The sequence below is a fragment of the Capsicum annuum genome, chromosome 3, assembly GCF_002878395.1.
Source record: "Capsicum annuum cultivar UCD-10X-F1 chromosome 3, UCD10Xv1.1, whole genome shotgun sequence".
Classification (NCBI taxonomy): domain Eukaryota; kingdom Viridiplantae; phylum Streptophyta; class Magnoliopsida; order Solanales; family Solanaceae; genus Capsicum; species Capsicum annuum.
The window spans coordinates 170,698,296-170,841,554 of NC_061113.1; the positions used below are offsets into that span (position 1 = coordinate 170,698,296).

The 143,259-nt window shown below is 35.4% G+C and overlaps 1 protein-coding gene and 2 long non-coding RNA genes across 3 annotated transcripts; 2 read left to right on the forward strand and 1 right to left on the reverse strand.

Annotated features, from left to right (window-relative positions):
- Positions 1 to 63,757: 63,757 nt before the first annotated feature.
- On the reverse strand, positions 63,758 to 64,846 carry LOC107863688. The gene is made up of 3 exons (XR_001672408.2): positions 64,412 to 64,846; positions 64,249 to 64,335; positions 63,758 to 64,177 (listed from the first exon to the last, which is right to left on the reverse strand). It is a non-coding gene; the product is annotated as an uncharacterized LOC107863688 (long non-coding RNA).
- Positions 64,847 to 65,464: 618 nt separating this feature from the next.
- Positions 65,465 to 117,371, forward strand: LOC107863689 (electron transfer flavoprotein-ubiquinone oxidoreductase, mitochondrial). Its single transcript, XM_047408439.1, has 17 exons — positions 65,465 to 65,979; positions 66,061 to 66,137; positions 66,542 to 66,648; positions 70,867 to 70,948; positions 71,021 to 71,129; positions 81,321 to 81,367; positions 81,474 to 81,548; positions 83,332 to 83,517; positions 83,653 to 83,745; positions 84,101 to 84,203; positions 87,469 to 87,593; positions 87,914 to 87,963; positions 88,073 to 88,139; positions 115,625 to 115,704; positions 116,276 to 116,404; positions 116,484 to 116,550; positions 116,825 to 117,371. The coding sequence occupies exons 1-17, from the start codon at positions 65,655 to 65,657 to the stop codon at positions 116,906 to 116,908; spliced, it is 1,806 nt and encodes a 601-aa protein (XP_047264395.1). The 5' UTR covers positions 65,465 to 65,654; the 3' UTR covers positions 116,909 to 117,371.
- LOC124896716 lies at positions 101,476 to 113,998 on the forward strand. The gene is made up of 2 exons (XR_007053106.1): positions 101,476 to 113,380; positions 113,470 to 113,998. It is a non-coding gene; the product is annotated as an uncharacterized LOC124896716 (long non-coding RNA).
- Positions 117,372 to 143,259: the final 25,888 nt, after the last annotated feature.

Sequence of the window (143,259 nt, forward strand, 5' to 3'; positions counted from 1 at the left end):
CAACCTTCTTTATTCCTCTCTTTTATTGCTCACACATGCTCAAGATGGATGCGGTCTTTTCAATAATCACCTTATCTTTTTATTATCTTTTACACAACTTTGTCATTTCTTATTCCTTTTTTACCAAACCTAACATTTTATTCTTTTCTTTTATTCTTCCTCTCTTCATACTCATTTTGTATGACGCACCACTATGATAGCCACCCTCAACTTAGGCTATTTGCATAAGTCAAGGTGCACAGTGTCCAAGGAGGACCAGGGCCCAAACTGGTTCAATGTGATGCAAACAGGATGGTTATAGGTATCATGAAAAAATAAATAGGCTCAAAATAGGGATCAAGGGATATTATGTATATAGGGAAGGTCATTTAGGCTAACTTTGGGCTAATATTAGAACGGCCTATGATCCTCTCCTAAGCCCTATCCTACAACCAAGGCAAGACTAACCGAGCAAGTTCTGGATTCGCACACCAAGGGAACTTAGTAAGACCTCACACACCCATGGCACAAAAATATATCGCACATTACTACTTATCTAATTCGTGCAATTGTTTAGCACTGATTATCAAGTTGCCAAAACTAATGCCACCAAAAGATGCACTGTGGTCACAATTAGATGCAGGTCACACAGTATTACAAATAGACACTTGGAAAGGTGCTCAAAAATCACACAACATATTAACTACCTCATTACTTGTATTTTTCCTACTTAACCACAACACATCACAAAACAAAACACAATACGCCTAAAATTTTCAGCTCTACAAGGAATAAGACTCCACAGAAAAAAGGAACGACAACAAAAACCCACAGAGGACATCAACACCCATAAGTAGCCCCACCCTTAACTTAAAATTATGTAATAACCCCAATGCATCAAACCAAAACAAGGGAGTTATAAACATACCTATAGCACCACGGGTGCGAAGAACTGATGTCAATCACATAATATGAATACAAAAAGTAAAATACCTTGAGTTGCCTCCCAAGAAGCGCCTAATTTAGTGTGTTATCTTGACTACTAAGACTTCATCAAGATACCTTGTCGATAATTATTATGTCTACACTTGTAGGATTTGAAATGTCGACCCAATTTTTGATCAATAAATCTTCTAGGCGTATTGGGAAAACGTAAGGGCATGATAAGGAATGTTCTATCATCCACTTCAAAGACTCCAACCGCTTGCCCATTTTTTAATTGAACTTTCATATGGGCTCATTTGGAAAAACTAAGAATCTTAAACAGCCACTAAATGGAAATCGATCTTTAAGCTTCTTGGCCATCAAGATTGGTGTTGTAGTATACCCTTTTGGAAGGACAAACTCCAAAATGTAAGAATCTTCCTCCTCATTTTCAAAATTCATCATTTGCTTGGGTGATTCTAATTTCATCACATCCACCAAGCATAATATTGAAAAGTGGTTCGAATGAGTACTAACTCTCAATTTTGGAGTAGCATCCCTATTAGTATTTTTACCCCACAATGGACTAGAGTCTTCACAAGGATTGTGCTTGATTTCTTCGTTTGATTCTAGTACCATTTCCTCGTCTTTGGCATCTTCATTCATAAATGGTTTGGTTTGGTTGGGAAATCACCAAGGGTTGCTCAACATCAAGCTCATCATCAACCTCAAATTATTTTTTCTCCTCCTCACACTCGTCTATTATTTTAAATAATTTCACAGACAAGATATCATCTAAACATAATGTAGAAAAGTGCTTTGAATGCTTGACCTATCCATATCCTCTATCACTCTTCTTTCCTTGTTATTTACTGTTATGTTTTCATGTATGATATCATTTGTTGTGTCCACACACTGCAACATTAGTTGAAGCATAGCTTCAACACCACTTTTCCCGGTGCTTCGTTTTTCCTGTTCTTGACCATAAGAACTGTCAAAATCATAAGAAGAACTAGAATTTGGGTTAGCATACCGGGGGGAGGGGGCATTTGGGCAATCACTCCAATGTCCATCTTGACCACCACATAACGAACAATCATACTCCCGATAGAATAGAGATGGTGCACATATCTCTCTCCGGGGAGCATATCTACAATCTTGCCAAAAGTGAGGTCCATCACAATATGGACATGGATCATCAAGATAAGATTTCCAACCACCAAGCTCATGTTCATTCCACGATGCCATATTAATAAGTAAACTAAACTAATAATCTACCTAACAAAAGAAATAAAAGAAAACCAAAAGCAAATATTTACAAGTTCGAATTTAAGCAAGTAGGCTAAAATTCCAAACCAACTCAATACGACGAATTATACCCCAGCAATGGCACCATTTTTGATAACGCTCAACTTACACATCAATTTAGTGCAAGGCGGTCATCGTCAATATATTTACCCAACTTTGGAGTCGGGGTCAAATCCACAGGGAACAATGTGAGTGGCGATTAAACTAGTTTGAAACTAAATCTACAAGTTAAATTCAAACAAATGATACAAAAATATAAAATGGGGGTTTTTGATGATCAGCAAATAATTGTTATTCACTTTAGTTTCTGTGTTTGTAAATCAAGAGTTTATGAAATAACCAGAATTATGTTCACTAGGGCTTCCAGTACATGACATATGCTAAAAGTGGTTCAAGATTCTCACAGTGGATAGGATAAAAAGCTATATTTATCGATGTTATGCTTAAATAGTCTCTCGACCTACTTAAGAGTTTAATTCGCTAATCCTCTCGAACTTAGGAAATTTCTATTTGTTGCCCAGATTTTACCTCAGGTTAACCAACCTTGGTACAGTATTGATTATTAAACAAAGTATTTCCGAGTCCCTATTGATAATTCACTTCCTACTATATTTGATTTCTTTCTCAAGCAATTCAAAGCAAGTGTGTCTACTATTTACAACCAACAGACATTAATTAAAACCTCGGAATTATCATGAAATCTTACCACCTTTTGAATCTTGAACACTTAGCACCTTATAAAGACCTAACCCTAGATCCCATATCTCAGGTTAATGGAATTTAGCCACTAATGAAGCAACAAACGAAATACATAATTGAATTCATAATTTGAAAGATAAACTTACAAAGATGAATAGTAACTAAAAGATAAATTACAAAGATGAATAGTAACTAGTGAATCACAGATTAGATCACAAAAGAAATTCCAAAATATTGATAATAATCCCTTCAAAGTATTTTGCTTTTTCAAGCCAAAAGTAGAGAGAGCAAAATATCAAAATATGCTATCTCAAAACTCAATATGTCGAATCCCAAGAAAAACCCTAAGAATGATTTTTAAAGTTAATCCTAAATAAGGAAATAAAATTAAAGTTGCAGTTTTTTCTCAAAATAGACGACGACATCCGTGACAGCTTATCATTAGTCTGACTTCTTATCACGGATGTCGTCAGCTCCTCTGGACTTTTAGCTTCTGCTATCTAAGGCTGACGATGATATGATGCCTTATCACCAACCTGACGGCTTAACATGAACTTCGTCATAAAAACATCTTCAACTATCATTCTTAGTTTAAGGCTGATGGCATCCTTGACAGCTTATCACTAGGCTGATGACTTATCATTAACGTTGTTAGCCATACTTGTCCTTTATTTTGCTTCACTTTTTAGCCTTTTTGCTTCCATTATTTTTGATTCTCCTACATCTTAACATTTACTGCAAAAATCAAAGTAAACTAATAAAAAACAACTAAAGCTGCTCAAGACCTTACAATTATTTAGAGTTAAAAGCCTCAAATGTGTTGGTGTAGGCTCACATATCAGCACCCTCAACTTAAACAATTGCTTGTCCTCAAGCAACTATAACATAACTAAAAGAATACAAAGTACAATTTGGCAGCTAACTACTCATACTAGTTCAGAATAGATTCACCATCTCCAAGGTCAGTCAATTTTAAAGCTCACTGTTGATGTTTTGAAAAACAACCATGCAACTCACAAGAATCAAGATACGGCAATAGTTCAGCAATACCAACCATGTCATACAAAGATCATAATTATCTGAACAAGTCAGTGACTAGCAACATACACAGTGTACCCGTACAACAAAGAAATCCCTTTTTCACTCATATCAGAATTCAAATACATAAACACAGGGATAAAACAAGACTCACTCTCAGAATGAAGTTCCAAACACTGCATGTCAAATGCCATAGGCTTGCCCTTATAGTCAGAACCTAAGTTTTCAGAAAGGTCAGTTAGGATCACTATAGGGTTTTTCTTAAGATTGTAACGTAGGACAGGGGCTGGTATGATATTCATGGATATTTAGAGTGACTATGCCTCTTTGACACTACACTAAACTCTTGGGGATTCAACTCTCAACCTTGTTTTATTCCTCTCTTTTATTGATCACACATGCTCAAGATGGATGTGGTCTTTTTAATTATCATATTATCTTTTTATCAAGGTAAGACTAACCGTGCAAGTTCTGGATTCACATACAATGTGAACTGAGTTAGACCTCACACACACATGGCATACAAATACATAGCACATCACTACTTATCCAGTTCGTGCAATTATTTAGCACTGATTATTAAGTTCCCAGAACTAATGCCACAAAAAAATGCACTGTGGTCACAATTAGATGCAGTACACACAGTATTACAAATAGACACTTGGAAAGGTGCTAAAAAATCACTCAACATATTAATTGCCTCATTACTTGTATTTCTCCTAGTTAACCATAACACATCACAAAACAAAACACAATACGCCTAAATATTCCGGATCTACTAGGAACAAGACTCCACAAAAAAAAGGCACAACAACAAAAACCTACGGAGGACATCAACACCCACAAGTATCCCCACCCTTAACTTAAAATCATATAATGTCCCCAATTCATCAAACCAAAACAAGAGAGTTATAAACATACCTGTAGCACCACGGGTGAGAAGATCTGATGTCAATCACATAATACGAATACAAAAAATAAAATACCTTGGGTTGCCTCCCAAGAAGAACCTAATTTAATATCGCGGAATGAGTCAGTTATCTTAACTACTCAGACTTCATCAAGATACCTTGTTGATAATTATTTATGTATTCACTTGTAGGATTTGAAACGTCGACCCAACTTTTGATCAGTAAGTCTTCTAGGCGCATTGGGGAAATGTGAGGGCATGATAAGGAATATTCTATCACTCCACTTCAAAGACTTCAACCGCTTGCCCAATTTTGCATTAAACTTTTATGTGTGCTAATTTGGCAACAGTTAGAATCTTAAACAACCACTAAATGGACGTCGATCTTTAAGCTTCTTGGCCTTCAAGATTGGGGTTGTAGTATATCCTTTTGGAAGGACAAACTCTAAAATATAAGAATCTTCCTCTTCATTTTCAAAACTCATCATTTTCTTGGGTGATTCGACTTTCATCACATCCACCAAGTATAATTTTGAAAAGTGGTTTGAATGAGTAATAAAAAACAACTAAAGCTGCTCAAGACCTTACAATTATTTAGAGTTAAAAGCCTCAAATATGTTAGCGTAGGCTCACACATCAACACCCTAAACTTAAAAAATTGCTTGCACTCAAGCAACCATAACATAAATTAGAGAATACAAAGTACAATTTGGTAGATAACTACTCATACTAGTTCAGAATACATTCACCATCTCCAAGGTCAGACAATTTTAAAGCTCACTGTTGATGTTTTGATAAACAACCATGCAACTCACAATAATCAAGATACGGCAATAATTCAGCAATAACAACCATGCCATACAAAGATCACACTTATCTAAACAAGTCAGTGACTAGCAACATACACAGTGTGCCCTACAACAAAGAAACCCCTTTTTCACTCATATCAGAATTCAAATACATAAACACAGGGATAAAACAAGACTCACTCTCAAAATAAAGTTCCAAACACTGCATGTCAAATGCCACAGGCTTGTCCTTATAGTCAGTACCCAAGTTTTCAGACAGGTCAGTTAGGATCACTATAGGGTTTTTCATAAGGTAGTAATGTAGGATATGGGATGGTATGATATTCATGGATATTTAGAGTGATTATGCCTCCTTGACACTATACTAAACTCTCGGTGTTTCAACTCTCAACCTTTTTTTATTCCTCTCTTTTATTGATCACACATACTTAAGATGGATGCAGTCTTCTTAATTGTCACATTATCTTTTTATCATCTTTTACACAACTTTCTCATTTATTATTCCTTTTTCGCCTCACCCAACTTTTTATTCTTTTCTTTTATTCTTCTTCTCTTCATACTCATTGTGTATCACGCACCCCTATGGTAGCCAGCCTCAACTTAGGCTATTTGCCTAAGTTAAGGTGGACAGTGTCCAAGGAGGACCAATGCCCAAATAGGTTCAATGTGATATAAACGGGAAGGTGACAGGTGTCATGAAAAAAATAGGCTATTCAGGCTCAAAAAAGGGATCAAGGGATATTATGTATACAGGGAAGGTCATTTAGGCTAAAAGTGGGCTAATATCAGAACGGCCTATGATCCTCTCCTAACCCCTATCCTACAACCAAGGCAAGACTAACCGGGTAAGTTCTGGATTCACACACAAAGGGAACTAAGTAAGACCTCACACACACATGGCTCAAAAATATATCTCTCATCACTACATATCTGGTTCGTGCAATTGTTTAGCTGATTATCAAGTTGCCAAAACTAATGCCTCCAAAAGATGCACAGTGGTCACAATTAGATGTTGTTCATACAGTATTACAAATAGATACTTGGAAAGGTACTTAAAAATCATACAGCATATTAACTGTCTTATTACTTGTATTTCTCCTAGTTAACCACAATACATGACAAAACAAAACACAATACGCCTAGATATTCTAGCTCTACTAAGAAATAGACTCAGGGTAGAAGAGGCACGATAACAAAAACCCACGGAGGACATCAACACCCACAAGTAGCCCCACCCTCAACTTAAAATCATGCAATGTCCCCAATGCATCAAACCAAAACAAGAGAGTTACCACGGTAGCGAAAATCTAATGCCAATCACTTAATACGAATACAAACGACAAAATACCTTGGATTGCCTCTCAAGAAGTACCTAGTTTAGTGTCGCAGCATGACTCAGTTATCTTGACTACTCAGACTTCATCAAGATACCTTATTGATAATTATTTATATCTCCACTTGGAGGATTTGAAACGTCGACCCAACTTTTGATCAATACATCTTCTAGGCGCATTGGGCAAATGTGAGGGCATGATTAGAAATGTTCTATCACGCCACTTTGAAAACTTGAACCGCTTACCCAATTTCGTATCAAACTTTTATTTGGGCTCATTTGCCAACAGTCAGAATCTTAAACAGCCACTAAATGGACATCGATCTTTAAGTTTTTTGGCCTTCAAGATTTGGGTTGAAGTATACCCTTTTGGAAGGACAAACTCCAAAATGAACAAATCTTTCTCCTTATTTTCAAAATTCATCATTTTCTTAGGTTATTCGACTTGCATCACATCCACCAAGCATAATGTTAAAAAGTTGGTTGAATGAGAACTAACTCTCAATTTTAGAGTAGCATCCCTATTAGTATTTTTACCCCACAATGGACTAGAGTCTTCACAAGGATTGTGCTTGATTTCTTATTTTGACTCGAGTACCATTTCCTCGTATTTGGCATCTTCATTCATAAATTGTTTGGTTGGTTGGGAAATCACCGAGGGTTGCTCAACATCAAGCGCATCATCAACCTCAGATTCTTGCTCCTCATTTTCACACTCGTCCATTTTGTTAGATGATTCCACAGGCAAGATACAATCTAAACAAAATGTGAAAAAGTGCTTTGAATGCTTGACCTCTATATCCATATCCTCTATCATTCTTCTTTCCTAATTATTTGCCCTTATGTCTTCATGTATATCATGTATGATATCATTTGTTGTATCCACACACTCCAACATTAGTTGAATCATAGCTTCAATGCCACTCTTCCTGATTCTTCGTTCTTTCTTTTCTTGACCGTAAGACCTGTCTAAATCATAAGAAGAACTAGAATTTAGGTTAGCATACCGGAGGGAGAGGGCATTTGGGCAATCACTCTAATGTCCATCTTGACCACTTCATAACGAACAATCATACTCCCGGTAAGATGGAGATGGTGCACACATCTCTCTCTAGGGAGCATATCTACAATCTTGCCAAAACTGAGGTCCATCACAATATGGACATGGATCATCAAGATAAGGTTTCCAACAACCAAGCTCATGTTCATTCCACAATGCCATAGTAATAAGTAAACTAAAATAAAAATCTACCTAACACAAGAAATAAAAGAAAACTAAAAACAAATATTTAGAAGTGTGAATTCAAGCAAGTAGGCTAAAATTCCAAACAAACTCAATACGCTGAATTGTTGCCCAGCAACGGCACTATTTTTGACAACACTCAACTTACATGTCACTTTAGTACAAGGCAGTAGTCGTCAATATATTTACCCAACTTTAGAGTCGGGGTCAAATCCATAGGGAACAATGTGAGTGGTGATTAAACTAGTTTGAAACTAAAGCTACAAGTTAAATTCAAACAAATTATACGAAAAGATAAAATAGGGGATTTCGATGATCAACAAATAATTGTTGGTCACTTTAGTTTCAGTGTTTGTAAATCAAGCGTTTATAAAATAACCAAAATTATGTTAACTAGGGCTTCCGCTAGATGACAGATGCTAAAATTGGTTCAAGATTCTTACAGTAGGTAGGACAACAAGCTATCTTTATTGATTTTATGATTAAATGTCTCTCGATCTACTTAAGCTTTTAATTTCCTAATCCTCTCAGACCGAAGAAATTTCTATTTACTGCCCAGATTTTACCTCAGGTTAACCAACCTTGTTATAGCGCTGATTATTAAACAAAGTATCTCTGAGTCCCTGTTCATAATTCACTTCCTACTATATTTTATTTATTTCCCAAACAAATCAAAGTACGTGTGTCTACTATTTGCAACCAACAGACATTAATTAAAACCTCAGAATTATCAAAAAATACTACCACCTTTTGAATTTGGAACACTTAGCACCTTATCATGACCTAACCCTAGATCCTATAACTTAGGTTAATGGAATTTAGCCACTAATGATGCAACAAATAAAACACATAATTAAATTCATAATTTTAAAGATAAACTTACAAAGATAAATAATAACTAGTGAATTGCAGATTAGATCACAAAGGAAATCCCAAAATACTAATAATAATCTCTTCAAAGTATTTGCTTTTTCAAGCCAAAAGTAGAGAGGGAAAAATATCAAAATATGCTATCTCAAAACTCAATGTGTCAACTCCCTAGAAAAACCCTAAATAATGATTTTTATAGTTAATCCTAAATAAGGAAAAAAAGTTAAAGTTGCAGCTTTTTCTCAGAATAGACAACGACATTCGTGACAGCTTATCAAAAGTCTGATGGCTTATCACGGCTGTCATCAGCTCCTCAGTACTTTTGGCTTCTGCTGTCTAAGGCTGACGACAAAGTTAACACCTTATCATATACCTGACGGCTTATCACGAACGTCGTCACAAAAATATCTTCAACTCTCACTCTCTATTTAAGGGTGACGGCATCCTTGACAGCTTATCATCAGGCTGACGACTTATGATAAACGTTGTCAACCACACTTGTCCGTTATTTTGCTTCACTTTTCAGCCTTTTTGCTTCCATTATTTTTGGTTCTCCTACATCTCAACATTTACTGCAAAAATCAAAATAAAACAATCAAAAACAACTAAATTTGCTCAAGACCTCATAATTATTTAGAGTTAAAAGCCTCAAATATGTTAGCATAGGCTCACACATCAATATGGTGGCTTCGTAGGTCTAGAACTTAAGGATTGTAACTAATGATCCATGCCTAACTGACGGGGGAACCTCCATCCCTGCATTCAGTCGGTGCTATGTGTTACTCCTAACTGAATGACACCAGTACATATTTATATTCAACATAGAAAAATACTGATGAGTGCTCATTCTGATATCATTCAAAAATATAGAGACACAAGTCTAATCTAAATAAGTTGTAACCTGAAAGATATAACATGCATGACTTACTTAGTTATCGTGTGTTCATAACCTACCATCATAATCTATTTCAAAATATCCTCATAAATTATGGAATAGTTCATTGTATGGGAAAATCATGAATTACAACCCGTATTACAATAACAAATCATGAGGTGGAAATTTGTATTATCAAACATATGGTAACACCATTATCATGAGGGAAATATGCTTTCATTTTTTAAAATCAAGACAATTGAGGATGATTTATAGAATTTATAATCCATATAAAACTTTACCAATTCAAAGAAAATAGATTTATACTTGTAGAAATAGGAAATTATTGGGAGTCAATTGGTGGAAGGAACCTATTGATGAATATCCCACATACCTGAAGTAGAAGCTTGGATGAAATTATTGAGGTTGGACTTGTTCTTGAGAACCCCTAGTTGTTTGACGAAGAAAGGGAAACCATCTCTCTAGAATCTCTCTGGTGCATTTGAGGGTTGTGTTATTAATTGGGGTTGTTGGACATTTTTATACCACCCCTTGTGAAGCTAAAATGACATGGTTTGGATTTTAAGGGAGTGGGAAAAGACATACAAGCCCCTATAACAACATGTAGAAAACCTCTCTCCTAGTTCCTACAGCTTACCCTACAACACGTTGGGGCTGACTATGAGTCATAGTTAGCCCAGAATACCATCTTTTAACTAAGACTACGACTCATAGTGATCCTCAATAAGTCGTAGTCTAAGTCTATAACACCCCAAATCTGTTACCCGAAATGCCACACGGTACCTTAAAGGACAACAAGCTAACCCATGACTAATATCTATAAATGAGCACTGAATAACATACTGTATTAATACAGAATAAAAGGCTGAAAAGCCATAATGTTCAAAAATCTATTAAAAAATAATATCTGGAGATACGGTATATCAATAGCAAAATAACTCAAATAACTGTCTAAATATACTAGTCTAAAAGCCTCTAAACTATTTGAATAAGGAGTTGATGGGACATGTTCCCAACTAACTCCAACTGCTGAAATAAAATAAGTACTGAAAGAATGAAATAGTCAAATAATAACATCCTCGAATGATGAGGACTCATTGCTAGTCTGTCTACTGAATGACTGATGTACTAAGGATGATCTATGGTATAAAACACCATAGTGTAAAAGAAAAGTATGTGTCAATACATGAGAATGTACTGGTATGCAGGTGAGGTAAACTGAATGCAAAGGTTCATATGCATGAACTATAACTTACTGATATTGAATGTGTAAGTACATGAGAATGTACTAGTCATGATAATACTGAATCTGAATACTGATAACATGAGTTTTGTATTAACTGAGTGACTGTGTCTGAAAGTCCTAATTCTAATAGAACTAGATGAGTTCAATGCTTACCTTTGTGACTGTATCTGATAGTCCTGAATCTGAAGAACTATCTGAGTTCTTTTACTAAGGCTGAGACTGAGACTGTAGGAGCTAGTCATCTAATCAAAATTCCCCTAATAAGTTATTATAGCTGAGTTGGGGTCTAATCTATAACCCCAATTGGAAGGGTGTCAATACTGCGCCACTAGTAAGGACAAGCTTTGAGTGACCCTCATCTGGCAGTGTCCCCAAAGGAGAATGGTGGGATCCTTGTCTGGAAGTGTTAATCCACCTCATCAACTCTCAACTGACAGTGTTGATGTCTCAACCTATGATGGCTATATAGTTCTAGAATATAAGGACTGATTTAAGGTTCACACCCTCTACTGTCAGTGTGTTCCCTCGTCCTTGGGTTTGCTCGGTGCTGAATCCTACTTCCAACTGAGTAGACACTGAACTGATTATACTGAGATGAACAGTACTGAGTTCATTGAGTTTCACGAACTGATAGAATGTTACTGAATCCTATTAACTGACTGAGTTCATGATATTACTGAGTTTTCCTGAGTCATGTAACTGACTAAATTCTACTGATCATGGCGTGACTAAGATTATCATAAAACTGACATTGGCTCTAGGTACACAGCAAAATTATTGGGTATAAATACCCCCAGGACTCGATGGAATAAAAGTAATTTGCGGCATAAGTTCGTAAGCACAACAATGGCTACACATATATCCATAATTCATTGACTAAGACATTTCATCAAACACTTGACATGCATTAACTTGTACATGAATGGGGATTTTATACTATCATACTATAATGGCACATTTTCCTTCACATAGGCATTTAATCAAACATATGGGGAGCATAATTTGGTTATACCACCATCAATGCATCTAATTATCATGGTTACATAAATAAATTTTCAATTTAAAGGGTTTATCATTAATATTATGCAAATCATCGCATACTAGGATCAATCATTGGAACATGTAATTTAAAACATGAATCAAAACTCAACAAAAACATGGACATGAATTTCAATTCAACTAAATCATGAACATTCATAAATACAGAATCTTTGGAATTTAAAAAGAGATTCTTGAGCTTCATGGGTGAAAGGGACCCATGAATCAACACTTAACATACCTTGATTGTGAGTTTGTTGAAGTTCTTGGACTTGAAGAACTTGAATCTCTTAGTTTCTTGAAGAAGGGTTGGGATCTTGTTCTTGGGGATTGATCTTTAAGAGAAACCCTAATTTGGTGTTGTAGATGAATAATGAAGTAATGAGCCCTGGTTTGGTATAATTAGGTATTAAAAAGGGTGGAAAAGACCAAAACACCCTTATAAAAATGGATTTAAATTTCTAAATGGGATCTGTGACGTCTTGGGAAAGGGTCCATCGCTGGCTCAACGGCCCGTCAACCTTCCCGTCGTACTAGGCCATAATGTGATATTTATTCCTTGGTTGCGATGGTTTAGGCGAAGGTCCATCGGCCATTCTATCATGCCTGGCCAGAAGGTTGACTCACTGCCTTCACTACGATAGCTTAGTTGAGGACCCGTCTCTAGATTGACGGTCCGTCGGCCCTTTCCATCGCACCTGGGCAATTCAGATTGCTTTCTATATTTTGTCCATAACTTTCTACCTCGATACCGTATTTAGGTGAATTTGGTATCTATGGAAAGCTTATTCAATTTTCCACATAAAAAGAAAGTCAAAAGCTTGAAAATTCAGCATGTATAAAAGTGGATTCATCCTTTAAAGCAAGTATTTAATATTTTTTGGGCAATTTTTAATCTAGGTAAAAGTATGGGGTATTACAAAGTTATAGGCTGGGATCCAGGGATTCTTAGAACATTCTGATAGGACTATGACTTTCCACCAAATGACTCGTAATGATAACCCCATGGTCTATCGTATGAGAGGTTTAGAACATGAAATATTGGGGGCATTACAATATCTCCTCCCTGGGATCATTTGTCCTTGAAAGAAGCTAGCTAAGCTCGAGTCCGAGGAAGACTGAAATCATGATATGAGTTGAATCATGACTAAATATCTAAATCTGAAAACATGATGCATAGACTGAACTAAATTCATGAATGTGCTTAATGATATAAGTATGATTAGATATCTAAGATAGAATACATGAGAATTAATATAAAGAGACATTACCCCAAGATGAATTTAATTTCATAGAGAAGAGATCGGGATACTTGGTTTGCATATCAGCTTCTGCTTCTCAAGTAGCTCCCTCAACGAACTAATTTATCCATAAAACCTTTACTAATGCAACTTATTTATTCCTTAATCTATGAATCTGGCGATCAAGAATCTCAACTAGGACTTCCTTATATGAGAGGCTATTTTCCAAGCCTACTCTCTAAAGGAACTACTAAAGCTAGGTCACCAATTCATTCTTTAGGAAAGAGACATGTAACACTAGGAGTACTATTGCTAACTCTGCAGGCAACTCTAACTCATAAGCTACTTTCTCAAAATGTCTCAAGATCCTATATGTGCCAACACAGCAGGGACTAGGCTTCCCCTTCTTTCCAAACCTCTTGACCCTTTTCATAGGTGAAATCTTTAGATACACAAAATCACTATTATCAAACTCAAGATCTCTTCTTCTTATGTCTGCATAAGGTTTTTGATGACTTTGAGTAGTCTTAGCCTCTCTCGAATCAACTAAACTTTCTCTATCGCCTCAAATAATTAATCTAGCTTAATTAAGGAAGCCTTACCAACTTCAAACCATCCTATAGGAAATCGACACCCCCTACTATAGAGAGCCTGAAATTGAGCCATCAAGATATTGGAGTAGTAACTGCTATTGTAAGCAAACTTAATAAAAGGTAAATGGTTATCCCTAATACCCTCAAAATCGATGAAATAATCTCTCACCATATACTCTAAGGTTTGAATGGTCCTTTCTGTCTGACCATCTATCTGGGGATGAAAAAATGTACTAAGGTCAACTTAGGTTCCAAGATCTTTTTGAAAAGCCTTCCAAAAGTTGGAGGTAAACTAAGTACCTCTATCTGAAATGATGGTCAAAGGGACCCCATGTAATTTAAGTAATTCCCTAAGATAGAGTCTAGCATAATATTTTTCTGAAAAAGAAGTATGAACCACTGAGAAATGGGTTGACTTAGTTATCCTATCCATAATGACCCAAATAGAATCATGCTGATGATACATAAGAGGTAACCCCATAACAAAATCCATGTTCACCACTTCCCACTTCCAAATACGGATGCTGAAATCCTGAAGCATACCATTAGGTCTCTGGTGCTTAAATTTAACATGCTGACAATAGATACTTTGCCACGAACTCCGCAATGTCCTTTTTTATACCATTCCACCAATAGACTTCTCCTAAATCACAATACTTCTTAGTGTCTCCTAGATGAATAAAATACCACAAACCATGTTCTTTATGTAACATTCCCAGCCTCAAACCATCCTCATTCAGAACATATAATCTACCTTAGCAACGAAGCACACCATCTCCCCTTTAGGAGAAAACCTCAACTTTGTGATCCCAAACTATCTCCTTCAACTTAACCAAAATAGGATCTTTGTCTTATTTTTTTTTACTTTATAGACCACAGAGGACTTCAAACCATTCTAAACCCATATACTACTTTTGATCAAATACACCAACCGAACACCTAATTTAGAAAGTAGATGAACCTTGAGAACTAACTCCTTTTTATCCTCCTTAATATAGGCAACACTTCTCATAGACAATATACTAAGGGAATCAACCATAATATTGGCCTTACCCGAGTGATATATTACACTCATATTGTACTCTTTCAACAATTCAAGCCATCTTATCAGATGAAGATTAAGATCTTTTGGTAAACACATACTATAAACTCTTGTGACCGGCAAACACGTAAATATGAACACCATGAAGGTAATGCCTCCAAATATTTAAGGGAAATAAAACTATTTCCAACTTGAGGTCATAATTTGGGAAATTATTCTCATGGGGTTTAAGCTATCCGGAGGTACAGGCTATGACCTTATCTCACTGCATCAATACATAACTAAGACCCACTCTAGAAGTATCACAATAAACTACAAACCCATTAGAACCCTCTGGTAGGGTCAATATTGGAGTGGAAGATTCGAGTCTTCAACTCCTAAAAACACTTCTTATAAGAATCTAACCACTGAAACTTTACTTTCTTCTAATTTAGTCGAGATATGTTAGAATCAATAGATGATGATCTCTCAACAAACTATCTATAGTAATCAACTAAGCCCAAGAAGCTTCAGATATCTAATAGTGAAATGGGTCTAATCCATTTTCTTCCTGCTTTGGTATTTTGAGGATCAACTCGAATGCTGTCATAAGAAATGATATGACCAAGGAATGCTAGTAATCTCAACCAGAATTCACACTTGCTGAACTTAGTGAATAACTGGTGATCCTAAAGGTTCTGTAAAATAATTCTCAGGTGTCTGCATGATCATTTTCACTATAAGAATGACAAGGATGTCGCCTATAAAGACTATGATGAACATGTATAAGTACTTCTTAAACATTCTGTTCACAAAGTCCATAAAAGTTGCAGGGGCATTTGTTAGTCCAAAAGACATAACTACAAATTCAAAGTGACCATACCGAGTTCTGAAGGTTGTATTTAGAATGTAATATTCTCTAACATTAAGTTGATAAAAGCCGGGTCTGAGGTTTATCTTAGAGAAATAATTTGCACCCTAGATCTTATCGAACAAGTCATCAATCCTGGGAAGGGGATACTTATTCTTGATTATAACTCTGTTCAAATGATGGTAGTCGATGCACATTCTGAGGGAACCATTATTCTTGCGTACAAAGAGAATTAGATCATCCTATGGAGAGACACTAGAAATAATAAAACCCTTATCAAAGAGGTCTTTCAATTGTTATTTCAATTCCTTAAGCTCAACTGGAGCCATTCTATAAGGTAGAATTGAAATAGGCTAGGTATCTGGAAGAAGATCTATTCCGAAGTTGATTTCCCTCTTAGGAGGAACTCTGGGAATATCTTCAGGAAAGACATCTGGGAACTTATTTAATATAGGGACAGACTCAAACCTTGGACTTTCTGAACTTGAGTCCTTGACTCAGATGAGATGGTAAATACAACCCTTAGAAATTATTTTTCTTGCCATATGGTAAGAAATAAATTAACCTATATAGCTGAGGTACTACCTCTCCATTTGAAGACTAGCTCATTAAGAAACAAGAATACAATGGTCCTATTCCTACAATTAAGTAAGGTATAGTAGGAATAAAGTTAATCTATGCCAAGAATGACATCAAAATCTGATATCTTTAATTATACAAGATCTACTAAGAAAACTTTCTAGGACACTATGAATGGGCAATTTCTGTATACTAGTCTGGATATGATGGCACTACCTACTAGAGTAGATACTGAGAGGGTTCTAATAAAATATTGAAACTATACCAAAGTCTACGGCTATATAAAGTTTTATGAAGGAAATTGAAGATCCGAGGTCTAATAATGCATAAAAATAAAGATGGAAGACTTGTAACATACCCATAACTATATTAGGAGAACTTTCCTGATCCTGTCAAGTCTGAAAGGCATAGAGTTTGTTTTGACGCTGCCCACTAGTAGCACTAGAGGTGGCACCCAGCTGAACTGGGCGGCCTAATAGATCTTAAGAATTTGTCTAACCCTACTGATGCTTATTTCTACCCTTCCACATATTTACTAGGTAGTCCCTTATCCTATGGGTTGACTTACCACACCTAAAACATGCTTCACTGCCTACCCTGCACTCGTCCTAATGGTTCTTGCCATATCTTTTGCAGGTTAGATTGGTGCGACCATTATTCACACTACCTTAAGACTTAGATCACGGTACTCTATCCTGATTATCTTATTTAAATTTAGGAACTGGCGTACTGGTTGAAGATGGGGCTGGATCTAAAATTTTTTAGTGAAACTAAGAACGGCTACTACTATTCAACCTTTGCTATGAGAAGTTGAAATTACCAGTTCTGACCCTCTTATTCTCCCTTTCTTTATCTTTGAGCTTATCCTCCTCAATTTGCTGAGCATGAACCATTAACCTAGAAAGGTCCATCTCCTTATTTAAAATCTTTGTCTTTCATTCGTTGAACATATCATCTGATACACCAGACATAAACTAGATTTTTTAGGACTTGGAATCAGCTACCATAGTTGGAGCATACCTTGCTAACTTAGTAAATTTGAGGGAGTACTCCTTCTCACTCATGTTTTCCTATTCTAGATTAATGATTTCTTGAACCTTATCCTCTCTCAACTCTAATGGGAAGAACCTATCTAGAAAAATAGTACAAAATTCATCCTACTCTACAGGCCCTGCATTGGCACCTATGTTTTTTTTTCATTTCTTAACTAAAGTATGAGCCATGCTTTGCAATTGGGAAATGGCCAAGTCATTATTCTCGTTGGAAGTGACACCCATGATATTCTTTACTTTTTGCACACAGTAAAAAAACTTCTATGGATCCTCCTTAGACTTGGATCTAGAGAACACTGGAGGATTTATTCAAGTGAAGTCTCAGATTCTAGCAGCGGTTGTGTTAACTAAGGGTTGGCTGGACCAATAAAATTCCTAATAATTCTTAGCAGCCATAGACTCGGTCAATACAGTGAAGATGACTCTAAATTTGATGTGAGAGGCCTACTCATTAAGAGGGTCTTCGAGAATAGACGGGGCATGCTGGTCACTATTTCTCCTTCTATTAGCCCTTCTAGAAAGCATTTTCTATAAATGGTAGAGGATGAGTTAGAAGGAAAAGTTTAATAGAGCTTACACTCCATCATATGACATAAATACTAAAAATAGTGAAACACTCCTAAAATGTCTCATGGCCTCTCGTCCATAAGCATGGTGCGCTTCACACCCATGAACAAGACTCTATTTGACATGACTTTCTGACACCCTAGGAAACTTTAAAAACCTTAGGCTCTAATAAAAAAAATTTCATAACCGTAGACTACCCCCTAGTCGTAACAAAGTGCTTAAGGCGATAAATGACCCCAAGTTAACCCATGGTCTGATATCTGCTGCGAGCACTGAAAAAAGAAGCAATATAACATGATTTGTAGTAGATAAAATAAATGAAACTTTTATAAAAATAGAATACTCAGCATGTCTGAACATCTGATAAAATACTAAACACAAATCTGACAATCTTAAATCCTCTAAAACATAAGGAGTTGCTGGTACGAACCCCCAACAAACTCTGCCTGACTAAATAGGGAAAAATACTAAAAGTAATTATGAATAAATTGTCTAAAAATATGAGGACTCACCACAACTGCTTCTAAGTGGCACACGAACTGGCTATGTATGATCCAGGGATCTAGGTGTGCAAACCTCTATTGTGAAATCAATATAGTGCAAAAAATAGTATATAGTTAGTACTTTGAATGTACTGGTATGTAAGATAGGACTAAGTGAAATATATATATATAAGTACTGAGCACGAATTCATGATCATGTAAAATGAATGTAAGACCAAGCATGATCATGTACTAAAATAATTAGTAAAACTGAATAACTAATAAACTAAACACTTGGTCATGCAAAACTAAGCTTATATTTCCTGAATACTAAACTAAGGCTGTAGGAGATAACAAAGACTGACATACCCCAACCTAAGAAAATTGAGGCCCAACCTGTAACCCCAATTGGTAGGGTACTGATACCTTACAAGGGTTACCAACATGGATGATGATATGGATCCACAAGGATGATGTCCCAAAGGACGAGGGTGGCATGCCTCTACTGATGGAGGACCTATTTAATCTATGGTGGTAGGTCTAAAATATAGGGATAGCTACTAAAGACCCATGCCTAACTGATGAGAGAGCTTCCATCCCTGCATTCACTCTATGCTAAGTTTTATTCCCTACTGAATGACATGGTTAGTTATTTATATTCATTATTGTATAATACTGATTAGTGCTTATTGTGATATCATTCTAAAATATAGAGATAAAAGTCTAATCCAAATGACTTATATGCTGAAAGCTATAATATGCATGATTTACTTAGGCATCGAGTATTCATAACCCACCAACACAAACTATTTCAAAATATCCTTGAAATTATGGAACATTTCATTGTATGGGAAAATCATAAATCATAACCCGCATTATAATAACAAATCATGAGGTGAAACTTTGCATTATCAAACATATGTTTACACCATTATCATGAGGGAAATATGTTTTTATGGTTTAAAATCAGAATAATCAAGGACAATTTATAAAATTCATAATCTATATGGAACTTCACTAGTTAGAAGAAAAAGGATTTATACTTGTCAAAATAGGGAATTCATGGGACTCAACAGATGGAAGGAACCCATTGATGAATATCCCACATACCTAAAGTAAAAGCTTGGATGAAATTCTTCAGGTTGTCCTTGTTTCTTAGAAACCCTAAGTGCTTGAGAAAGAATGGAAAACCGTCTCTCTTGATTCTCTTTGGTGGATTTGAGGGTTGTGTTATGAATTGGGTCTATTGGACCTTTTTATGCCACCCCTTATGAAGCCAAAATGACATGGGTTTTGATTTAAAGGGAGTGGGAAAATACATAGAAGCCCCTAGAAAAAACATGAAGAAAAACCTGCTCCCAGTCCCAACGGCTCACCCTATGAATCATTGGGATAACTTCGAGTTATAGTCTAAGTCGTATAATGGTATTGTAGGATTCTGAGAACATTTTGATTTGACTATGAATTTCTACCTAATGACTCATTATGACTAACTAAAATTTATTTGGTGAAGTCGTAGTCTAAAGTTGGGCCCTTGAATCATACACTGGTCAGGCTACACGTCCATGCAATGACTCATAAGGTCAGAGTACGAGTCGTACCTTGGACTCGTAACCACTAGAAAATATTTGTGGGTACACACTTCTGTTACTACAAGTCTCTCCCTATAACTCGTAGACACTAATTACGAGTCTTGGCAATAAGTCGTAGGCACTGGACCATATATGGGACCTTTACTAGTATGACTATGACTCACTCATGACAACTCATCATGAGTGATTATGACTTTCCTCCTGAGTCATAGTCATAGTAGTGTAATAGGTCCTTTGGGAAAATTTTACCCAACTTCTTACCATAATATCAAATGGAGTCATGTCTTTAGACAATGGAAGACCAACCTGATGGGCTATCTTATAAGAGGTTTAGAACATGAAATCTTGGGTCATTACATTATGACTGTAGAGAGACCAGTTACCAGTCCAAAGGTGTCCCTAACATGGAAGTATTAGTCAATCAACATATCCAGATTAGTCTCTTGGAGTTGTGCAACCTTTGGTTAGAAGAAGTGCACCTTTTTGTTTAGTTGATTGTTTAAAGTTCAATTCGGGATTGGACACGCTCAAATTCATACTACTTTGGGAATATCATGAATATGAGTCCAGAATCATTTAATATAGGTGTGATTTGAATTATTATCCTTTACTTTCTATTTGAGTCGAGTTGGGGTTTTTATACCCATAGGTGAGTTTATGCCATTATATTACTATACAACTTTTTTTATAAATTAGTGGAGATACATGCTTATTTGAGTACCTCAAGCAAGATGATTTATTTTAGCAGTGGATGATGTCTTATAAAATTAAGATACTTAATACACTTAAAACAATAAACTATTTCAAATCCAAAGGGGGAGATATTGCAATACCCTGAAGTTTCCTAACTAATTTCGTCCCAAGAATGTATAGTATTAGCTTCTAAATTAAATGATTTTTATTCCATGGGGAATTTTTAATATTTTCACATTTTGTCATGTGGGAAATCCAATAAGCTTTCCATCAATATAAGATTCTCCTAAATTCGATAACCGGGTAAGAATTTATGACTATTTCAAGTTTTCATCGTAAAATAGTGCCATATTAGTCAGTGACGTGCCACACCACAAGAGAAAATGGCATTTTTCAAATTCCATCAGGGGTCCACGATAGTGGAGCATGGCGCCAAACTTCCAGGTTGCAAATGAAGAAGCAACAGGATGGCTCTGCGTCACGCCATTCGTCTATTTCCCAATTGTCAAATTCCAGTAACACGGCGTGATAGCGCCACGTCGTGCCAGGGGTCTAGGTCGGGAAATTTTCACCAATTTTAAAAGAAATCTCCAGGGTTAAAAGGGTTAATTTTCCACCCCTATTTAAACCCAATAACACATGATTTAGCAATTCTTTACTCAAAATATACTAGTTTCTCTCAATTTTCTCTCAAGAAGAAGCTAGGGTTTCAATTAGGGATTCAATTTCAAGAAAGTCTCTCCATCTATGTTCACTAAACCATGAACTAAGGTATGCATTGTGTTGATTTATGGATTCTTTTCATCCATAAAGCTCAAGAACCCTATTTTAAATTATGAATCATGATTATTATGTTGTGGGTTGCTCAAGTTATGTGATGGTTGTTGTTTGATTCCCATGTTGGGATCCTTATGTGAAATTATGAAAACTACGTTAGCATATAAATTGAAACCCATGAATTTCATTGTTTATGATTTGTGAAATTTGATGATTTCACCTATGCCTCAAGTTGTACAAGTAAGGTGTTTGATAAAATGCCTAAAGGGATAGAAATTAGTGACCCAAATGACAATGTAAGCTTTAACCATAAGTTCAAAATGACTTCCATGTTATTATAATGTATTGAATTGTTGTTGGATTGCTCATGAGTTAGCCTTACGAAATTATGCTATGTATACATGTTATCTTATTCACGTACCAAGCTATGATAATCAAATGCCCATGAAATATCTCTAATTATTGTGTTATGGATGGTTGATGTTGGTCACTTATTAAAGAATGTCATGCCTTGTCAGTTTCTCTCTATCGAGTCTTGGGGTACTTGTACCCAACAAGTTAGTTGTATGCCTAAAGCCAGTGTCATGTTTTCATGATATCCTCAGTCAATCCATGATCCATAAAACTCAGTCAGTCATGTGACTCAGGAAAGATTAGTAATTCAGTTATCTCAATAGTATTCTGTCAGTTAATGAAACTCCATGAATTCAGTGTTATAATGCCCCACAAAATCCTCTTCCAGTCTGAATCTTAGAGCGTAATTGGTAAAGAAAAAAATCTGAGTCAAAATGATTTAGAAATATCTTACCAAGTATGAAATACTTTAAATCATGTGAGAATCTATTTGATCATGAATTAAGATCATAGAGGTCCCCTAACTCAAGGATGAGTCAAAAGCTTTTCTATCGTTCAAGTTTTAGTGAGCGTCAAAACTTTGGTCAACTTCAATCAGTTATAACTCTTTGTATATATCTAATTAGAGGACCTAATATATATCAAATGAAAGCTCTTTGAATTATTTTTTTAACGATACTAATTTTGTCAAAAACCGATATCGGAGCAAAGAGTTATGCCCATTTTACTCTAACATGTCAGGATGAGAAACTGAGTGACGACATTCATGATAAGCTGTCACGAGTATGACGACCTATCAAAAAATGTCATCACTAGGGGTAGAAATTCATGCCCCGCAAAATCCTAAGCCTTAGAGCGTATTTGGTAAAGTCTAAGTCTAAATGTATCAGAAATATCTTCCAAGTATGAAATACTTTTAATCATATGCTAATCTATTTGAGAATGAATTAAGATCATTGAGGTCCCCTAACTCAAGGACGAGTTGAAAGCTTTTTTATCGTTCAAGTTTTAGTGAGCATCAAAACTTTGGTCAACTAAAATTGATAATAAAACTTTGTATATATCGACTTAGAGGACCTACAATATATCAAATGAAAACTCTTTTAATTATCTTTCAAACGATATAAATTTTGTCAAAACCCAATATAGGAGCAAAGAGTTATGCTCATTTTTCTCCAGTATATCAGGCTAAGAAACTGAGTGACGACATTCGTGATAAGCTGTCACGAGCGTGAGGACCTATCACCAATGTCGTCATCCCTGGGCAGATTTTTACCCCTGGTAATGACATTTTGTGACAACCCATCACTCCCATGATGGCCTATCACCAATGTCGTCAACCTTAACCAGAAACTCAAAATTTTAATTTTTTGTGATGATAATTTGTAACGACCTATCACCAACTTGATGGCTTGTCATGGATGTCACGACTATTTTTTTCCAGCAATTTAATGATGATTTCGTAAGGGTATTTTGATCTTTTCTCATCTTTTGGAGGCCTCTATAAATATGAGCATCTACCTCTAAACCCTAATTTCTCTATTTTATCTTTCAATTCTTTAAAGAGGGTATATCTAGGATTTTATTCAAGAACCATAATCTTTCAAAAATCAACCATAATTCTTTAAGAGTTCTTCAAGAATCAAGTTCTTCATAGTGTGGGCTTCAAGAATATTTATTACAAGTGCGGATAGGGTCTCAAGCATTAGAATTCATCTAATTTAAAAGATTAAGGTATGTAGATGTTGATTCTTGGGTCTCTTTCATCCAAGAAGCTCAAGAACCCTTTTAAAAACTCAAATATTTTTTATGTATATGAGTTGTTAATGATTTTTATGAGTTGAAATTGATGTTACATGTGTTTTTGAGTTTTTATTCATGTTTGTTTACAAGATTCATGAGCCTTGACCCTAGTAGGTGGAATCCATGTGATATTTGTGATGAATCTTCCTTATGTTTCTTTCTATGTGATGTGTTCATGATATTTGGGTGTAGAATTGGTTGAATAAGCGAAGCATGTCCCCCATAGGTTTGATAAAGAGCTTAGGTGAAGCATAAGGGCCATTATAGTATGTTGAATATGAAACCCCAAATTGTGAGCTAGTCCATGCATGCCTGGTGTTTGATGAAATGCCATAGTAAATAAATTATGCCACAATAGTATGGAAATCCCCAAGTAAGTGTAAACCCGTGCATGTCTAGTGTTTTGTTGAAGGACCTTAGTGAACAAGTGAAGATGTGATAGTAGTAAATCCTTAAGTATGTGCTCTTTAATATATGCTAAGATTTTAATACATGTCAAGTGGTTAGCAAGTAAGTTGTGAAATTATAGTATGAAGTTTCCTGAAATCATGTGCTATCCAAACACATGTCAAGACTGATATAGGTATGAAATAGTTAAGGTAAAACCTTGTTGAATGAAGTATGATCTACTAGCATGTTTCCCCCTACGTTATTATATGATTATGATTCAGAGATGCTTAAAGTGACCCCTTGGAGATTGTGATGATGAATAGAGGTTTGTGATCCTTAAATGCTTGAGGTGATGTCTTAATAACTGTGAGATGCTTTAAAGATTGTGATGATAAGAAAATTCTTATGATGATGAACAAATGCTTGTGATGTTGAATGAATGATTATGGTGATGACTAGTCAAGAATGATTATGCTTTACTTTTATGTTATTGAGTCCTGGGGGTATTTATACCCGATAATAGAGCTGTTATCTAGAGCCCGTGTTACTTTCTCAATAATTTCAGTCGAGCCATGATTCTCAAAACTCAGTGAACTATAGAACTCTGTATCCTCAGACAAGTGCAAAACTTAAGAAAGCTCAGTTACCTCTGTAATCTCTGTATCGCAAGTAATCTAGCCTCAGTTCTGTAATCAGCTCAGATAGAATAGTATTCAAGTGATTCAATTTTAATCTTAGAAGTGATTCGAGTAATCTATTCAAGCTCTGTATTATCAGTCAGATACTATAATTCGATGCCTTTTCCATCACATACGGAACTAAGTAATCTCAGTGTAACTCAGTCAGATCTTTTGAGAAACATGATCAGTATCAAATTCAGTTTAGTTGTGTTCAGTTAAGATTTTAGTTCAGAGTCTTTCAGTTAGGAGAAGAAACTACCACTGAGCGAGGGAAGGGATGACGGCTCCCGTCAGAGAGACCGAGTCGTTAGGAGTAATCCCTGGCCATCAGTAAAGACTATCACCGTCAGAGAGGTTTGACTATTATGTTACCTCAGGCCGACTTCCTGGGAGGGTCATCCCGTCAGAGAGGCTTGACCAGAGAGGTCTTTACCCGTGGCACAGTATTGACACCTTTCCAGCTGGGGTTATAGGTTGAACCCCACCTGTGGAAGGTTGGGGCATGTCGGTTAAGTAACTATTTTCTGTAGTTGCAGTTTCAGTATTAATCTTTAGAAATCAGGACTGTGTGGTACAGTCGTCTATCTCAGTGAGGAACTCAGATAGTTCTATTAATTCATGGACTATCCCATCAGATAGGCTTGGTCTCATTTACAGATTCTTATTATCATATCTAAAGATCTCCCATCAGATAGTATTGATTTGTATCTCAGATTCTATTGAGTATTGTTGTTATCAGATTTGGACATGATCATACTTCTTATCATTGATAATTGCTTCCGAAATAATCTGTTAGAAAAGTTGATATCTAATTTTGTCAATCGAAAGCAGTAAGCTTAAAATTCAGTCCTTGATGTAAGTACATCTAGACTCTCAGTTATCAGTATCAGATAAGTCAGTGATTCAGTATGTTAGTGTTAGTAGTGAGTTTAGTCTGCAATAAAGTGGTATCTGAGTTTCAGTATCTAGATTTGCGGTGATTGTGTTCAGGGTCTTTGCATTCATGTATGTGTTTTTATACAGCATCTTCATGATTATTCAACTTAGATATTGTTCATGCATGAGCCCTTGCATTAGCCTACCTTATCTACATACTTGGTATATTCCTATACTGACGCATTTGTGCTATGGTGTTTTATTTGACACCATAGGTTCAGAGGCATAAGATCCAGAGTATCCTCAGCAGTTCAGTCCCAATCAGCAGCAGTAGCAGTGAGTCCTCTTCTTTCGAGGATGAATTTTAGTTTACTATTATTGCTTTAGTCTTTGTTTATTTTCAGTTGATGGAGTTAGTTTAGATGATTTTCAAACGGATGTATTAGTATTCAGTTTTCTATATTATGAGTATTCATAGATATGTTGAACCTTATGGCTAGTTTCTGCATTTATTTAAGATATTATGCAGTGTACAGGTACAGATACAGTAAAGGGTTAGCTTGTGGTCCTTCGGGGTCATACGCACTGTGTGACGTCTCGGGATGGGATCTTAGGGCATTACTAACTTGGTATCAGAGCCTAAGGTTCAAGAGTGTCCTAGGGAGTCTGAAAAGCCGCATCTAGTAGAGTTTTGTGCATGGGAGTGTAGCGCGCCACATTTATATACAAGAGGCTACATGATGTTCTTAGGAGCAGTTTTCCTTCTTCCAATGATCATTTCGTGTGAGGGAGCATGAGCTCAAATTGGTTCTCAGTCTGTCCACTTGTTTTTTCCAATTATAGAGTATGCCTATTTACAAAGATTTTGTCTGTGGGGTTGATGATCAGCCCTCATAGCCAGTAGATCCTAAGAATGAGAGTGTGTCACATGCAAAGTTTTGGGTAGCTTTTTCGGTGCTAGCCTAAGTTATGACTAGTGTTCAGGGAAATCGTCAGGCTATAACCCCACCTCAGCAAGATGGGGACTCAGCCGCAACCAGAATCAGAAGTTTTATGAAAATGAACCCACCCGAATTCTTTGGGTCAGTAGTAGGTGAGGACCCACAGCTTTATCTAGAGAAGCTGAAGAAGATCACCCATATTATGTATTTTTTTGAGAAGGAGAGTGTTGAGTTAGCATCTTATAGGTTGAAGGATATTGCTTATGATTGGGTAGTGATATGGGAGAAGACTAGAGGGGAGAATGCAGCTTTTGTGACTTGGCTAGAGTTTCAGAGTGCCTTTCTAGATAGTTTTTCCCGCTAGAGATGAGAGAGGCTAAGGTACAAGAGTTCACGAACCTATGGCAAGGTTCGATGACCATGAAAGAGTACTGTCTTAAGTTTAACCAATTAGCTAAGTATGCTCCTGACTTGATAGCTGACCCTAGAGCGAGCATGAGTAAGTTTTTGTCTGCGGTGTCAAGTTATATGTTAAAAGAGTATAGAGTTGCTATGCTCAATAGAGATATGGACCTTTCTAGGATAATGATACATGCACAGCAGATTAAGGTAGATAAGATAAAGGAGAGAGAGCGAAAGAGTGAGTCAGAGAGCCAAAATAGGTAATCGTGGTTTCTCGTAGTCAGGGTATCAAGGTGGTAGTAGTTCTCAGTATGGTTGAAGATTTTTAGTTCCAGCTCCATCTTCAGCTAGTGTACTTGCACCTGTGTTTGGGGGAGTCAGATCTAAGGGAGCGCCAAGCTCCAACGCCCATAGTAGTGCTAGTAGTGTTCATACCCATCCGCATTATGGAGAGTGTGGCAGGGTCCACCAAAGTGTGGAGCCAGTAGTCATGTATGCTTTAGGTGTGGTGAGCCAGGCCATAGAATGCGAGAATTTAGGGTGCTGACTCAAAGGGGTAGACTCCATGCGTTTCAGGCTCGCCTTGATCGAGAAAGATCCCCTAAAATAGACCTAGGTATGTTATGAGCCCTTCATCTTTATGAAATGCATTAATAGATCATTTTCTCCTATTTTGAGTTTATATGTTATCATAAGTCATCATGAGTTTCAGATCTTGATCGGTCAATCATGATCCAGTCTGTAAGTGCCCCGCACACCGCCCCAATATTTTAGCAAAGTGTGTTTAGAGGGACATAGAGTCCCAAGGGGGAGATAACCCATAGTATTATGATGTTGCATGCCATTAGATTTATCTCGATGCATGTTCAGATTTTCTTTATGAAGTTAGCATCAGTCGTTATTGCATTGTCAAGTAGTGCTTTCGAAAATCAGCTTAGTCAGACATTCATGCATTAGATATGCACATTTAGTAGAAATGAGTTCAGCTTGTCAGTGTGCTATCAGGCATGCATTCTTAAGATCAGCCCAGTTATTAGTCCATGCATCAGATATGCATGAGTGTTATAGAATTCAGCTATGAGTAGATTTAGTCGAGTATTACATGCACCAGATATGAATCATGCCCAGTGTGAGATGTATTTATGTCAGTGGTTCCAGTTGCGTAAGTATGCCTTGAAATTTTTCCATTTCTTCAGTAGGTTTTGTTGATCCGTATTTTCATTCTATCAAGTGATATTCAAGGACGAATTTTCCCAAGGGGGAGATGATGTAATGCCCCGCAAAATCCTCTTCCAGTCTGAGGCTTAGAGCATATTTGGTAAAGCAAAAAATATGAGTCTAAATGTTTCAAAAATATCTTCCCAAGTATGAAATACTATCAATTGTGTGGGAATGTATTTGAGCATGAATTAAGATCATAGAGGTCTCCTAACTCAAGGACGAGTTGAAAGCTTCCCTATCATTCAAGTTTTAGTGAGCGTCAAAACTTTAGTCAACTTCAATCGATCATAACTCTTTGTATATATTGAATTAGAGGACCTACTATATATAAAATAAAATCTCTTTGAATTATCTTTCCAATGATACAAATTTCATCAAAACTCGATATCAGAGCAAAGAGTTATGCCCATTTTACTCCAGCATGTCAGGTTGAGAAACTGAGTACAACATTCGTAATAAGCTGTCACGAGCGTGATGAACTATCACCAATGTCGTCATCCTTGGGTAGATTTCTACCCCTGGTGATGATATTTTGTGACAATCCGGCACGCCCATGATGGCCTATCACCTATGTCGTTAACCTTAATCAGAAACACAAAATTTCATCCTTTTGTGATGACAATTCGTTACCATAAATTTAAGGACATTTTTGCAAGGGTATTTTGATCTTTTTTTCATCTTTTAGAGGCCTCTATAAATTTGAGCATCCACCTCTAAACTCTAATTTCTCTATTTTCTCTTTCAATTCTCTAAAGAGAGTATATCTAGGGTTTTATTCAAGAACCCTAATCTTTCAAAAATCATCCATAATTCTTCAAGATTTCTTCAAGAAGCAAGTTCCTTATAGTGTGGGCTTCAAGAATTATTTATTATAAGTGCGGATAGGGTCTCAAGCATTAGAATTCATCTAATTTCAAAGATTAAGGTATGTAGATGTTGATTCTTGGGTCCCTTTCATCCAAGAAGCTCAAGAACCCTTTTCAAAACTCAAAGATTTTTTTATGTTTATAAGTTGTTAATGATTTGTATGAGTTGAAATTGATGTTACATGTGTTATTGAGTTTTGATTCATGTTTGTTTACAAGATTTAGGAGCCTTGACCCTAGGTGGAATCCATGTGATATTTTGATGAATCTTCCTTATGTTGCTTTCTATATGATGTGTTCATGATATTTGGGTGTAGAATTGGTTGAATAAGCGAAGCATGTCCCCCATATGTTTGATAAAGAGCTTAGGTGAAGTATAAGGACCATTATAGTATGTTGAATATGAAATCACAAATTGTGTGCTAGTCCATGCATGTCTAGTGTTTGATGAAATGCCTTAGCAAATGAATTGTGCCACAATAGCATGGAAATCCCCAAGTAAGTGTGAACCCATGCATGTCTAGTGTTTTGTTGAAGGACCTTAATGAACAAGTGGAGATGTGATAGTAGTAAATCCTCAATTATGTACTCTTTGATATATGCTAAGCTTTTAATACATGTCAAGTGGTTAGCAAGTAAGTTGTGATATGATAGTATGAAGTTTCCCGAAATCATGCGCTATCCAAACATATGTCAAGACTGATATAGGTATGAAATATTTGAGGTAAAACCTTGTTGAATGGAGTACAATCTACTAGCATGTTTTCCCTACATTATTATATGATTATGATTCAGAGATGCTTAAAGTGACCCCTTGGTGATTGTGATGATGAATAGATGTTTGTGATCCTTAAATGCATGAGGTGATGTCTTAATGAATATGAGATGCTTTAATGATTGTAATGATAAACGAATGCTTGTGATTATGAATGAATGCTTGTGATGATGAATAAATGATTGTGGTGATGACTAGTCAAGAATGATTATGCTTTACTTTTATGTTATCGAGTCATGGGGGTATTTATACCTGACAATAGAGCTGTTGTCTAGAGCCCGTGTTATTTTCTCGATAATTTTAGTCGAGCCATGATTCTCAGAACTTAGTGAACTATAGAACTCTGTATCCTCAGACAAGTGTAGAACTTAAGAAAGCTAAGTTATCTCTGTAATCTCTGTATCGCAAGTAATCTAGCCTCAGTCCTATAATCATCTCAGATCTTATAGTATTCAGTGATTCAATTCTAATCACAGAAGTGATTCGAGTAATCTATTCAAGCTCTATATTGTCAGTCAAATACCATAATTTGATACCTTTTTTGTCAGATACGAAGCTAAGTAATCTCAGCGTAACTCAATCAGATCTTTTGAGAAACATGATCAGTATCAGATTCAGTTTGGTTGTGTTTAGTTAAGATTTCAGTTCAGAGTCTTTCAGTTGGGAGTAGAAACTAGCATTGAGCAAGGGAAGGGATGGTGGCTCCCCGTCAAAGAGGCCCAGTCGTTAGGAGAAATCCATGAACTCTAGAACTGTATAACCAGCACAGGATGCAGGAGTCCCCGTTAGTAGAGGCTATCACGATCAGAGAGGTTTGACTATTATATTACCTCAGGCTGACTTCATGCGAGGGTCATCCCGTCAGAGAGGCTTAACCAGAGAGTTCTTTACCCGTGGCACGGTATTGACACCCTTACAGCTGAGGTTATAGGTTGGATCCCACCTGTGGTAGGTTGGGCCATGTCAGTTAAGTAACTACTACTCACAGTTACAGTTTCAGTATTAATCTTCAGAAATCAGGACTGTGTGGTATATTCATCTATCTCAGTGAGGAACTCGGATAGTTCCATTGATTCATGGACTACCCCATCAAAAAGGCTTGGTCTCATATACCGATTCTTATTATCATATCTAGAGATCTCCCGTCAGATAGGCTTGATCTCCATATCAGATTCTGTTGAGTATTTTTGCTGTCAGATTCGAATATGATCATACTTCTTATCATTGATAATCGCTTCCGGAATAATCAGTTAGAAAAGTTGATCTTTAATTCTTTCAGTCGAAAGTAGTAAGCTCAAAATTCAGTCCTTGATGTAAGTACATCCAGACTCTCAGTTATCAGTATCAGATGAGTCAATGATTCAGTATCTCACTGTCAGTAGTGAGTTCAGTCTGTAGTAAAGTGGTATTCGAGTATCAGTATCTAGAGTTGCGGTGATTGTGTTCATGGTCTGTGCATTTATGTATGTGTTCTTATGGAGCATTTTCATGATTATTCAGTTTAGATACTGTGCATGCATGAGCTCTTTCATTAGCCTACCTCTTCTACATACTCGGTACATTTTTGTACTGACGCATTGCGTGATGGTGTTTTATTTGACACCATAGTTTCAGAGGGACAGGATCTAGAGTATCCTCAACAGTTCAGTCCCAGCCAGGAGCAGTAGCAGTGAGTTCTCTTTTTTCGAAGATGAATTTCAGTTTACTATTATTTCTTCAGTCTTTGTTTATTTTCAGTTGATGGAGTTAGTTGGGGACCTATCCCATCAACTCTGCAGTTCAGATAGTTTTGAGGCTTTTCAGATGGATGTATTAGTATTCAATTTTTTTTATTATGAGTATTCATTGATGTGTTGAACCTTATGGCAAGTTTCTGCATTTATTTTAGATATTATGTTGCGTACAGGTACAGATATCAGTAAAGGGTTAGTTTGTGGTCCCTCGAGGTCATAAGCACCGTGTTACATCTCAGGATAGGATCTTGGGGCGTTACAAGTGTAGTCCAGTTTAGTTAATCATGTTCAGTGTCTATTTAGATGAGAGTATGAATTAGCACCGAGTGAACCCAAGGATTGGGAACTCACCTGTTATATAGAGATGTGATTCAATAAGCTAACTCAAGTTATTATTTACAATTACTCCTTACCCTTATCCCTCTTTCAAAGATGATATGGGATCTAAGACAATTGGGATTTTCACTTCTAATTCTCAATTCAAATATGGAGCAAGATAAAAACCCATCATAATTAACTAATTAATTAGCCTAACAATCAACACCCACACATTATTCACCACCTAATCAAATATAAACCCAAGAGATAAGTTTAGCTACTCATTAAATTAAAGGAAAGAAATATACCCAAATTGATATTCAATTTCAATCAAAAGCCAAAATCTCTCTTAGAAAACACACCAACAATTATTTTTCACTAACAATCTTGTTCTCAAATTTTCAAAACTGTAAAATTGAATGTTCAAAACGTGAAGGGTTGAGCCTTTTATATTTTGGGACTGAGCGATGTAAAATTACAAGTTTGCCCCTGAAATCTGTCCGACCAGTCGCGATCGACTTTTTCAATCGCGATCGCAATCACAAGGCATCGGTATGCGATTGCATTACTCCCATCTACTAAGATCTATCACGATTGCAACACCCAAAGTGCAATCGCAGCATCTGAGGGTCGTATCTTGGGGTCAGATTTCAGCCTTTATCCATTTTTTGATCCGTTTCCTTCCTTTCCAGCTTTGCCTTTACTTTTTTTCACCAGATTTCCTTGTAAAATCACAAACACTAGAAATTAGCGTATTTCACATATAGCTAGTCTCATATACTCAATTAACTCACCATAGCTTGCAAGAAATAAGTGACAAATTTGCCAGTCATCGTTGCCTAACACAATCATCATGCTCTTCATCATCACTTGAAGTTTATCCATATCTATTTGATCATGATTACCAGCCGTTGTTTCAAAATATATCCTCATCGACTGTTGCTTGAGTAAGGTCTGAGGATGCGTGTAGGTCAGACGGTGTTGTTGAACCTCCTCCTCCTTCTCTTCTTACCCCTTCCCCTCTTCTTCTTCTTCTTCAAAACTAGTCTAGAACATCTGGGCAATATCAAACACGTACAACCCCACTTGCTTATCATTTCTTATGAATGGTGAATGGATTTTTCCTTTAGCATTCATTATGTTTTATCCCTTTTAGGTTCGAAATTTTGGAAAACACTTGGTTTCGACAATTTAAACCATTTCAAAACCTTAAAGAAACTTTTGAAATTATCTAAGAAATTATAGAGTCGCCATTTAATTTATTTGAAAAGAAACTAAGAAAACTTTTTACAGAAAATTCTAATTCATAAAAAAGAAAAAAACTTAGACTTTTTAAGAAAATCTCAGTTAAGAAGTTCTTATTAATGTTTTAGGAAGGTTTTTCAGGAACCTAAAACTTCCGCTAACTTGCGGTTATCCGTGCTATTTAAAAACGACTCTTTGACTAACTTTAGAAAGGAAAGATGATTTTTTGAAAGGAAATAGATTAAGGAAAAAAAATATTTTCAAGATTTGTGCAAAACAAGTTTTGATGACTTAGCAGAGATTTTTAACTAAGTCTAAAAACTTAAAAAAAAAAAAACTAGCATATAAAGGAAAAAGGGGGGAGTAAAAGACTTAGGCCATTAGGCCCAAATCCATAAACTTTATCCTAAGCTAATTTGGGTTTTTGGTCCATCTTCACCTATTCTAATCATACTTGGGATTTTGGCCCATAACCTGTCCTAAACTATCTTTTTGGACCTTTAAGGCCCAAAAACTACTTCAACTGTATTATATTACAACTTTCATTTTGAGACCCAAAAAGAATGAATAAATAAATAAAATAATAATAAAAGTTGAGACTTTTAAGTCTCGAAATCCCCACAACTTCATCAGTGGGTTCTTGATCTTTTTTTTTTCTCTCTTGGTAATAACTCCTTCTTTCGAGAGTCAATCTTGAGAGGGTTAACTCAAAAATTTGGGCCTCATTGACCCATTATAAAATGCAAAGGAGAAGGAGTCCATTTGGACTTGAGATATTTTTCAAAGACGAGATAAAGAAATTAATATATGTTCAAGGCACAAAAGTGACATATTTCAAAGCAAAAGAAAATATCAAGCTGATTTTTAAATGACAATGACAATCATACTTGTGCACATATCATAAGAATGAGAGTCGACAGATAAAATGCAAAGCAAGGATGCACACTTACATGCCTCATGATTTATATTCTTATTAAGAATGAATAAAGGTAAAATGAAGAAGATTAGATCGATGGATTAATATGAGAAGAAACAATGTAAGAATGCGAAAGTAAAGGGATGACGCAATAAGACAAATACATATGATTTTTAAAATCGAACAAGCAAGATATCACAAACATAGACATTAATCGATGAAACAAAAAGGAAGTGAAGGCTAACTTTTCGAGAAAGGAAATCTTTAAATTTCAATTAAGGAGATAATAACGAAGATTCATACATCTAAATTATGACCAACAATCTAGCAGAAAGCATATAACGACCCATAGTTTATCTTTTTAAAACATCGTTGATTCTCTTTTGATATTATGAATAAAAAAGAGACATAAATCAAGTCTTTACACACACAAAGAGCACATATAACAATCAAAAGAGAGTAAGAAAATTAGAATACAAGTTTAACATCTCTAAAAGTGAAATATAGTTCCACAATCATACTATGCATGACTCGAAAATATCTAAATAATTCTATTTAACCACAAAAGTCTGTATTTTCTCATCATTTTTGACAAAACAATATGCGAACAAAAGAGGAATAAACATCTTGGATGTGAAATAAAGCTAGCACTTCATCTCTTATATGAAGATTTTGAAATCCATTAAAATAATTAGTATGCAGATGACAAGTTATTGACTTAACCAATTACTATTTTATTAAGGTAAAACAATCAATAGTAACTATTCTTTTCGACATAAAGGAAACAATTTTACATGCTAAAAGTGAACATATCCAACAACGAATTTAAACAAGGCATGAGTACATATTTAAATCAAGCAAAGGTCAAAACTTTATCATCTAATTTATTAAGGAAAAACAAACAATATTAACTATTCTTTTCGACATAAAGAAAATAATTTTACATGCTAAAAGCGAACATATCCAATAACAAATTCAAACAAGGCATGGGTACGTATTTTAATAAAGCAAAGGTAGAAACTTTATCCATCTAATTTACTATGGCAAAAAAAAAATAGTAACTATTCTTTTTGACATAAAGGAAACAACTTTACATGCTAAAGGCGAACATATCTAATTACAAATTTAAACAAGGCGTGAGTATGTATTTTAATCAAGAAAAGATCGAAACTTTATGCATCTAATCATAATAATTAAAGAAGAAATCCAAAGAAACACGTTCAACTATTATTAGCTCATTTTATACCATGAACATAAAAATAACCATAATATTGATATCACAACATCCTATGGCCTTCAAGACCGTCTACAACAAACAATCATAGCAAATAAAATTACAACTATGAAACTACGAAGAGAAGATAAAGATAAAACAATAACAAAACTAAAAAGGAAAGGCGTGTTTACCTTTCTTGGAGAAGCAAAAATGAGACTTCAAGCTTTCTTCAGAATCTTGATCACCATCGGAAAGCAATCTTGCGAGAACCCCGACTAGCCTACCACTTTAAAAAAAATCTTTAAAAAAAGTTTAACATTTTGCTCAAAAGTTTTTTCACTCTTTTAGACTTCCTCTCTACCAAAATAGTGGTAGTATTTATAAGAAAGGATAAGGATTCAATTCTTTAAATCTGCCAATGTGGGAGAAAGAATTTAGGGGTGTTTTGGAAATCTAAAATTAAGGATAAGGTTTGTTCGAGGATAAGGTGAGATGAAATTGTACAATCTAGTACAAATTTTGAATTTCAAAAATGGAAAAAGAATAAGGTTGAGGTAGAATTATACAATCTAGTAAAATATTTAGATTTTAAAAATGGAAAAAGAATAAGGTTGAGGTAGAATTGTACAATCTAGTACAAAATTTGAAATCCAAATGGAAAAGAGGATAATGTTTGAGGTGGAGTTGTACAATCTATTACAATTTTGAATTTCAACTTAGAATTTTTGGGATTAAGATTGGGTATTAAAGGGAAATATGGTTGTTGATGCGTTTATTGAGATTAGGATTGAATAAATGGCTCTAAATCATAATTTTAGTCAATTTTATTTAAATTAAAATCATATTGAAAATTAATTGGCCAATTCCATTTCAATTATGACCAGATTCAATAAATTGATTAAAATTTAAATATGTTCTGATACGAATTATTAATCGATTTAATTCAAGATTCTTGATTAGATAAAACTAAATAAATATTTTTCCAAATAAATTATATTTAAATCAAGATTTTACTCATTTGAATTAATTTTCAAGATTAATCTCAATAATAGTCCAGTTTTGATAAAAATATTCATTTAAGAAACAAAATCTATACAATCTCGTATATGTAAATACAAAAATGTAAAATCGTCACTTAAATGATAAAATTAACCCAAAATGAATATTTTAGAGAACATTTATACAGATGAAATAAACATTTTGATTTTATTAAAAATCGAAGAAACTCAAGATTAAATTGAGTCATGGAGGGAAAAAATTAGGTGTCAACACATCAAATAACTAATGATTAGTTGCTAGACTCACGATTCAATTCTCCGCTTTTAATTATGCTCTCAATCATATCGTCGTATGTACCATTACAACGCAGCGCAATGGGCACTATCATTTTATTCAGAGACTTTCATTTTCAACACTTAGAAGTCTCCTCCCATTCACCACCATAATCACCGCCTACTACAATATCTTCAGTAATAAAAAATAAACCAGTAATGGTCGAGGCTATTGTTCACAACTTGATGATTGTTAATTCTTACAAAAGAAGAAACCACAGGGATGAATCTCTTAACAGATTAGATGTGCTAATGGAATACAAAAATAGACTACTAAAATATCGCCAAAAAATGATCAGAAAGTGGTTAAAAAAATGAGCTTCTACTATAATGAATGAAAATTTTTGAGCTTCTAAAATAATGGAAGGCCACAATGACAGATCTTGAGGAGGTTTTCGTTGTATGGAGTAATTTTTCGATGAAAAGCTTTAATTTTTTTCTAGACATCAGCCTGTATGGTGAGGTTTTGGAGGAAAAAAATTATTTTTCTGATATATTATTATCTCTTAATAGGGTTATAATATATTTATAGAAGGTGATAAGTTTGTATTTCATAAACTTGGGTGTGAGAGTTGAATATATTATAGTAAGATATTGGTGATAGGTAACTTTTTATATATTATAAAACTTGTATGCAAGAAATATATTTTGAAACTCTAAATGATTGAAACTCTAAATTATGAAATCATAAATGATGATTCTCTTTGCTCATTGATCAAATTTTATGTCTAAATTAATCAGCTTACGCCGTGCTGCGCACGACCCAATAATGATCCTTAAACTTTTTACGCTATGTATAATTATATCATTAAGTTAAAACCTGTATTTGTTTGGATAATAAATTCTAAGTTAGGCATATATTATTATATTTAGATTGATGAAATTTGTATAACAATATTTTAAGTTGTTAAAATTTTTGTGGCATTGATAGTCAATTATATTTTAAATAATTTATTTTTTAATTACTGTGATTTATACTATTTTTTCTTCTATTCTACTAATTAGAAGTGACATAGTAAAATTATTATAAAAATAATTGTGAAATTTTTTTAAAAGGTCTCATATAAGACTTCGAGTTAATTTAAAATATCAAAAAATAATTTATATTTTTTAAGTGGTCAAGTATAAGACATCAAGTTAATTTAAAACATCAAAAATAATTTATCATTTTATGTCTATTTTATCTTTTTTATTAAATATTATTAATTTTTAATACTTAAATGACTTAGAAAAACATCAAAAAATAATTTATTATTTTATGTCTATTTTATATTTCTTATTAAATATTAATTTTTTAATACTTAAATGACTTATAATAATTAATTATAAGTGATATATAGTAAAATCACGATTGAAACAACTGAAACAGTCATGTCATAAATGTCTATTTTAAATTTTTTATTAAATATTTTTAATTTTTTAATACGTAAATGACTTATAGTAATTAATTAGGGATGATATAGTAAAATTATGATTGAAGCAGCTGAAGCAGGCATGTCGACCTCCTGCCTGCTTCATCTACTAAAGTGATGGTTGATAAAATCCAAGTTAGGCATATTATTATATTTAGTAGCCGTTTGGCAATGAAAACAACTTTTTTTCGGAGTTGGAGTTGGAGTTGAAGATGAAGTTGGAGTTGGAGTTGTGTTTGGCCATGTCTTTTTGAAAAAATTTTTAGACTTTTGAAAAAACTTTTTTAAATATAATTTTATGCCCTGAACTTTTAAAAATTATCAAAATCACTTAACTACTAATTTACCTACTAACATAAAATCAAATATTAAGAAAATAATTTATATGTCTTCAATTATAAAATAAGAGATAATACATCGAAACACCCCTAAACTTGTAGCCAAAACTTACTTTAGACTCTAAACTTATATGGTAATTATTTACCCCCCTTAACAACTTTGAACTGAATTTATTTCACCCCTCTAAATGTTATCCAAAGTTAGGACTAGGTAGTGTTAGACACGCGCATTTTTTATTCGTCCACGTCATTTAATGAATCCATTTACTAAAACCTGAACCATCCCTTACTAAAACCCGACCCAACCCTAATAAAGCTGACCCAATCATTAAAACCAGACCCAACCCTAACAAATACCCCTAATTTCCTCACTCAACAATATTTCTCTCATTTTAACTGCCAAAAATCATGAATTCAGGTTAATTTTCAACTCCATTTCAGCCAAAATCATATGATCTACAACTCGATTAGGATTCTAACAGGTTAGTTTTAGGGCATTTTGTAAATTGTTTAAGTTGTTGTATTTGGATTTACGGTTTTTCTATGCTGTAAAAATTGATTTTGTTGTAAAGGTGGCTTTTTAAAAAAAAATCAGATTAACTATGGATTTTGCTTATATTATATTAAGGTTTCATCATGGAGGAAGGTTACAGCAAAAGCCTCGTATAAAGTACCATGGAGGTATTATTACAGATTGTTTTGGTGTCGATATTGACAAATTTTCATACTATGAGTTTGTTGGCTATGTTAAAGAAATTGATTATAATGTTGAGTCGTGCATTGTCTATATGAGACCTACTAAACGCAATTACCTAGTAAAAGTGACTTATGATAGGGATATTTTAGGTATTGTACCTCAACTTAAAAATGGAGATATTGTTCAGCTATATGTGTCACATTTAGTAGATAAACCCCACGTGGTCCCTAAAGCACCTGCCATTAAATATATTTCCCATGTGGGTGGGGAATTTTCTACTTCTTTTGACAAAGAGTCTAGTCAATACTGTGGATTAGTGAAAAAATACGGTTTGAAGATGGCTTTGTAGAGGTTGTAACAACTTTAGAGGGAAAAATAGTCGGAGATAAGCCATATTTTAATTCCAATGTAGATATTAGCTTTGAAATAGAAAGTGATAAAGGCAATGATGGAGATGGTGAAGTAGAACAATTTGGAAGAAGAGAGGGAATAGCAAGAAGAACAAAAAGAAATCATAAGAGAATTGTCTTTGATCCTACTTGTAAAAAAATAGTTTGGGAGCTTGGTCTTTGTTTTGAAAATGTTCAGCAATTTAGAAAAGCTATTACTATGTATGTTGTGCAAGAATATTTAGAATTAGACAAGTATGTGAATAAACCAAAAAAGGTGAGAGTAAAATGTATTGACGGTTGTCCATGGTTATTGTTTGGAAGCCATGATTCTAGAACTGGAGATTTTCAGGTGAATAAGTATAATCCAGTCCATATATGTAACTCCACAACCAAAAACAAACTTGTGAATTCAAAGTACTTGGCAGAGAGATACAGGGACAAGATTATATCTGAGCCTGATATTAAAGTTTTTCAATTTCAAAACTTGGTAGAAAAAAATTAAGGTATATATTGGGAGGACAGTGACAAGAAAAGATAGAAATATGATACTACAGTAGATCATAGGTGACCATGTGGAGGAGTTTAAAAAGATTCTGGATTATAAAGATGAGCTTTTAAAGACCAATCCAGGTAGCACATGAATGGTGAGGCTTAGTGAAAAAACCTTTGAAGATGGAAAAAGACAATTTGTATTATTTTATATATGCTTTGATACTTTGAAGAAAGCATTCAAAGCTGGTGTTGGGAGATGTATTGGATTTGATGGTTTCTTTTTTAAAGGTGATTGTAAAGGTCAACTACGTGTGGCTGTTTGTAAGGATGGGAATAATCAAATGCTACCACTAGCCTGGGGAGTGGTTGAAGTTGAAAATAGATTCAATTGGAGATAGTTTATAAGACTTGTGAAGAATGATCTTGAGCTGGGAGATGGGTCTGAAGTGACTATTATCACTGATATGCAGAAAGTAAATCATTTGTTGCTAATTGTCTTTATTTTTTTCTTTTAACTATACCTTCTTTTTTTTAAATACAATCTCTAACATTTATTATTTCTTGAAGGGTATTGACAATGCAATTATAGAATTGCTACCAAATGTATAACAAACAATGTGTGCAAGACATATACTAGCCAACTGGTCCAATGTTTGGAAGGGTATTGAAAGGAGAAATTAGTTTTGGAAGTGTGCCAAATCCATATATGAGCAAGAATTGAGAAGAAATTTGGATCATATAGAGCTGTTAGGTGATATAAAGATCTTTTGTGGTACAACATAGAAAGGTGGTCCAAAGTGTACTTCAAGAATCATAGTTGTTGTGACAGTGTTGACAACAACATGGATAAAAGATTTAATTCATGGATATTGGGGCCCAGACACAAGAATATCATCACAATGCTTGAAGAAATAAGGGTCAAGGTGATGAGAAGAATAGGACAATCAAGAGAGTTTGTTGATACTTGGTTAACTGATATTTCTCCAATGTCACTAAAAGTATTGCAAGAAAACACAATAAAATCAATTAAGTGTACCCTTGAATGGAATGGTGAGTTTGGTTTTGAAGTTACGAATAGCTGTGGTAATAATTTCATAGTGAATTTGAGAGATAGAAGTTGTAATTTTAGGTCGTGGATGTTGAAAGGTATACCTTATTGTCATGCCATAGCTACATTAAATTATAGGAGATTAGAGCAAATTCATTATGTTGCACATTGGTATACCAAGAAAACCTACCTCAAGACTTATAGTTACTACATCCAGCCTGCTGCTAATATGCAAATGTGATCAAAATCAACCAACTCTTCTGTTTTACCTCCAATAATAAAAAAAACTGTCAGGCAGACCTGGCAAATCTAAAAGAAAGGAGCAAAGTGAAAACAAGACTGGAAAGTTGTCTAAACATGGTGTTGAGATGAGCTGCAGCATATGTCATGCCAAGGGTCATAATAAGAAGGGTTGTTCTTTGGATACAAGTTCAAAAAAATCTAGTATAGGTTCCTCTACAGTAGCAGACACAAAAAGAGAAAGAGGAAGAGGAAGACTAAAATGGTCTACAAAGGTAACAATTAACTTGTCATTTACTACTAGTTCATTTCTCTGTTATTTTCATACATTTTTTATTATATATTGTAGGATGATGTTGCTACTGCTGGTAGAGGAAGAGGAGCTATTGCTGCTGATACTGGTAGAGAAAATGGAACTGATATTGTTGCTGCAAGTAGAGGAAAGAGAGTTAATGTTGTTGTTACTGGTAGAGGAAGGGGAGCTGTTGCTGCTGGTAGAGGGAAGGGTGTTGATGTTATTGCTGCTGGTAAAAGAAGGAGAGCTATTGTAGCTGGTAGAAGAAGGGCTACTGCTGTTGCTAGTAGAGGAAGGGGAGTTGTTATTGCTGGTAGAAGAAGGGGAGTTGCTACTACTTCTACTATAAATGGTGTTGGTAGAGGAAGAGGACCTGCTGCTGATGTTACTGTAGGTAGTATTGGTAGAGGAAGAGAAGTTACACCTTTTGCTAGTGTTGGAAGAGGTAAAGGGGCACCTTTTAAAAGACCTAGGATGGTTGGAATGGGGGTGCTTCAAACAGAAAGTGGTTATAAAATTTTCAATGTAAGTTAAATTTGATGAAATTTCTCTAGTTTAAAGTCTATCTTATAAAAGTCTTAAAATAAATTTGTTCTACTTTGTTTTTTCAGCCTGGAAGGCCTATGAACTCCTCCATAGTGACTGAACACCTTAGACATCACAAACCCAAATCCGGTGTGAAATGGAATGGAAAGAAAGCTATGACACAACAAGATCTTGAAGTAATGAGAGCAAAGAAAAGGATAAGGACAAGGTCAAATGTTGCTGAAGTGAATCATCTAAGCCAAAAAAGTTCATCAACCTTTCAGTAGAAGCAGCCTGATTTTTGTTTTTGTGCATTGATGTTATGTACAGAAACAATAGTGACTTCCACTTAGGAAATTTCTACTTTGATTAGTAAATTCAATTATACAGCTCTGACTGTACTAATTTGATGTGTAATTGTATTACGTAAATGTGACTGCACTTTTGGCTACATATTTTTGTTAGAAATATGAGCAGCTGTGACTACATTTATGTTGAAAAATTTTTGTTTGAAGCATTTATGCTCTCGTGTCTGCACACTCATTTGACTATAAGCAGTTGTGGTTAATGATAGTTTTTGCAGTCTTGCTTAACTAGATGTGACTATAAGCAGTTGTGGTTAACTTCATTACAAAAGAAGTTGCGCCATGACAAAAGAAACAAATGCTTATAATGCAATCAATTCAACTACCTTTTCATACATATCAAGACAACCAACAACTGAATACATTACAAAAAAAACTTAAAAGAGGTTGCATTATAAAATACAACAACCAAGTGCTCAAGAGACAGTCACCAGCCAAAGTAGATTACAAAATAAGCTTAAAGAAGCAGCACCAATCACAACATAAGCTAGATATCTTCTAACAACAACAACCACCTTAAGGTAACCTCATTGAACCTTTTTTTATATGTATCATCCCAAGCCAATAGCTTATAGCTATTAGTAGTGGAGAACAATAAAACACAACAAATTTAACAATTCTTCTCCACTTCTTCTCTTTTTTTTTTTATCTTCTCAACCTCTTCTTCCAACTTCTCTAATTTCATATCAACGCAATTATCATCTTTGGATTCTTTGGACTTGTCTACTTCATGAAAAGCTTCCTCAACAAATTTATTCAACTCAACTTTTTCAACTTCATTAATCGATGCATGATTTTCAATATATTGAGAAGACTCAACTAAATTCTCAAGCTCACCTAATTTCTCTATTAGTTTAGGAATCACATATTTGGATCTCGGATCAAAAACTTCTCTATCCCTCCAACACCAAAAGTCGCCAGATCTTGGACCCTTCAATGGTGAAAAATAAAGAATGAATTAGTCTTTAATCAAATCTATCAGAATAGTAAAAGAAAACAAATTGATATCTAGCCTATAATAAGGACATTCCCAAAATCTTCTGTCGGGATTCCTCGAAGTCCAAGATATCTTCATATGCAACAAAAATCCATGATTACAATGAACTTCTTTGTACAAAGCATTATCATTTTCTTCCATACAAAGTTTAGTCAAATTAACCGACCTCATTGCGTGCTAGAAAAATAGATTACGATTCTTCAAGAGCACTTACATTTGAAATGGAAGAGAAACCAATCTCAAAATTATGCTTAAATTTCGGAGAGGGAGCAGATTTTGAGAAATTGAGGAAGAAAAGAAGTAAATTAGGGTTTTGAGAATAAAATTGGATTGGGTGATTTGGGATTTATACCCGTTAAGAAAATTTAAAAGAATATTTTCGATTAAAAAAACTGTATAAAAGGCAAAGACAGGTCTTCGCCGCACCCAGCAACACGTGATCTCACTTCGGCCTCTAAGGGGTGAAATAAAATTAGTTCAAAGTTGTTAAGGGGGTAAATAATTGCCATATAAGTTTAGGGTCTAAAGTAAGTTTTGGATACAAGTTTATGGGTGTTTCGATGTATTATCTAACAACAAACTAATTATTATGATTATTACTCTTCTAAAATTTGAATAAAAATATCACAAGCACGAGCTAAATAAGTTTATCTAACCATAATCGATTGAATAGTGAAAATATATTTTGATAGATATGATTGATGGATATAAATATATTTTATATATTCTTAAATTTGTTGATGAAATTCTTAATTACTTTCACTTGAATTAATTATTTTATTGAATTTGGTCTTTTGAAAAAATTTATGGATGAATTATTTCTGAAAAGATTAGTGCTAATTTTTTGCTTTTTCTTTATTGATGATATTGATTTTTCTTGAATATTTTTTTTTGATAAAGAGAACAAACTTTTGTTAAGACAATTGGCACACTCGTCTCTGTTCAAAATCCATAAAACCAAAATAAGGTAATCGTTAATATGGATCGTTACGTTATGTTTGATATGTGACTTTATTGTCCACTTTTTAATAATTTATTAAAATCATCATAACCATTATATGGCATATATAGAAAATTAGAATGGCAAGAAAAAAATATTAAATTTCTCATTTTTAAATAACATAATGTACTAGGCCTTATATTTCTATAATATGGTTCATTCAAAACAAAAGTTGATATATTTCCACCATAGATTGTCATTTATTATTTTTTACTTCACGTTAGTAAATTTTGGTTAAAAGAAGAAAAAGAGATTAGAATATATGTAACAATTAAAAATGATGTTGTACCATAGAAAACAAAAAATATTTTTTTTCTTGGTGGTTGGTGGTTGGTTGTAGTTATAAGAGGGGTTTGTGTAAAAATTTAAAGATTGGGATTATATGTAATAATAATGAAAGTTGGAAATAAAAGTGGAAAATTGTGAAAACAACAAAAAGTTGTTTTCACTTTTTGGAATCCAACTCTGAAATAATTCCGAATTTTCATGGCCAAACACCACAATTTCTGAAAAAGTGAAAAAAGTGAAAAAAAATCGGAAAAAAGGAAAAAAAATTATGGCTAAACGGGCTGTTAGATTGATGAAATTTGTGTAACAATTTTTAAGTTGTTAAAACTTTTGTGGCATTGATAGTCAATTATATTTTTTAAATATTTTTTTCAATTATTGTGATTTATAATATTTATTCTTCTGTTCTACAAATTAGAAGAGACATAGTAAAATATTATAACAAATACTTGTGAAACTTTTTAAAATGGTCTCATATAAGACGTTAAGTTAATTTAAAACATCAAATGAATAATTTATATTTTTTAAGTGGTCATTTATAAGACATGAATTTAATTTAAAACATCAAAAAATAGCTTATCATTTTATGTCTATTTATATTTTTTATTAAATATTATTAATTTTTTAGCACTTAAATGACTTATTAAAACATCAAAAAACAATTTATTATTTTATGTCTATTTTATCTCTTTTATTAAATATTATTAATTTTTTAATACTTAAATGACTTGAAGGACATGCCTAGTGCTTGAATGCAAATGAGGATGAACAACACTTTAGAACTATTTAACAATGATGAAAATTGAAGGATTTTTGGGTATTTAAAGAGAGGTGTGTGGAGGAACCATTTTGGAGACGGTTCCTCTTTATAATAGCTCCTATCGCAATCGCAACAAGGGTGTCATTATTGCAATAGTCCGGCCATCATGATCATAGTCTTCTTTGATGATCACGATATCTGAGGCTAGGCTAAGCATACCTAAGCCTTCCTATCGTGATTGTGACTCTGCAGGTCGTGATCGCAACACCTGAGACCAGGTTTAAATTCCCTATTTATTCGGCTAGGATATTTCCAAACTATTGTTCCAATCTACTTTTTGACACCTCACCTGTTCAAATCGCTTTCTAAATGACCAGATTTCATGGATTAATAAAAAACAAAAACTACTCTAACAAAGAAAATTCTAAGGATACGTGCCAAGTTAATGGCAATGATGGGTTGCCTCCCATCTAGCACTTGATTTAACATCGTGGCACGACGTCCACTCGGGATCAATTTGGATCTTTGACCTGAAGAGACCCAAAATCCATTTCCATATAGTTAGTCACTTCCTCATCCACTACATCAATCACCGATACCACTTGCAACTCCATCGGTTGTTTCTTAGTCTTGCACGCACCGAAGGAGACCTCATCATTATGTACCCAGAACCACATCTCTCCATATTCCATATTAACTAGGGCTCTTTCGGTGGCTAAGAATGGTGTACCAAGAATGATTGGTATTTTATGATCAATTTCACAATCGAGGATGACAAAATCAGCCATAAGGATAAACTGATCAACCTTTACCAACACATCATATAACACGCCCACGAGCTTCTTAATCAAATGGTCGGACATTAAAAGCCTTATGGTGGTGGATGTAGGATCACCCAATCCTAACTTCCTAAACATGGCATATGACATCAAGTTAATGCTTGGTCCAAGATCACACAACGCTTTGTCAAATTTATATCACCCGGTTCTTTTTTTTTCTCTACCATTGTGTTTTGACATTATAGAGCTGCAATTATGAGTCACCTCAATAGTTTCACAATACACAAGTCGATTCTTTGATATCAAGTTCTTCATGAGTGTAGCATACCCTAATATCTCTTGTAGAGCTTCTAACAATGGCATGTTTATTGATAGGTTGCTGAACTTTTCAAGAAACTTCTTGAACTTTGTATTGTCATCATTCCTCTTAAGCATTTATGGTAAGGGGAGAGGAATCTTAATTGGTAATAATGGAGAAATTGTAGGTTCATTCACCTTTGATGCATTATCATTGATCACTTTAAAAGTTTCCTTATTGTTACCCTTCTTTTGAACTACCAATGGCTTCTAAACAACCGCTTCATTGGACTTTAGGGCATCCTCACTTGGCTTCCCTAGTTGCTTTCTTTTTTTAACTTGATTTCTCCTCATATGAATGTTCATTGGGATTCTGATCAATCTCAACCATATCTTCAACAAGAGTTCAGCCACTTCTAGTGATGATAGCCATCACATGAGCATCATTTTTGGGATTTTCCACTATATCACTAGGCAAACCAATTTTTCTACTAGCATTGAGTTGAGCTAAGATTTGGCCTACTTGTGTTTCTAACTGCTTGATGGAGGCGAATGAGAGGTTATGGTTTGTCTTACTTTAGAGAAATCACTTTTGATCTCCCTTACCATTTTGTTGGTCCCTTCTACACGTATTAGAATTCAGGCCAAGACATCTTCATTCTTGAATTTTTTTGGATCAATGGAGCTCGAATCCTTTTCTTTGGCACTTTCATAAGAGGGTATGTACCATTCATAGTCTCTCTCTTTATCTCTTCAAACGTGATCTCTAACACAGTCTCTATCCCTTCAACCTCTATCTTGGTCTCGATCCTTTCAACCTTGATTCCCGCCTTGCCTTTGATAGGTAAGGTGGGAACCCCCCCAATTGATTTGAAAAAAACCAAATCTCCTCATAAATATTCGTCACTTCATCATCATCATAAGCCCTATTACTCTTGGAATAAACAACATTGACCACCTTAAGAGGAGACCATATTACATGTTTGGTAAGAAGGTCAAGTTGGGTCATCACATTGGCCATATTATCCTCCCTTTCCTCCTCCTTCTTCTTTTGCTCTTTGCCTACAAAACATGTCGTGGGTAACCCCACGGCTACATCGATGACTCTTGTATGCCATCCTCTATTTTATTTTATAACTTGCTCTAACAAAGTAGCCACAACTCCATAAGATAACTTGACAAGAGAAACCCCCCAGCCACATTATCAACCACCATTTTGTCAATTGGTCCAATGCCCTATAGAAAATTTGGAGAAGCATTTTCTTTGGCATCTCATGATTTAGGTATTGCATCAATTTATCATTGAACCTTTGCAAAACTTCACACAATGGTTCGCCACTAAGTTGGCAAAATTTGTGATTTGGTCCCTTAATTGCAACATCCGAGAACGGGGAAGTACCTATCCAAAATACATTCATGATCTCAACCCATTAAGTGATAAATCTGGGAGGAAATACTACAATCATAAGATCGCTCATCCCATCAGAAAGAATGGGAAACAACGTAATCGGATTGACTTTTGAGAGATGTAGGCTATGTCAAATGGAGCGCACACATCAATAAAACTCTTCAAATATAGATTCGCATCCTCATGTGCTTGTCCTCCAAATAACCATTTTATTTGAAGAAAATAAAGCATTACACTAGTGATGTGAAACTTTCTATTTCCTTCCATCGGTGGAATCCGATTAGCACTATCTCGGCCCATTTCTCCAAAATAATCCATATCCTCAAGCCCATCAAGAGAGCCATTATTACTACCGTATTGGATCATGGTATCGTGCATGCTATGATCGCCATCTGAGAAAAGACAAAAACAATAAATAATATAAACTAAAAAACTACTACGACTAACCCAAGGTCACTAACAACGCCATAATAGTAAAAACTATGTTTCACTCCCCGACAAAAGTGCTATTTTTTATAATGCTCAAACTTAAATTCAAATTTAGATGTAAGGCGAACGTTGTCAATATAATTACTCAACTAGAGTCGGGGTCAAATCCATGAGGAGTGTAAACTTAGATTTCAAAGCCTACGTGTGTTGAAAGTTAACAAGACGTTAACCCGTAGTGTAACATTAAACAATAAGTAAAATTAAATTAGGGGATTTGTTTGAACAGTGTTAAACACAATTATAATCAAACACTATTGTGAGAATGATAGGTTTAGAAGTGTTACCAAATCGAGAGAAACCTTGGGGCTAAACTATCCTAGGTGGGAGTCATACATGGATTATCAACAGTTAGTCCAAGTTTAGCTAAGGGTTTTGGATAGGCTAGATTTAGAGTCTTGGTGTTAATCTGTCAATAAAACACCAAATCTCACTCATAGGTTCTTTCGTACAACTCATGGAGTAACAAATCTACTCATCCACTACCTCAATTAACACCCTTATTTCTAAGACGATGTCATTAAATGGGCAAACTCAATAACATCCTTATTCTAAGATGATGCGATTCAATAAGCTAACTCCAGTTATTATTTACAATTACTCCTTACACTTATCCCTCTTTCAAGAATGATATGGGATCTAAGATAATTGGGATTTTCACTCCCAATTCTCAATTCAAATATGGAGCAAGATAAAATTCCATCATAATTAACTAATTAATTAGACTAACAATCAACACCCACACATTATTCACCACTTAATCAAACATAAACCCAAGAGATAAGTTTAGCTACTCATTAAATTAAAGGAAAGAAATATACCCAAATTGACATTCAATTAATACATCATAGGCAAAGTAAGTATAATCCCAAACTTCAATGTCAATCAAAAGCCAAAATCTCTCTTAGAAAACACACCAACAATTGTTTTTCACTCACAATCTTGTTCTCAAATTTTTAAAACTGTAAAATTGAATGTTCAAAATGTGAAGGGTTGAGCCTTTTAAAATTTGAGACTGAGCGATGTAAAATTACAAGTTTGTCCCTAAAATCTGTCCGACCAGTCACGATCAACTTTTTCAATCGCGATCGCAATCATGGGGCATCGGCATGCGATTACATTACTTCCATCTCCTGAGATCTTTCATGATCGCAACACTCAGAGTGAAATCGAAGCATCTGAGGGTCGTATCTTGGGGTCAGATTTTAGCCTTTATCTATTTTTTGATCCATTTCCTTTCTTTCTAGCTTTGTCTTTACTTTTTTTCACCAGATTTTCCTGTAAAATCACAAACACTAGAAATTAGCGCATTTCACATATAGCTAGTCTCATGTACTCAATTAACTCACCATAGTATGCAAGAAATGAGATCCAAATGAGTGACAAATTTGCCAGTTATCGCTGCCTAACACATTCATCATGCTATTCATCATCACTTGAAGGTTTATCCATATCTATTTGATCATGATCACCAGCCATTGTTTAAAAATGTATCCTCATCGACTATTGGTTGAGTAGGACCTGTGGGTACGTGTAGGTCAGATGGTGTTTTTGAACCTCCTCCTCCTTCTTTTCTTACCCCTCCCCCTCTTCTTCTTCTTCAAAACTAGTCTAGAACTCCGGGTAACATCAAACACATACAACCCCAATTGCTTGTCATTTGTTATGAATGATGAATGGATTTTTCCTTTATCATTCATTATGTTTTATCCCTTTTAGGTTCAAAATTTTGGAAAACACTTGATTTCGACTATTTAAACCATTTCAAAACCTTAAAGAAAAATTTGAAATTATCTAAGAAATTACAAAGTCGCCACTTAATTTATTTGAAAAGAAATTAAGAAAACTTTTTAGAGAAAATTCTAATTCATAAAAAGGAAAAAAACTTAGACTTTTTAAGAAAATCTCAGGTAACAACTAACTTGCAGTTATCCGTGCTATTTAAAAACAACTCTTTGACTAACTTTAGAAAGGAAAGATGATTTTTGGAAGGAAATCGATTAAGGAAAAAAAATATTGTCAAGATTTGTGCAAAACAAGTTTTGACAACTTGCATATAAAGGAAAAAAAGGGGAGTAAAAGACTTAGGCCATTAAGCCTAAATTCATAAACTTTGTCCCAAGCTAATTTGGGCTTTTGGTCCATCTTCACCTATACTAATCTAAATACTTGGGCATTTGGCCCATAACCTGTCCTAAACTATCTTTTTGGACCTTTGAGGCCCAAAATCTGCTTCACCTGTATTAGATTATAACTTTGGTTTTGACACCCAAAAAGAATGAATAAATAAATAAATAGATAAAATAATAATAAAAGTGGAGACTTTTAAGTCTCCAAATCCCCGCAACTTCATCAGTGGGTTCTTGATCTATATTTTTTTCTCTCTCGGCAGTAACTCCCTCTTTCGAGAGTCAATCTTAAGAGGGTTGACTCAAAAAGTTAGGCCTCATTGACCCATTATAAAATGCAAAGGAGAAGGAGTCCATTTGGACTTGAGATATTTTTCAAAGAAGAGATAAAGAAATTAATACATGTTCAAGACACAAACGTGACATATTTCAAAGCAAAAGAAAATATCAAGCCGATTTTTGAATGACAATGACAATCATACTTGTGCACATATAACAAGAATGAGAGTCGACAGAGAAAATGCAAAGCAAGGATGCACACTTACATGCCTCATGATTTATATTCATATTAAGAATGAATAAAGGTAAAATGAAGAAGATTATATCAATGGATTAATGTGAGAATAAACAACGTAAGAATGTGAAAGTAAAGGGATGAGGCAATAAGACAAATACCCATGATTTTTAAAATCGAACAAGCAAGATATCACAAACATAGACATTAATCAATGAAACAAAAAGGAAGTGAAGGCTAACTTTTCAAGAAAGGGAATCTTTAAATTTCAATTAAGGCGATAATAACGAAGATTCATACATCTAAATTACGACCAACAATCTAGCAGAAAACATGTAATGACCCATAGTTTATCTTTTTAATACATCGTTGATTCTCTTTTCATATTATGAATAAAAAAGAGACACAAATCAAGTCTTTACACACACAAAGAGCACATATAACAATCAAAAGAGAGTAAGAAAATTAGAATAAAAGTTTAACATCTCTAAAAGTGAAATATCGTTCAACAATCATACTATGCATGACTCAAAAATATCTAAATAATTTTATTTAACCACAAAAGTCTATATTTTCTCATCATTTTTGACAAAACAACATGCGAACAAAAGAGGAATAAACATCTTGGATGTGAAATAAAGCTAGCACCTCATCTCTCATATGAGGATTTTGAAATCCATTAAAATAATTAGTATGCAGATGATAAGTTATTGACTTAACCAATTACTATTTTATTAAGGTAAAACAATCAATAGTAACTATTCTTTTCAACATAAAGGAAACAACTTTACATGCTAAAAGTGAACATATCCAATAACGAATTTAAACAAGGCATGAGTACATATTTAAATCAAGCAAAGGTCAAAACTTTATCACCTAATTTACTAAGGTAAAACAAACAATAGTAACTATTCTTTTCGACATAAAGAAAACAATTTTACATGCTAAAAGCGAACATATCCAATAAAGAATTTAAACAAGGCATGGGTACTTATTTTAATCAAGAAAAGGTAGAAACTTTATCCATCTAATTTATTATGGCAAAACAAAAAATAGTAACTATTCCTTTCGACATAAAGGAAATAACTTTACATGCTAAAAGAAAACATATCTAATAACAAATTTAAACAAGGCATGAGTACGTATTTTAATCAAGAAAAGATCGAAAATTTATCCATCTAATCATAATAATTTAGGAAGAAATCCAAAGAAACACGTTCAAATATTATTAGCTCATTTTATACCATGAACATAAAAATAATCATAATATTGATATCACAAGATCCTATGGCTTCAAGACCATCTACAACTAACAATCATAGCAAATAAAATTACCACTACGAAACTACGAAGAGGAGATAAAGAAGAAAAAGATACCAAAACTAAAAAGGAAAGGCGTGTTTACCTTTTTTGGATAAGCAAAAATGAGACTTCAAGCTTTCTTCAGAATCTTGATCATCACCAGAAAGCAATCTTTCGAGAACCCCAACTAGCCTATCGCTTAAAAATTCACTAAAAATGTTTAACTTTTTGCTCAAAAGTTTTTTTCAATCTTTTAGACTTCCTCTCTACCAAAATAGTGGTAATATTTATAAGAAAGGATGAGGATTCAATTCTTTAAATCTGCCAATGTGGGAGAAAGAATTTAGGGGTGTTTTGGAAATCTGAAATTAAGGATAAGGTTTGTTGGAAGATAAGGTGAGGTGAAATTGTACAATCTAGTACAAATTTTGAATTTTAAAAATAGAAAAATAATAAGGTTGAGGTAGAATTATACAATCTAGTAAAAATTTTGAATTTGAAAAATGGAAAAAGAATAAGGTTGAGGTGGAATTGTACAATCTATTACAATTTTGAATTTCAAATTAGAATTTTTGTGATTAAGATTGGGTATTAGAGGGAAATTTGGGGTTTGACGCATTTATTGAGATTAGGATTGAATAAATGACTCTAAATCATAATTTTAGTCAATTTTATTTAAATTAAAATCATATTGAAAATTAATTGGCCTATTCCATTTTAATTATGACCAGATTCAATAAATTGACTAAAATTTAAATAAGTTCTGATACGAATTATTAATCGATTTAATTCCAAGATTCTTGACTAGATAAAACTAAATAAATATTTCTCCAAATAAATTATTTTGAAAATAAATTATATTTAAATGAAGATTTTACTCATTTGAATTAATTTTCAAGATTAATCTCAATAATAGTCCAGTTTTGATAAAAATATTCATTTAAGTAACAAAATCTATACAATCTCGTATATGTAAATACAAAAATGTATAATCGTCACTTAAATGACAAAATTAAACCAAAATGAATATTTTATCCAGATGAAATAAACATTTTAATTTTATTAAAAATCGAAGAAACTCAAGATTAAATTTAGTCATGGAGGGCAAAAATTAGGTGTCGACAAATCAAATAACTAATGATTAGTTGCTAGACTCACGATTCAATTCTCCGCTTTTAATTATTCTCTCAATCATGTCATCGTATGTACCATTACGACGCAGCGCAATGGGCACTGCCATTTTATTCAGAGACGTTCACTTTCAACACTTAGAAGTCTACTCCCATTCACCACTATAATCACCGCCTACTACAATATCTTCAGTAATAAAAAATAAACCAGTAATGGTCGAGGCTATTGTTCACAACTTGATGATTGTTAATTCATACAAAAGAAGAAACCACTGGGATGAATCTCTTAACAGATTAGATGTGCTGATGGAATGCTAAAATAAACTACTAAAATATCGCCGAAAAACGATCAGAAAGTAGTTAAAAAAATGAGTTTCTACTATAATGAAAGAAAATTTTCGAGCTTCTACAATAATGGAAGGCCACAATGACAGATCTTGAGGAGGTTTTTGTTGTGTGGAGTAATTTTTCGATGAAAAGCTTTAATTTTTTTCTAGCAATGAGCCTGTATGGTGAGGTTTTGGAGGAAAAAAATTATTTTTCTGATATATTATTATCTCTTAATGGGGTTATAATATATTTATAGAAGGTGATAAGTTTGTATTTCCAAAACTTAGGTGCGAGAGTTGAATATATTACAATAAGATTTTGGTGATAGGTAACTTTTTATATTTTTTAAAACTTGTGTGCAAGAAATATATTTTGAAACTCTAAATGATTGAAACTCTAAATTATGAAATCATAAATGATAATTCTCTTTGCTCATTGATCAAATTTTATGTCTAAATTAGTCAGCTTACGTCGTGCTGCGCACGACCCAATAATGATCCTTAAACTTTTTACGCTATGTATAATTATATCATTAAGTTCAAACTTGTATTTGTTTGGTTAATAAATTCTAAGTTAGGCATATATTATTATATTTAGATTGATGAAATTTGTATAACAATAGTTTAAGTTGTTAAAATTTTTGTGGCATTGATAGTCAATTATATTTTAAATAATTTATTTTTTAATTATTGTGATTTATACTATTTTTTCTTCTATTCTACTAATTAGAAGTGACATAGTAAAATTATTAGAAAAAATACTTGTGAAATTTTTTTAAATGATCTCATATAAGACTTTGAGTTAATTTAAAAAATCAAAAAATAATTTATATTTTTTAAGTGGTCATGTATAAGACATCAAGTTAATTTAAAACATCAAAAAATAATTTATCATTTTATGTCTATTTTATATTTTTTATTAAATATTATTAATTTTTAATACTTAAATGACTTATAAAAATATCAAAAAATAATTTATTATTTTATGTTTATTTTATCTTTATTATTAAATATTAATTTTTTAATACTTAAATGACTTATAATAATTAATTATAAATGATATATAGTAAAATCACGGTTGAAACAACTGAAATAGTCATGTCATAAATGTCTATTTTAAATTTTTTATTAAATATTTTTAATTTTTTAATACGTAAATGACTTATAATAATTAATAAGGGATGATATAGTAAAATTATGATTGAGGCAGCTGAAGCAGGCATGTCGACCTCCTGCCTGCTTCAGCTGCTAAAGTTCCGGTTGATAAAATCTAAGTTAGGCATATTATTATATTTAGTAGCCGTTTGGCCATGAAACCTACTTTTTTCTGGAGTTGGAGTTGGAGTTGTGTTTGGCTATGTCCTTTTGAAATTTTTTTTACACTTTTGAAAAATCTTTTTTAAATATGATTTTATGCCCTCAATTTTTAAAAACAATCAAAATCACTCAACTACTAATTTACTTACTAACATACAATCAAATATTCAGAAAATAATTTATATGTCTTCAATTTATAAAATAATAGATAATACATCGAAACACCCCTAAACTTGTAGCCAAAACTTACTTTAGACCCTAAACTTATATGGTAATTATTTACCCCCCTTAACAAATTTGAACTGAATTTATTTCACCCCTCTAAATCTTATCCAAAGTTAGGAATAGGTAGTGTTGGATACGCGCATTTTTTATTCGTCCACGTCATTTAATGAATCCATTTACTAAAACCTGACCCATCCCTTACTAAAACCCGACCCAACCCTAATAAAGCCGACCCAATCATTAAAACCTAACCCAACCCTGATAAATACCCCTAATTTCCTCACTAAAAAACATTTCTCTCACTTCAATTGTCAAAAATCGCGAATTTAGGTTAATTTTAAACTCTATTTCACCTAAAATCATATGATCTACAACTCGATTAAGGTTTTAACAGGTTAGTTTTAGGGCTTTTCGTAAATTGTTTAAGTTGTTTAAGTTGTTGTATTTGGATTTAGGATTTTTCTATGCTGTAAAAATTGATTTTGTTGTAAAGATTGCTTTTTTAAAAAAAAATTCAGAGTAACTATGGATTTTGCTTATATTATATTGAGGTTTCATCATGGAGGAAGGTTATAGCAAAAGCCTTGTATAAAGTACCATGGAGGTATTTTTACAGATTATTTTGGTGTCGATATTGACAGATTTTTATACTATGAGTTTGTTGGGTATGTTAAAGAAATTGGTTATAATGTTGAGTCATGCATTATCTATATGAGACCTCCTAAATGCAATTACCTAGTAAAAGTGACTTGTGATAGGGATATTTTGGGTATTGTACCTCAACTTAAAAATAGAGATATTGTTCAGCTATATGTGTCACATTTAGTAAATGAACCCTACGTGGTCCCTAAAGCACCTGCCATTGAATATATTTCCCATGTGGGTGGGGAATCTTCTACTTCTTTTGACAAAGAGTCTAGTCAAGACTGTGGAATTAGTGAAAAATAGGGTTTGAAGATGGCTTTGTAGAGGCTGCAACACCTCAAGAGCCTTTTATGAGTGAAAATTTAAACAGTGGTGTTGCTGCTACAAGTGTTGGAAGTGTAATGTATTTGGTATTGTTGGTTCTAATGGTGAGGAGTTAGGTGGTGTAGAGGAAAATTTGGGTAGTGGTGTTGCTGCACTTGGTTCTAATGGTGAGGAGTTAGGTGGTGTAGAGGAAAATTTGGGTAGTGGTGTTGCTGTAACTGTTGTGCAGAACTTGAGTAGTGCACCCTCTGCTAGTACTATTGAAAAGAGTAGTGGTAGTGGTGTTGCTGCTTCTGTTGAGCAGAACTTCAATAGTGATGGTAGTGGGGTTGCTGCTAGTGAAGAGCGTATCTTGGTAGTGATTGTTGTGCTACTCCTCATGGTGAGCAAAACTTGGGCGGGACTAGCTTTATTATTGCATCAGATGTCCCAATAATTCCATCTGGGAAAGTGAATCTAACGATACTCAAATTCAGATTATGAAGACTTTTTTATGAAGGTGAAGATGAATATAGTAGTGATGTTCATGATGAGGTTTTAATTTTGAGGAAGAAAAAAGAGCTGCCAAAAAGAAGAGATCTGAAGAAAAAAAAAAAAGAGGAGCCTAGAACTGAAGGGGTTAGTTTAGGTAAAAAAGGAGTTGACTTAGGATATAATGAGTTCTTATCCAACAAAAAACCTACTTTAGAGGGAAAAATAGTCGGAGATGAGCCATATTTTGATTCTAATGTAGATGTTAGCTTTGAAATAAATAATGATGATGGCAATGATGGAGATGGTGAAGTATAAAAATCTGGAAAAAGAGAAGGAAAAACAAGAAGAACAAAAAGAAATCATAAGAGAATTATCTTTGATCCTAATTGTAAAAAAATAGTTTGGGAGCTTGGTCTTTGTTTTGAAAATGTTCAGCAATTTAGAAAAGCTATTACTATATATGTTGTGCAAGAATATGTAGAATTAGACAAGTATATGAATAAACCAAAAATGGTGAGAGTAAAATGTATTGATGGTTGTCCATGGTTATTGTTTGGAAGCCATGATTCTAGAACTAGAGATTTTTAGGTGAAGAAGTATAATCCAATCCACATATATAATGCCACAACCAAAAACAAACTTGTGAATTCAAAGTACTTGGCAGAGAGATACAGGGACAGGATTATATCTGAGCCTGGTATTAGAGTTTTTCAGTTTCAAAACTTTGTGAAAAAAGAATTGGAGGTATATATTGGGCGGACAGTGGCAAGAAAAGCTAGGAATATTGTGTTACAGCAAATCATGGGTGACCATGTAGAGGAGTTTAAAAGGATTCTGAATTATAAAGATGAGCCTTTAAAGACCAATCCAAGTAGCACATGTATGGTGAGGCTTAGTGAAGACTTTGAAGATGAAAAAAAACAATCTGTATCTTTTTATATATGCTTTAATGCTTTGAAGAAAGCATTCAAAGCTGGTGCTAGGAGATGTATTGGATTTGATGGTTGCTTTTTGAAAGGTGATTGTAAAGGTCAACTACTTGTGGTTGTTTGTAAAGATGGGAACAATCAGATGCTACCACTAGCCTCGGCAGTGGTTGAAGTTGAAAACACATGCGATTAGAGATGGTTTATAAGACTTATGAAGAATGATCTTGAGCTATGAGATGGGTTTGAAGTGACTACTATCACTGATATGTAGAAGGTAAAGCATTTGTTGTTAATTGTCTTTATTTTTTCTTTTGACTATATTTTTTTTAAAATATAATCTCTAAGATTTATTATTTCTTGAAGGGTCTTGACAATACAATTATCGAATTGCTGTCAAATACAGAACAAAGAATGTGTGCAAGACATATTCTAGCCAACTAGTCCAAAGTTTGGAAGGGTATTGAAAGGAGAAATTATTTTTAGAAGTATGCCAAATCCATATATGAGCAAGAATTGAGAAGAAATTTGGATTATATAGAGTTGTTAAGAGATAAAATTTGTGAAGATTTTTTGCGGTACAACATAGAAATGTGGTCCAAAGTGTACTTCAAGTATCATAATTGTTGTGACAGTGTTGAAAACAACATGGCTAAAAGTTTTAATTCATGGATATTGGGGTCCAGTCACAAAAATATCATCATAATGCTTGAAGAAATAAGGTTCAAGGTGATGAGAAGAATAGGACAATTGAGAGAATTTTTTGATACTTGGTTAACTTATATTTCTCCAATGACACTAAAAGTATTGCAAGAAAACACAACAAAATCAATTAAGTGTACCCTTGAGTGGAATGGTGAGTTTGGTTTTGAAGTTAAGAATATCTGTGTTAATACTTTCATAGTGAATTTGAGAGATAGAAGTTGTACTTGTAGGTCTTGGATGTTGAAAGGTATACCTTATTGTCATGCCATAGCTGCATTACGTTATAGGAGATTAGAGCCAATTCATTATGTTGCACATTAGTATACCAAGGAAACCTACCTCAAGACTTATAGTTACTACATCCAGCCTATTGTTAATATGTAAATGTGGTCAAAATTAACTAACCCTTCTGTTTTACCTCTAATAATAAAAAAACTGCCAGACAGACTTGGCAAATCTAGAAGAAAGGAGCAAAGTGAAAACAAGACTGGAAAGTTGTCTAAACATAGTGTTGAGATGAGTTGTAGCATATGTCATGCCAAGGGTCATAATAAGAAGGGTTGTCCTTTGGATGCAAGTTCAACAAAATCCAGTGTAGGTTCCTCTGCAGTAGCAGACACAAAAAGAGGAAGAGGAAGAGGAAGACTAAAATGGTCTACAAAGGTAACAATTGACTTTTCATTTACTACTAGTTCATTACTCTGTAATTTTCTTACATTTTTTTGTTATATGTTGTAGGCTGCTGCTGCTGCTACTGGTAGAGAAAGGGGAGTTGCTGCTGGTGATACTGGTAGAGAAAGGGAAACTGATGTTGCTGCTGCTGATAGAGGGAAGAGAGTTGATGTTGTTGCTGCTGGTAGAGAAAGGGGAGTTGTTGCTGCTGATAGAGGGATGGGAGTTGATGTTATTGTTGCTAGTAGAGGAAGGAGAGTTGTTGGTTGTTGGTAGAAGAAGGGCTACTACTACTGCAAGTAGAGATAGGGGAGCTGTTGCTGCTGGTAGAGGAAGGGGAGTTGCTGCTACTGCTACTATAGATGGTGTTGGTAGAGGAAGAGAACCTGCTGCTGATGTTACTGTAGGTAGTACTGGTAGAGGAAGAGAAGTTACACCTGTTGCTGGTGTTGGAAGAGGTAAATGAGCACCTTTTAAAAGACCTAGGATGGTTGGAATGGGGTGCTTCAAACAGAAAGTGGTTATAAAATTCTCAATGTAAGTAAAATTTGATGAAATTTCTCTAGGTTAAAATCTATCTTTTAAAAGTCTTAAAATAAATTTGTTCTACTTTGTTTTTTCAGCCTGGAATGCCTATGAACTCCTCCACAGTGACTGAACACCTTGGACATCACAAACCCAAATCCGGTGTGAAATGGAAAGGAAAGAAAGCTATGACACAATAAAGATCTTGAAGTAATGAGAGCACAGAAAAGGATAAGGACAAGGTCAAATGTTGCTGAAGTGAATCATCTAAGCCAAACAAGTTCATCAACCTTTCAGTAGAAGCAGCTTGATTTTTATTTTTGTGTATTGATGTTGTGTACTGAAACAATAGTGACTTCCACTTAGGCAATTTCTATTTTGATTAGTAACTTCAATTATACAGCTCTGACTGTACTAATTTGATGTGTGATTGTATTACGTAAATGTGACTGCACTTTTGGCTACATATTTTTGTTAGAAATATGAGCAGCTGTGACTGCATTTATGTTGAAAAATTTTTGTTTGAAGCATTTATGCTCTCGTGTCTGCACACTCATTTGACTATAAGCAGTTGTGGTTAATGATAGTTTTTGCAGTCTTGCTTAACTAGTTGTGACTATAAGCAGTTGTGGTTAACTTCATTACAAAAGAAGTTGCGCCATGACAAAAGAAACAAATGCTTATAATGCAATCAATTCAACTACCTTTTCATATATATCAAGACAACCAACAACTGAATACATTACAAAAAATCTTAAAAGAGGTTGCACTATAAAATACAACAATCAAGTGCTCAAGAGACAGTCACTAGCCAAAGTAGATTACAAAATAAGCTTAAAGAAGCAGCACCAATCACAATATAAGCTAGATATCTTCTAACAACAACAACCACCTTAAGGTAACCTCATTGAACCTTTTTTTATATGTATCATCCCAAGCCAATAGCTTATAGCTATTAGTAGTGGAGAACAATAAAACACAACAAATTTAACAATTCTTCTCCACTTCTTCTTTTTTTTTTATCTTCTCAACCTCTTCTTCCAACTTCTCTAATTTCATATCAACGCAATTATCATCTTTGGATTCTTTGGACTTGTCTACTTCATGAAAAGCTTCCTCAACAAATTTATTCAACTCAACTTTTTCAACTTCATTAATCGATGCATGATTTTCAATATATTGAGAAGACTCAACTAAATTCTCAAGCTCACCTAATTTCTCTATTAGTTTAGGAATCACATATTTGGATCTCGGATCAAAAACTTCTCTATCCCTCCAACACCAAAAGTCGCCAGATTTTGGACCCTTCAATGGTGAAAAATAAAGAATGAATTAGTCTTTAATCAAATCTATCGGAATAGTAAAAGAAAAAAAATTGATATCTAGCCTATAATAAGGACATGCCCAAAATCTTCTGTCGGGATTCCTCGAAGTCCAAGATATCTTCATATGCAACAAAAATCCATGATTACAATGAACTTCTTTGTACAAAGCATTATCATTTTCTTCCATACAAAGTTTAGTCAAATTAACCGACCTCATTGCGTGCTAGAAAAATAGATTACGATTCTTCAAGAGCACTTACATTTGAAATGGAAGAGAAACCAATCTCAAAATTATGCTTAAATTTCGGAAAGGGAGCAGATTTTGAGAAATTGAGGAAGAAAAGAAGTAAATTAGGGTTTTGAGAATAAAATTGAATTGGGTGATTTGGGATTTATACCCGTTAAGAAAATTTAAAAGAATATTTTCGATTAAAAAAACTGTATAAAAGGCAAAGACAGGTCTTCGCCGCACCCAGCAACACGTGATCTCACTTCGGCCTCTAAGGGGTGAAATAAATTCAGTTCAAAGTTGTTAAGGGGAGTAAATAATTGCCATATAAGTTTAGGATCTAAAGTAAGTTTTGGTTAAATAAATAATTTATATTTTTAAGTGGTCATTTATAAGACGTCAATTTAATTTAAAAACATCAAAAAATAACTTATCATTTTATGTCTATTTTATATTTTTTATTAAATATTATTAATTTTTTAGCACTTAAATGACTTATTAAAACATCAAAAACTAATTTATTATTTTATGTCTATTTTATTATTTTTATTAAATATTATTAATTTTTTAATACTTAAATCACTTATAATAATTAATTATAAGTGATATAGTAAAATCACGATTGAAGCACCTAAAATAGTCATTTCATAAATGTCTATTTTAAATTTTTTATTAAATATTTTAAATTTTTTAATACGTAAATGATTTATAGCAATTAATTAGGAATGATATAGTAAAATTACAATTGAAGCAGTTGAAGCAATTAAGAAGTGAAAAGAAACAACCTAATTACGGCGCATGCAAAACCTTCCGCGTTAGCTAATTTCCGATCACTATGGCTACTACTTTTGGTGGGATTAGCCCACCGGAGGATTCTTCTAGGCAGATTACTCTTGCTCCCAAAAAATTTTATTTTTTATTTTCTATGGTACAAGATCATTTTTAATTGTTACAGATATTCTAATCTCTTTTTCTTCTTTTAACCAAAATTTACTAACGTGAAGTAAAAAATAATAAATGACAATCTATAGTGAAAATATATCAACTTTTATTTTGAATGAACTATATTATAGAAATATAAGGCCTAGTACATTATGTTATTTAAAAATGAGAAATTTAATATTTTTTTCTTACCATTCTAATTTTCAGTATATGTCATATAATGGTTATGATGATTTTAATAAATTATTAAAAAATGATCAATAAAGTCACATATCAAACATAACGTAACGATCCATATTGACGATTACCTTATTTTGGTTTTATGAATTTTGAACATAGACAAGTGTGGTAATTAGCTTAACAAAAGTTTGTTCTCTTTACCAAAAAAAAAAAAAAAATATTCAAGAAAAATCAATATCATCAATAAAGAAAAAACAAAAATTTAGCACTAATCTATTCAGAAATAATTCATCCGTAAATTTTTTTTAAAAGATCAAATTCAATAAAATAATTAATTCAAGTGAAAGTAATTAAGAATTTTCATCAAAAAATTTAAGAATATATAAAATATATTTATATTCATCAATCATATTTATCAAAATATATTTTCACTATTCAATCGATTATGGTTAGATAAACTTATTTAACTCGTGCTTGTGATATTTTTATTCAAATTTTAGAAGAGTAATAATCATAATAATTAGTTTGTTGTTAGATAATACATCGAAACACCCCTAAACTTGTAGCCAAAACTCACTTTAGACCCTAAACCGATATGGCAATTATTTACCCCTTAACAACTTTGAACTGAATTTATTTCACCCCTTAGAAGCCGAAGTGAGAGCGCGTGTTGCTGGGCGCGACGAAGTCCTGTCTTTGCCTTTTATATATTTTTTTTAATCAAAAATATTCTTTTAAACTTTCTTAACGGGTATAAATTCCAAATCACCCAACCCAATTTCATCCTCAAAAACCCTAATTTACTTCTCTCCTCCCTCAATTTCTCAAAATCTGCTCCTGCTGCATGCAACAACTTAAGTAATTAAAGCCTAGAATTAAGGCAAACCAGTGTTATGGGAGTTTCCACAAACAGGTTGGATTAAATACAATATAGATGGCGTATCTAAAGAAAATCCAGGGAGGAGTTCATGGGCTTACTGTCTCAGGGATACTGATGGGAATCTGTTACATGTAGCAGAAGCAGTAATTGAAGATACAACCAGCATGAAATCAGAGGCGTTGGCAATCTTACATGCAGCTAAACATTGTAATACATCAAAACATGACAAGGTAATTATTCAGACTGATTGTCTACTAATGCAGAAGATGTTAAGCAGGGAATGAGAAATACCTTGGAAAGTAGAAGACATAATCATGCAAATATGGCAACTGCCCACAAACAAGCAAGTGCAGATACTTTATACATACAGAGAGGGAAATCAATTGGCAAATTTTTTGGCCAACTTGGCTTTGGAGCTAAATACATTCACATACACAATATTTCATCAGCTTCCAAGTACAGGTAGGAGGATTCTTAACAGTGATACGTATCAATCGTCCTACCAGAGGCTAGCAGTAACAAAAAAGTAGACAGACTGGAGAGGCTAAAGCAAGTTTATCCACATACATCAAATTTACATCCAAAAAAGGGGAACAAAAAAGGGGAATTGCTACTTAGCCTAATAAACCAACCTACAAAAAGAACTCTCAGTAGATCAGGGGGTCAAATGGTCAGATCTTCATTGCATGCGGCTAGGGAATTTGACATCATCCAGTTACAAGTGGGTTCGAGCTTCTCATATCTCCCCCCTTCCATAACTGGTCAAGATGTATAAGGTTAGCATTCAAGTCCATTAGCAGATGCAAGAACAACAAGTGGATCAGCTTACCACGAATTTCTATCAAATCTCAACGGACAAGACCGTACTTCTTAGCACCAAAAAACATTTCATAAACCCTTAGACTGGAGAACACAGCTGGAAATGGAGTGAAGACAATGTTAAGCAAGATTCGAAGAAAAAGAGTTAAATCATAAGGGGGAAAACAACTTACTCTTGCAGTTGGAGAAGGATCCACTTCGGAGAGATCAAGACATAGTGTTGATTACCTACAGATGAAGAAGCTCAAACTGAAGATCGAAGAAGTCAAACATGGTGAAAGAGGCGGCAAGCTAAAGAGAAATGAGCTAATCTTAGCTCAATTAGGAAACCCTACTATTTTTATTTATGTTTTTGATGTGGCCCGGGTAAAGTGTTGGGCCGATCCGGATTGAAGATTTGGGCTACCCCAGATTTGTGCTTTATTTTGTGATTTGGATGGGTTGGTCCATTCATAATTTTTAATTATCAATAAAAGACCAAATTAAACCTAAAAAAAATAATAAAGCAGGCAGCACAAGTAGGCGCGTCGACCTGCTTACTTAAAATTATGATTGAAGCAGTTGAAATAGGCAACACAAGCAGGCGCATCGACCTTCTGCCTGCTTATTCCCTCTTATTATTAGTAGTAAAATAATTTACTTTCAAAGTGTCATTTTTGCCGAGAGTTTAAGAATACTATAAAATAAAATCGGAGTGACAAAATGGAAAAACTTTTTAAGGGGCGTGACCTTCATATATGGGTGTACAAAAATTGATTTAATCGATAAACTAACTAATAAAAATGTTATTAATTTATTAGTATTGGGTTATTGGATTAACGATTTTTTAATGATTTTACACATTTTTTTTTTATTGGGCTATTGGTCCGATTTTTGATTTTAAGATTTTAATTAATGATTAATTAAATCAATAACCCAATAAAATTATATCATAGCTATATTTTTATATACACTTATATAATAGTGATTATAGATTTTATATATACCATATTATCTTTTATATTTTATAATTGTTGTCTTAGTTCTTTTAATTTGTGGAGACTTTATACACGAGAACAAATGAAAATAAGAGCAAGTAAAGAAAAAATAAAAGAGTATTTCTTATTCCTTAAATCGAAAATCAAACTGATAAAGATAAAAAATTAATAAATAAAAAAATTAATAATAAATATTTTATTGATTCAATTTTCCATTTAGCTTATTTACAAATTGAAAATCATAAACTAAATCATAATGAACAAAATCGAACCACATGCACACCCTACTTCCGTATCAATGTTGTGTCAAAATATGGAAAGCGGCTTATGTGTTTGGGCAATTTTGGTTTTATAAAGTCGATGAGAAAGAAAGCAAAAAGCGTTATAGTTGTAGTTATTGAATCATCGGGACCAGTCGTTTATACTGAACACAAATATCATGTATAAGTTGGTCAATTCTTGCTCAAAATCCAAATTTATACCTCTTTTATCTTATCCAAGCCCTGCAATATCAGCCAATTGGGCCTCAAGTTCAAGAAATGAAATTTCTAAAAGAAATTCAAGGTTTTCCCGGGTTTTAGGGGGTGAAAGTGGAAGAGTTAGGAGTTATAGTAGTGAATCAGATAAAGAATGTATTGAGTATGATGTGGTGATTGTTGGAGCTGGACCAGCTGGGCTATCAGCTGCTATTAGGTTCAAACAATTATGCCAACAAAAAGATGCTCACCTATCAGTCTGTGTTGTAGAGAAAGGAGCTGATGTGGGTACGTTTTGCTTTGCTTTCCTTTTTCTGCCCTCAAATCATTATTATTGATGGATTGATTATTCATTCCATTCTACACCAGGTGCTCATATCTTGTCTGGAAACATATTTGAGCCACGGGCACTCAATGAACTCTTTCCCCGCTGGAAACAGGAACAGGTACCCCTAGCTTTCACAATAATTCTTACATTTTCATATTATACGCAGTCGGATATTCTACCTTTACACATACTAATTAAATCACTCATTGGTTACTTAGGCAGCCATCCACTAGAAAAAAGCTCTATCCGGACATAGATAGTTCATCTGATTATTTATGCATGGTAAATTGGTTATTTCCGTTTATTAAGACCAATGATCTCGCTGTCTTTGGCATTCAAACAGTTGGCATTCAGAATTAAATTTAGTATTTTAACTTGGGTAAGTTTTGGATTGTGATAAAGAGGTCTTTATTTGTTTTTATATTCTCAAAATGAAGTTGCAAATAACAATTTGGTCTTGTGTGGCGTTATTTATATCATGTGTAATCCCATCATTTCATGAAGCTTTGTTTCTGATTGCAGGCTCCCGTTGATGTCCCTGTTACTTCTGATAATTTTTGGCTACTTTCACAAAACCGTGCCTTTTCAATTCCAAGCCCATTTGGCAATAATGGGAATTATGTCATAAGGTACTTCTAAATCTACTTTGAAACATGTATTCAAGTGTGCATGTAAAGATCTTACTCTTTTGCGTCAAATTGCCACTCTTGGTTTCTCTCTTTCTTTATTATTATTATTCCGTTGGAACGGGTTGGCACATCCATAATCAAACTTCTTATTGCACAGCTAATGTAACATCAGCCATTTGACGTTAGTTTTGATCTCCAATACGTAAGATTCTTAAGAAAACAATCAGAAGTCTTATAGGCTACTGAATGACCATATTGGGAATTTAGGCATGCATTTTATGAGTTCAATGTATCAGCGCGTGCTATGCATTAGCGTGTAGGTTCTTAACAGCTATTAGGTCTATTTTAGGTGTGATTTTGTGAATGCGATGTCATGGCCTTGGTGCATGCAGGGTTGACGTTGTTGACTGTTTTAGTACTACAACAACAACAACAACAACATACCAGTATATTCCCACCAAGTGGGGTCTGGGGAGGGTAAGTGTATGCAGTTCGTACCACTATTTTAGTACTGATATAATTAAATGACATCAATGTCTTGTGCACTGTTATTGAGGGTGGAAATGAATAAAATATGTACATATTTGCCCAACAAGAAAGTTACAGAGATTAACATAAGAGAAAAAAAGGGTACATAAACCAAAAAAGAGGAGCAAAGACAACAATAAGGTCTTGGTAGTGTTGAAAGGGCTCTTCTAGTTAGTGAAGGGGAAGTTGGATGTGTTTGAAAATGGTTTGAGTAATGTTGGTGAATGAATTGGCCTCAAGCCCCTTCCTACATCCCAACCTTGGTGGGTAGAGTAACCCGGTATCTTTGCCCCTGGGGAATTAGTCGAGGTGCATGCAAGTTGGTCCAGACACCTTAGTTATTAGAAGTAAGACTGGCCACTGGTCCTTGATCGACTAATTTTTGGACGTATCAGGGACAATTTTGAGATGTGGAAATATGTATGGACTGGATGGTGGTGCCTTTGACAATTGAAAAGTAGTAAAGTATGCTGTGGATATGCATTCGATCTACAAGTTAATTTGTTTCCATCCCAGGACCCATTTGGACATGAAACTTTTTTGCTTTTTTCCAAAAATAAACTATTTGGTTTCACAAAAGTGGCATTGAAACTCTTTTCAAACTTCTGATGGGAGTGGAAGTGGTGGAAGGTCTGTATCACATCTTCCTTTATAGTTTCCCAGAAGGCTTGGAAGAAAACCATTGTGTATCCATCAGGCCCAGGTGCTTTATCATTGGCACTCCTTCTTATCCCTCCCAACACGTCTTCTTCACTGAATTCTCTAGATAACCAAGTTTTCTCCTCCTCATTGATGCCCTGTACACCAAGTAAAGTCAAAGAGGGCCTCCAGTTTTCTGACTCTTTGTATAATTGCTGAGAAAACTCGACAATGGTGTTCCTGATTTCCATCAGCTCGGAAGATATTTCTCCATTTACCATAAGAGAGTCTATGGTATTTATTCTCTTGTGAGCACTGGCCATTCTATGAAAGTACTTCGTATTTTGTCTCCATTCTTGATCCACTGAATTCTGGACCTTTGCCTCTAAAAAATTTCTTCATTCCGCGTCACATCCTCATACTCCATGGCCAAGTTTGCCTTGAACAGTTGTTCATCATCAGTAAGTGGCCTGGTGGCCTGGTTTCTTGAGCAACTTCCTTGTCCCCTATCCAATTCATAATTTGCTTATTTCTTTCCTTCCAATTAACGCTATTTTCTCTGCTCCATTCCTTAAGTTTTAGTTTTAACAAACTTAGCTTAGTAGCTAATTTGAAATCAGGTCTGCTAGATACTTTTCAAACGAGTTCCACTAATCCTGCATTTTGTCTTTAAAACCTTTCACATTGAGCCACCACTTTTCAAACTTGAAATAAGATCTCCTGAAGGCCTCATTCCCACATGTCAATACAATGGGATTGTGATTGGAACCCAAACTAGGAAGGGTGCATTGCCTAATTTGATTGAACGGTTCATCCCATGGGAAAGAATACAAAACCTATTAATTCTGGAGGCATTTATGAGATTAGCACCTCCTCTCCAAGTGTATTTTCCCCCAAATAATGGAGGGCCAATCAGTTCAAGCTCATTGATACAACTCGAAAAGTCTATCATGGCCCCGGACAACCTAAAACAATTTGTTTTCTCGGAAGGGAACCTAGTAGTGTTGAAATCTCCACAAACTACCCAAGGCTTTTCACATAAGCTTCTCATTGCTCCCAATTCTACCCACAACTCTCTCATTTCATTTCTATCACATGCTGCATAAACTGCTGTGAGAAACCAATTTACGTCTTGGTTGATTCCGCATAGTTTGCAAGTGATCGTTTGGTTCCCATATGGTTCCCATAATCCACTAACTCCCCTTTCCATCTTTTGTCCCACATCTCTAGAATTCCCCCCTTACTCCCCATTGCTTCCAACCAAATTCCCCCATCCACCTATTTCCTCCCAGTTGCTGTACATACTCCCCCACTGCCCCATTTAGCTTAGGCCTCATTTGTTTGCACTTAATGGAGGTCTGAATCTGAATGGTTTAGACTTCAGTTCATTAAGTGCATTTGTTTTTTTTAGAATTGCCTCTTAATGTGTCTGAAATCCTCTGAATCAGTCAGATATGAAAAAGAGTCTGAATACTATTCAGACTCTTTTTAAAACATGATATATTCCCTCAAAACTCTCTCACTTTGTTATTTTTCTCTCTATATACGTGTAAAATGAATTAAAATAACTTAATTTATTAACAAATGAATTATAATACAATGGATTATAATACTACTAATTCACGTATTGAATTATTTATTTTCCTTTCTCATTTGACAATTATTTATTTTCCTCTCACTTTGTTATTAAAAATATTGAACTATTCTAGTAATTATAACTTACACCTCAAAACTCTCTCACTGTTGTAGTAATTCATTTTATAATTACATGTTATCACAATAATTTTTAATCGATATATCTTTTTTTAATAATTTAGATAGTTCAATAATTATATTTAACATAATTTATTTATTTGTATTTTTAAATATTTTAATTATCACTCAAATAATGTTTGTTGTTTAAGTTAATACTTTATCTAAATATTTTTTTCATATAATATTTTATTACTTTTTAAATTTGAATTGCATATTTATTACAAATAAATAAATTGCATATATTTAGATGTTAAAAAAACAAACAGTCTTAATCATTCAGTATTCAGATCTAGAAACAACATCTTAATCATAAACAGTCTTAATCATTCAGTATTCAGATCTAGAAACAACATCTTAATCATTCAGACATCCATTCAAATTCAAACGTCTTAATCTTAAAAAAAACAAATGCACCCTTAGTCTCCACTAAAACAATAATGCCTACCCCCTCCACTAGATTTCTTTTATTCTCCATGTTTAAACCCCTAACATTCCAAGTGATAATTTTTAACTTCATTGTAATTGAATGGCTGAATTTCTCCCCCTACTCCTAGAATCACTCCTAGGCTTTCAAGTTAAATGCAAGTCCAAACACAGTTTCAACTCCCAAATACCTTCTTTCATCTGAACTTCAAATGCTACTTTTTGTCAAATATCACTCAATTCATGTCCAATGCCTGTTACACTCCTATGATGTTTTTGCTAACCATGAAGCTTCTGCTTATAGAGAATGATTGCTTGGCCAGAGCATATTATATACGCATTAATTAAGCGGAATTACAGTATTTGGAAGGGTAAGGAATTAGTCCAATGGTTAACTCGGTCCATTTTGGCTTTGACTGGTGCTTGATGGGTGTATCCTTTTATGTGACATTTTTCATGTGAGAATGGAAGCCAGTTTTGCTTCCTTTGCAAATATTTAAGAGTTAAAGCACTAGATGAGGATCCCCACTTACACACTTTGTGGTCCATACACACTCTGATATCATCATACATACAGAAATATGCATGGTTCACTTCTTTAATGGAACACACATTTCAGTGATATATATGACTTTTCCGTGTATCTTAAATCACTAGATGGGGATCCCCACTTGCGCACTTTGTGGTCCATACACACTCTGATATCATCATACATACAGAAATGTGCATGGTTCGCTTCTTTAATGAAACACACATTTTGGTGATATAGTTATGACTTTTCCATGTATCTTAAATCCTTAGAATCAACACATTTTGGTGATATAGTTACGACTTTTCCATGTATCTTAAATCCTTAGAATCATGGTAATGCAGTTTGAGTCAGTTGGTACGTTGGTTGGGGAAGAAAGCTGAAGAGCTAGGAGTTGAAATATACCCAGGTTTTGCTGCTAGTGAGGTATTAGCCTCGTTATTCTGGATTATTTCATTATTTTTGTAAGTTTTTGCTTGCTAAGGTAGAAAGTTTCAGATTTTATGCAACGAACACAACGAGGTTACTGGTATTGCTACTAATGATATGGGAGTGGCAAAAGATGGTTCCAGAAAAGAGAACTACCAGCGCGGTGTTGCACTGAAGGGCAAGTTCTGTTACTCAAATCTTTATCTTGTTTGTTTTCTTCAAAGAAGCTTTCCAAAATTACATTCTATCCACAGTACTGCAGTTTGTTAGATAACTATCAAATGGAAGTTACAAATTTTCCTTTAGGTTAACGTTAATTATCCCTGGTAACAATTTTGATCTGTGATTCGACGCTAAAATTCAGGTAAAAAGTGAGTGTAATTGTCAATGTTATTTCTGCCTAGAAAGATTCTAGCGAGATTTAATCAAATATCTCAATACTTACATTACAACACCCCAATTCAGTTTAGTTATTCCTGAAGTTTCTGGTCAGTATTTTTGTATATTATGGGAATCGTTGCTGACAAATCCATACTGGAGCATCAGTTCAATTAGCATCAGCTGGAACATGATGCTATTCATATGGAGCTTTATGGACCAGAAAGCTAATTCGTATGGTAAGGACTAGCAAACGAAATACTAATTGAATGCCTTTAGACCATGATACCATTTGTCAAGCTGGAAAATGGGGTCATATGAATGGCACGGCACCAATGCCAAAATTTCCCACTTTGGGGGAACCAAACTTACATTGCAACATACCCAGTTTAACACTTAATGAGGATCCAGGCATCCTCATACTATCAATACATGCAAATGAGACTTCATGCAACCGTTCATAAAACAACAACAACAACAAACCCAGTGTGTTCCCACAAAGTGGGGTCTGGGGAGGGTAAGATGTACGCAGTCCATACCGCTACCTCCGAAGTAGAACAAAAGTCATGATAGCAAATAATGGTTCATAGGCCTCATCATATGTGAAATGGAGTTTCAACGAGGAATATAGCATAGTACGACTACCCATTATCATTTACAAAATCAAAATGTGTCATCAGATCCTTTAGGATTACAGAAAAGCAGTATAAATGCTTCATAGAACCTGTCATGCAAATTACAAAATGAAGCTCATGCCACAATGGATATGAAGTGGGGCTCACCAAAAGCAAGGTAGAGAAGTTCAAACCCTAGATCAACTCATTGTCACGTTGGACACTATCTGTATAGAAAATAAACAATGAGAGGTGAGTATGAATTGTACCCCAATAAGTCTCATCGACCTCCCTCCAAAAGGTGGGACGTGTCTTTGAGAAAGCATGCATAAGCTTTTCTTTGTTGTTTGTGAATACTATTATGTGTAATCGGATTATGAACGGCTAAAACCGCTCATTCTAGGGTTATGGCCGATGTATGAACATCTTTATTTAACTATATGATTGTTTAGCAGATTCTACCATTCTTATTCTCTTAACCTTATGCTCGACTATTTCGTGACTTTGCGAACCATAAAGTAAAAGGATAATGCTAGTGGAACTGGAAACGGGAAAGTTAGGAGTAGAACGTGGGTCAAGGAGAGTAGGTTTATTTGTGTCTGCGTGTGTATTAACAGCTAGGACGGAAACATACATAGTTTGCTTTGCTTGGGTCAGATACAAGATGATATATAAATGCATCTGAAACGGTTTACCACATCCCTGCTCAATGCTGCAGGTGTGAGGCTAATTTGGGTAGGTGATTATACGGCTCGAAAGACCATAATCATATTGTCAGCCCTGTAATGCAACAATTCGATAGATATCTTAAATAACTTAACAAATATAATTAAGAAAGATGGGATTCCTAAAGTGTCATAGCCCTAGGTCTTTAACTCTTTGTGAACAACTCATGCAATCATTCTCTCTTTAAGTCTCTTACTTAGTCGAATTCAATAAGAAGTAACATTTAGTATAGTAATCACAAAACCAACTTTGTTGAAATGGATAACACTAGTTCTAATAACTACAATAGGAAAAAGGATAACTTACATCAACTAAGTCCCTGTGGAATTGGTAAACCTAATTGAAAGCAATCACTGTTAATTGTGATCACATACCCTTCTGTGAGTGTTGGGAAACTGACTAGAACATAAATTATGTTGGAAATTATAATAAAGGAAACTAACAAGGGGGAACAACTTCAATGTAATGGGACATAGGCATCCTTGGTTTTTATGGAGTTCACCTAGTGATAGTCTAAATACATGCACAACTTTGCTACTAATTTGTTTGTTTAGTTCTGCAGGTAGGATAGAAAGATCAGTAGGCCATGAAAGTAATACAAAATGTTTCAAAGTATGAATAGTCCGAAAGGATGAGTTCTTAAACAAAAATAATCATGGCTCTAGTGAGAAGTTTCTTTTTTCCTCAACATCTCTTAGAGAAGTTACAAGTGAACCATTCCTAATTAAGGATCCTAGTACCTTGAGGATGAAAGAATTTGCTTTCTTCAATGCAAAGGAACATTGAAAATATTGCTCAATTGGTCACCGAGATGGCACCCGAGGAGTTGGAAAGACTATTGAAGGGTACTACTCGTGATGAAGAACCTTAGGAGTTGCCTTTGGCGGCAAAGCAAGCTACTCCTTGTGAGGTTGGTGCTAAGGAGTTGAACATAGAATTCAACACATCCACTTCTTATGCACCAAAGTGGAAGCTAGAGTTGAAAGGCTCTCTAAACCCTTCACAAGGGATCCTTGGCACTTCTCCGAACTCCAATAAAATTGAGAGACAAAAGATTGAGAGGAGTAAGTGCGTGATATGTAACAACTCTAGAGTGGAAAAATGAGAGGCTGTGTGGATTGATGTAAGAGGGTTGTCACAACCTTATATTAACTTTTGTAACCTCTCTTCCTTTTCTAGTTGTCTTGATTCTTATGTAGGTGTCCTTGGAAATAAACCTAGTGAGGCACCTCTAGATAACTTCGGAAAGGAGCAAATGTGCTCAAATGTTGAAAAGCAAGGTGAATGTAATCCTTCCTATAAGCTACTAGGTAACAAGTCTAAACCTTACACTTTATCAAAAGTAGATCCTTGTGTGGCTAGTAGCCAAGTAAGTGTAATTGATAGCTTGTTTTCATGTGATCTTGATGATTCTTTTCCACATAGCGATAATGTATTTGTTGAGAGTATTCATGCACTAGTTGATCCTATGAATGACCAAATTGATTTTTCTTATAAGATCAATTTGTGTCCACCTAGTGTTGACACTTGTACCTTGAATAATAGTATTCTTTGTCCTGTTTTTAATAATGTGCATGTTGAACATGTGGATACACTAGTTGATCCTATTTATGAACGAATTGATTCTTCTAGTAAAATCAATTTGTGTCCACTTAGTATTTATACATGTGCTTTGGCTGATAGTTCATTATCAAGTAATATTGGTGTTGATCAACTTGTATGTAATGATTACCCACTAAACGAGGAGTTTTACGATGAACTTAAGGAACTTCAATTTAGCGATGGCATTGATATAGTTGGTCGAGTAGATAGTCATGTGAAGTCATTGCTCCTAAATGATTAATCCTTGGATTGTGATTCCATTCCTTGTTCTTCTCATGAGGATTTTGAGGTGGGGTGTGTTTTTAAGTATAATCTCTTATTTGAGGTTGACATGACTTATGTGAATGATGAATATAGTGGTGTGTCTTACAATGTTGGAAGCATAGTGATAAGAACTGGGTCACTTGAACAAACTAGAAAATAATACGGAAGCAAAAATACTAGGATTAAAGACAATAAATTAAAGATAAGCGAAATTTGAGAATAAAATCTCTAATTTCGAGATAAGTGCTAGGAACCCTAGTTGATCTTAGTATTCAAAATTAGCGGATTAAGACTTATTATGAGACTAATAGAGTCAATGCAGGAACTTCAATCAAAAATGATCTAGACCCTTATTTCGAAGAAACTATTGACAACATAAGACTAATCACCTTCTTTAATTAACTTTAATAGAAACCAAAGAGATCAAATTAAGAATTAGTCTTACCTCCTAGAGAATCGTTCTTATAGAGTTGCAAGATAAATTCAAAGTCACCACACACAAAGGTGTAAATAAGAGAATTCTCTCAATTATTATTAATCATCATGTTGTCTAATTTAACAAAATTCGTCCCTATATATAGGGAAAAAACCTATCCCAAATAGCATGGGATTCGAATATGCTTTTATGGAAATAAATAAATCTAGGAAACTTTTAAACTAGGAAACTTTAAACTAGGAAACTTTTAAACTAGGAGACTTTAAACTAGGTCAGAAAAAGTTTTCAAATTTAATCAAAACCCATATGGGCCCAATCTTCTTCGTTTGGACTAGGACTTGAATCATGAAATATGTGTAGCACTTAGCCTATGCTTCTCCATAATTCTTGGACTCATTCTTGGGCTGATCTTCCTTCTTAAGCATCTTTTTGATCACACTGAAGCCCGTCAATCTTAATGCAAGTGGACCAGCCTGGATACTATCACATAGCCACTCTTGAAGGCTATCAATTGTTTGAAAATCCACTATGATGCGAGGATACACTTTTTGATGGCAAAAATCTTTACTTGGAATGTGATAGTATGTTTGTTGGAAGGGATGGTGTTCAAGGAAGGTGAGGTGTGTGCTACAGTTATCTCTTTATCTTTATGTGTTCCCATTCTTGGTCAAGGCAAGGCCTTAATGTGCTTGAATCAACGAGTGAACCTTTTCATTATAATACATTAGATGAAGTTGACTTTTGGACACCTTTCTATATTATTTGTTCGCATGTGATGATACTCATGCCTCTTGAGTGGAGTATGTTGTGTAAAGAAGAGAGTGCCAATGGGGCATATGGGTGTTTGCTTAACCCATTTTCATGGAATCTCTTTCCATTTGACCTATATAAGGAAATGGAATGTGGCACTTGTGATGTCTTGCTTGGTCAAGGAGACAAGCTAGTTGTGACTAGGAAAAGTCCATGATATTAAGGACTGCTTGTCACCTTCCAAGGGTTGGACAATTTGAGTTTTCAAATGGGACTTTTGGAAGCATGGTTGATACTGCGATAGGAGGGACCCCAACTCATTGAGAGTACTATTTGGTATAGAATGTTTGACTCCTAATAGATCCCTCGACCATTCTAGTAGCATGGCTTCGTTGGTGCACTTCCTTTCTTTGGGAAGTTGCTTGATAGAGAGGGTTGTCTTGTGCTTAACATGTCTCTCCTTATCTACCGGTGTCCTTGTTCTATGGCATGCCCTAGATAATGATAGTGTCTTTAACACCTTTCTCTATTGCCTTTTTGCTTACGATGATACCATGTTGGTATGGGAATTATTTACTATAGAGGTAAAGGTATATGGGTCTTGCACTCCTTTGACCCGAAAGAGCCCTTATGGGTGATTGCACCACTTTTGGGTATGGTCTTATTGCCAGGCGACGAAACAATTATGTCTTATGACTCCTAAAGTTTATGTGATATAATCTATTGGGATTCTTGATGCTGTTAAAGCCTTTGTGGTTTCTTGGTCTCATGATGTTGCTTATGACCAATTCCTTTGTACCGTATATGATGAATGAATCTTATTCAACACAAAGGATAATTGGTTGTATTTCAAATGTGTGCTTACTTGGCAAGTTGGTATGGTAGATAACCCTTGTGCTAACCCTTATGCTATGAGGATGTGTTTGTTGTTTGTCCTTTTATTTTTGCAAATAGGTTCGGATTCAGGGAGGATCCTTTGGGGAGGATGTGGTGCGCATGGCTAGCTTGGGGCACATTAGGAGACACTTTCATATATGAATAATAGCTTGGAGCCCGGAAAAAGCCATGGAGCAATAAATACGCAAGGTCATGGGCGATTAAGATGTCATTTGTGCAATCAAGAAAGGCCCTTGTGGGTTGTTTCCTAAATAGTCGCTTTTGGGCTTTTTTTTAATAGGCTATTTTTGTAAAAGACAATGACTATAAATAGTTGCCTTGGCCATTTTCATTCTAAGACTTTGATGATTTGAAAACTGAACTCCTTGCGAGTGTAGGGTGGAATCTCTTTAGTCTAGTTTAGTGTAGCTAAATCTTAGTGATGGGTGGATTCCCATTGTTGATTTAGAACTTCCTAATCTTAATTTTCCCAAAGAGTTACTTATTTGTGAATTCAAGTAGGGTTTCTTTACTCTAATTAAAAATTGAACTCCTTTAGGGTGTCGAGTGGAATTCCTTTACGCGTAGTTGTAGTATTAGTAAGATTAGTTTATGGGTGGATTCCCATTGATTGGTTGAAAACTTCTTTACATTGGTTTTCATAGTTGAGTTACTCATTTGTGGATTCATTTGTGTTTCTCAACTTCTCTAAAATCGAGTCTCTTCTCCCTTGGTTCAATTGTGAACATAGTTGAGCCCTTCTTTTTTCACTTCTCATCTCCAATTTCTCATCTATCTTACTTTGTGTTGTTTGAATTTTGCGTTTTGGATTTCGATTGGATTCGCCCCTAATTGGGATCGTTATCAAGAATTTGGTAGATTTCCTAAAGGAATTGTATGCTTATTGAGGTTGCTATCATCCCTTAAATGTTGAAGCATACAATAGTACTATTTGTTGAAGAATACAATAGTACTATTTATAAAAAAAAAAGGGAGGGAATATCCTTTACATACCTTACTTTGAGATCTTCTCTCTAATGTCGACGTCAATGAAAAATCCTTATCTCGATTGTTTGTAGCTAACGATAGTTCCATGAGTTCCAAGCAATTAAAAAAATAATAACCTTTGTTCCAATATAAGAATCAATGCCAAACTTTTGAATTTGAGTTGTGGTGGCTAATAATTTTCCTCTCCAACGAGATGCTTTGCCGAGTGAGAGATGCTGACTTTGATATGAAAGATTGTATTGAAAAAAATTGCTTCAGTATCTATATAATTGTTTAGAAGTTAAAGTTGGTTCCCTATTTTACCCCAAATGATGAGGCGGCATTAAGGCCCCCCTCCCCCCATATATTGTGTATGCGGAGGGTTTGAGGAAGGGATTGACCACAAGGGTCTATTGTACGCAGCCTTACCTTGCGTTTCTACTAGAGGCTAGGCTATAATGCCTTCAATTATAATAATTATAATATTGATATAATGTGGCATGACTTATGTCATTGAGGCAGTGGGTCTAATCTCTTAGCCTTGAGAGAACTATTGCATATATTGGTGAGTTGGAAGTCCATCTATACGTATTAAGGTGATATACTAATAAAAGATCACTTTTGACCAACATAGTGGAAAGTGGTTGACACTTATCCTGACTGTATAATTAAATACAATGAAGTGTTGGGAGATGTGAAATTAATGAAGTTGAACTTAATATGTTGCTTCCCTTCTTAAGCAGTTCCACGTGAGAGTGGAATTGTCCACACCCCACAATACTTAATCCAGTTATTTGGATGGGGTTCATGACACGTATATAGTTGAATATTGTGTAGGTCTAAGGTAAAATGTACATAACTTTTTACTTCGAAGTTAGGTAGATGAGAGGTTTTTTCTCTCGATAAACTAGACTCATGTATCTTTATATTGATAGGTGTAGACCCTTTTAACTCTTTATAGATTGGGAGATATCCGCATCCAAGCCAAACTACGTACAAGATTACTTATAACTTGAATTTTTAGCTTCAAGACTATTTTTTCCCTCCAACTTTTGTTTAAAACTTGCAATACCTTCATATATCAATCCCCTGACACAACCACCAATCTCTAACCTTATTCTTTCGACATCTCATTGACGGGTGACATAAAGCGATAGAATTTGACTTGTAACTCTTGATGGGCTAATTTAAACACTTTAAATGTGTAGGATGTTGCACTTCCCTCTTTTTTGCTAATATACCACATCAAGAAATCAATTCATTTCCTAAACATATATAATCATCTCTACAACATGTTCCACGACTTACGAGATCATCCACCCATATTATCCGTCATTTAGCATGTAATTAAGCACCTAACACCCAAAGGGTGGGCATAGTGGTCATGAAGTGGGTTAAGAACCTTAGGTCTCAGGTTCAAATCTCAGAAGAGACCCCAAAAACAATAGGTGATTCTTCGTATATTTCCTAGTCTTGGTGGACAGAGTTACTAGATATTTATATTTATTGCTGGTGGGAGATGATGATATCTGGTGGATTTAGTCAAGGTGCGGAAAGCTGTCCCGGACACCACAGTTATCAAAAAATTAAGCATATATTATGTTAAGCGAATTAAAGTTATTGTTGGATGCTACATTTTCTCACTTTTACTTTGTAATAGGTAAGGATATCTTGTTTTGATGCCTTTTCAACTTTCCAAGTTGACTCTTCATTGCAATGGCTCTTCCATAGCGGGCTGAAACAACCTCTTTTGTTCTAATTTTGTGAACTTTCCTATCAAGTATGCCATAGGAACTTTGGTTCTTAAGAAAAAAATACACCATAGGAACTTCTTCATATGATAGTTTTGCATCAAGTTCCTCGGTCAGAGATGGAACCATATGTGAAGGATCGCACACATATTTTCATAGATTGATGCATGGATGTTTGGATTTCACGTCTGGCTTCAAGGCAAGTTGAGAGGCCACATTTCAGTCCTTTTGAGAAGTTCATAAGGCCCAGTGATCCTCAAATCAACTTGCCATTCTTACAAAACCTCATTACCTCTTTCATCGTGAAATCTTCAAAAAACATGTAGTTGCCAACCATGAATTCGACCTCTCAGTGCTTCTTGTCCAAATAGGACTTTTCGTGACTTTGAGCTGTTCTAAGCCTTTCTTGATTATGTTTAACTTTTTCCAAGGAATCTTCTACAGGATTTGAGCCAAGAAGTTTGGCTTCCTAGTTCAAACGATCCAACGGACGATATATACCGGTACCTATATAATACTCCGTCACTTTAATGCTCGCTTTATAGCTATTGTTATAAGAAAACTATATTAATCTGGAGATGCTCATCCAATTGCTACAAATCAATGGCACACGCCCATAACATATCCTCAAGTGTTTGAGTAGGTCTTTTGGTTTGTTTGTCTACAACAACAACAACATACCTAGTGAAATTCCACAAGTGAGGTTTGAGGAGGGTAGAGTGTACGCAGACCTTGCCACTACCTGGTAGAGGTAAAGAGGCTGTTTGCTAAAGACCCTCGACTCAAGTGCAGCAAATCCAGGTACAAAGACGAAGAAGAAGGAAACAGTGGAAAAAGTACAATAACTAACAAGGACACATAGCAAAGTTTACAAGATAAAAGAAAGAACAACAACATTGTATGATAATCTAAACACAATAAACAACAAACTATGATATATATCACAAGCAGGGATTGCAATACTATGGTTAGTATATCAACAAACCTCCCAACAAGCCTAAAGCCTCGGCAAGAAAGACAACACCTACCCTACTAACCTTCTATCCTAATACACGTCCTCCATACCCTCCTACCTAAGGTCATGTACTCGGTAACCTAAAGCTGCATCATGTGCTGCCTAATCACCTCTCCCCAATACTTCTTCGTTCTACCTCTACCCCTCCTTGTACCGACTATATCCAACCTCTTGCACCTCCTCCCTGGAGCATCCACACCTCACCTTTGTACATGGCCAAACCATTTCAACCTTGCTTCCCGCTTCTTGTCCACCACGGAGACTACTCACGAATATCCTCAAGTTCACTTGTGTTCCGAAATCCTCTTGAAAGGATTGTTAAACAAATAAATCTCAAGCCTAACTCAATCCCAAAAGCTTGCTCATGAGGGAAGGATTGCCCAAGACCATTTAAAGTGACCACCCACTCCTTTAATAACCAATGTGGGACTCAACAAGGATTACCAGAAGAATGTGGTGAACTATGCACCTTTGTATGATATAATTGACATTGGAGTACCAGTCATGCAACCAGACTATTTGCCTTAGATTCAATTGTTCATACTGCGCTGTAGTGCACACAATTCTCTTCTACTGTGCTGCCTTGCCTTTTTGGGCCTTGGTTAGGATCACATTTCACGTGTTACCTGCGTTATATCATGAAGCTGTCCAGGCCAAAAACCTTCCCGCGATACCTTTACGATGCACAATTATGGCGTAAACCGCCTGAGAGTGATTTTCATGTCAAACTCTAATGTGACAATACCACTTCAATGCACTCCAAATCATTCACAAAGCATCTATCTTCATCTCAACAACCAACATTTTCTAATATCATATGATATCTTCCGCACATATTATTCATCATTTAGCATGTAACTAAGCATGTATTAAGCCCAAGCAAACCAAACAATTCGTGGGACACAACAGCATTTGGCTCATTCCCGTACTTCCTAGTTTACTAACCCCCATCTTCTGTGATGGTGTGTAGGGCGTGTTACTCTCCTTGCAGAAGGGTGTAGAGGATCTCTATCAGAGGTATGCAGAAGGTTGTTCTTTTGTTTTTATGATAAACTATTTTTGTGACTTGTACATCATTTAGAAGTTCAGTACTGTGATTGTTAACCCTTGTGTTTCCTGACAGAAATTAATCAAGAAGTACAACTTGAGAGAGAGAGGGCAGGGGCAACATCAAACCTATGCTTTAGGAATTAAAGAGGTGATTTTCTTCTGATCTCTTTTCTTTTCTCCTTTTTGCCTCCTGATACAAAGAGACACAAATATCTATTTATTAGATATGTCAATCTATTTAATTCCTGATTCGTCCTGCCAATCATAAAGCTAACAGTGTGATCTGGGAAGTCTCCTGATCACAACAAAAAGGAGTTGAGGGATTGATAGGTATGCAGAAAATGCAACTTCACCAACATGCAAACTTACACTGGAGATAACATTTACCCTGCTGCCAGTACTTCCCTCCTTTTGTTAGTCCTTGTACTATATCGATTATTTAGCTACTTAGAAATAAGTCCGATTTTGTGGACGAACATCTAGAAGAAGGAACTAGGAACACCATGCCTTTGGTGAATTGGCGACTAGCAAATTTTCCATCAATGTTTCTTCTAACAAGTTAACCTCTTTATTTGCTGTACTCTTTAAGTCAATTTCTTTTTTATCTTCAACCTCTCTGCTCTCTTTTTCTTATGAGAACAGTGGAACCCAGAAAATCCCTGAATAGTTTTGCCCCCAGTGTCTGCAAGAGACAATATTGAACACTCTGAACATTGGGGCTTTCTTGGATATTTTTATTCGCTTTCTTCTGAAGGACATCATGATTCATAAGGAACTTTATGCCGAAGTCCAACATTAAGCACCCAAAGGGTGCGGCCTAATGATCAATTAAGTGGGTGAAAATTATGTGAGAACAGGTATCAAATACTGCCAGAGACAAAAAATGCTAGGTGATTTTTTCCCATTTGCCTATGCTTGGGTGGACAGAGTTACCGGTATTTGCGCGAATGGAAGATAGCAGGTACCTGGCAGAATTGTCTAGATGCATGCTATTAAGAACATAATAGCATGACTTGAAGAAGGATAGATAGAGTACTATCAATGGGGGAGTATGGAAGCACATAAGCAGACTTTGGGGAGACTTTAGTCAATTTACTAGACTGGAGGTGGGAAATGGAGAAAAAAGTTAAATTTTGGACAGATTTGTGGGTTGGTGATGCATGTTTAAAGGACAAGTTCCCTACTTTTTGTTCAACTGTTCCTCTAAAAAGGATGGGAGTATTGCTGAATTTCATTCTAACGCTGGTTGGCAGCCAAGGTTCCGGAGAAATTTGAATGGCTGGGAGATAGAAGATCTTTGTCAGTTGCTTCAACAATTCGGATCGGTTCATATTGATCAGAACAAGGTGGATATCCTAATTTGGTGGGCAAGTAAAGACAAGAAATTTACAGTTAAAAATAGTTATAGTGTGTTGATAAAACAGTCAGGTCACTGGGATAATTCTTGGCCTTGGAAGATGATATGGAAGACAAAAGCTCCGTTAAAGTAGCATGTTTTGGATGGGTTACAACTTGGGAGGCATGCTTAACTTTATAACATTGAAGTGTGTGACCATCGCATTTATAAGCTTAAGCTATTAAAGAGAACAAACTTTTATGCACTTAATTATATTCTCAACAAACCCTCTCACGTGTTTTTTTTTCATAAGCCAAGCATGTGAAAATTCTTTTTGATAATGGGTGGTGGTGTGCTTTGATCCCAGGACATCTGCCTGCTCAGATTCCATGTTGAAGTGTGTGACTATCTCATCTAAAACCTTAAGATGCCAGAGAGGGCACACTTTTATTTACTTAATTATATTCTCAACAAGTTGTTCATCTAGGATCTCAAAAAAATGTGTTAAACTATACATCATCCTTCACTGAAACTTTAAATGGACTATAATCTTATAATCAACTTTAGTGGATTCCTGAATTTGTTTCTAGCTCAGGTCTGGGAGATTGATGCAGACAAACATCAACCTGGTTCTGTGCTTCACACACTTGGTTGGCCTTTGGACCAGAAGACCTATGGAGGTTCTTTCTTGTATCATATGAAGGACAGACAGGTCGCTGTCGGCCTTGTGGTTGCTCTAAATTATCAGAACCCTTTCTTGAACCCTTACGAGGAATATCAGGTAAATATGATGATGTTATTGTTTATATAGCATTCCTTTACCGTTCTCTTTGATCCTCAGTCAAAGAACAAGCTATTTCAAGATTCCTTTTGTTTTAAGCATCTAATTACTTATCCTACATATCCCAAATCTCAGAGGCTTAAATGTCATCCTGCTATTAGGCCACTTCTTGAGGGTGGAACGGTTCTCCAATATGGTGCTCGGACTTTAAATGAAGGAGGTTTTCAGGTGTGATGGATAATATTTTTTCTTATTATATTATGGATTTCACATCTTTTTGGTCATATTTAAAGCATATCCTCAGTGTCAATAATGTGTTTCTGAAGAAATGACACATTATATGGATTTTGCCATTTAGTAACGTCTGCATCTATGACGTGACTAATAAGGATGAGTGATGCCATTTTTTCCAAACTCCAATGTGTTTAGTAGATTTCAGTAAAGAGATTTGTGAATATCAGTTCAATATGAGAAACACATCTGATAAATTGAATGCACTTTAGCTCTCTTTCCATACTTATTTTGACATTCCAGAGGCATGTTTTTTTGACTTTTATACAAAAATGTTTTGGTTAAATTTCAGTCTATTCCATATCCAGTTTTCCCTGGTGGAGCAATTATAGGATGCTCAGCTGGCTTCTTAAATGTACCAAAGATTAAGGGCACTCATACAGCTATGAAATCAGGTACTACCTATTGTTCTAGTACTTAATTCTGACCTAGCAAATCAGAATAATATGCTTAATAGTTTACTAATTGAAAGCTTAAGTTACTTTACTGAAGACTCCACGATGTGTAGTTAATTTAAAATTGTTGCCATGCAGAATAGATTGTTTAAGCTATTCGAATGCAAGATTCATGATGAATATTGGATTGAAAAAATAAGTCAGTTAAAGCACCATTGGAATATAATACCCAAAGTTAGCATTACAAAACTTGTTTTGAAAGAAATCGTCAGTCTCTTGGGACTCAATATTCAGAGGTTCACATATATTACATTTTGGAGTTTCATTGAGGAAGCTTAAAGATCTTACTTCTTTCAAGAAAATGGAGTCTGGTGAGAGAAACTCCTTCTCTAGAATTCACGAAGAGAGAGAACATGTCTTTGAAAGTAGCACAAGCTTGGCCAGTACTGGAGCTAGAAGGGAGATGCCAGAAATTGGACACCAGAAAGACACCCAGGTTCAGAATTTCTAATGAACACACTCAGAGAAGGAAGGATTTCCTAAACATGTGTTTGATTGGGAGTTTCGTTTAGTGGGTTGGCTCTCCAGAGTCCAGAAGACATCAAAACTGGGCTGTTGAGGCTTGGGGCACAAGTAATGGTATGGAAGTGTCACTTTTAGGAGACACAAGATTTTTGGCCAAGGCTGTTCTCCTAGGGCGAAATTTTGTAATGCTTGGTTGAGAGTACATATTAACTAGTATTGGATTCTCCAAAATCACTAGTCGTGCTTTGGCTTATAGTCACGACTTCATAGCTACTGATGGCATGCATCCGAAAACTCTTTATTGTAACGTAGCACATAAGACGATATAAGCATGGGGCATTTTGATTTTTATTCTGCTATACTCGAGAAAATGAATGATGCACTTGATGCAGAATGGAATTTGAGAGGAAACTAAGCTACAAACTAAGCTAAGCTAAAGCTATTTTAGATAGAGCTAAAAGACAGATTTTCATTGATAATCTCCAAATGAGTAGATACAGGATATTTATAATGTAAAAGAGAACCCTAGGCAAATAGAAATGACAATATTATCCGAATAACCTAACTTAGTGTTCGAGAGAAATAGAAATAGTAAATTAGGACTAAACTGTAAATGATGAAAATTATGTAAATATGCTGCTTCTAAGCTCGCATGGTCTGATCTGCAACATTCCTTCCCCCTTAAAAGAAACCTTGTCCTCAAGGTTAAAAACATGAAAGGCATAATGCATGTCTTCTCGAATTCAGTTGAACTCCAACGAACACCCTTGAGTTTAATCTTCCAAAATTCATGCATAACAAGGTCACAAGCATTACCCTGTTTTCCTGATACCTTTCCAACCACAGAGATTACAGATAACTCGTGTTTAGGTTCTATAGCATCACTTTCACCAAGAATTGCAAAAGTTGATGCATTTTCCTGACCATGCATCTTCATTATCATTAGTAACTTTTGTTTCTTCTCACCTCCAAGACCATGTAGAATGAACCATGTAAAAGAGACAATATTGAAAACTAAAAGTGCAACAATTAGCCTTAAAATGCAGCTGAGTCGATGCCTCCCCACATTAATAGTATTGTGCAACTTCATGAATTTTAGACTATGCTTTAGCTGCCCCAATTTTCTCCTCCAGTCAGCATGGTAACTACATTGTTTCTCATTGAGTAAAGCCATAATGAGATTATGACCTCGCTAGAAAATAATATCCAAAGACTGATATAAGTGACTCCGAAAGGCAGAAAAGCAGAGACCTTGAGAGAAAATAAGGTCGCGTTTGCCTTTTACATTGGAGCTATCATCTTTGGCAACATTACAAAACTCCATTTCATTAGGAAGTATCTCAGAAATAGTGCCAACAGTGACAGTGAATTTTGTGGAGCATCGAGTCTGTTGCACCATATCTTCTCTTGGATTTCCTTTATTGGTAAAGAATGTGGCACCTAAGGAGCCAACTTGTCTTTGAGGTACAATTTTTCCCAGCTTCACATTGCTACCAGCAACACATGAATGGAATAATGTCCACCAAATAGGGGAATTTGTGCCGACTATATGATGATACTTTAGTCGTTCTTCAGTCACATCCAAAAAAACAAGTTGACTCATTGCAAGCTAAAAGAACTACATTCCAGGAAACTTTATTTGACGAGAACCCACGAGGATCTTGTGTCCTCTCAAAGCAACAAACATATTCCTTGCCATTTTCAAGTGCACAGGTTGATGTTGCACTATCTCCAATGACTGCTCTAATTGCCTTCCAACCCACATTAGTAAGAGCTCGTGAATAATGACAACATTAGTGAGGCTTCTTTGTCTCGTTCTAATAGATTAGAAACAAGTATAGTGCCTTCCCTAGGAGCAGGATTTTCTCCCAATCGAGCCTCTATTGGAGATGACAAAAGTGATTCGCCTGCTATCACACAAATATCTTCCCTCTGCCTCCAATTCCCTTCACACGAGGACGAGGATGAAGAGCACTTATATTGACCAACACCGAGTGTGCTATGTGTGACATAGATGGAGTTACTATTATCCCATTGATTGTAATTTCCTTGTTACTGTGAATATGCATGAGCGACAGTGGTGTTGTAACCAACATTAGGATATGGATTGTAATTTGTATAGGGATGTGGATTGTAGTTGTCATGTTTCCTCATACTAGTATGACCTCCAGATGACTAAAAATTCGATAAATCAAAGAACTCTGAAGGTTGGTACGCATACTGTGGATATATTGCATTAAATTGTTGTTGATACCCACTACAATAATCCTCATAACTGGTATATATATATCCATAAGGATTTCCTCCATAACCACCATTAGAACTTGGAGGGAGGATAGATGAGAAATTGGTAGCATAATGAGTATTTTGAAATGCCATCAACAAATACCCATAGTACGAGGATGATTGCGCTGATACCAAATGATGCAGAATGGAATTTGAGAGGAAACTAAGCTACAAACTAAGCTAAGCTAAAGCTATTTTAGATAGAACTAAAAGATAGATTTTCATTGATAATCTCCAAATGAGTACATACAGGATATTTATAATGTAAAAGAGAACCCTAGGCAAATAGAAATGACAATATTATCCGTATAACCTACCTTAGTGTCCGAAAGAAATCGAAATAATAAATTGGGACTAAATTGTAAATGATGAAAATTATGTAAATATACCACTTCTAAGCTCGTATGGTCTGATCTGCAACAACACCCCCGTTGACTTTAAAAGTCTGACACAGGAATGCTAGCGGCAGAATCTGCATTCAGCATGCTCCAAGAAGGCTTGAAGATGGAAAATTATTGGGACAATTTACGAAGTTCATGGATATGGGAAGAACTATATACTGCAAGGAACTATCGCCCGGTGAGTGTTGTGTTTTAGGAGCATATTTGGTAGGTAAACCTTTTCGAAAACTTGTAGGAGCATATTTGTTAGGTAAACCAATCATGATATTGCATCTTCTCAAAATTATTGTCATACCTTTGGAGCATAGTGCATAACATTTTGCTGGAGAACACCTGTATGCTCTTCCTGATATAGTGAGACAATGGCCCTGATGACCAACATTTTGTTGCCTCTTATAGATTGAAGTCAACTACTTTTTCTTCCGGTAAATTAAATATAGGAGGCTCCCTTAATATTCTCGTTTTAACCTTCTATCTTTGTTAACTTCTCTACTGCAGGCATTTGAGTATGGGCTCTATCCTGGTTTAGCTTTAAGTGCTGTAGAGCAGTAAGATTTCGCCTTTTGCTTAGTCAATCGTCTTTTCAATACTCATGTTTTTGTTTTCCATACCATTTTCTTAAGCTGTATGACTAATGGATCAGCTTAAATTTGTCAGTTACATACTCAAGGGTAGATCTCCAGTCACTCTGAATCATGGGAAACCTGATCATGAAGCAACAAGGGTAAGACATTTTTTTTTTATCATAAGAGTTCATTTGATGACTGATGTCATCTAATACCAGATGCGTTAATTTTGTCATGCCCTAAAGCTAGGGTGAACATGATTGGCACCATGTCCTCATTACCAGCCAAGTGAGCCAAGCGAACCTGGGATCTTTCTGCTGTGATTATTCTAATCCGTGTATTAACTCATAAGAAATGGCATAATTTAACCAATAACTGACTAATTGGTTCTAAATTAAGTATGAACATAACCAGAGGTGGAGCTATGTTTTGAACCGTATGGATTCTCGATTCTTGCAAACAACCTCGTTTGCTAGTAACTAGGTTTCGAATTTAAGTTTGTATATTTTAGTAGTTCCTTTAACACATAAACTGGGTTTTGATCAAAGCTTTTGAGTTCTTCTGCTGGCAAACAATTAATACATGTAAGCGTGAGGTAGCTATAACCCTGGTCTGTGTGTCTCTGTGGCTCTCCTGGTGGGGGAGGTTGGCTACTTCTCCCAAAATGAATGTGATCATACTAGTAACTGTGTTTGAGTAAAGCATTCAATCAATTCAAATAACAAGAACAAGTTCAAATGCTCACAAAAGCAAGGTTATGATATTATTTCTTGTTTCAATGATATTACTTCTATAAGCGGCCCTTTCGGAAGTTGAGATCTAGGCACAATATCAATTTGTCGATCTATTCCTCTCAAGGGAGGAAACCCCTTACAGATATTCTTAGGGAAAACATCACCAAGATCCTGTAAAAGTTTTGAAATACATTAGGAAAAGGAGTGAAGTCGTTAGTGTTAATCATAGCTTCCCCGTAAGTGAGCAAGACAATGGGCATCCCCTCTTTTTTCGCAAGTGAACTCTCCTTGGCTTTTGCAAGACTCACTATTTTTTCACCCTTTGCCTCTTTATTCTCACTAATTCTTTCATTTTTATCACTCTTTCCTACCTTTTATTTTCTCTCGTCGCTGCCCTCTCTCTCCTCATACCTCACTTGATTTTTTCCTCTCTTTTTTTTAATCCTCATATTTTTCCGTTGTTTATTGCAATCGTTGGTTGTATTCATACACTTGGGAAGGAGGTTAGGGTGCAAGAATATATGTCTTTCCTTTATGCTCGTGAGAGTACTTATTTCTCCCCCCATCATGAAATGCATATATATCATATTATTGGGGTTGACCCAACAATATATAACAAACATGCATTGGTACAACATCACATAGAACTTTTTAGAGCAACCCCTCCAATAGAAAAAGAAATTATGCATAGTTTACTCACCTTGGGCTCTTTACATTCTTCAACCATTAGAGCTTGTAATTGGCCTTACAGTGCGTGTAATCTCCAATTTCTCCACCAAGTATGTACTTACCACATTAGCACAACTACCATTGTCAAAAACCATAGATCAAATTCCAGCCTTTATCTCACATCGTGTATGACAAATATTCTCTGTGTGCCTTTTCAAGCTCCCCGATTTAATTTTCATAAGACGCCTAACTACCTCGAAAAATTTCCCCTTATCATGAGGCTACCTGATAACATCCAGGCTGACCCACTTGCATTAAGATTGATGAGCTTCAATGTGACTCAAGAAAATGTTTATAATGGAAGAAGAGCTCGAGAACGAGTCCAAGAATTATGGAGAGGAATGGGCAAACTGCTACACTTATTTCATAATTCAAGTCCAAGCCCAAAAGGAAGAAGATTGGGCCCATATGGGTTGTGTGTAAATTTGGAAGCTTTCCCTTATTTTCGTAGGGGAGAATTTTTGGGCAAGGTAGGACAAGGAGCAGGGGCAGAACATATCTCAGAAAAAATTACTAAAGACAAAGCTATAAATACATGATTTCTTCCAACTATGGGAGTTTGAAAGGAGGAAAATATCGTTATTAATCAATTAACAAAGTTGGATCGTGCATAAAAAAAAAAAAGTTTTTTTTTTTTTCACCCCCCCCCCCCCCCCAAAAAAAAAAAAAAAGAAAGAAATCTGTGAAGACGAGTTGTTATTGATGGGCAGTTTGTTTATGAGGAGATTACTTAGAGACGGAGATCCAGAGCTCTATGGTTGAAGAAGCAGATAGAACGCTAAGTTTTTCCTAAGAATGACAGTGTGCAAAGAAGTTCAACACAATTGATAGATTAGACATCACTGGAGAATTAGTGGAAGATCTTTGGCCATCAGAGAGGAATTATTTTCCTTCTATTAGAATTTATATCTGAACCTGGACATGGGGCCTGATTTCAACTACAGAAATCTTTTGAAAATCATGATATTTTGATTATATATAGCGATTTGCAATTGACACAGTCCCGTGTCCTGATGGGTATCCTATGTGTTTCTCTTATTCTTGTTGGGATATTTTTAAGGAGGACATTATGAATTCTTTGGAGGATTTTCATATTCAGGAATATTTTGGAAAATGTTTTAATGCCACTTATGTGGCCTTAATTCAAAAAAAGAACAGAAGAAGAATGGGGCAAGAGATTTGAGTGATTTAGACTCATTGTCTTTGAATGGGCCAGTTCGGGTCGCTAGTGTAGGGAATTAATTGGTGGGGGTGTATTCCTGTTATGATTCTGTATTCAATGTTCCGTGTTCCGTGTTCCATGTTTATTACGAATATGTGTGCTTTCCTCTGCTTTATATTCCTGCATTCCTGCTTTACTCTGTTTTATATTCCTTATGGGTGCCGTATCTATGTTATGTCATCTGCTTCTGTGCTGTACTATGTGTTTGTGGGATATCTCGTGACTTGAGCCGGGGGTCTTTCGGAAACAGCCTTTCTACTTCATCAGAGGTAGAGGTATGGACTGCGTACATCTTACCCCCCCCAGACCCCACTAAGTGGGAATACACTGGGTTTGTTGTTGTTGTTGTGTTGTATTTTTATATGCTTTTTCCTAGTCCTTGTTAGATTTGATAAAGGTAGATCCCAATCTCATACTATTTGGGATAGGTTTTTTTCCCTATATATAGGGATGGATTTTATTATTTTCAGGGAGACAACATTATTATTAATTGAGAGTTTCTCTTATTTTACACCTTTGTGTGTGGCTACTTGAGATTTATCTTGCAACCTTATAAGAACGATTCTTTAGGAGGTAAGATTAATTCTTAACTTGATATTTTTGGTTTCTATTAAAGTTAATTAAAGAAGGTGATTAGTCTTATACTAATTGTTGTCTTTAATTTATTCAAAATAGGGGTCTAGATCACCTTTGGATCTAAGTTCTTGAATTGACTCTATTGGTATCATAATTAGTCTTCATCCACTAGTTTTGAATACTAAGATCAATTAGGGTTCTTAGCACTTCATCTCAAAATTGGGGATTTATTCTCAAATTTCATCTATCTTTAATTTCTTGTCTTTAATATTAATATTTTCGCTTCTGCATTATTTTCTTATTTATTAACGTAACCCGATTCTTATCAAGTAGTATCAGAGCGGTTCTATCAAGGTTCCGTTCTTGATAATCCCGGGAGTTTCAACAAAAAAACACTCAAAATATTTTTTTCATTGTTAAGCTACATAGCCAAAAAAAAAAAAAGAAATAAAAAAGAGAGAATTTATCTGTTTGAGAATTAAGGTATTATCAGAAAAAAAATTTCAGATTTTTTTTGTGTTTCTTGATTTCCAACATCAACAAAGAAAATCAAGAAGAGGGGAAATTTGAAAATTTTTCTATTTACACAAATTGGTCTTTTTTCTTGTCTCACCAAACCCAATTCGTCTGGGAGTTGGTAATTTTTTTTTCTCTCTGCATCTTACTTCTAAAGGGATTGTTACTAGTAGGGTTAATATATAAATCCTAAAGGAATCAGCCAAAGGTTGTAATTTGAATGGGAAAAGGCAAGAGGGGTGAGATAAAAAAAAGGGTCAAATTAAGAGTTTATGTTTTTTTTTTAAACTTTTGGAGATGTCTCAAAAAGATACTGATGCTGGGACTCAAAACGACGACATAGCTGAGGCACTTAGAAAGATTTCTGCTCGACTCGATGCATTAGAGGTCGGCCAAAACCCACCTAATCAAGTGAGTATAATTGATTTAAGAAGTGTTTTTCATACAAGGAGTGTGATAAAAGATAATATTTACTCTATGATTATTGATTTTGAAAGTGATGCTAATGTGATAAGTTCATATGTGGTGGAGAAGTTGAAACTTACATGCATCAAACACAATGATTTCGGTGAACTTAAGGTGACTAAGCAATGCATGATTTCTTTCTCCATTGGAAGATACTCCGATAATGTTCTTTGTGAGGTAATTCCAATGCAAGATTGTCATATCAAGTTTGGATATCCATGACAGTTTGATAGAAATGCAATTTATGATAGGGAAAGAATAAAGTTTTTCTTGAGCTAAACAAAAGAAAATATAAACTTGTATCTTTAACTCCATCCCAAGTTTATAAAGATCACAAATGTGTGAAAGATGCAATGAAAAATTTTGAGAGAGAAAAGAATGATAGGGGTAAGGGGGTGCATGTTGATATTCCAAGAAAGGAAAGAAGAAAGGTTGTGTTGTGTGAATAGAATGGGATGTCAAGTGAGGTCAAGAGAAAAGAAAGGAGAGATGATCATGAGAGTAATAAAGAGAGGGATAATAATGAGGTAGAGAAAGAGAACCAAGGGAGTTTGAGTGAGGTTATTTCTTATTCTAATTCTAACCTTCCTACTTCTTCTTTTAGTTGCTTTGATTCACTTTTAGGTACTCACGGAAAAGTTTGCATTGAAAAACTTTCATTGAATGAACATGAACTTAATACTTCATTGGATGAACTTAATACTAAGGTGGTTGAAACTACATGTTCCATTGAGCAAATGTTTGTTCATAAAAAGGATATAAGTAAAGAGAATTATTTTGGATTTATCCAAACTGAGACTTATGACAAGAAGTCCAACAAGGCAGATGTAGATTTAACGCCAATGAGCAAGGAAAAACGAGGTGATATTATTCCTTTGCTACATAAGACCAAATTAAGGCAGAACTCCTCAAGTCTTGCTGATTGTAAGGTTAAAAAAATATTTGCTACTAGTGATGAGGAAATCCATGACTATTATGATACAAGTGATCAAATGCCCATTGTTGAACCTATTCATGATTCCTTGTTGGTGAATTTGAGCAGCTACTTAGAATTTAATGGAGATTGTATTTTGAGATTGAAAGATTCTTCTAACCTTCTTGAAATCTCTTATGCTTATGTGAATAAATATTATGTGGAAAAATCTTTGAGAAGTGTAATTGATGATGCTTGGCTATATCATAAAAGTGTTAAATTTGATACATATTTTATGGAGCTTACGTTGTCTTTGACAAGCCTAGTGGAGTACTTTATTTATAGAGCTAAATTGGAGAGACATATCATTCCCTACGTTATCTAAACATGAATATTGTTGTGCTCATATAAGGAAGAGACTTTTCTATTGGGATGATGATGTCCACATGCTTTATAAAGGTGTATTTATACATGAAAGGATTAATTGGGTTAAGTGGACGCATGGTCACTATCTTATTTTGTTTCTACCATTATTGTTTTCAAGTAATGGATGTTGTTTATTATTTTATGTCGTCTTGATTATGTGAGATTCAAATTCGAGGACGAATTATTTTCAAGACGAGGGGAATGATAGCATCCAAGATGGCCCACTTGCATTAAGATTGATGGGCTTCAATGTGAATCAAGAAGATGTTTATGATGGAAGAAGAGCTCGAGAACGAGTCCAAGAATTATGGAGAGGGATGGGCAAAGTGCTACACATTTCATGATTCAAGTCCAAGCCCAAAAGGAAGAAGATTGAGCCCATATGGGTTGTGAGTAAATTTGGAAGCTTTTCGTTATTTTCGTAGGGGAGAATTTTTGGTATTATTTTTATATGCTTTTTCTTACTCCTAGTTAGATTTAATAAAGGTAGATCCCAATCCCATGCTATTTGGGATAGGTTTTTTTTCCTAGATGGATTTTGTTATTTCAAGGGAGACAACATTATTATTAATTGAGAGTTTCTCTTATTTTACACCTTTGTGTGTGGCTACTTGGGATTTATCTTGCAACCTTATAAGAACGATTCTTTAGGAGGTAAGATTAATTCTTAACTTGATATCTTTGGTTTCTATTAAAGTTAATTAAAGAAGGTGATTAGTCTTATACTAATTGTTGTCTTTAATTTATTCAAAATGGGGGTCTAGATCACCTTTGGATCTAAGTTCTTGAATTGACTCTATTGGTATCATAATTAGTCTTCATCCACTAATTTTGAGATCAATTAGGGTTCTTAGCACTTCATCTCAAAATTGAGGATTTATTCTCAAATTTCATCTGTCTTTAATTTCTTGTCTTTAATCTTAGTATTTTTGCTTCCGCATCATTTTCTTGTTTATTAACGTAACCCGATTCTTATCAATACCTCTCGTCCTTAGTCCCAACACCATCATCTTCTTCTTACCTCTCACTTTTTTCACTCTCTTATTCTCCATTATCTTTAATGAAGATTTTTCTATTTGGACATTCAAACACCTTATTTCCCATCCTTTGACACGTGACATTGTATAACACTAGAAGTTGTAGAAGTTTTTGTGTTGAAAGTTTTACCTACATCTTTGGCCACCCATTATTTACCTTTGCCCTTATTATTTTGTGGTTTAGGCATAGTTTTCTCCTCATGTGTTGTCCATGGCTTCCTTGGAGTTGTAGTAGATCGATTTTTCCATGATCTAGCTTTGATACTTCCTTTTTTTCTTCTTCTTTTATAATCAACTACTAACTCATCTAATTTACATATTGTTGCAATTCTACTACATCAGCTATTTCTATTCTATATATAAATCACTAAGAAACATAGCCATAGTGGCCTGGCCTTTCTCATTACGGTTTGCTTAGATCATAGTCATACCCATAGCCTTAAAATAACCATTTGCGCACAATATGCTTCCTCATAACCCTCCTCATGTCGTCCCATGCTGCAACAGGCAGTTCTCCATTGTCTAATTTGTCTCTGTTAAATTTCTTCCACTAACTAGCAGCATAGTCAGAAAATTCAACCACAACAACTTGAACCTTCTTAACTTCACAGTTGTTTTGACAGACAATGGTGTCCACCTTCCTCTCCCAATCAAGGTACACTTTGGATCTCTTGTCCTCTTGAAAGTACGGATCTTCATCTTAGTGCTGCAAAGATTGTCATCGCTATCCTTAGCTCATGATGCCCTCCTTTTCTTCCTCCTTTGATAAGCTTCCTCAAATTTGTCCTCGTCATATCTAAATTGATCTTCATCTCATTGGACTTGAGAAGCTCGAACATCGGTCATGTTCTCTGGATTTAGGAAGACCTCTATCACATCATGTCCGGCGGTAGTCATTCTAAGCTCCTTAGCTAAGTTGTTGCTTTGAGTCCCAACATCAATCTCCTTTTGTGTTAGAGACATCTTGGAAAAAAATTACCAAAGAAACAAATATCTCATAGTTTGGCCTTTTCCTTCTATTGATTTCACCCTCTTGCCTTTATTAACTCAAGTTACGACATTTGGCTGGTTTCTTTAGGATTTTTTTGGTTATAAACCCTACCAAATAATAATCCTTTAGAAGCAAGATATAGTAAGAAAAAAATTTATCAATTGCCAGAGTGATTGGGTTTAGAGAGAAGGAAAAGACCAATATGTATATAAAAAAGAATTTCCAGAATTTTCCTCTTCTAGGTTTTCCTTCTTGATGTTGCAACACAAGGAACACAATAAATCTAGAGTTTTTTTAAATGGTAAGCACTTCTTTTTTTGGTTATGTAGCTTTAACTTTTAGCTATTGAGAAAAAAAATCTTTTTTTGCTTTTAATTTTTGCTACGAAGTTCTCAAGATTATCAAGAACGGAACCTTGGTAGAGCTGCTTTAATATCACTTGATAAGTATCAAGTTACTTCAATGAAAAGAAAATATTGTTGAAGCAAAAATACGAAGATTAAAATAGGAATTTAAAGATATGCGAAATTCGAGAATAAAATTCTTCAATTTCAAAAGTAAGTGCTACGAACTGTAATTGATCTTAATATTAAAAAATTAGCTGATTAAAGCTAATTATAATACTAATAGAGTCAATTCAAGAGCTTAGAGACAAAGTGATCAAGAACCCTATTTCAAAAAAAATTAGAGACCATAATTAATTGAAGACTAATTACCATCTTTAATTTAGGAATAAGAACCAAAGATATCAAGTTTAAAAATTTATCTTACTTCTTTGAAGAATCGTTGTTATAAGTTTGCAAGACAAATCTCAAGTAGCCAAGACACAAAGGTGTAAAAAAGATTAGCTCACAAATAATATAAATTCTATTGTAATGATTAATAACAAAATCCACCCATATATATATATAGGTGAAACCTATCCCAAATGGCATGGGATCCAAAGCCCACTTTTACAGAAATAATAAGAGTAATACTTCATTAGGAAATCTTATAAACTGGAAAACTTTAAATTAGGTAAGCATGTAAAATAATGTCAAACTTTTTCCATAGCAAAATACGGAAGAAGTTGTCACCAAGATTCCCACACCTAAACAAGGGAACTGGTGTGACTTGCAAGCCCATATTTTGGGCTTGAAGTGAAGCCACTAAACAGCCCATTTTGGGAAACAGCCCATTTTGGGCTTGAATTGCTGCCTCATGGACGTGAGTTGCAGCCCAATTATGACCAGAAATTCAGCACCTTTGTGGGCTTTAGTTTCAGCATTTTAGGCTCCATGTGGGCCCCGATCTTCCTCTTGGGCTTGGACTTGAACCATGAATATGTGTAAAACTTAGTTCATTTTTTGTCATGACCGAAATTACTAGATCGTGATGGCACCTACTCTAATCGACCTAGATAGTAGAATCCCTTACCACCCGTTCAACATAACATGCGGAAGTCTTTATTAAATAGGAATGATCAATCTTTATTACAACTGTTTTATTACAAATATTAAGTGCAGAAATGTAAACTACCCTGGGGAACTAGCCTAAACAGGCACACGAGCTTCTAAATCAAGAATGATAAGACTGAACACAACTTCCACTATGAATAAGAGTAGTACAAGCTGTTGAAGGATCGCTATCAGCAACTATCGTGAAAACAATACTGCTTCCTGCAAAAGACTATACCCCAAAAAGGGTATGACAAGAGTAGTATCAGTACAAACAACACGTACTGGTAGGTATTATCGGCCGGTCAGGATTAGATCAAGTAAACACAATATAGAAATCACAAAAAGAAAACATGACAACTTAAATAACAATTTAACTCATAATACCTACATCCACTTATGCTTTCTTTATTTCTTGTTTTGACTAAGAGTATTTCTATTCTTATATCTGTTGATCATTCATCACCTACACATCAAGTGTCATCCATCCTAACTCTCACTTATTTGATCCCAATAGTTATTAATCATGGTAAATAATTAATAATCATAACCTTGAAACAAATACAACTATGAACACACATTATGTTAAATACCCCATGTTTATGACACTTAGCCTTTTCAAGTAACTCTAACTCCAGTGAAGTATAAGTCAAAAGACAATAAGTTTCAAGTCAAACCATGACCAAATCAACAACCCCGACTCTAACAATATCCAGGTCAACAAACTATGACTCTAACCATATCCAAGTCAACAAACCATGACTCTACCACTATATACGTCAACAAATCATGACTCTAACAGGAGGAATCCTAAAATATATGACAAGTAAACGGACCATACAAGAATCTCAAATATACCAAGAAATATCATAATCCGGTTAACTCTAGGAACCCACAACCACCACCACAATATAACTTAGTTCACTCATGGAATCAATATAAGGAACAATAACAACAATAGTCATATACGCGGTCAACTCAAGGAACCATCACACATACATTAAGGCTGGCAACGGAACCGAAAAATTCCGTTCCGTTCCGTCAACTCCGTTTCCGGTTTGGTTCCGGCACCGGTAACTCCACGGTACCGGTTGGTATGGTCCGAAATCCGTTACCGGTGTGAACCTTCGAAAAAATCCGGTATTTTCGGTTCCGGTTGACCAGTTCCGGTACCGGTACCGGTTGACCGGGTCCGGTCCGTCAGACGAGTTCAATTTCTGCCCCTTTTTTTTTTTTTAAATTAAAATTGGGATTGGGTTGGTATATCTGGCAACGACTCTTTTGGCTGTTGCTTTGAACTAGCCGTTGCCCCCCTCCCAATTACCCTATCCCCTCCCAACTACCCCATGCCACCCCTTAAAATTTTCATTATAAATATTCTTCATTTCAATTCTTTTTCCACACAAATATTATCATTTCAATTCTCACACTCTCTTTTAATATCACATTCTCTCTAAATATTTATAATTATTATATTAGTTGGAGTTGAAGTTTCAATTATTATATTAGTTGGAGTTGAAGACTTTTTGAAGATATTATAACCTTCAATTATCATCTTTTAATTCCGACATTTGGTATATGTCTGCTTTTACGCAGACGTTCGGTATATTCGTTCCAACTTTAATCTCTTTTTATTTTCGTTAATATCTATATTTTTATTTTTTAGTATCTACATTTGTTTACTTACATTAATTTTGTAATTTATAATATTTGCATTGCTTGTTTTAATTTTTTAATTTAAATTATGGATTTTAGAAAAAATAGTAGTGGTAAAAAATCAAGCTTTGGTAAGGTTTTTCGTAGAAATAAAAAAGTAAGGCTAGTACTAGTTCATTACCGCCTACATTTAATGAAACTTCTTTATCACAATCTAATGGTTTCGATGTTGGTATTGGTATGGAATTAGATAATGAGACCCTAAGTAGGCGTTATAATAATTTTGAGGAAGACTTACCGGAGGAAGATGATATAAAAGAACAAGAGTTAGGTGATACTCCTACCCCTACTTGTCCGGTTACGGAATTACCGGAACACGGTGAAGAACTTTCCCCTTTATCGGAATTTACTAGGGCCAAAGGTACCGAACGTACTAAAAGGTCTTTAGTTTGGAAATTTATGGAGCATGGTAGGGTAAAAGGTATTGTTACTTGTAATAAATGCAAGAATATTTTTAAACATTTGACCGGGAGGAAAAATGGCAGGGTTGCTAACTACGCATTTGATGAAATGTAATAAAGAATTTATTCGTCGAAAAAATGAGGCTAAGGCAAAAAAAGATGGTACAACATTTGTTATGAATCTGTAGGAGGTAATGTGGTTCAAACGCGTTTAGACATGTTTAACCCGGCTGAAGCAAGTTCATCATCGACATGTAGTGAAGATGTAGATAGAGAAGAACTAGCGAAAATGGTTGCTGTTATGGGTTTGTCTTTTAGTTTTCCTTCGCATTCCGGTTTTATTCATTATATTCAACGAGTATATAATCCCTCTTTTAAAGTTTTTTCACGAAATACAATTAAAAATGATATTTTTAAATTTCAAGCTGAACATTATCATTTTCTTCGTTGCTTATTTGATAAATTTGATGGTAGAATATCTGTTACTTCTGATATGGGTCGTAGTGTTGTCGGTAGTGATTATTTTACTGTCATGGCTCATTGGATTGATCACGATTGGAACATGCAAAAAAGAATTATTGCTTATAAATATGTTGACGAGTCTAAAACCGGTATGTATATAGCTAGTACAATAGCGGAGAGCATGAAATATTTTAGATTTATTGGTAAACCCATGGCATGCACATTAGATAATGCTTCTAACAATTTGAAAGCTATTGACGATTTGAAAACTAGATTATGTCCTATGGATGAAGATCATTTTCATGTTAGATATTCTGCACATATTTTAAATTTGATAGTACATGAAGGTGTTCATTTGTTTGGAGATGGTTGTCTTAAAGTTCGAATTGCTTGTAGTTCTATTTTTAAAAATAAAAAGAAAGGGTGTAATGGATGATTTTAAACGTAAATGTAAACAATGTGACCTTCCATATAGAAAAGTTCCAAAAGAAATTCCTACTAGATGAAATTCTTTGTTTCAAATGCTTGAAGTTGTGTTTATTTATCGTAAATCTATACAATTAGTTTATAATTCTTATAATGAGGATGTTAGTTTAATGCTAGATGAAGATGATTGGACTGAAGTAGAAGAACTTTGTAAATTTTTGAAAACTTTTTATCAAGCTACGAACACAGTATCTGCTGAATATACTCCAACTATTTCTTCTGTGTTAGTAACTATTACTGCTATTTCTAAAATACTTGCTGAATATAAAAAAATATGCCCTTACAAAGAGGTAATCGAAGCTATGGTTGAAAAATTTTAAAAATACCATTTTCTATTCCACAAATTGTTTTGACAACTAATTTATTCAACCCATTTTATAAAGAACATGGTACAGTGATGTTGGTTAGAAAATTATACAACAATTTAGAAATTGGACCTCATGAAAAGCCATCAGTTGACACTTGTGCTAGTATAGTATTTACAGCTAGGTGTTTATATAACTTGTATCAAGTTATGGAACAAAATATTGGGCCGATCGAACCTCCTACTTCTAGACGTAGATATGATGATTTAGATGACGAGATGAGCGAAGAACTTGGTCTTCAATGTTGTAGGAGTAATGATTTTGATTCGTATCTTTCGCAAGATCGGGAAAATATTAGAGATGAAACTGGAAAACAACAACTTTTATCGTGGTGGAAGACCCGTATCAGACAATTTCCAAAACTTTCAAGGATGGTTCGAGGTTTGCTATCAACTCAAGCTTCTCCAGTTGCTTCGGAGCAAGCTTTCAGCGCAGGAAGATTTATAATAGGAGATCATCGATATTCGTTAGCAAGGGATGTTTGGAGATTTCGGTATTATTTAGAGATTGGATCAATGCGGAACGAATAAATTTTGGGCTCCCTAAATTACCGCCCCATGTTGAAGATGAAATAGATGAAATTTTTGAGGCAAATAGTGATTATGGAATGGAAGCAATGGAGGAGCAAGTAAAAAGACCAATTCCGGAAGATTTAACCGTCAAATAAATAGAAAAGTTATGCCAAAAATTATAGACAATTTACATAGTAATAAGATTCTACAATAGAGATCTAATTCAAACAGAACCCTTCCTAGAAGGTGGCTGCGTAGATTAAATTTTCGTTTAGTATCTTTGTAATAAATGTACAACGTATGAAATTTGAATAAATATAACGGCTATTCGCCTAATTTTATTTTAAAATTTGTGTTTTGTTTGTTGCAATTATGGAAAAAAAAAATTAATACAAAACTTTATAAAGTTCGCAAAATTTTTAACTTCTTAAACTTATTAAAAATATTATATTAACTTAAACTTGTATTTTTTAAGTTAAAATTTTAAACTTTTTAAGATATATTAAAACTTAAACTTATTAAAAAAAGTTAATAAATTATATAAGTTATTATATATATAAAACTTATATATTAGTGCCACTAACTTAAGGCCATTAAGTTATATATATATAAATTAAATTAAAATTTTAAAACAAAAACTGTATTACTGTACTAGTACTGTGTCATCTCTTTCGGTAATTGCGGTATCACTCCGGTCCAAACCGGTAGCAAGCGGACCGGTGCGAACAAGGGGAAAATTCCGGCATTTCGTTTCAGGTAACACCGGTTCCGACAGCAAAAACGGTATGGAAGTTCCGGTACCGGTTCCAGATCCGGTTAAATCGGTCCGGCGTTACCGGTTCCGGTCCATTGCCAGCCTTAACATACATACCTTGTACATATATGCTAAAGATCTTATGATTGCCCACAGTCATGACCTGCTAGGGACGAGCTCTTATTCATGTACTATATTAGCGTGGTACCCGAGCGAACTCTTATCTATGTACTAAACCGGCATGGTACCCGAGCCTACCAATGAATCATATCAACCAATCCCGTGAAGATGTCCAAATACCGGTATATTCTAGAATAATAACCGATATCACAATCACAACCAGAATGAGAATAAGAAATCATACTTGTACGGTCAACATCCCTTTAATGTAACCTCATTAATGTGATTTAAACCTAGGATATCATTTATCAGGTACATTCCTTAAGTATTCATTTCAACAAGGCGAAATGGTCTACTTGACCCTTGTACTTGTTCGAGTGGATACCTCTACTTAGACTTTTGTCATCTGAACCCCTCAAATCATCAAAACACAAGATTTTGAACCCCTCGTATCATGTGTGTAGCTTATTCGCCCTAAAATAAATGACACTCAGATCCACATAACATAAATCAATGTCATGTCATAATTATATTTAATTATTTTTTAAAATTATTAATCAATAATATTAAATAGAAAGCAAAATATTATATTAAATTTATCTCGCCTTCCTCCATCTCCCCCAACCCACAATCATCGACACCACCATCCCTACAATGACCATCACCACCATCTCCACCTCCTTTATCCCACAACCTACACACAACCTTCCACCACGACCAAATTCCCTCACGCCATTTTTCTTTGCTTTTCTCTTCCACACAATAATTAGAACAACAATCAATACTCCATCCATTAACAATATCAAAAAACACTCACCTCCAATTTCATCTTCCTTGTTCCACATCAACATACACCACCGGCCACTGCCGTCTGATGAACTAATGCAGATTGAAGCAACATGTTGAAACAATATTGTCATGGTAAGGGATATGTTGAAGAACATGGTTAGATTTGGGGAATATGTGCGGTTGATATTATTTGGCTTCGTTGATGTTGAGCAGGTCAAATGAGATGAAATTTGTGTACTCCATGAATAAAAGATTGATAAATTTAATATTTTTTCTCTGGAACAAGAAAAGGATTTTGTTATTGAAAGAAAATGATGCAAAATCAAAAAGAGGATTTTTTAATTCTATTCGTGTAAATTAATTCTCCGTGGATCTCTGCTTTATATTTATGGAGGATATTTTGTAGTGTGATAAAGAAGGATTTTGCAAAAGAATGATTAGTAGAAGACAAAGAAGAACAAAAATATAATTGAATAAAGATTTGGACAAAAAAATTGAAAGGAGTAGAAAAGTCAAGAAAAAACTCTTTTTTTTGGTTCAATAGTGGTGAATTAAAATGAGGAAGAAGATGATTCTTGAGTCGAGAAAATGATATTTGGTGCCTTTTCAGAAGGTTCACACCCCTTACACGTGTATTACACGCCCTTTCATCAAATATGTCACATAGGATGTCATATAAAAAAAGTGTTTAAAATGTTGTATTCTGATGGGTTGAAGGGTTCAAATGACAAAGGTTTAAGTAGAGGTGTCCACTTTACAAACTCGGACAAGTACAAGGGTCCATCTGATCATTTCGCCTTACAACAATAGACAACCGCCCATATACATGGTCAACTCAAGTTAATCAATACATGTAAGCAACAATCATACTTTAACACACTAAATCACAAGTAGATATGAATCATTCGTTCCATTAATTATAGCACGTGCGAAGACTAATTCTCCGCTTATTCAAGTAAGCATTATCAAGCCATATTCATTAAACTCAAGTAATCATTTTAGGAGTGCACGTTCAACCAAATATAGTCTAAAATACAGTAATTCATTCATTAATAATCTCCCTTTATTCATATCGAAATCGGGGATTCCACTATTATCTAGCAACCCTTACATTCAAGTCATTACTAGGTTCAAGACCCTATTCTATTAACCAATCATTCAACTTTATTTAACCTACAATCTAGCTTTAGTTGTACCCTTTTATACCTTTTACTTCCTAACCCTTAGCTTAATTGACCGTAGATTCTTAAGTCCCCGGCTCCTTGGATCATAATCAGTCCTCATCACTAGTCTTAAGCAAAGATTATCCCATATTCCAACAACACATAATACCCAGTTTATCGTCTTATGATAATTAGGCTAAATAAGTAGATTGTGAGCTCACACCATCTCATTGTCATCTATATTCACATAAAAGTCATATTACAATCCACCATAGTCATACAAACACAAAACATCCATCAAGGATTCATACATTCATGGTTAGAAAAAAAAAGGATTTATACATTAATATATCAACACACAATTAGGTCCTTATTACATTAAATTCATGTTTTATCCACTCAAACTCCATACCCGCATGCCTAAGCATGATTTCCCTTGTCAGTCTACATTATGGATATGATTACTAACCATAGTCTACTACTCATAAACCATAACCTACCTGGGCGTCAAGCTGCTGCAACAAGTAAGCTATGCCATGGATGATGTTCCTTCTTCTTCACATTTACCAAGGCTAAATCATCTAATAATAAAAGTTACGAGAGTAATTAACTAACTATACTTAAACAAAAACCTTGGAAATTCAAACCCACTAATTTTACCCTCAGTTGTGGTCTACAACATCATTCAAGGGTCAATTACTTATCAAAATAGTTTCTTTAAGCTTAACCTAACTCCATTAATGGATTTTTTAGGCTAAAGGTTCCACCTTTATTAAATTCAAGGTCCCCAGCTATCAATTTTCATGCTTTAGAATCACTAATTGATGCCAGGGATTGTTAATTAACAATTTAGAAGTGATTCTAGGTGATATTAACCTAACCCATAGGTTTTCCCCAAAATATTCTAAACTTAGGGTTGAATCCCCCAAGAATATCACCATTAAAGGTTGTTCTAATGATTTTAGGATGTTAAAAGATTGAAAAATGAAGAAGATGGCGGAAGAAACTTACCTCAACGAGGAATTTCCAACCATACTAAGAGAAAATTGCTCCTTTAGGGCTTAGGATTGAAATTTTGGAGTTTGAGGGTTGAATTCGGTCAAAAATGGGTTATAAATTGCTGTAGTGTCGCCATAGTGACATGACGTCGCTATAGCAACTTGACCCGCTATAGCGCCTTTAGCTTTTTCAGCATGGATAGTCTTCAGAGAAATAGTTATAACTTTTAACTCTGGTAGCAGATTGTTGAACGGTTGATTGCGTTGGAAAGAAGACTCAGAGATCTTTAATTTGGTGGGTATTAGGACCCATAACACCTTATATTCTAGGAGTGGTCGTTTGAAGTTGACCCTAGTTTAAACTTAGCCCGAAACTAAATCTGTAAGGATACTTTCAACTTAACTTTGTGCTAGGGGTATTATATGACCTTAGTACATATCAAATGCACTCATACTAAAAAATAATGATCCTAACACATATGATGAATGAGATTCGTATACCTTTACTGCAGATAGTTTTAGTAATGACGGAATTGGTCGTTACATCAAATACCAATTTATCACCCGTTCGTTCCCGAATGAGCATTGGGTGAAGAGAAGTATAAATTAGTTATTTCCATCACCAGTCGAGGAGGTAACGTCTAAACTTAGAGAAAACTAAACAATTATTACATCTCACTATAGCAACCCAATCCCCTATAGCGACATGCTTGTTGCTATAGCGGCATAGGCGAGGCAGAAACTAAAAAATCTTCCCAAACCACTCAATACTCAAATTTTTGACATCTCAAACTAACCCCATTATGTTAAACACTATGTCCAGAGTTCTACTAACCCGAACTCCATTTTGAAAATTCCTACGTGTTCTTTATTGTCGTTGCTAACATAAAATCAAACTAAACTTTATTATATCCACCCAATCCATTTTTGGATTGTCCTAGATCATACCTCGCTCAGATTTCGTCCAAGACTAGCTTAGCGTGAAAATTCTAACTCCCAACCCTAGGAGAATCTTAACTCGAGAAATTACATCCTAAGCGATGGTAATATCACAAAGTACTACGCTGTGTTTTCCCCTCGAGACATCTACCTTATAGCCCTTTCACCCTTCCATGATCAATATATAAGAATCGGTTCTAATTTTCATTGCTTGTATCCTTTTAAGCGGAGTCAAGTGACATCTACTTGCCTAGTTTAGATACCAGTTGGAATTAAGAGATACCAATTGGACCCAATCCAATCAACAACTGAATAATCGTACGAGAGGGAAGAAAGAAGTGCCACAATTTCCTAAAATACCTCATAGCTTCCCGAAGATTAAATGTGGATGTCAGCACACCAATCCACAAGACTCTACTCGACATTTACTCTTGTACTGGGAGATTGGTACCCTAAGCTCTGATATCAAATTGTCACGACCCAAATTACCAGATCGTGAGGGCACCTACTTTAACCTACCTAGATAGGGGAATCCCTTACTACCTGTTCAACATAACATGTGGAAATCTTCGTTAAATAGAAATAACCAACCTTTATTACAACCAGTGGTCAGGAATGCGCTCGCATTGTCGGATAATGCGATGATGCGAAGCAATGCGAGCCTCTCTCGCTGTGTGTGGCTGATGCAAGTGCATCATGTTGATTTTATTTTTAGGGTCAATTTTAAATTAAAAAAAGAGTCACTTCACGTTGATTTTATATTTAGGGTCAATTTTTTTTTTTTAAAAAAGTGTCTACTGCGGTGACTACCACTGCTGCAATTTTCTAAGGTTAACTTTGAAGTCCACCGCTGCGACTTCTTTTTCACTGCGACTACCACTATTGCCCCTTCTTTTTCTTCACTAATTCACTTTAATGATGTGCTCGCATCGTTTCACGCTTTGCGTAATGTGTGATGTGGATCCTTGTCGCTTTTTTCCACACCACGCTTCCCTGAAAATTGATTACGACTATTTTATTACAAACAATAAGTGTGGAAATGTAAACTACCCCTAGGAACTAGTCTAAACAGGTACAAGAGCTTCTAATCAAGAATGATAAGACTGGGCACAACTTTCACTAGGAATGAGACGAGTAGAAGCTGCTGAAGGATCGCTATCCGGAACAATCATGAAACCAACACTGATTCATGCAAAAGACGATACCCCAAAAAGGGTATAGCAAGAGCAATATCATTACAAACAACACGTACTGATACGTATCACCGGCCGACCAAGATTAGATCACGTAAGCACAATATAGAAATCACGGAAAGAAAACATGACAACTCATATAACAATTTAATTCATAACACCTTCCTCCACTTATGCTATCTTTATCCCCTATTTTAACTAAGAGTTTTCCATTCTTATTCCCGTTGATCATTCATCACCTTCACATCAAGTGTCGTCCATCCTAACTCTCACTTGTTTGATCCCAATAATTATTAATCATGGTAAATGATTAATAATCATCACCTAATCATCACCTTGTAACAAATACAACGATGAGCGTACATTATGATAAATTCTTCAAGTTTATGCCACTTAGGCTTTTCAAGTAACTCTACAACTGTCACGTCCCAAAATAATCTCTCGATGTGACTGGCACCCACTAACACCACTTGTCAGGAGAACCAATCTTCCTTACACTTTATCATATAATAAACTCTAAGGTATCATATATACAACTTCAACGCATCAATAAATAGGGAATATTAGTTTAACAAAATTCCATAAGTAACTATAAATTCAACAATCACTCGAGAACTAATTCTTTGTCCCAAATCTCACACTAAGACCATGGAGCATCTAAAATAGAGTTACATGAGTTCAACCTTCGGGCATGCAAACCCAACGAAAAGAAACATAACTAGATAGATAAAGTTGAAACGAAAGCCTCCACGAATAATGCGAAGGTTCACCTTAGGAATAGAATCCTTATGAAGGAACCGTCACCCACTAGCTTCGCCTTGTGCGGTAGTATCTGCAGATATGTAAGTAAAGAGTGAGCTATATATAAATATAACTTGGTAAGATCATCGGCTCGCTACTTTAAGTACTCCAGGACAAGTATTAGAAAATACTACAACACCAAGAACATAAAGTTATTACACACAGGAATTATATAATAATTAGGTGACCAATGAGATCCAACAATCCTTCATCAAGAATCATATACCTCAATACAATTCATACAAAGCACTTATCATAATTTGTAAGTAAAGTAATTAGCTAACATCAGGAGTTTCGGAAACAAACACAACGCGTATCAGGGGTATACACAATACCCAAGGAAGCATACACAATGTGCCATATCCAATCAACAAGCATACACAATACTCAAGGGAAGCATACACAATGCCCAATATCAAATCAACAAGAATACATAATGCTCAAGGGAAGCATACACAATGCCCCATGTCAAATCAACAAGCATAAACAATGCTCCAATCTCACAATATACAATCATATCACATCACAAAATAATTTATAACAGGGGAATTGGTATTCTTAAACATAAAGTATATACGGCTGGCCTTAAAGATCGTCGATTCTGCCAAGCACACGCTCGTCCCAACATATGGACCAGGCAGATAAAAATATATTTTAAAAACAAATTTGAAAAGCAAGCACCCAAAGCTTGAAGTCTCACTTATCTCGCTAATAACAAATTCCCCAACTTTGCAATGTGTAGGACATCAACCAAACGACACCAATGGAATCAATCTAAACAAAATATTAAATTACAATATCAGTTATGCTATTCGGGGCCAAGTCTTAACATCCCTAACTTTTAAACTTAGAACTAAACCTTAATATCTCACACCTCATATATTAAATTAGCAATTATAATGTTCCAATATGACTGTCCTAACATGATACCAACGATAAGGAAAAGGAATTTCCAAACAAAGCTTCAACTTTGCTTACTGTCAATTACTCCCAATGTTGAAATTGTGTTTTTTTTTTCTGTTCATGCTAAACACGTTTGCATCGTAATTATTCCGATTCTGGAAACCATCACCATCACCAATTCAACTTGATTTTCCATTTTTTTTTCTTCCGCAGTAATACAACCTAATTCCTTCTTCTCATTCTCTTTTTTTTCAACTAATTAACATTAACTCACCCATTAATCAATACTTAGTCGTTCATTTAGTAGAAAACAAAGTGATTTTCATATCTTGGCAAAGAAACTTTTTTTTCCTCTTTTGCATTGTTTTTTGACTCAACATGCACAACCCAAAAGCCCCTCAACCGCTCTTTCTTTCCTTCAGAAATAATGGGATTAAATACCCTAATTTTTACTCCTTGTTGGAACTGAAACGTAAAAAACTGAACAAGGGGAGTGGGTGTGGCCCACTCCTTTTAAACTCTTTTGTTTAATATTAATAATATGGACAAATTACCCATTTATCCCTCATTAAAAAACGTCCAAGTTATTACATTTTCCCCCACTTAAAATAATGTTCGTCCTCGAATGTGACAAGAGTCATACAAGAAACGTCAAATGAGTAAGGACATCTAACTCGCACGGACAAGTGAAAAACAAGATGAACTATGAACAACCTAGGTAGCTCAAAAAAATAAATAAATCTAAAAACACACCAATAAATTCTCAAACAATAGAAAAGCTGCCAATAGTAACATTCTCAGCTCATGCATCATGGACAGTAGCAATAAAACACAAACACCCATGATCAACCATTTGACGTGCCCTTACATAAAATATTATCTTTTCTTGAGTCACAACAGTCATACTTTTCCACACTAAAGCTGGGTATAAGCTTAACATAATCAATCAGAGCATAACATAATGCCAATCAATTCTTATTCATAATCACATCAAAGTCCGTCATTGGTAACACAAATAGATCAACTATGGTGTCCCTGCGTTAAACAGATATCATACAATCTCTATAAATTCCATCCACTGATAAAGTGTTCCCCACTATGGTTATGACCATATATGGCACAATAACGGTCTCAATTCTTCTCTCTTAAGAATAAAGCAAAATATGAAGATAAAAACGAACACGTAGAACAAAGATCAATAAGAGAATATCCCTCGTGAGAGCTAACAATATAATACCTGTGACTATTGCATTAGATGTCTCGCTATCTTGTCTAGCCATCTCGGTGGTCCATCCCATGTCTGAGCAACCTGTGCACCCTGTCGATTCTGTCCATAAGCACCCTGTGGAACAACTCTAGCCGGCTGAGCTTGGGCTTGTGCTCCTACAACATTCCCTTGCACCTGAGTAGTGGCTTGACCAATACTTGAATCTCCCTTAGGAGAAAATTTAGCAATATGTTCCTGCTCACCATAAGTATAACAAGCCCTATTTGTTCCGTAACAACCACTGTGAATTCTACCACAATTGGAACATCATAGATGTTGACTTGATTGATAGGAACTGTTACCCTTCCTCTGCATATGTTGTTCTGTCCCACGGACTCTGACTGCGTAGGCCTGGACTACCCATAATAAAAACTACCATTTCTCTCAGATTGAGCACCACTAAACACACCTGAGTTACGTGTTTTTTTGTTTTCTCGATTAATCCTTTCCATCTCATAATAGGACTCAGAACAGAGAGCTGTGTCAACCACCTCAGCATAAGATCCATTACGCACATCTCGTATCACTGGACCACGATAACAAGCCTCAAGTCTATCCACAAATCGTCTCTCTCTCTGATCTGCAACCAAAGATGGAACATACCTAGACAACTCAGTGAACTTAGTTTGATACTCAGTAACTATCATAGATCCCTGCCATAGCTCATTAAACTGGCATCTCATGTCAGCTTGTTTGCTGAATGGAATAAATCTGTCCATAAACATGGGTGAAAACTCTGACCAAGTGATCGGTGGGCTTGTCTGCCCCTCAAGACGGAAGTTCACCATGCCTAGAGAGACCTTGAGAACAGAAAAGCGGTAAATTCTACACCACGAGTCTCTTTCAATCCCAAAGTTGTCAGTATCTTCTCACAATGATCTAAAAACTCTTGAGGCTCAACAGAAGATGGTGTAGCATCAAACTCTGGCGATTTAAGATCCATGAAATCCTTAAGATCCTTGGGTTGCAACCGAATGATCAACTGGTTGAGGTGCTTGAGGAGTCGCAACATTCAACTGAACTTGTGCCTGTGTTTGCGAAATTGCCTGAAGAGCTGGAGCTCGACCTTGATTAGGCACCACTGCCTCAAGTACATTCAACATTCTTACCACAATGTCTGCAGGCAATGCAATAGTAGGCTATGTTGCTCGGACTCGGCTGTTTTGCCGCCGAACCGGAACGGGTGCTTCTGCCGTCTCCGCTTCGGTCAACCGATTTCGGAGACGTTGACCAAAATTAAAAAGAAATTTGAGTGGAAACATTGAATAATTAATCGGAAACTAACCTGAAAAAATCCCGATCAACGACTACCGGAACAGAGACGGCATTGTCGATGTGCCATCGCCGGAAATCACCGTCGACGTCGCCGTAACTCATCGGAGCAGTTGTTGGACCACCTCAGGGTACCGGAAATCATCATCGTACCACCTCAGGGTACCGGTTTACAATGGCGGTTGTCGTACCAGTTGTCGGAGCAGTTGTCGTACCAGCTGTTGTCGTACCAGTGGCCATTGTCCTTAATTCTTATTATGTATTTTTTTTTTAATAACTTATGTAGAATTAAAATAGCATGATGGTAATAGACTAATTAAATTATTTGATCATTAGCAGCTTTCAATTTCAATGGCGTCTCACTCTCAATCTACTAGTAGCAAACAAAAGGACAGGATGGAATTATGGTACACAAGGACCGAAAAAAGATGCGGTGGTTTGTAATTTTTGTCGACGTACCATAAATGGCGGCATTACTCGATTCAAACAACACTTGATAGGTGGAAACAAAAAAGTGAGGATATGTCAATCTTGTCCGGCAAACATTAGGGATGAAGTAAAGGCATTTGTTGATAGCAAAGCCGCAACAAATCCAAAGAATCAACAATATATGCCATCATATTATATCGTTGTTGATGATGATGATATGAATGAACTTGAGGAAATGATACCTACCTCCAAATATCAAAAAATGTCTTCGAGTGGTGTTAGTGTATCATCCTCGGCACATGTGATGAAAGGTCCTATGGATAAGTTTTATCCACAAAAGCCACAACATAACATCAGCTTTGAAAAGACAGGAGTAGGAGGAGGACGAGGAATTAATGACACAAAAAATCTTAAGGGAACGGGCGGTAAATGCTTTCGCGGTATGGATGTATGATGCGGGCCTCCCATTTAATTGTGTTAATTATGATTCATTTGCTAACTTTACAGAAGCGGTAGGACAACATGGCCCGGGAATGGAGCCACCTACCTATCATGAAGTTAGAGTTTCTCAATTAAAGAAGGAAGTAAAGAAAGTTGATGAACTTGTTGAGAAGCACAAGGTGCAATGGCAATAGTATGGTTGTTCCATCATGATGGATAAATGGACAGCTCGTAATGGAAAAATGATCATTAATATTTTGGTCAATTGTCCGATAGGGAGCATCTTTCTTGGTTCTGTCGATGCTAGCAATGAGTCCACCACTGGCACTAAGATGTACAGCTTGTTTGAGAAGACAATTGAGGATATTGGATCGGAAAATGTTTTACAAGTTATAACGGATAATGCTAGTGAGAATGTAAAAGCGGGGGATCTTATGAGGGCTGTGTACCCACATATCTATTGGACTCCATGTGCTTCCCATTGCATCAATTTGATGTTGCAAGACGTATTCAAGATTAATCCATATGCCTCAGGTAATAATCAACGCCTCTTTTTTTTTACTTATTACTAAAGTGTGAATATTTATTAAGCTAATAGTTGATATAATGTCTTTTACAGTTTTTAAAAAGGCCACAAAAGTGGTTTCTTACATAAGTCAAAGGCCATTGTTGTTGAACTTGATGTGAAAATTCACCAATGAGAAAAATTTGGTGAAACCGGCCAAGACAAGATTCGCAACGGCCTTTTTGACTTTGGAGGCAATGTACAAACAAAGGAAGAATTTGAGAACCTTGATCATCTCCAATGAATGGAGTTCTAGTAAGTTTGCAAAGGAAGTTTTGGGGAAAGAAGTTTCCGCCATTCTTTATTCTGCATACTTTTGGAATGATGTAGTCAAGGCTCTTAAAGTTTGTGGTCCTTTGGTCTCGTTCCTTTGCTTGGTAGATGGGAAAAAAGACCCTCAATGGGCTATATGCTTGAAGCAATGGATAAAGCGAAGGAAACTATTCAAAGGGGGTTTGATGGAGTTTCGAGGCATTACGAGAAAATCCTCGAAATAATTGATTCAAGGTGGACTGACCAACTCAAGCGACCGTTGCACTCCGCCGGGTATATTTTGAATCCGGGATTGTACCTTTGAATCCGGGATTGTACTTTAAATCAACGATGAGTGAGGAGAAAATTGCTAAAGTGTGGGAGAGTTACTACACTTGTGTTGAGACAATGGTCCCCGATCTTTCCACACAAGATTTACTATTTGCCGAGCTTGCTAAGTACAAGAGTGCGGATGGATTGTTTAGTTCTGGTCAAGCTGTTAGAGCTAGAGACGCGAGGTCACCGGGTTAGTGAATTGGTTTAGTTATCTTTATTTTAAAGCACCTAAAGTTATTGACTTTTTTATGCTTATTAACCTTCAATTTTTTTTTATAGTTGAGTGGTGGTCCCTATTTGGGAGCGGAACTCCAAATTTGCAAAGATTTGCCATGAGAGTTCTGAGTTTAACTTGTAGTGCATCTGGATGCGAGCAGAATTGGAGTGTCTTTGAACATGTGAGAACCAAGCAATTATTCTTCGAATCTAATTAGTAACTACTTTATTATGTACAAATTCATTCCAAGAAGAGAAATAGGCTTGAGTTATCGCGTCTCAATGATCTAGTGTACGTTAAATACAATAGAACATTGGCATGTCGCTATGATATTCGCGATACCATCGATCCTATTATGTTGGAAAATATTGAAGATGCGAATGAATGGTTACTTGTTGGCCCCGAAGATCAAGAAGATGAACTAGTGTTTGAGGAAGGGGATCTTAATTAGGGTACTGTTGCTATGACAGCTGGGGCTGATGATGATATTGTCTATGGTCTTAGGAGAAAGTCAAGGTCAAGGTCACTTGACAAGGGGAAAGCGACAAGTTCAAGTCAGACTCGGGCCCTAGTTGATGAAGAATCCGAAGAGGAAGACGATAAGGGACAATATAATGAACTGCATCTCGGATTTGAAGATTATGCAAACCTTGAAGAAGAGAATAGACTTGTTGTATGGATATTGAATTGTTGAGTCATTTAAGTTCTAGATTTTTAGTATCTATCTACTATATATTTTTAATTCTTGACTTGAAATATTTCCTAATATATTAGTGTTATTGAAATTTTGATCATTTATATATTATTTTAATTTTTTATATTAATTGTCGCCGTACATTCAAATGGCACTCGCCTTGCCGCTCGCCTCGCCGCGTGGCGAAGCGGGGGCCTTGTCACCTCTTGTCGCCTTTCGCCAAACACTGGCATGGCCACAGCGTGGGAGTGCTGGAATTATTCTGTCAGCTGGTCATGTGGTGCATGGCCTCTGCATTCCCTTGGACAGCAATTTTTCTCTCCGTTTTGTATTCTTTTCGACATTCCTACCACTTCAGCTAAGTCCCAAACTATATCATATGTCCGTTAACACGTCCCTAATACATCGTTATCCCCAAATAAGTCCCAAACACTTCGGCCTCGCATTAACTACAACCATTAAGCCCTTAAATTAGTCCAATCTGGTTCTAGAGCATTATGAGGCTTTGCCATTTTTCTGGGTAAATAATATATTTTATGTATGCTGTAGTTGTGAACTGTGATGGACATCTAAAATTGGTATCCTAATAAACCTTAAAAAATCATCTATACAAGTTAGTATGTCATGTGAGTTCCAAGATATGTAGAAAAGCATAAAAACAGTCAGTTTGAGTCAACATTATTTTCCCCTCCAAGAGCTTCTGCTGCATTATTTTAGAATTTCTCCAGATTGGGTGCTGTATTACACACCATGCTCCCTTAATTGTACTTGTTTTTAGCTTTCCAGCAGATCCTGCATGACATCAGGCATTACCCTGAGGACTTTTATTATCAGCAAAATGAAATTCAGATATTGTTTTTCATTTCTTTTGGGGAAACTTTCTATAGTTGTTCATTCTTTTGAAGTCACTAGATAACTGATGAATCTTAGGGGTGTGGCCCACTTCGATTTGCTTATTGTAGAAGTAGTACACTGTGGTTGACCTGTCATTGATCTGTGATTTAAGAAATTTGACGCCACTGACCTATGAATGTTCACCGTGAAGATAGAAACCGAAGCAGATTGGTCAATGTGGCGAGGACTCATTTGCTAATGAGGAAATTAACATATTCACTTACTTTCCTGTTCATACAGCACAGGAACATTTTAGCTGTTTTGATGGAGAAAAAGTAAAAAGTAGGAGAGAAAACGTTGTACCACATTCTGTTACCCTCAGGTCTGATCTTTTGTGATTTGCAAATCAAAGTGCGTTCATATATGTAATGACATCTTTTGAGAAAACCAAAATATACTCATGTTTATGCTCTTCAAAACTAAAAGAGACTAATGTTTCTCCTTTATCAAAGAAACCATGAACCATAGTTGCTAAGTTACCAAGCCGACTCAACTTTTCCGTGTTTATTTGTACCATGATATCCAGCTAAGAGTGGTCTTCTTAGAGAAGTTGGTTATGCTCTTAAATTGCAGAGTTTAGCTCATCGATCAAGTATAGTACTTACGTGAATTTTGTCCTTCATCTGCAGGAAGCCCAATTATTCTCACCAATTGAGTACCCAAAGCCAGATGATGCTGTATCTTTTGATATATCGACCTCGCTGTACAGGTAATGGTCTGTCACAAACATTTTCTGATTCTTTAGTTGGGCTGTAGGTGATTAATTTGTTCATTTTCCCTCAAGTTATATTATACTTACATTTCCCAGATGAGAAAATGAATTTATAGCAAGTAAAATGGAATAGTTTGGTTAAAGACGAGGTGACATGATTAAATGTGTTTATTTGTTGATGCACAGTTTCACATAAATTTTTTTTTGAATGGAATGGTGAAGCAGGAATTGTGATCTCTCAAATGAACAAGTTTCTTGAGAGCAAATCAGGAATTATTTAGCCAACTGAAATCTTATTTTTGTCATCATGTGAGAACTCTCGATTATGGTTTGTGATTACATCCTGGTTAATTTTGTTGTTTAATAGAAGGTTGCCATCACGGTGGAACATATCACATCACCGTGCCAAATAAAATTACTTATATTTGTGAGGTAAGATCCATCGGTTGGAGCTGTATGTGTTGAGTAAGGACTAAAAGATCTTTCCTTTTTAACCCCGTCTCTTGAGTGGTCAGACCTTCTTTCATATCAGAACTGCTGATTTTCCTTTCTAATGTCCTTCCTGTAGGAGCAACACAAATCATGATCATAACCAACCATCTCATCTTCATCTGAGAGACCCTACCATTCCAGAAAATGTCAACTTGCCCAAGTATGCTGGATCTGAGGCACGATATTGTCCTGCACGAGTTTATGAGTAATATTCTCGTCTGAAAATAATTTTTCATTTCCTTCTCTGCCATACATCTGTTCAATTATCCTCATCAAATTACTAGGTACATACCGGATGAGACCGGTGACTTAAAGTTGCAGATCAATGCTCAGAACTGCTTGCACTGCAAGGTAATGCTGTCTTGTGTCCCTGGTTCAGTCCTCCTGCACTGAGTTAAAGCTGTTACATCTTAAAGCCATGAAAGTTGTTTCAGATACCTATGTAGACATCTCTAGGCTGCAATAATCCACAAAAGATATTGTGCATCCAGAAAGCTGACAGGGTTCTTGCTGATAGTCATTCAACGAGTCTATTGTTCACTTGCTTAGCTTATGCTCATATACAACTTGATGATGTTTCATATTGGCATCCAGCTTACAATTAAAAAAATTTGTTATCTTTCAGGCCTGCAGTATCAAAGATCCGACACAGAATATTGAATGGACAGTCCCAGAAGGTGGAGGCGGCCCTGGTTACACAATCATGTAGATGATCTTCAGCAACTCATGAACTGCTAAAAATAGATTCTAACCCTGTAAGATGAATAGAAAAGTTCAAAAGAAAATGACGCTCTTCTTGCTCGTACTTTATCTTGGATGCTATACGTTGCTGGATTTAAATAGATTCAAGAGCGAGGAAATTAAGAATAAGGCTGTGTGGCCAAAACATTTTGAATGTGATGGTGAGAACCATTTTGATCTTTCCTTGAAGTATTTGCCGATATTGTGGGAAAGAAGATATATAGATTAAGCAACGTGTTATAAATATGGGCAATACAAAATAGTATAAAGCAAAAATGGAGACGAGTTATTGGAGAGAATACTTCTTATTTGTTTCTTCTGTGTTAATTACTGGATGAGAAACATCTCTTTTATGGGGTATGAAATCATCTAATGTTACAACTCTTTATGAGAGTATTAATAAGATCCGTTATATAAGTATTATTATCGTACATATATATCTAAAGGACATTTACTTCGGTTAATGAATACAATGAATTTATAACGCTCATCCTTGGGTGTCTATTAGAAGATAATACGTCTTTAATTTTCTAAAATCAAATTTTTGGTGGACCCTTGGGCCTCTTTTATCATATCGAATCTATACAAAATAAATGGAGCAGCCCCAACAGAAACCCGGTCCATGACAAAAGCAAAAAAACAAAATACATGAAAAATTAAAAGGAAAACAAAGTAGATGGAAGAAGGAAAGTGAAGTGAAGCGGTTGTCTCGAAGCTTTCATGGACTGTTGAGGCTCTCTTCATCGATGTTGGAGTTTCAGCTGCGATGTCGATCTGCTACTTCCAGGTACATTTTCAATCCACCAAGCCAAATAGATTTTGTGAGGCTGTGAACCAAACGAACCTCAGAGCAAAACCATTTCCTTGATATGATTTTGACTATTAAAATTATACACCTTTTGGGTAGGTTCCATCTCAAGACATTCCATAAGCTCTCATTGGATGCTATGGTAACCGATCTTAGTCATGAAGATTTCTTCAAGGTGTAGATGTGCACAGTTAACTCCATCGTCTCAAGGTAAGGTTCTAGTTATATCTGTACAAGATTAACAACTTCGAGATGTCTACGATGTTGGTCTATTTAATAATCTTTTTCTCCATTATTTAAACAGGTTGAACCTCACAAAAAAGTTAATACCACTGCCTGAATTCAGAAGTTATATAACTTGAGTCAAATAGGTTAGTTTATAGCTAACATATCTCATTTTTGATGTGTTTGTAGTATGGATCTTGTGTTTTCTGTTGTAACAAATCTGCTGAATGCCTACTATCTTTAGATTTCAGTCGCATGATTTGTATTGCTGTGCATTTTGTTTTTGACCTTCTGAAAACGTAGCTTTGGAACTCTTTGCTTATCTATGTTTAGTAACTTTCTTGCTCCAGTGAGTATATCTGCAAAATGACTAGCTTAATGGACCTGCAAAATAGAATACAATATTAGCTAAAAAATCCGCCACTTGATTTCTCTCTCTCATGGTATGAGTGAAAGTAATCTCTACCTTTTACCTCCATTATTGGATCCTCCTCATTTCCATGCTAATGCCCTATTGGATCTTCCACCCATTTTCAATGATCCTTTCATTCCTAATGAATATGTTTCTAACACTAAGGGTTGAAACTTTTGTCTCAAAAAATCTATTGTAATGACTTAATTTAGTGATTTTTGTGCGATTTGACCATTTTACCCCTCCCTATGATTGCTTTGTGGTATTTCTGGGGTATTAAAATGATTGACATGATTTTCAATGCATTTCAGTGTGATTTGTGCGAGTTTGTGACTTTTGGTGGCTAAAAAGGTTCATTAGTTGACTTCAGTTAACATTTATTGTTCTGTATGTCGGGTGGCAAAACGAACAGTGCCAACAGATTCAAAACATCGATTTTAGGATGGTAACATGGTGTTGCTTTATGACTTTTGTATCTTATTTCGACCCTTGATTCAGAAAGTTGTGAAATGGAGTCTCGGGAGTCAATTTTGTGAAAAGGCTAATTTTTCAAAAATCTGATATCGCCATTGAGTCCAAGCGTCGAATTTAGTAGGTAGGATAGTTCGTTTGCGTTATCGGAATTCCTAATGAATCCCGAGGGGTCCGCGTGGACTTGGAATTTTTTAAGTCTCCAGCTGATGCACTGTAGCTAGTGCGAAGGGCCGCTTTAGCGGCCATATGGCGCTTAAGCGGCCTTGCCAGCCTAGCAAGTGCCGCTAATGCGCTAGCCTTTTTAGTGCCACTTGTCTGCTTAAGTGGCCTAGCGTCAGTGCGTGGGTACCCCTTTAGCGCTGCTGGGTAATATAAATACCCCCTTTCTCGATTCTTCCCCTATTTTTGACACTTGAAGCTTTGGTTTTTAGAGTTTTTTTTGGGCGATTTCTTCCACTTTCAAGCTCGGGTAAGCCCCAAATTCATATTTCAATTATTTTTCTTTGACTTTTGTTATTTAAAGCTTGGAAAACTTGATTTCAAAAGCGGAATTTGAAAATTTTGGCCTGAAGGGCCTAAATTAGTAATTCTTTGATTTAAACCCCAATTTCAATCCGTTTTCACTTGGGTTTTGTTATATGGCTTCCTTTAATTATGGGTAACATATTTTTTAACTAAAAATTTCAATTTTATCCTTCTTATTTGAAAATTCCGTTTCGGGGTTCCGTTTGATTCCGACCCAGAAATGGACAAAATGGTTATCGTTGGCTTCTTTTTAACACATAGATTTTATATTTGTATGTTTTAGTTGATTTCAAGCCTGTTCGCGAGGGGAAGGCTCCATGTTGAAGGCTTTCAGACCCTGTTTTTTCCTTTAGATGTAGGTTATGTCTTAGCTTTCTTCAGATTGGGTTGGGTAGTTAATGTTGATATAAAATCATGTTATGGGTATGGGAACTAATCATGAAAATGACTTTATTATTATTTTGTGCCCGTCTGGGGGCCTATGTTGTTGTTATTTGGTGGATTTGAGACATTATTTGTTATGTGTGATTGTGTGGGGTCTTATATGATTTTCTTGGCCTGATATTCATGTAACTGGTTGTTTTCTTCTTGGTGGAAATTGTCTAAATTGAGAATTATGTGGTATTAAATGACATATTATGGTATATCTTACTCTATTGGTATATTGATTTATATTGGATCATGGATGGTTAGCTTATTGAGTAGATTATTGGCTCATGTGCTTGGTATATTGGTTGGATTTGAAATTCTCATCTTGGTTGGTTGTGAACATTACATGCTCATATTATATACATTCATATACTGATTTTTCTGACAGAAAGCATGTCATCTTTAAAACACCTTGCCGATGTATGTGCCAGACAGGAGTTATGAATATTGGATTGGTATTGGATATTATATTTGTATATGTGTTGACGAACCCTCGAAGGATCCTACCTTGGGAGAACAACTCAATAGGTTTATACAGAGGTTGTACGACAACCTCATGCATTACATCATCTGAGTGTGAGTGTGATCCTATAGTGATCCTATCCTGACTGTTTGAAAACTATGGTAAAGAAAATAAGGGCAAGCCTATGGTATTTGATGCACATTGATTGGAACTTCTCTTCCGAGTGTGAGTGTCTCTTGGCTATCCCTGCATTTCATTATTTCATATGAGTAAGAGGGACATCTTTGTTGTGAGGGCACATGAGTCATATTGCTAGCTGCTTATGTGTTTGGGTAGTGTAACTTGTACATATGCATGATTGTTTGTTGCTAATGTAATGCCATACCTCGATCCGACATTGTTGTACTTCATGCTTATACATAGTTGGTTTTGAAAAGTGAGATAGGAGGGGGGGAGGTGTATTCTGGTTTGATCGTAAAGTGTTGATTGACTGCCTTGAATAACTTAGAATCTCCTAGTTAAGCGTCTTTTTTGTTTTGTTATCTAAGGACATGCAAACATTCTAAGTTGAGGGTGTTGATGTGTTATAGAAATATAGCACTTTCTCTGCTTAAAACTCTGAAAAAATGCAAGTTTCTTAGGTTGTTTTTTAAATATGATGCATTTTGGGTATATTTTGTAGGAAATTAGGTTTTGGATTCTAAGTTCATGAAAAAGATAAAAACTAGAGTTTTAGAATACTTAATTGATCAATTTTGGGTATTCGTGAAACTTTCCATATTGTATGTCACCAAAGCATGTGATGAAAGTTGAAGATTTGAAGCTTGGTTGCAACTGTTGGAAAGCCTGACACTTTTCTATGTCTATATGTGGAACACATGTAGCATATGTGGTCTATATGAGACTCAGGTAAGTGCTGGAATGGAAGATCCAGAGAGTGAAAGAGCTAAAAAAGAACTTCTGACACCTACCTATGGCAACATGTGGATCGCATGTAGCATGTGTAGACCACATATAGGCAAAACATGTACCAGAAGTTCAAAATCTCGAGAGCAGAAGCTGCAGGAAATTTTTCCTACACACGTAGGTGTCTACATGCGCCCAACCTCATGTTGCATATGTCACATGCGCCCAAAACCAGGCCGTATGTGGCCACCGACCCTTATTTTTGTTCTTTTCCTTCCAGGCTTTGATTTTAGGGTTTCCTCCTATACTATAAATACCCCTTATGTGTTTTTCTGTAGAAGTTACGTACACTTGATACGCACAAATATATTGTGATTTCGAGATTCAATTTTGGTCTTGAAATTCTCATGTTTTGATTTCAGTTGATTAATTCTATTGTGGTTTTAGGTTTTTAATTATTATTATTGTGATCATCTTATACTTTCGATCATAAATGTTGTTGATTACATAACAAGCATGAGTGGCTAAAAACTTTTATATAGGGTTGTGGAAACCCTGGTTGATTGATTTAGTAGGGTGATATGCTATAGAAATATAGCACTTTCGACGCTTAAAACGAAGAAAATATGCAAGTTTCTGAGGCGTTTTTGTTAGATGTGATCTACTTTGGGTAAGTTTTGCAGAAAACCACGATTTGGATGATAAGTTTATGAAAATGTGAAAAAGGTATATTTGGCTACTTTTGGATTGATTATGGATGATTGGGATGTTTTCCGATTTGATAGTGATCAAAGCATGTTCAAGAATCGAAGAAGAGCTGAAAAACTAACTCCCGACACCTACTAAGTTAATCCACGAACCGAACGTAGGACCTACAGACCGCAAGTACACAAAGAGGGTGAGTGAAAGACAAAATTTTGAGAGCTGACTTGCAAGAATTTGCATATCCGGTACCTGCAGTTCATACCTGCGCCCGGAGCAGACCGCAGGTACATCGTGTGCCCGTGCCCAAACCGCAGGTGTAGACCACATGTGGTCACTGACCCTATTTTCTCCTATTTCGTCCGGGCTTAGTGTTTAGGGTTTTCTCTTATACTATAAATACCCCTTATGTACTTTTTAGTAATGGTTACACCCCTTTAATACTTAGAAACTGTCACAACCTGATTTCCAAGTCATGATGGCTCCTACTACAATGTACCAGTAGGTAAGCAAACACCTAACCCAGAGCTAATGCAATGGGTTACCTTGGTAGGAATGTCCAACATGGACCCTATATGGGAACACAATATAACAACGATATTCCACAAAGTAACCACTAACATTTGAATACCAATCCCATGACCTGATAGTATTAGTACAAGTACATCTCTACATTCGACAATAGAAATTTCAACTCAATGTCTAATAGTCTTAAATAGTCTCGTACATTCGCCTCGAATACAAAAGATAGAATAAGGATAGAAAGGAAAAAGGGAAACTCGAACTACAAGAGCTCACCTTATCTCCTGATGATCAACACCGAATGATCTCGACTTAATGGTGGCAACTAAAACTCGGGTGTGTACCAAAAAGGTACAGAAGTGTAGTTTGAGTACCAAAATACGGGTACTCAGTAGGCATCATCGACCGACAGAGCTAAATTATAATATAAGGACGATATAGAGGAAGACAATAACTTAAAGCTAAGGTACAGAATCGAACCTGAATCTTCTTCGATATCACTATATAAGATAACTAATCAACTAGTACAATAGTATGACATTCCATACCCACACTTTATGCAACATGAGTAATATTTTGGAAGCGTAAAGCCACATATATACAATAACAATCATGTAATTACCATTATCAACACAACCACCATCATTAGAGTATAAAGAAAAGAACTTACCACGACGTCCCATACCGCCGTGAAGTACACTCAAGGAAAACAAATAAAGAACTCATCATGGCATCCCATACTACCGGAGAATACACCAAAAGATAAATCCATCAATATATCAAGGCACAACTATACAAGCAACTCACCAAAGACGCGGGTTGTACATTCCCGCCATGGCCTTTGACAAAGGTCTACAATCATCATTAATATTGCAACTTGACACAACAAAGCCGATATCACCATAACATGGTTATCTAGTTATTTAATCTCTAACTCATTAATAAACTTCATGACTATCCTATACTAGCTAGCCTCTATTTTCATGAGCCACTAGTTTGAAAGTCTAATAGTTCACTAGTCATTAAATAAGGAAAAGCTACAAGTTACCAACACTATTATTTATTCACCCATCACAAAGCCATCTTCTAGTTACCCTCCTAATTATATAAGTTGTCAATCAAGCACCACGACATCATTTACTAGATGTCCACTTAACCACTCATCATACAATACTAGGTCTATTATCATTGAGCATGTCACAACCTTAAGGACTAGTTTCCATATTTTAGCTAAAGTAAGGTCCACCAACTAGTTCACTAGGTTTCTAGCTTACGAGTCATAGCCATTTATTAAGAGACAACTATTTATCACATAAGCCATTTTACTAGGCAAAATTCTATAATGTAACCATTTATCCGAGTCTAGTAATTTACTAGTTGAGCACTTGGTCCTACACAAGATTACACATATCAATTAGCCTTAACCCAATTCTCGGCATAATCTACTTCTAGTTACTAATTAGAGTTAACAAGGGTAACAACTCGTATTTAGTGATTAGTGACAAAGAATGGATAACAATTTACCAAGGAAGACATCATGTCCCAAGCGCACAAACGGATTTAGCCACACACGTCATAACCTCACATACATCCATGTATTCATATACTTACCATACATAATATTATCATATCATAATTACCTTTTTCGGATTCACCGGGTATCATCATAGCATCATTATATCCTCCGTATTTCCAGGCATTATCATAACATAGTTATATCCTCCGAATTCACCGGGAATCATCATAACATCATTACATCCTCCAGATTCACCAGACATCATCATAACATCATTATATCCTCCAAATTCACCGGGAATCATCTCAACATCATTATATCCTCCGGACTCATCCAGCATCATCAGAACATCATTATACACATACATATGTAGATAGTTCAATAAGCATATATAACCTACAATGATAGAGTATAAGTAATGTAAGGTAACACATATCATCATACTTTACTATTAATCATCACTATATAATATAAGTAGATGCATGAGCATGAGTATCTAAATGCTATACGCAATCACCACTTGTTTGCTTAAGTGACCTGGCGTCAGTGCGTGGGTACCCTTTTAGCACTGTTGGGTAATATAAATATCCTCTTTCTCGATTCTTCCCCTATTTTTACACTTGAAGCTTTGGGTTTTAGAGTTTTTTTAGGCGATTTCTTCCATTTTCAAGCCCAGGTAATCTCCAAATTCCTATTTCAATTATTTTTCTTTGATTTTTGTCATTTAGAGCTTTAAAAACTCGATTTCAAAAACAAAATTTGAAAATTTTGGTCTGAAGGGCCTAAATTAGTAATTCTTTGATTTAAACCCCAATTTCAATCCGTTTTCACTTTGGTTTTGTTATATGGCTACCTTTAATTATGGGTAACATATTTTTGAACTAAAAATTTCAATTTTATCCTCCTTATATGAAAAACCCATTTTGGGGTTTCATTTGACTCCAACCTAGAAATGGACAAAATGGGTATCGTTGGCTTATTTTTGACACATAGATTTTATATTTGTATGTTTTAGTTGATTTCAAGTCTGTTCACGAGTGGAAGACTCTATGTTGAAGGCTTTCAGACCACGTTTTCTTCTTTAGATGTAGGTTATGGCTTAAATTTCTTCAGATTGGGTTGAGTAGTTAATTTTGATATAAAATAATATTATGGGTATGGGAACTAATCATGGAAATGACTTTATTATTATTTTGTGCCCATCTGGGGGCCTATGTTGCTGTTATTTGGTGGTTTTGAGACATTATTTGCTATGTGTGATCGTGTGGGGTCTTATATGATATTCTTGGCCTTATATTTATGTAACTGGTTGTTTTCTTCTTGGTGAAAATTATCTAAATTGAGAATTATGTGGTATCAAATGGCATATTATGGTATATCTTACTCTATTGGTATATCGATTTATATTGGACCATGGATGATTAGCTTATTGAGTAGATTATTGTCTCATGTGCTTGGTATATTGGTTGGATTTGAAATTCTCATTTTGGTTGGTTGTGAGCATTACATTTTCATATCATATACATTCATATACTGATTTTTCTGACAGAAAGCGTGACATCTTCAAAACCCCTTGCCGATGTATGTGTTGGACAGGAGTTATGAATATTGGATTGGTATTGGATATTATATTTGTATGTGTTGGCGAACCCCCTAAGGATCCTACCTTGGGAGAACAACTCAATAGGTTTATACCGAGGTTGTACGACAACCTCATGCATTACATCATCATTATCATCGTCATCTTTGTTGCATTTTTACACATTGTGCACATTCTATACCGTATCTCGTTCTTGATTTCATATCTATCTATTTCTTTTCTTTCTCATACTTATATTTGGTATATGTATATATGGTAGAAGTGTTAGTGAAGATGGCGTGGGCTACCGTTTGGGACATTTTCTTAATACAGGTGACATATCCATGTGTGTATTTATATACTTTATTTTCTTCTTTACTCAGTCGGCCTATGATACCTATTAAGTACAAGTGGACCGTACTCACCCTTACTGTGCCCTTTCAGTGTAGATTCAGGTACAAGTGCACCGTACGATAGTTGATTCGAGTGGTGTTTAGAGTATTTATGAGGTAGCGGTCGATCTATGCTTCCAGAGTTGATCTATTACTTTTTCTTGTTTAGTTATGTCTTATTTTTGTATTTAGAGACAAATTATGTTCCTTTTGGACTATCAGTTGTATATTTTAACTTCGAGATGTATTTAGTCAGTTTTTTCACTATGACATCAGATTTTTAGAGATTTATGGTATTTTTCTGCCTTTATTTTGTATATGTGCGGTTTGGCTTTTATCTAGAAGCCTTACCTTGAGTTTTGGTGTTGTTTTTCTCTTTTTATATCTGTTTAGGTGATAGTATTACTTGTCAAGGTTTGCTGCGACAAGTGCTATCATGATCCTTAGTTTTTGGGTCTTGACACATTGGTATCAGAGTGTCTAGGTTCATCAGTGTAAGAACAGAATGTCTAGCAGAGTCTTCCAGATCAGTACATTGACATCCGTATCTATCAGTCAGAGGTTATAAGATATCTTTAGAAAACTTTCTTGTTTTGTTCCTTATCGTGCAATCTTTCATACCTTATGTTCTTAATCATATTTCACTATTTTCTACACAGATAGTAAGGACTAGATTCCATGAGGTTAGAGATGCTAAGAAATCATCCGAGGAGAGAGCTCAGTCTAGAGGGCGAGTTGCGAGTCATGGATGGGCCCGATTTAGTGGAGGGCACGAGGATCTTCCCCTTACAGAGGTAGTACTATGGGACTCTTCCCTGAGCCTCAGGTTGAGCATGCTAGAGATATGAGGCCTACTTAGGTCCCACAGAGTTCTTGTACCCCAGTCTTGGAGGGGTTGTTGATTCATTTGTTGACTCATTTGGAGGGTGCACCTTTAAGTGCACCTGGTGTTCCACTAACTTTGAGTATTGTACCTCTGACTGTACCTGAGCCTGCCTATGACATTTCTTCGATTTTGAGTGTGGACCCTTCAGTGGTGCCAACATTTTCTTATGGTAGTCCACAGACCTCAAGTGTTGTCCCTCCTTCAGTGCCTATTTAAGTATGGTATTCCAAGATTAAAAGTTCAACCTTCATCTATGTTACCCTCTCAAGTAGGATCTTAGCCAGCCAAATTCACTATGCCTTCTATAATTGTGAGTATACTTATGTCTTCTGAGGATCAGAAGAGGTTTGAGAGATTCACTCGTTTGGGTCCAGCTAGCTTCAGTAGTATTATGGGCGAAGATTCCTATGAGTTCATGATTGATTGTATAGAGAAGTTGCATAATATTAGATTGCTTGAGTCACATAGGGTTACTTACACTACTTACTAATTGAGAGATGCAGCTAGGGACTGTGGAGAGCACTTGTTAGTCGCAGACCTCTAGGTTTACCAGAGATGACTTGAAACCAGTTTGCTGAGCCTTCTTGGATAGGTTTGTGCCTTAAAGTTCGAGGGATCAGATGAGAGATGAGTTTGATCACTTGGAGAAGGGCTCCATGACTATTGCAGAGTATGAGAGACGTGTCCATGCCTTGTTTAAATATTCTTATGTTAATATTGCTACCAAGTCTGAGAAGATTTAAAAGTTCGTGAAGGGGTTGGATGTTTCACTTCAGCTAGCTATTGCCCAGATGGTAGTGTCAGGGGTATCATTTCAGAGTATAGTGAATCATGCTAAGATGACTGAGTCTATTCTTTAAGCATCTTAGGGAGACACCAAAAGGGTGTGCCGTTAGGGCGAGTTTAAAGGTTACACTCCTCGAGGTGAAGATTCTAGAGGTTTTCATGGGTATCATGGTAGACCAGTGCAGTAATCCTTGCAGAGTTTAGGTAGTAGGTCTTCTGGTTCAGCAGCTTCAGGTGGTCGTTCTAGCTCAGTTATACCTCTCCCTATTGAGTCAGGTCACAGGGTTTTCTTTGTGTGTGATAAGGTTGGCCATTTGGGTAAGGACTATCCCCACTATGTTTTCAGGCCCACTCCGACATAATGGTGAGAGGTAGAGATTCTACTAGAGGTGCACGAGGCAGAGGTAGTGGTGCCCGTGAGTGTGGTCGCATGGCTACTCAGTCATGTGGTGGACGTAGAAAGTGTTATGCTATACCCGCCAGACTAGAGGCAGAGGCTTTCGATGCTATCATCACAGGTATCATCCATGTTTATTTTAGATCTGCATCTGTGTTCTTTGATCCAAGGTCTACTTTTTCCTGTGTATCTACATATTTTGATTCGAGTTTTGATTTTCCTTGTGAGCCTTTCCATGCCTATCCATGTATCTACCTATGCATAAGACTCTTTAGTGGTGGATTGGGTGCACCGATCCGGTGTTGTGACGTGCACAGGCCATGGGACTTAGGTAAATCTAATTATCTTAGGTATGGTATATTTTGATGTCATCTTGGGTATGGATTGGTTAGCTACTTATCATGCTTTCCTAGGTTGTTTTTCTAAGATCGTGAATTTAGGTCCATTAAGCGTGTCAAGGATAGCTTAGAAGCTTGCACTTCATTCGGGTAAATGATTTATATCCTTTTTTCAGGATCATTGTTTGGTAGAGAGAGGTTGTTTGTCTTTTTTGGCCCATATTCATGATACTAGTATTGATTCCCTGCCAAGATTTTATTCGTATTATCCGTGAGTTTATGGATGTTTTCCTTACGAATTTTCCTAGTATGCCTCCAGATCATGATATTGACATTACTAATGATATTGAGCTAGGCACCAAGCCCATTTCTATTCCTCCTTAGAGGATGGCCCTAATAGATTTGAAGGAATTGAAGGAACAATGCAAAAGTTGTTAAATAAGGGATTAATCCGACCTAGTGTATCACCTTGGGGTGTACCTGTCTTGTTTGTGAAGAAAAATGATGGGTCTATGCCTATGTGTATTGATTATCGGCAGTTGAACAAGGTGACATTTAAGAATAAGTATGCTCTTCCTCTTATTAATGATTTATTCAATCAATTTCAAGCTGCTTCAGTGTTTTTGAAGATTGATTTGAGGTCCATGTATCACCACTTGAGAATTAGAGCTTCGGATATTCCAGAGATAGCTTTTTAGAATTAGTACGGTCATTATGAGTTCTTGGTCATGTCATTCGAGTTAACCAGTGCCTTATCCACGTTCATGGAGTTGATGAATTGGGTATTTCGACTGTATCTCGACTCTTTTATTATTGTATTTATAAATGATACTTGGTTTATTCCAAGATGAGGCCAATCATGAAGAGCATTTACTGATTGTACTTCGGGGATTGAGTGATGATAAGTTGTAAGCTAAGTTCTCCTAGTGTGAATTTTGGTTGGAGTCCATTTTGTTCTTGGGTCATGTGATGACCAAGGATGATATTACGGTCTATCTAGCCAAGATTGAAATGGTTCGTAATTAGGCTAGACTTAATTCTCCTATCGAGGTTCAAAGTTTTATTGGTTTGGAAGGTTACTTTGTTGAGGGTTTTTCATCTATTATGGCTCTATTGACCAAGTTGACTCAGAAGAAAATTTCTTTTCAGTGGTCCGATACTTGTGAGGCGAGCTTTCAAAAGCTTAAGGATTTGTTGACATCAATTCCTATTTTGACTTTACCCAGCGAGGGCATGGGTTTTACCATCTTTTGTGATGCTTCAGGCATTGGGTTAGGTGTTGTTGATGTAGAAGAGTAAGGTGATTGTGTATGCTTTTCGACAGTTGAAGCCCCATGCTTCTCGCTGATCCAGATGGTGTTTTGAGGACTGGAGGCTGAGTTTGTGTCGAGAGTAGGGATTGGGTGAGATTGATATTAGAGAAGGCTCATTGTTTCAGATATTCTATTTATTTGATAGTGACTAAGATGTATCGTGACTTGAGACAACATTACTGGTAGGGTGGTATGAGAAAGGATGTAGCGGATTTTTTAGCTCATTGCCTATGTTGTGAAGGCCAAACATCTGAGGCCTGGTGGTTTACTTCAAAGGTTACTCATTCTCGAGTGGAAATGGGAACGGTTTACGATGGACTTTCTGACTATATTGCCTCGTACTTCTCTTGATTCTGATAGTGTTTGTGTCAATGTGGATCGATTGACCCAAATCTGCTCAATTCATTCCTGTTCAGGTTTCTTTTAGTGCTGGGGGTTGGCTCATATCTATAATCATGAGATAGTTCGTCTTCTCGAGTGGAAAAAGATGCTAGGTTTTGGATGCTAAGTTCGTGAAAAATATGAAAAATAAAGTTTTTGGCTACTTAATTGATTAATTTTGGGTATTCGTGATACTTTTTGGATTGTACGTGCCCAAAGAATGTGATGAAATTTGAAGCTTGATTGCAAGTGTTGGAAGGCCTGGCACTTAATATGTCTACATGTGGACATGTGGTCTATACGAGACTAAGGTAAGTGCTGGAATTAAAGATTCAGAGAGTGGAAGAGCTAAAAAAGAACTTCTGGCGCCTACCTATGGTATCATGCGGACCGCATGTAGCATATGTTGACTGCATATGGGCAAAGCATGTGTCAGAAGTACAAAATCCTGAGAGCAAAAGAGAAAAAGAAATTGTGAAAAAGTGAAAAAGAAAGAATAAAAGACCACACCCAACTTGAATGTGCAATAAAGAATAAAAAGATAGAAATAAGGATGGAATGTAAAGAAAGCTGGCTAATAAGTGAGACCCCAAGGAGGTTTAGTCACTTAATATGTGCATATGTACCATACCAGCCCCCAAGACAACATTACAAGCCGAGAAAAGTCCTATAGTGATCCTAGCCTGGCTGCCTGAAAACTATGATAAAGAAAATAAGGGCAAGCCTATGGTATTTGATGCACATTGATTGGAAATTCTCTTCTAAGTATGAGTGTCTCTTGACTATCCCTGCATTGACATGCCTTATTTCATATAAGTGAGTGGGACATCTTTGTTGTGAGGGCACATAAATCATATTGCTAGCTGCTTATGTATTTGGGTAGTGTAACTTGTACATATGCATGATTGTCTGTTGCTAATGTAATGCATACCTTGATCCCACATTGTTGTACTTCATACATATACATAGTTGGTTTTGAAAAGTGAGATAGGAGGGGGTATTGTGGTTTGAGTGTAAAGTGTTAATTGACTGTCTTGAATAACTTTGAATCTCCTAGTTAAGTGTCGTGTTTTATTTTGTTTTGTTTTTTGTCTAAGGACATGGAAACATTCTAAGTTGAGGGTGTTGGTGTGCTATAGAAATATAGCACTTTCGATGCTTAAAACTATGAAAAAAATGCAAGTTTCTTAGGTTGTTTTTTTAGATATGATGCATTTTGGGTAAATTTTGTAGGAAATTAGGTTTTGGATTCTAAGTTCATGAAAAACATATAAAATAGAGTTTTTGGATGCTTAATTGATCAATTTTGGGTATTCGTGACACTTTCCAGATTGTACGTCCCCAAAGTATGTGATGAAAGTTGAAGATTTGAAGCTTGGTTGCAAGTATGTGATGAAAGTTGAAGATTTGAAGCTTGGTTGCAACTGTTGGAAGGCCTGACACTTACCAATGTATATATGTGGAACACATGTAGCATATGTGGTCTATATGAGACTAAGGTAACTGCTAGAATGGAAAATCCAGAGAGTGAAAGAGCTAAAAAAGAACTTCCGACACCTACCTATGGCAACATGCGGACCGCATGTAGCATATGTGGGCCACATATAGGAAAAACATGTACCAGAAGTCCAAAATCTCGAGAGCAGAAGCTGCAGGAAATTTTTCCTACACATGTAGGTATCCACATGCGCCCAACCTCAGGTCGCATATGTCACATGCGCCCAAAACCAGGCCGCTTATGGACACCACATGTGGCCACCAACCCTTTTTTTTGTCCTTTTCCATCCAGGCTTTGATTTTAGGGTTTCCTCCTGTACTATAAATATCCCTTATGTGTTATTCAGTAGAAGTTACGTACTCTTGATACGTACAAACATATTGTGATTCTGAGATTCAATTTTGGTCTTGAAATTCTCTGGTTTTGATTTCGGTTGATTAATTCTATTATGGTTTTAGGTTTTTAATTATTATTATTGTGATCATCTTATACTTTCGATCATGAATGTTGTTGATTACTTAACAAGCATGAACGACTAAAAACCCTTATATAGGGTTGTGGAAACCCTGGCTGATTGATGAAGTAAGGTGATGTGCTATAGAAATATAACACTTTCGACACATAAAATAAAGAAAATATGCAAGTTTCTGAGGTATTTTTGTTAGATATGATCTGCTTTGGGTAAGTTTTGCAGAAAACCACGTTTTGATGATAATTTCGTGAAAATGGTGAAAAAGGTATTTTTCGCTACTTTTAGATTGATTATGGATGATCGGGATGTTTTTCGATTTGATAGTGATCAAAGCATGTTCAAGAATCAAAGAAGAGCTAAAAAACTAACTCACGACACCTACTAAATTGACCCACGAACCACACGTAGGACGTACGGACCACAAGTAAACAAAGCGGGTGCGAGAAAGACAAAATTCCGAGATCTGACTTGCAAGAACTTTGCCCATCCGGTACCTACAGTTCATGCCTGCACCCAGAGCAGACCGCAGGTACAACGTGCGCACGTCCCCAAACCGCCGGTGCAGACGATATATGGTCACCGACCCTATTTTCTCCTATTTCATTCGGGCTTAGTTTTTAGGGTTTTCTCTTGTGCTATAAATACCCCTTACGTACTTTTTAGTAAGGGTTACACCCTTTTAATACTTAAAAACTATCACAACCTGATTTTCAAGTCATAATGACACCTACCACAACCCACCAATAGGTAAGCAAACACCTAACCCAGAGCTAATGTAATGGGTTACCTTGGAAGGAATGTCCAACATGGATTACAGAAAGCTAAACAGGTGGACACAAATGGACCACTTCCCAATATTGTTTATGGATCAGATACTAGAAAGACTTGCTGACAAGGATTGGTACTATTTTATTTATGGGTATTCAGGATACAATCATATCATGATTGCTTCTGAAGACCAGGAAAAGACTGCCTTTACTTGCCCCTATAGGACCTTTGCATTCAAGAGGATGCCGTTTAGACTTTGCAATGCACCTACCACTTTTCAGAGGTGTATGATGTCCATATTCTCTGATATAGTAGAATATATAATCGAGGTATTCGTGGATGACTTTTCAGTGGTCGAAGATTCTTTCGATGATTGTCTAGCCCATCTGGACAGTGCACTACAGAGATATGAAGAGTGCAATCTGGTGCTAAATTGGAAAAAATGTCACTTCCTAGCAAGATAAGGTATAGTGCTAGGGCATAGTATCTAAAAACATGGCATTGAAGTGAACAAAGCAAAGATAGAGGTGATTGAAAAATTGGCATTGCTAGTATCAGTTAGAGGTATACGAAGCTTTTTGGGTCACACATTTGTTTTTATAGAAGATTCATTAAGGACTTCTCTAACTTGCAACTCCCCTATGAAAACTTTTAGATAAGGTGGTGAAATTTGTGTTTGATGATGATTGTCTCAAGGCTTTCAAATGCCTAAAGGAGCGGTTGATTTTGGCACCTATTATTGTGTCACCAGAATGGTTTGAACCTTTGTAGGTGATGTGTGATGCAAGTGGAGTGGCCTTGGTTGTTGTCCTAGTCCAAAAAAGAGAGAAGATCTTGAATCCCATCTATTATGCAAGCAAAGCTCTAAATCCTACATAGAAAAATTATACTGTTATATAGCAGGAGCTACTTGAAATGGATTTTGCTTTTGAGAAGTTTTGGTGTTACTTGATTGGGACCAAGGTAATAGTTCACACTTACCATGCAACATTGAGATACTTGATGACGAAGAAAGATGCCAAACCTCGATTGATTCATTGGGTACCCTTGCTGCAAGAGTTTGATTTTAAGGCCAAGGACCGAAAAGGGAAAGACAATCAAGTCACAAACTACTTATCTAGACTTGAAGAGGAGATGATCCAGAAACTAGGGGATGATCTTGAGATAGATGATTATTTTCCTGATGAGTGTGTGCTAGCAGCATCTCATGATCTGATTCCTTGGTTTGCTGATTATGCCAACTACTTGGCAAGTGATCTCATTCTAGAAGATTTATCCTTCCAGCAGCGACAGAGATTTATGCATGAGGTAAGGAAATTATTTTGGGATGAGACATATTTGTTCAAGGTTTTTTGCTGATGGAGTAATTCAAAGATGTATACCAGAGATAGAGATGATGACCATTCTAGAGGCTTGTCAGTCATCACCAGTTGAGGGTTATCATAGTGGTACACGGACAACCCATAAGATTCGACAATGTAGGTTTTATTGGCCTAAAATTTACAAGGATTCTTATGATTTTGCAAAGGCCTGTGACTAATGTTAGCGTCAAGGCAATATTTCTCGATGTCATAAACTCCCCATGACACCTATCTTGGAGTTGGAGCTATTTGATATGTGGGGAATTGATTTCATGGTTTTGTTTGTGAGCTCCTATGGCATGAGGTACATTCTTGTAGCGGTTGACTATGTCTCCAAATGGGTGGAGGTAGTTGCACTTCCAGAGAATGAAGGCAGAAGTGTCACTATTTTTCTAAGGAGAAACATCTTTTCTAGATTTGGCACCCCACATGCAATTATTAGTGATGGTGGTTCTCACTTTTGCAATTAGTTGTTCAAGGCCCTGCTTGATAGATATTGTGTATGACATAAGGTGGCAACACCTTACCATCCACAAGCTAGCGGGTAAGTGAAAGTCTCTAACAGAGAAATAAAGTTCATATTGGTGAAGACTATGAATGGCAACAGGACTGACGAGTCTAGAAAGCTAGATGATGCATTATGGGCCTACCAGATAGCTTATAAAACTCCCGTATATGCCTCTCCATATCAGCTTGTATATGTAAAATCATTCCACTTACTGGTTGGGCTGGAGCATAAAGCACTTTGGGCATTAAAAAGGCTGAATTTTGAATAGCGTGATGCAACAAATTGAGGCTGAGCAAGGTAAATAAGTTGGATTAATTTTGACTCCATTCTTATGAGAGCTCAGCCATATATAAAGAGAGAATAAAGCTGTACCATGATAAGAAGATCATGACGAGAATGTTCGACCTCGGTGATTTGGACTTGCTATACAATTTAAGACTATGCTTATTTCCTGGCAAGCTAAGATCAAGATGGACCGTACTATTAACTGTGGTTAAGGTGTTCCTATATGGTGCTATTGAGGTAAAGCATGATAGTGACGTCCTATTCAAAGTAAACGGGCAGCATGTGAAATATTACATGGGAAACCTGGAAGAAGTTTGAGTTTGTGCTGAGATGGACCTTGATGAAGTTTGAGTAGTAAGGGAATTGAGTTGTGCCGCTATAGAAAATCAGGCCCTTCTTGGGAGGCAACCCAAGTTATTGTGTGGTTTGTATTCGTAATACGTGATTGATGTCGGATCTATGCACCTACGGTGCCACATGTACGTTCCTAACTTTCTCATTTTGGTTTGATGCATTAGGGGCAATGCATGATTTTTAGTTGGGGATGAGGCTGCTTGTGGGTCTTTATGTCCTTTTGGAGTTTTTGTTGTCGTTCTTCTTTTCCCCGGAGTTTTGTTCCTAGTAGAGTCAGCATGTTTAGGTGTATTGGGTTTTGTTTCGTGATGTGTCGTGTGATTAGGAGATTTTGAGTATTTAGGGTAGTAGTCATATTTTGATTGATTTTTGTTACCCCTCCAAAAATTTGAGTTTTAAGAACTGTGTTGATTTATATATATGGGAACTTCGTGGATCTTGTTCTGGCGTTAGTATTAGGGACATGATAACCATTTACTGGCATTTGCATGAACTGGATAGGTAGAAGTTGGTGATTTGACTCTGTGATATGTAAGTGTGAGATACTACTTAGTTCTCTTTGTATGTTAAATTTAGAACCTGGTTAGTCTTGCCTAGGTTGAAGGATAGTTGGTTAGGAAACGGTCTAGGCTATTTTGTATTTTAGTTCACTTTTAGTCTAAATGATCTCTTATGTGTGAATTGTATCCCTTGATCCAGATTTTGAGCCTTATAAGCCTATTTTTCTTGTTTTCACCATTCACTTTCCCATTTGTATTTCAATTTACTTGTTTTGGCCCTGTTCCTCCTTGGACAATATCCACCTTAACACAAGCAAAAAGCCTACATTGATAGTGGCTATATAGGGGTGCGTAGTATAAAATGGATATGAAAAAAAGGGTAAAATAGGAGAGAAAAAAAGTAAAGCTAGGTATGGAAGCAAAAGAAAAAGAAAAAGAAAAGAAAAGATAGAAAAAGAAAAATTGTGAAAAAAATGAAAAAGAAAGAATAAAAGACCACACCCAACCTGAATATGTAATAAAATAATAAAAGGGAGAAGTAAGGGTGGAATAGAGAGGGAATTGGCAAATAAGTGAGACCCCAAAGTTAGTGTAGAGCCAAGGAGGCTTAGTCACTTTAAATGTCCATATCTATCATACCAGCCCCCAAGCCTACATTACAAGCCGAGGAAAGTCCTATAGTTATCCTAACTTGACTATCTGAATGCTAAGGTAAAATAAAAATAAGGGCAAGCCTATTGGATTTGACATGCATTGATTAGAACTTATTTGTTGAGTGTGAGTGTCTCTTGACCGTCCCTGCATTGACATGCATATTTCATATGAGTTAGTGAGATATTTTTATCATGAGAGCACTTGATTCATGTTGCTAGCTATTTGCTTTTTTCGGATAATGTAATCTGTACATTTGAACGGTTGTCTGTTGATAATGTAATTCATAGCTTGATTTGTTTGTGTCACATTGTTGTGCTTCATATTCATACATAGTTAGTTTTAAAGAGAGATATAAGAGAGGATGTTATGATTTGAACTTAATGTGATGACTGGTTGGCTTGAATATCTTAGATTCTCTTAGTTAAGCGCCCTTTTTGTTGCATGAGGACATGCAAAACGATCTATGTTGAGGGTATTGTTGTGCTATAGAAATATAGAACTTCCAACGCTTAAAACGAGGAAAATATGCAAGTTTCTGAAGCCTTTTTGTTAGATATTATCTATTTTGGGTATGTTTTGTAGAAAACCACATTTTGGATGATAAGTTTGTGAAAATGGTAAGGAAAAAAGTGTTTTTGGCTACTTTTGGATTGATTATGGATGATCGGGATGTTTTCATCTTGATAGTGATCAAAGCATGTTTAGGATTCGAAGAAAAGCTGAAAAACTAAATCCTGACATCTACGAATTTGACCCATGGACCACAGGTAGGACCTACGGACCGCAGGTACACAAAGCAGGTGCTAGAAAGACAAATTCCTGAGAGTTGACTTGCAAGAATTTTTCCCATCCGGTACCTGCAGTCTGTACCTACACCCGGAGAAGATCACAGGTACAACCTGTACCCGTGCCCAAACCGCAGGTGCAGACCACATATGGCCACCAGCCTTGTTTTCTCCTATTTCATCTAAGCTTAGATTTATTTCATCTGGGCTTAGCTTTTAAGGTTTTCACTTGTACAATAGACTTTGACTGATTATTCAGTTTATGGTTGTAGGTTTTTATTCATCTTATCATTGTGATTTCTTCTTTGCTTTCCAATATAAATGATATTGATTTCTTCACAATCATGAGTGGCTAAAACCCATAGCTATGGTTGTACAAACCTTGGTTGATTGATGAAGTAGGGAAGTGCGATTGTTGAATTGAACTAATACCCATGGCATGCATTGCATTATCTTCATAATAATAGTTGTCTTAGTGGTTACAAACGTTAGTTATCCCACCTAGATATTGCTACTTACTCCCAAAGAAGAGTAGTGACTAGGAAAATATAATGACAACAGTAATTTGGAAGTTAATTGTTGATCCATTGTAGTACAACGGAATATAGTGAATGACCGTTAGCTTTTATTTAATAACTTGAGATTCAAAAGGTAATAGTTAATTGTGATCATGATAAGGGTTAGTAATGCGACATCTTGAGACTCAAAAGGTAAAGAATGAAATCCTCCTACTCGTCTAAAAGGCTGTAGGAGGTACATAACTTATCGATTCTGCATGCAAGGTATTGGGTTGGTTCAACATAGCACAATAAACCTATGGAGTTAGTAATGCCAGGGGGAACACAATCTTAGTGTTCACCTATAACTGATTTTAACCAAAGTTAATATTGTTACTTTCTTGACACTACTGCAAATAAATCCCCCTATTTACTTTCCAGTACTGCCTGTAGACTACAAGTACTGATAGTTTCAATTCCACATGTTCCCTTGGTATTCGACTCCAACCTTAGTTGGGTTACTATATCTTGACAGCGACCGTACCATCATCTAAAAGGAGGTGTTGCTTGGATGTCATTATTGGGGAAGTGTCATTGTTGTTCTGAACTGATACCCATACATGCATTGTATTATCTTCATTTTAATAGTTATCTTAATAGTTGCAAACTTTAGGATCCTGCCTATATTATTGCTCCTCACTTCAAAAGAGGATGATGACTAGGAAAAGATAATGACAATAATAATTTAAAGTTTAACTGTCGATCCACGCTACTAAGTACTATCTAAGTAATATGCTTATCTGTCATCTAATAACTAGAGACTCAAAAGGTAATTATTAATTGAGATCAAGATAAGGGTTAGTAAGGCAATATCCCGAGACTCAAAAGGTAAAGGGTGAAATCTGTTAGCTCATCCAAAAGACTTTTGATGATACTTAACTTATCAATTCTGCATACAAAGTACAGGGTTGGTTCAATAAAGCATGATAAGCCTATGAAGTTGAGAATCCAGGGGGAACACAATCCTAGTGTTCACTTACGACTGATTGCAACCGAAGTTGATATTTGCCACTTGTTCGATATTACTACCCAAAACCCCAGATTTACTTTTCCAGTTCTACTCATTGGTTACAATAGCTGAGAGCCACGATTCCATGTATTCCCTTGGGATTCAACCCCAAACTTCATAGGGTTACTATATTTGACAGTGACCACAAAATCTTAAGAGAGAACATGTATCTTGAGCGTTACCAACCGACCTATCCTAATCCAGGATTGCCAATAACCATTATCATCATTATCTTCTTTATCAAAGACCAAAGATGTATATATAAATGCACAGGATAGAACCATGGCTACAAGAGAGAAAGTCCATAAATCCATTGCTCGGGGTATACTCCGAGACTAAATCATCATAAAAGTGTATAATGGGTCAAAACCTCTATCGACTGAAATAAATAGTAATAGTAGAACTATGGAACTGAAATCTATCTTAGTCAAATCTCTAAAATATCATTTTTAGTCTCAAAAGATCGTAAATCAATTATTAAAGTGGTACAGTTCCTATTATGAAAGAATTCATTCTAAAGTAAAAGGTGGGGATAAATCCCTTTTTAGGAAAAATAGTAGTAAAACCATATTTTTAGTTGGAATCATACCACTTACTATTTAGTGAGCAATGTATTGTACCAAATATATGCATGCCATCGCCAGTATCCAAACAATATGATATAAGCATCCGAATGTTTATACACTACGACCATGTTCTTTACAAAGATACGTTACTTCTCAAAATCCAACCAATAGCATAATCACGACCTTGGGTCTAATAATATATATATCCGACATAATAAAGCATCATAATCTGGAAAAACCATGACAATCCACCGAGTATCATAGTAAACATTATACGAAAGGTCTTTTAGCCTCAACTAGGTCTAATATACTAGTAACCTAGGGTAACAAGATTCTAGAAGCATAATAAGTATTTCTTCATAAGGGTCGATTCACCCTTTGATTTCTGAACTCATAATTTAGGTTAGGTTGCAGTGGTAATCACATCTTAACATCCCTGTATAACATGCACCATATATAATATAGCATCTTCAGAAGAAGAGTTGAAAGAAGCCTACCTCGATGCCGAATTGCAATCCTTGAATCACCATAAGTTGCCTACCTTTGCTCTACGATCTAGAAATGCCACCACACTATCAAAATAGTAATCTACACATTATTAGGAGTAAAATAAGATCCATATTTCTATACTAATGGTAAGGTCAAAATTCATGTGGAAAAGGGGCTTGCGTGGCCCATAAAGAAAATTCAAAATTGAATCTGTGATGAGGTCACTCGAAGGACAAGGAATCTGTGCTAAAAAGTTGAGCACAAGTTAAGATTAAATAAGATATGAAATCAACCCTTAAATTTTGGGAATTCAAGACCTAATTTCTAAGAATTTACCATGAATTATGATAGAAAGTAAAGGAAAAATTAATGGAAAATGACAAAGGAGAGTTAGACTAGCTTACCTTAGCTTACATAGATGATTTTCCACTTTTTTCACTCTTTGAGTTCTCAATTTGGTGTGAAAATTATAGAAAAGTAGGGATAAGGGTCGTGAATCTATAAAATAGTAAAAAAAAGGATATATGAAAAACCAATAATGATAATAAACATAAACCAACTTGATTTCAAGTTTAAGTAATCATGTTATTGGCCTTAACCCCGGATGAGGGTGTTTAGCTACTCATGGACTTACAGAGAATCACAATTATGGAATTCATGTAATAATCCAAAAGTAAACTAAAATAAAAGAATAAAAACTAAGAGAAGCCTCCTCAAGTATATTCCAAGCCTCAAAGTTCGTCTAAGCTGTTTACATAAAAATTGGAATGTTCTATTTATAGCTAGAACAATTTGGTCGATTTTGACACACTAACATGCCGCGCCCTTATCGTGGAGGATAGGGAGCATGGCACACCCTTATAGAAGTGAAACATTGGAAATTAATTTTTTGGTGACTAAGGTCTTGACACGCCCTTAGAGTAGAGGCTAGAGGTTGTGGCATACCCCTAAGCTTAGAAATTCTAGCTTTGGTCCTTCTTTTCTCCTTACATTTGGCTTTAGTTCCTTGCTTATTTGTAGCTTTTACTCTTCAAAAAAAATATTGTATATCATCCCATTATCAAATTTATCATCTCACAAAGCTTCCTAAAACATAAAACACCATGAATTAGAGCTCACAACAGAATGGAATCATATAAGACAAACTAGAGTAACGCATAACTCAAGCTAAGAATACTAGTTTCCCCATTTAAACTCTAAGTGAACATTTTGCATCCAAACTTGTTTAGAATACACCTTAAACTTTATAAACATGTAACTTAACACTTATATGCTCACTTATATGAATATTAACTCACTATGAATATGATAAGTCCTCAAAATTAAGCTAACTGAGGCTAGATAGTAACACTTAGGTGTATAAATCCACGTAAGATCATCACCCCATACTTAAAGCCTTATTCGTCCTAAAACATCTCCTTAAATTAAGAATCATCTAAGTAAGACTCCAATATCACTACTACAAGTGAGACACTTAAGCGAAACACCTTGGCTTTGACCCTTAGAAAATTTCTCTAAGTTGAGAATTTTGGACATCATATGACTTTTGCATGCTAGTCGTATGATGTGCACTAAGTCTTGTACAAAGTATTCTATCTAGGGTATGGGTTATAGGGTACTTATCATATATTAGGATACGCATTAGTAATGTCTGGTTGTATATTGGTCAGTCTGGAGGTCAAAGATGATGCTAGGGTACGAAATAAGGGTACCACTATACCTTAGGGTAAGTTTAGGAAGGATGGGTCATACCCTTCTACGTGCATGTTTTGATCCTTTAAGCTGGGGGTATTCTGGATACTCCCTACCCCAAAACCCTTAAGTCTCCACTTCTTAAAGAATGTTGTGTCCTCTCATAACCCACTATTGAAAGATCAAACACTCCAAAGACCCTCTCTAAACCCTCTCTTAAAGATTGGGGCTAAGGTTCTGCAAAGGTGTTCATCTAGAGGCTCGAGAGTCAAGTATATTTCATGAATCTTCACAAATAAGGCATGTGACTCTTCCATTATTGTTAGTTCTTAAATATCATTTGTTTTAAAGTGTAATTATCATACTTAAATAGTGATTTTAAAAACCAAAATTGAGGGTTTTGTTGCATATGATTGAGTATTCTTTACTCTTGGTCTAAATTGTGTTTATCCTTCTTTTGTGTGATGGTTTACACATGTGGTTCTTAGTTATTGTGGTTTAACAAATGGGTCATGGGTTACCCTAAAATTGATGGTTTTAACTTGATTTTGGTCTTGATAATAGTATGCCCTAAAAGTTTTTGTGAAAATACTTAAATGAATAAACTAGTCACATGTTAATGATGCTTTGAACTAAGGCTTTGGTCTAATGAATATGAATGGTTGGTAAATGGTTTTGTGAAGGCCTTGTTGGCCAGTAATGATCTAAATGGCAATCTTGGTGGTTTAAATTGTTAACTAGGTTAGATTTTCTAAATATTAACTTGATTTATGTTTTTGTTAGACAATGGGTTCTAGTCCCTAACTTTGAATTGAACAAGTATATTTGCTAGACAATGGGTTTGAGTCCTAAAGTCAAATGAATCGATGGTTTATTGATAATGGTAATATCATATTGTATACTTACAAGTAGTATTGGTATGAAGATACCAACGAAGTGCCTTTGGTTGAGTAATTGAATTAATGTTTGTGTATATGGAATGATGGTTTTAAATTTGGTTTTATAGCAGGATGTATAGTCAAGCCATGAAAGTGGAGTTCGAAGGCCTAACCCTAGAACTGCACTAGCCGGTGCGTGTGTCTTATGATCGGGTAGTTCGAGTCCACCGAATGAACATATGATGGGGAGCTTTAAGTCCCCCTTACTACATGTATTGGTGCTTAAGTTACCTTAATTATACTAGGAGGTTTGAGTCCCTTATATAGGCATATATAAATTTGGATAGTCTTTGGTTCATGCAGCTACACACACTGGGGCCCTTCCATCTAGGGGAGATCTAGGCCCATACAGCCCGTGGTTTCCTTTTTCCATGACATTTAGGATTTTTAAAGTTCATTTTAATCTTGTTCCCTATCCCGGCATGGTATAAATATATATGTATATGTACGTATTGCATTGGTATATGAATTGATTGATTTGTTTTGAACTATTGGCACTATTTTATCCTTATACTTGAGTTACATGCTAGCGATCAAAGTGCTAACCGTATTTGATGTTGTATCCCCATACGATGTAGGTGTTGGTCATACTACACCGCCTACTCAGTAATCAGACTTCGGGAATAACTTGTGTTGACTTGAAGTGGTGAGTTTCGTTACCTAGGAAGGCTTCATTTCTAGTTTTAGTTTCTTATGTTTTCATTGGTTAGTCTTGGACATTGGTTTTGGCTATGGTCAGGGGCATGTCCCGACTGAATAATGTTTTGATTTTGAATAAAGGCTTTGTGAGTCTACTATGGGTTGGCATAGACAGTTTCAACGGTGGTGT

Coding starts and splice junctions, on each gene's coding strand:
- LOC107863689 (XM_047408439.1), top strand. CDS start 65,655: ATGTATAAGTTGGTCAATTCTTGCTCAAAATCCAAATTTATACCTCTT. Junction 71,130..81,320: donor GCGCGGTGTTGCACTGAAGG/GCAAGTTCTGTT, acceptor GATGGTGTGTAG/GGCGTGTTACTCTCCTTGCA. Junction 83,746..84,100: donor TAAATGAAGGAGGTTTTCAG/GTGTGATGGATA, acceptor GTTAAATTTCAG/TCTATTCCATATCCAGTTTT.